Source organism: Pipistrellus kuhlii, unplaced genomic scaffold (assembly GCF_014108245.1).
Source record: "Pipistrellus kuhlii isolate mPipKuh1 unplaced genomic scaffold, mPipKuh1.p scaffold_m20_p_2, whole genome shotgun sequence".
Lineage (NCBI taxonomy): Eukaryota > Metazoa > Chordata > Mammalia > Chiroptera > Vespertilionidae > Pipistrellus > Pipistrellus kuhlii.
This window is the reverse complement of record NW_023425515.1, coordinates 48,130,189-48,238,211: the sequence shown is the minus strand read 5'-3', so window position 1 is coordinate 48,238,211 and position 108,023 is coordinate 48,130,189. Positions and strand designations below refer to the sequence as shown.

At 40.5% G+C, this 108,023-nt stretch overlaps 1 protein-coding gene, 1 long non-coding RNA gene, 1 other non-coding gene and 1 pseudogene across 3 annotated transcripts; 1 reads left to right on the top strand and 3 right to left on the bottom strand.

The window, feature by feature from the left end:
• Positions 1-10,744: 10,744 nt before the first annotated feature.
• Positions 10,745-87,428, bottom strand: OSBPL11 (oxysterol binding protein like 11). Its single transcript, XM_036447074.2, has 13 exons — positions 86,467-87,428; positions 62,012-62,080; positions 56,884-57,059; positions 55,763-55,842; positions 52,712-52,888; positions 47,395-47,596; positions 42,763-42,908; positions 36,665-36,805; positions 32,290-32,788; positions 27,871-28,057; positions 20,600-20,782; positions 18,162-18,315; positions 10,745-12,374 (listed from the first exon to the last, which is right to left on the bottom strand). The coding sequence occupies exons 1-13, from the start codon at positions 86,667-86,669 to the stop codon at positions 12,309-12,311; spliced, it is 2,283 nt and encodes a 760-aa protein (XP_036302967.1). The 5' UTR covers positions 86,670-87,428; the 3' UTR covers positions 10,745-12,308.
• Positions 13,756-15,444, bottom strand: LOC118724149. The gene is made up of 3 exons (XR_004989496.2): positions 14,856-15,444; positions 14,731-14,736; positions 13,756-14,629 (listed from the first exon to the last, which is right to left on the bottom strand). It is a non-coding gene; the product is annotated as an uncharacterized LOC118724149 (long non-coding RNA).
• Positions 60,220-60,409, bottom strand: LOC118725215. Its single transcript, XR_004989938.1, has one exon. It is a non-coding gene; the product is annotated as a U2 spliceosomal RNA (small nuclear RNA).
• On the top strand, positions 62,243-62,937 carry LOC118724767 (annotated as a pseudogene).
• Positions 87,429-108,023: the final 20,595 nt, after the last annotated feature.

Below are 108,023 nucleotides of genomic sequence, written 5' to 3'. Positions count from 1 at the left end.
CTTTCAGTCCGCAGGTCGATGCTCTATCCACTGAGCCAAACCGGTTTCGGCTACTTTTATTTACTTTTTATAATTACTTTTATATACAGCACTGCAGTGACCACCTTTCTACATAATATCTTTGTGTATCTAACCAGTTAAAGTCTTAAGCTAAATAGGAATTTGAAGATTTAAAGGAAATTTTCACTTTAAGCTCTGATAATACGTAAGAAATTATCTAAATTGGCTAAGTGACCAACCATACATTCATCTGACCCTCTGACATCCGGTACATATGACATGCACTAGCAATCCTATATAATAAAAGCCTAGCTGAGACCGGTTTGGCTCAATGGATAGAGCGTTGGCTTGGGGACTGAAGGGTCCTGGGTTCGATTCTGGTCAAGGGCATGTACCTTGGTTGCGGGCATATCCCCAGTAGGGGGTGTGCAAGAGGCAGCTGATCGATGACTCTCTCTCATCGATGTTTCTAACTCTCTATCTCTCTCCCTTCCTCTCTGTACAAAATCAATAAAATATATATTAAAAATAAATAAATTAAAAAAAAAAATAAAAGCCTAATGTGCTAAGTGTCCAACTGTTTGACCAGTCACTGTGATGCACACTGACCATCAGAGGGCAGACACTCCCACTGGTAGGTTAGCCTGCTGCTGGGGTCCAGCCTATTGGGACTGGGCGAGATGGGCTGAGCACACCCTGGAGCCCTCCCACAGGAGGGTGGTCCCTCCCCAGCCCCAAACATGCACCGTTGGGGTCCCTTGGCCTGGCCTGCACCCTCTTGCAATCCGGGACCCCTTGGGAGATATCGAAGAGCTGGTTTCGGCCCAATCCCCACAAGTCAGGCTGAGGGATCCCACTGGTGCACAAATTCGTGCACCAGGCCTCTGGTGTAAAAACAAACTTTGACTTGCACATGCATGATGCATATAAAGCTCTCACTGATGCCAATCACATGTGTGTGTTTCAATGTATCATTGTCGATCGTGAATTTGGTTGTATCTGTTGACATTCTGAAGCTGAAAGAAAGCGGCATCATAAACAGAATATGTCTGAAGACCAACTATTGGCACAATGTACCTCTGTTGTTATTTTATTTATGAATCAATTTATATATTATTTTCATATACATTTTACTAATTTTCTTTCATCTCTGACACTTCTATTATAGATAAAGGGCTTAATAGAGATATTAAAAATTTTCTTCTAGTCAATTTCCTTTCAGTGTACATGAATCCATGCACTGGGTCACTAGTTGTAAAATATAATAATATAACTGATTTATTGCAAAATAATATAATTCTCAAAATTGACATTTATCCACTAGATAATGTCTTACCATTGGGGCTGCCTACAAGCTAATAAAAAAAATTTTAATATATTTTATTGATTTTTCACAGAGAGGAAGAGAGAGGGATAGAGAGTTAGAAACATCAATGAGAGAGAATCATTGATCAGCTGCCTCTTGCACACCCCCAAGTGGGGATGTGCCCGCAACCAAGGTACATGCCCTCGACTGGAATCGAACCCGGGACCTTTCAGTCTGCAGGCCAACGCTCTATCCACTGAGCCAAACCGGTCCTGGCAATAAATTCTTTTTGAGACAGAGACAATAACTAGTGTTTATTTAATAAGCCTGAGCTGGGGAGAAGAGATGGTATTTTGACATTTTTAATGGGGCCATCTTTTGGAGGCCTCACCCTGTGTTTTATATGTATGTGTCACTTTATCTAAATTTTCATGACATGCCCCTGCAAGACAGGCATTATTTTTCCCTTTTCATAGGAAGAGGCAGCTTAGGGTAATATTTGACAAGGTTACACAGTCAGCAAATAAGAACAAGACCTTAGATTTAAACCCAGATTTATAGGATACTCAGAATCTAAGCTCTTGGGCTGTGCTGCTTTGCATGGAGGAGAGGGGAAAAGAGAGATTCTTCTGGATAAGAAGACAAATAATTGATGGGGATCAAGGGTTGGTTTCTCACCTGAAAACCCAGAGAGAGAAGCACATTTCCTTAGAATATGAGGGCAAAGTCGCTCCAGTCTGGCTACAGCCTGGGAACACCCAAGGGTAATTCCACGGAAATTCCAGGTACGAGTGCTCCCCATTCTTCTGGTTCAGACGGGGGAAGGATACCCACGCCCCAGCCTCTCTCTGGGGTAGGGATCGAGGTTACCTGCCATGGAATAAATGGGGAAAGTCTCAGGAGCAAGGATGACTAGCCAGGCTGGCTCTGAGGATGAGTCACGTTCTGTGGGGAAACACTCCACACCTCATCCAGGCAGAGGAATTTCAGTCTCATATCTGAATAGCATGATTTAGGTTTCCTTTATATATATGTTATATATTTTTATTGATTTCAGAGAGGAAGGGAGAGAGAGAGATAGAAACATCAACGATGAAAGAGAATCATCGACTGGCTGCCTCTTGCATGCCTTCCACTAGAGATCGAGCCCCCAACCCGGGCATGTGCCCTGACTGGGAATCAACCATGACCTCCTGGTTCATAGGTTGACACTCAACCACTGAGCCATGCTGGCCGAACTAGCTTTCCATTTTGTCATTAATTTAACAAATAACTGAGCTCCTGGGCTAGCCTAGGGGCACCATGAAACCCCCGTTCTCTGCTCCTCACCACACTGGTTCTGTTCTCCCTTCCCCGGGATTCTCCTCCTGCTGTCTGCCTGGCCACCCAGGCTCTGTGAAGCCATGTTCTCCTTCCCTCTTATTGCACCCTCCAATTACCACTGAAGAATTCAAATCCTTCTTTTGCTACCTCTAGGTAAATTAACTGAGCCACACAGACCCGGAAACTCCCAGGACTTTGAATCTTGGGTCAGAGGGGATCCCGGTGATTGGAGCCATCATTGGGCCCGTGGTGGTGCTAGGGCCAGATGTTGCCAAGTCATGAATTTCCTGTGGGTTCTATGCCAACTCTCCATAGCTACCTTGATTCTGTGACTTTCTACTCCCCGGTAATCAGATCCTTAATTTCAGGAGCTCCTGATATTCTTTCAGGATTTTCTCTACTGATCGGCTTCATAGGACTAGAGTTGGTTCTGTTTTATGCAGCACAGAGCTGCATCTGAAGCTCCCATCTATTCAACTAAACATGCAACAAATATTTATTAACCCCCCTGTCCTAGCTCAGGCAGTCTCACTGTCTGCCAAAGCGGTTATCCAAACTGACTCACAGCTATATGCCCTGCAGAAGTCTGAATCATAGAAGTCCAAAATCAGCAGAACCATAAGCTAAACCCCTATCGCTTGAGAAACTTCCCCCAAGTCCTAGCAGCAAGCCAGCAACTGGAATCTGCTGGAGCTAAACATCATGAAAGCCACCGCAGGAAACATGTCCCCCCGCCCAGATGACTTAAATATACTTTGATAGAGGTCTTTTGGAACAAATAATTTTGTTTACTTTACAGCTAGGAAAGAAACCAGATAGGTTGGGAGGAAGCACTGTGGCCAGGGTATTTTGGGACAAATGAGTCTGTGGCACTTCTCAAATAATACGGTACACATGAGTAATAGCTCACTGTAAGGTTACTTTGCAAACAATGCCTGGCAATTGAATTTCTAGAAATGGAGAATTTTCTTTGATATTCATAAGCTGTCAGACTACCTGATCTTTGCTTGGGAACTAGGACCGTTTAAAAATTACTGAGGCTTTATTCCATAATTCTGATGGGGGGGAGTTGAGAGTTTGGGGTCTGATTTGGTGGTAATGTGGGTTTTTTGTTTTGTTTTGCTGTTTTACTTTCTTCTCCAAAATTATATTAAATCATTTGGGTGTTTCATTTTGGGAGTTTTTTTTTAATTTTTATTATTTCTTTATTGATTATGGTATCACATAATTGTCCTCATCCCTCCCATTCCCATCCCAAACTCCTCCCCATGTATGCCCACCCCCCTGTTGTCCATGGCCACTGGTTAGGCTTATATGCGGGAGGTTTTTTTTTAGAAGTTCAAAGTCAGGTCATCCTATTCCTCTCCTCTCCCTACCCCAAACAAATATGTAGAGAATGCTCTGAGAGGAATAAAATAGATCCCAATTTTGAGAAACACTATAGGTTAGAGCAGTGGTTAGAGCCACATTTAGCTCGAGAGCTGAGGTTTGTCGCTCTGATGACTGAGGTTGCCTACCACTGGGTTAGAGTGTTGCTGCCAGAACAAAACCACATTCAAATGTCTGTTGATGCCGAATGAAGTTAGTAGTAGATCCAGGCACATCACATATATTCACTGTTTTAAGGGTCCTCAGGATTCGTTTCCATCGGGTATGATAAGACACACAGTCATGGAAATGGCTGTCATGAAGGAAGAAGATCCCTAGAAGCAGGAGACACAGAGTGCCGTGAGCGGGGACCACCCATGAAGCAGAGTGAAAGGGGAATAATGGGCACAAGCCTTCAGTGTGGTTTCAGTGGGAAGAATGGGCGAGGCAGGGAAAACAGATTTAAGATTGGTTAGTTTGGCCGAAACCGGTTTGGCTCAATGGACAGAGCGTTGGCCTGTGGACTGAAAGGTCCCAGTTCGATTCCGGTCAAGGGCACATACCTTGGTTGCAGGCACATCCCAGTGGGGCGTGTGCAAGAGGCAGCTGGTCGATGTTTCTCTCTTATCGACGTTTCTAACTCTCTATCCCTCTCAATTCCTCTCTGTGTAAAATCAAAAAAATCTATTAAAACAAAACAAATAAAACATTGGTTTGAATAATCTCAGCAAGCTCTGCTCTACAGGCTGTCTCTGTTGTCTGGTAGCTGGCCTTGGGATAGTTAGGGAAAAAGAATATTGGCCCAGAAAGAGCCAGTAAGAGAGGTGATTGAGAGTTTGGGGTCTGGATTGCTTGGTTTACATAGGAAAGGCGCCCATGTAGGCAGTCATTTACTATCTCTAAGAATTGACTAGCCCGGAGAGGGCTAGTATGGGGTGTTCAGGAGGCAGCTGATAGATGATTCTCTCTCATCATTGACTTTTCTATCATTCTGTCCTTCTCCCTTCCTCTCCGAAATCAATAAAAAAATATGTTATAAAAAAAGACATGGTTATTACATTCACAGATACACAGTATTGCACTAACATACACAGTTTTGTGTATATATAGTGACATGGCCCTAGCCAGTTTGGCTCAGTGGATAGAGTGCAAATATCACTGCAGACCGTAGGGTCTGGGGTTTGAGTCCAGTCAAAGGCACATATTTCGGTTGCAGTGTCCTCCCCAGCCCGGGCCCTGATCAGGGCTTGTGCAGGAGGCAACCAATCGATGTGTTTGTCTCACATTGATATTTCTCTCTGCTGCCTGAAATACCAACAAGAAAAAGAAAATTCCGTAATACTAAGATTCAGAAACAATCACTATAATTTTGAGCAGTCTTCCCCCCTCCATGGATCTATACATAGGACATTTTATAAAATGTTTTGCATGAAACCTGCTCTTTTATACCAAGCGCTAACTATACTATGAACATGTTTGCTCACTTAGACTTGCCCTTCTCCTGTTATAGGAAGCTAGATCTACTGGTAAGAATGGAAGGTGCACGGCCAGAATCCCCACGTTAGTTAGGCATTACCAAACCATCCCCCACAAGTCGTGCTGGATTACATTCCCACCAATGTTTGAGAATATACATTTCCCCTCACTATCATCAGTTGTGGTTTTTTAAATCTCTGTCAATTGGAATGGGGAAAAGGTAATCTCATAGTGTTTTAATCTAGATTTGTTTTTATATCTTGCACCCTACCACCTTCTTAAGACAACCATTTCCTCTTTGACTAGATTTGGCTTCTCCATATATTGAACTGACTCTGTCTCCAGAAAAATTGCAGTAACTTTTGACCCATCTTTAGACATATGTAACCATTTAAGGATTGTATTCAGAAGACAAGTATATTGGTCTATAAGTGTCTTTTTCTGGAATGTCTTTGCCAGCTCTTGATATTCAGATAATACTGGCCTCAAACATGAGTTTAGAAGTGTTACCTTTGTCACTATTCTCTAAAAAGTTTGTGTAAGAATAGTGAACTTCCCCCCCCCCCCCCCCCCTCAAATTTCTGCTAGAAATCATCACTGAAACATTCTGGGCCTGCAACTTCCTTTGTGAAGAAATTCTTTGGCTCAAACCGGTTTGGCTCAGTGGATAGGGCATTAGCCTGAGGACTGGAGGGTCCAGGGTTCAATTCTGGTCAAGGGCATGTACCTTGGTTGCAGGCACATCCCCAGTAGGGGGTGTGCAGGAGGCTACTAATGGATGTTTCTCTCTCATTGATGTTTCTGTCTATCCCTCTCCCTTCCTCTATGTAAAAAAAATCAATAAAATATATATATTTTAAAAGATATAAGGCTGTTCAGATTTTGCTTCATTTTGTGTCAGTTTTGGTAAAGTTCTATTTTTCAGGAGTTTGTCCATTTCATCTAAGTTGTCAAATTTCTTTGGCATAAAGTTGTTCATTATATTCTCTGTTATCCTTTTAATGTATGTAGGATCTGTAGTCATAACTCCTTTTTACGTATTTCTGATATTTGTTTTCTGTAATTTATGTTCCTTTCCTTTACTCTTGGTCCATTAAACTAGAACTTAACAATTCTGTTGATCATTTTACAAATAACTTTTGGCTTTAGTAATTTTCTCTCTACTTTGTTTGCTTTCTCTATATTAATTTGTTTTCTATTTTCTGCTCATCTTGGGTTTACTTCTTTCTGTAGTTTCTTGAGATAGTACCTTAAATCATTGATGTGAAACTTTCCTTCTATTTAAATATAAGAATATAAAGGTATAAGAACTGCTTTAGCTCTTCTTATATCTACAAATTTTGATATGATGCTTTTCATTATTTAAAAATATTTTCTAATTTCTCTTGTGATTTCTTCAACCATTAATTATTTAAAGAAGTGTTAATTTCCAAATATTTAGTTCTCCTAGGTATTTTATTGATTTCTAATTTAATTATGTTTGGGCTTGGTTGGTTGGAGTATAATCCCATACACCAAAAAGATTGCAGGTTCGATTCCTGGTCAGGGCACATAAATAGGTTGTGGGTTTGATCCCCAACTGGTGTGCTTAAGGAGACAACCAGCCTTTCTCTCTAAAATCAATAAATATATCTTCAGCTGAGAATCTATACATATAAAAGCCTAAGCAACTGTTACAACTGAACAATTGGAATGACTGGAACGACCAGTTGACCAGTCGCTATAAAGCTCACTGACCATCAGGGGGCAGACGCTCAATGCAGGAGCTGCCCCCTGATGGTCAGTGTGCTCCCACAGCGGGAGCAACACTCAGCTAGAAGCCAGGCTCATGGCTGGAGAGTGCAGCTGTGGTGGCGGGAACCTCTCCAGAGCTAAGGACAGCCAGGTGAAGTGGCAAGCACCTGTGCCAAGCCAGGTGGTGCCGGGTCCAGCTCAGGCTACTCTCTGGCCAACTGCCGCTTTGCGCATTGTGGGAATCATGCCGAAACTAGCAGTCCAACATCCCCTGAGGGGTCCTGGATTGTGAGAAGGCACAGGCCAGGTTGAAGGATCCCAACTGGTGCATGAATCTGTGCACTGGGCCTCTAGTTAAAAATAATAAACAAATTTATTGAGACCTGTTTTATGGCCCAGCAAGTATCTAAGTTGGTGAATATAGCATGCATCCTTGTAAAGACTGTATTCTGAAGTTATAGGATATACACTGAGTGGCCAGATTATTATGATCTCTGAATGCATAATAATTTGGCCACTCAGTATATATCCTATATAATAAAAGGCTAATATGCAAATTGTCCCCTTGACCAGGAGTTCAACCTGGTAGTTTTGCTGACTTTTTTGTCTAGTTGTCCAATCAGTTACTTTGTGAAGGGTGTTAAATACCCAACTGTAATTGTGGAATTGTCTATTTCTCCTTTTAATTATGTCAATCAAAAGGCATAAGGTTGCTTCAGGTATTTTGAAGCTATATATTAGGTACATACACATTTATCATTTTTGTCTTTAAAATTTTATTTTTAATTGATTAGGGTGATATTAAAAAAATCATATGGGTTTCAGGTGTACAATTATATAGTACCTCATCTGTATATTATATTGTGTGTTCACCACCCCAACTCAAGTCTCTTCCCATCACCACTTATCTCCCATGCCCTCTTCTACCTCCCCCACTCCCTTTTTGTTATGTCTTTCTAATGTAATCAACGTTTTTATCAGTATGAAGTTTTTTTTTTTTTTATGTCTGCTAATACTCTTTGTCTTCACATCTATTTTGCCTGATTTTAATATGGCCACACCAGGTATAAATTGGCATGATGATGACTTTTCTATTTTATCTTTTCATTGGCATCGATAGAACAACAAAGGATGGTCTAAATACTATAAATAGTTTTAAGTAAATAAAGTTACATTAAATCTTCTTTGCACTGTGTTTATACTAGTTCTCTATAAAACCCCTGACTTGGGTTTTTCCATGACCTCCTTCCACACACTCACACTCCAACCCCCTTCACTGAAGGCTGACTTTCCTCTGTTCAGGCACTTCTCATCTTGGTTACTAACTGTGTATCTTTCCTCTTCCAGGCCACTGAACTCAGAGCAGAGTCCGGGCCTTAGTCCTTTATGGCCCCAGTGGTTGGCACCTACAGTAGGTGTTCAGCTCAGGTCTGCTGACTTGACGATGAGAGGGGTGTGGCAAAACAAGCAAACAAATAATGACCAACCACGTTTTTTTTTCTTGAAGCCAGTCAGGCGGGAGTAAGGCTCTTAGCCTCCTGCCCATTGCAGCTCTTCCTGTAACAACCAGGCCAAAGGGAAGCCTTTGCCCCTCCATGCTCTGCAGGTACCTTCTCCGACCTGAACTTTCCCCAACCGCGGAGCGGAGGGAAGAATGGTTATTCGGGACAGTGGCCAGTGCTGCCTCCTCTGCTCCCCTTCCCCAGTCCCAGGATGGGCCCTCCTCCTCTCGCCCCTTTCCTGTGGGCTTGGTCCTGTGAAGAGCAGCTTGTTTCCTATGTGAACATCAATTCCTCAAGACTAAGGAGGCAGCACCCTTGGGAGAGGCAAGCAGCAGTCACCAGGTCCTTTTGTGCAGGGAGGCCCCTGCTGGTTAGAGCTGGTCTCTCCCCCAGGCCAGTGATAGCACGGAGCAGCCCTCAGATAGGAAAAATGCTGAAGCCAAAACCGGTTTGGTTCAGTGGATAGAGCGTCGGCCTGCGGACTGAAAGGTCTCGGGTTTGATTCCGGGCAAGGGCATGTACGCAGCTGATTGATGTTTCTCTCTCATTGATGTTTCTAACTCTCTATCCTTCTCTCTTCCTCTTTGTAAAAAATCAATAAAATATATTTTAAAAAAAATAAAGAAAAGTGTTGAAGCTGTCTTGGACTTCTTAACATACAATTCCTAGTAGCCAGAAGAAAAGAATATATTTAAAACGTTAGCCCAGAGTTAATCAGGTGGAAGGGGGTGAGAAAGAGGACATATGCAATATTTTCAACAATAAAGATTAAAAGAAAAAGAGCCAAGGCCAGTTTGGCTCAGTGGATGGAGCATTAGTCTGTGGACTGAGGGGTCCCAGGTTCGATTCCGGTCAAGGGCATGTAGATTCTGGTCAAGGGCATGTACATTGGTTGTGGGCACATCCCTGGTGGAGGGTTTGCAGGGGGCGGCTGGTCAAAGTTTCTCTCTCAGAGATGGTTCTAGCTCTCTATCCCTCTCCCTTCCTCTCTGTAAAAAAATCAATAAAATATACTTTAAAAAAAAGAATTATTAAAAAAAAGAAAAAGAAAAGAAAAAGAAAAATACTTTAGCTGAGCCCTAGCCAGTGTGGCTCAGTTGGTTGGGCGCTGTCCTGTGCACCAAATGGGGGCAGGTTCAATTCCCATCAGAGCTCATACTCAGGTTGCAGGGTTGGTACCCCATCGATGTTTCTCTCTCTTTTTCTCTCTCTCTCTCTCTCCTTCTCTCTCTCTCTCCTTCTCTCTCTCTCTCTTTCTTCTTCTTTCTGGAGATACAAATATGTAGCAACTGCTACAAACTCATTTCCCTGGCCAAATATTGAAAAGGTGTAGTTAAGCCGAGACCGGTTTGGCTCAATGGATAGAGCGTCGGCTTGGGGACTGAAGGGTCCCGGGTTCGATTCCGGTCAAGGGCATGTACCTTGGTTGCGGGCATATCTCCAGTAGGGGGTGTGCAAGAGACAGCTGATCGATGACTCTCTCTCATCGATGTTTCTAACTCTCTATCTCTCTTCCTTCTCCTCTGTACAAAATCAATAAAATATATTTAATAGAAAAAAAAAAAAAAAAAAAAAAAAAAAAAAAAAAAAAAAGAAAAGGTGTAGTTAAAACAAAACACAACACAACACAACAACAAACAGAAAAAGCCCTAGCTCTTGTCAGGGGGACAAAGTGCAGCTTCTGGAAGTAGACATTCTCCTTCCTCACGCTCTCGGTCCTGCGTCTAGGAAGAAGGGGGATGTCAAGAGAGGGACGACAACAACAACAAAAAACAAAGAGAGGGACAAGGTAAAACTATTCCCCTAGAGTAGGATTTCACTCCTGTCCAAGAGTGCAGTCCAATAACATGGGAGATTTCACTAGTAAATGTACTGTTTTTCAGAAGAATTTTAAGCTAATTAAATTTACTCCTTTATCTAAGAGATTCCTGAAGATTTAAAGAGAAAAATCAATGTCTTTCAAAGGAACAGGGCAATAATACCACTAAAATATGAAATTCCTATTTCTCTCCATTCATAAAACAGACAAAAGGCATTATTGTTCTCTAGTTTTATTATTTTTCAATCTTCCCAACACATGAACTATAACTTGGTTTGAGATTTTTTTCAGTGCATTTCACAGCAAAAATGAACAAGGGGATCATTAAAATGGTTGTACATAAACCGATTATTTACAATTTGTTGAAAAATTTATTTTGCTGCTTTTGTCCTATTAACCCCTTCAATAAAACACAATTTATCAGAGCACAAAGCTTAAATTTCTAATGATGATGCAACAAATACAGCCACCTTCAATGGCTGGTGAATAACAGGTATACACTACACACACTGATTGGAAGACCACATCGGAAGAACAGAGTAAGGCACCACTCCTGGAAAATTAAGGTAGCCTGCAGTAACCAGTACTGAGCACCGTAAGTAGGTACTCAATAAATACTTGAATGAATGATGAAAGCTATAATTAGCACTATCCTTTTAGTTGCCAGAAATTCTTTAACCTCAATAAAATACTTATTTAAAAAGATTTGTACCTGGATACAATTTCCTGATATCTTTTAATTTCGTGCTCTTTCTTCAGCATGAGTTTCCTTGAAAAGAAAATAAAACCATACTGTACACGTTCTCAGTCACATATATAACTTTTGAATTATTGACAAATATGAACAGTTGTTTTAAAATTTTGAGTGAACAGAGGTAAGATAAAGCATAATGATCCAGAGGGTAACACATAATACTGTATATTAACCTACAAGTGGAAAAAAGGTAAGGAAAAAAGTAACAGTTTTATTTCTTAATATCTGCTGTTCTTTAATGCCTCAGTTCTTGAGAAAGGCCAGAATCTCATCATATTGATATGAACACATTTAAAAAATTGTCTCTCAAGTGAAATATTTAATAAAACTAGGTATTGAAAAATGTTCTGAAATTTTTCAAGTCAATGTTGTTTTCAAGTATATTAAAATGCTCAGAAGAAAAAGTTCTCCATGGTTATAATTTGAATCAAAAGAGAGTTCCGACAGAGGTGGATAATGCATAAGATCCTGACACAAGCACACAGTCTCTTTGAAGGAATAGAATGCCTTGTTAGTACAACCTGGTTGATTTTTTAACACTGATTTCAGGCACAATGGCTTGAATCCACTTCTGGGTCGTCTTTCTCCTCCTCCTGGTTTATGGGTAATGAATACTTAAGTTATTGATAGAAAGCAAAGCAGAGACTCTGAAAGAGACTTCACTTTTCACTATAAAGAAATCAAAGTCATTGAGTTTTTCACTGTTGTGTTTATCTGCTGCCCCCATACAAAAACAGGGGATTCAACTTTAGCTTTAGGAACAGGAAGTAGTTAAAGATCAATCATCTAACAAGTCAGGTGAAAGGTTTTCAGATGATATTGCTCACGTCACATGGACAGGTTGGTGAGAGGTCCATAGTGCTTCTTCGACACTTTGGTCTCGCTGTAGTTCTATGGTGCCCTAATAGATACATTCATGTTTAGCTAGTTTCAGTCTGCAATCAGGAAGTAGGTCACTCAGTGCAATAACTCCATTCTGGGTTTGGGTAAACAGAAGAATTTCATTTGGTCGAGTCTTAGTGTGTGTCACTCTGCTGGCTGTGTTGTTGGAATTATTTTCCAAAGGGGTCTGTGATAAATCCAGCCATCTCCCTGAAACAAGTAGAAGAATAAATTAAAGAACGATTCCTCTAAAATTTTCAGAAGCAGTGACCAAAACTGGAAGCAACACCTTCATTGAAATCGCATACTTTTCTCACATTTAAAAACAAGAGTTTCTGTAAAGGAAAAAGAAAAATCTCTGTGGTTAGTTATGACATAAAGCAATGCCTGTGGCTTAGCTAGGATTGGGTGAGAAATTCTGGTCTAGGAGGATGTAGTTTGTGTCCTACGAACACTTCCTTTTGCAGAAGTCATCTGTGGTAACTCTGCCCATTTTGCCCAAATGCTCAGATTGAGGCTCACCCGGAGCGGCAGAAGCAGGAGGAGCACGAATAAATGGTCATGTTCTCTCCATCTCAACTGGCATCTCTAGTATCTACGTATTGTTTTCTAGTTCTTTCCTGACTCAACCCCATTAGCTTCCCCTCGTTCCTGTGAATAGAAGGATACCACCAGGAGATAAAGCCAGAGACTGAACTAAAGACAGGAGAAGACCGAGTGAGGAAAAGAGAGCTGTAGCAAGTGCATGATACTAGGGGGTAGCTGGGCAGAATAGAGGTCCCAAAAGCTATGAGTAGAGTTCAGTGTTTATGGAAGTAGATGTCAGCAGGATTTGAAACTCTGTCCTTAACCCCAATGTCTCTTTAAATTTATTTATATTTTAAAAATATTTTTATAGCCGAAACCGGTTTGGCTCAGTGGATAGAGCGTCAGCCTGAGGACTGAAAGGTCACAGATTCAAATCTGGTCAAGAGCTTGTACCCTGGTTGTGGGCACATCCCAAGTAGGGGGTGTGCAAGAGGCAGCTGGTCGATGTTTCTCTCATTGTTGTTTCTAACTCTCTATCCCTCTCCCTTCCTCTCTGTAAAAAAAAAAAAAAAAAAATCAATAAAATATATTTTATATATTTATTCTACCTTGTTCCAAAAATGATTTAAGGCCACCAATTATTTGGCTTGTAGTGACAAGGACTCTCTCCTTGACTAAATCTCATCTTGGCCTGCTGAGTCCAGTTTTAGCAAAAGCACATCCTGATAAACCAGTTTATCAAGAATCATCTCATTCTTCTTTATTTTTTTAAAGTAGAGCATTAAAAAAAATAATAATAATACAAATAAATAAAAATATATATATTGATTTCAGAGAGGAAGGGAGAGGGAGAGAGAAATCGAAACATCAATGACGAGAGAGAATCATTGATCATCTATCTCCTGCAAAGCCCCCCGGGCCCCCCCGGGCCCCCCCCCCCCCCTGTCCCAGGGACTGAGCCCTCAACCTGAGCATGTGCCCTTGGCCAGAATCGAACCTGGGACCTTTTAGTTCATAGGCTGACACTCTATCCCTGAGCCAAACCAGCTAGTGCAAATCACCTCATTCTACAATAATAGCCAATCAAACTCCTCTTCTCTCATCCTTAATATCTACTCAAGTGCCTCTTTTTCCTCCCCTATCCATGATACCCAAACAAGTTCCTCTTAGTAATTTTCCATCCACTTCCTTGCCCTGCCCATTGGCTATAAATTCCACTTGTTTTATATTCAGAGTTGAGTTCAGTCTCTCTACTCTATTGCAATAGTCTTGAATAAAGTCTTCCTTGCCATTTTTAATGTATCAGAATAAATTTTCTTTAACAACAGCAGCCATTAGGTTGTTTATTAGAGCAAATCACCTGGTTGTTATCCTCACCACCTATATTTGTCTTTGAAAAAGACATGGCTACCTAACTACATTACAGAAGGCTAGGTTTAGAAATTAAGACATGCTATCTGAACATCCATCTCATTTTACAGATGAAGAAACTGAGGCTCTGAGGAGTGGAATGAACTGCCCGACTTTACCAAGGAAGGCGAGAGTGCTTTTCAGTGCAGCTTCCATATATTTACCCACATTTTACAACGAGAAAAGTGCGGTTCTAAGTGGTAAATAAACTATCCAAGTGAGAGCTGGGGCTCACACTTAGTCCATCTGACTCTAATATGCCCTACTGTACTATAATAGCCATCCTGCTTACTTTTATATACAACTTAAGAAATGTTAAACATTCACTTGAGAGGACACAAGTAATAGATCCTGCTGGACATGTAAAATAAAAAGGAATGGAAGACGTCATACATTAAATGTCAGTGAGAAATAGTCAGGAAAAGAAGGTGGGTATAATTAAATGAATCTAGAACCACTTTAAGTTCCTCTATACTTTCTAAGGTTACTCTATCTTCCTCTTATACCAACTGACTCTATTCTTTACTCTAAAAATATATTTTATTGATTTTGTACAGAGAGGAAGAGAAAGAGAAAGAGAGTTAGAAACATCGATGAGAGAGTCATAGATCAGCCGCCTCTTGCACACCCTCTACTGGGGATGTGCCCGCAACCAAGGTACATGCCCTTGACCGGAATCGAACCCGGGCCCCTAGAGTCCCCAAGCCGACGCTCTGTCCATTGAGCCAAACCAGTCTCGGCTCTATTCTTTACTCTAATTAAGATCAACTCCTCCCTGGTCTATAACCAGTCTGAGAGCAACAAGGAAAGTACAGAACAAGTAGAAAAGCCCTTGCTTCCTTCTCAGGCTTTATGAAACATCTAAATGGCATGCTTAACGTTCTATTAGGACCACAGGGGGGACAAAATCAACTTTCAATAGCAAAGGGCCATATACATATGATACTTCTTAACAAAGGGCCATACACAAGGACAACAGCTCCAAATGTGCTATGAACTGTGTGGTACCAAACAATTTCAGCTAGTTGCCATCATCAGCCTCATTTGTGCCCACAGTGCTATTCAGATGTGACGGCACACATTATGGTCCAGATGCACAGAGAATGCAACCTGGCTGTCCATGGACTTAGAGAATTAACATGACACAAATCGAACCTTTCTGCTGTATACTGTGCCATGGCACAACATGTAGGAAGCCCTGCTAATACCACACCACCCAAAGGGGCCCAAACCCGAGTCAGCATCTAATCTACAGTGTCATCACAGCAATTTCAACCTTTTTCATCTCATGGTACACACAAACGAATTACTAAAATTCTGCAGCACCAAAAATGTCTTTGCCATTCTGACAAAAAACAAAAATACTAGTTATAATTTTGATTGATTTACAATGATAACCATAGTAACTACTTACCCTTTTTTGCTCCAAAGTGATTTTAAAAAAATATATATATTTTAAATAAAAAAATATATTTTATTGATTTTGTACAGAGAGGAAGGGAGAGAGAGTTAGAAACATCAATGAGAGAGTCATCGATCAAGGCCTCTTGCACACCCCCTACTGGGGATGTGCCCACAACCAAGGTACATGCCCTTGACCGGAATCGAACATGGGACCCTTCAATCCCCAAGCCGACGCTCTATCCATTGAACCAAACTGGTTTCGGCTCCAAAGTGACTTTTTTTAAAAAATCAAGTGTCTATGCTTGTATATAAATAGGATTTCTGGTATTAAGAATTAACCAATCAGAGATAACCTTATTATGTGACATAACCAGTAAGATGCAACTATATTATATGATCTATATATTTATGTTTCAAGACACTGTTTGTGTTGGCTATTGTCATTATTTTAATTGACAATCTAAAGGAAAAGGGGTCAGTGTCCCTGACTAAATAGGCAGGTACTGCATGTTTTAAAAGTTTTTGCAGCACACCAATTGAAAATCACTATTCATACTATCAGGTAGTAACTTATACTATTTTATTAGATAATCACCATATCTTACCATCACTTTCTACATTTGTCTATCCAACACAGCAAAATGTAATAAAAGATTTAAGTGATAGTCTCTTAATTATATCTGTCAAATAAAGAATTGAGCCCTGGCCAATTTGGTACAATGGTTGGAGTGGCAGCCTGTGATTAAGGGCACATACATACCTTGGTTGCAGGTTTCCCAGCCCCGTGGGGGGGGGGTGGTGGTAATGTGTGCGCGGGAGGCAACCAATTAATTTATCTCTCTCCTGTCAATGTTTCTCTCACTCTTTCCCCCTCCTCCTTCCTACTCTCTCTGGAAATCAATGGAAAGGATATCTAGAGGATAATTTTTTTTTAAAGAATTATTGAAAAGAATCAAGTATATATGCAAGAAACAAGGAGTCTATATTTTAAAATCCCAATGATTGTGTCTTTGTTTTTAGCCCCAGAGTTCATTTTTAATGATTTACAGCAGTCCTGCCTTATAAATTTTTCTCTCTAGAATCTATTTCTGGTACATCTGCTTTCTTAATGAGCTTGAAATGAAATAAAAGTCCAAGGTTACCAGATTAGAATTTGAATAGTAATTAAAGGATTTATTCTTTTTAAAAAAGTATATTTTATTGATTTTTTACAGAAAGAAAGGGAGAGAGATAAAGAGCTAGAAACGTCGATGAGAGAGAAACATCGACCAACTGCCTCTTGCACACCCCCTACAGGGGATGTGCCCGCAACCAAGGTACATGCCCTTGACCGGAATTGAACCCGGGACCCTTCAGTCCCGCAGACTGACGTTCTACCACTGAGCCAAACCGGTTTCGGCTCCAGATTTTTTTTAAAAAAAAGTATATTTTATTGATTTTTGACAGAGAGGAAGGGAGAGGGATAGAGAGCTAGAAACATCGATGAGAGAGAAACATTGACCAGCTGCCTCCTGCACAACCCCTACTGGGGATGTGCCCACAACCAATGTACATGCCCTTGACCGGAATCGAACCTGGGACCTTTCAGTCCGCAGACCAACGCTCTATTCACTGAGCCAAACCGGTATCGGCTACTTTTTCCAGATTCTATCCTTATGGACCATTAAAATCAATGTGTGTCCTTAGAATTGGCTATAGATAAGAAAACTTTTCCTGATATCAGATCTGGTTCATTATTCACCTTTCTGAGTCCTACCAGAAATAAACAAAACAAAATCTTTAAATTTAGAAAAGACTTCAGATATCATTTAGTCTAACTGTAAACAGTGCATTATACTATTCTCTTGTATAGGACTAGGGGTGGAGATCACATTACCATAAAATCACTCTTTACCAGATTTTTAAAAATTGTTATATAATGTGTTAACGTTAAACTCAAAATGTGCTTCCTGATAGTTTGGGCTTAGCTCAAGTCTGCTGCTAAAATTGATTAAAAGGTTCAATGAGAGATCAGCCAAGGTGGCTCAGTGGTTGAGCATGGACCTATGAACCGGTTCACTGGTTCGATTCCCGGTCAGGGCTCATGCCTAGGTTGTGGGCTCGATCACTAGTAGGGAGCATAATGGAAACAGCCAATCAATGATTCTCATCATTGATATTTCTGACTCTCCCTCTCCCTTCTTCTATGAAATCAATAAAAATATATGTAAAAAAAGTTCTATGTGATATATTTGAAAAATGATAATGAATTGCCCTTATTTTCTATTTTTTAGGCTAAATACTCACTTCGTTATTTTTTCCTCAAATGCTGCAAAAATTCTAGTCACTTCACTATCCCTTGTGTAGCCAATTAAGTTTCTCATGTCTCCTTAAAATGTGGTCTCTGGACTCTAGCGTAGTGGGTGTAGTTGGTTGGGCATCATCCGTGCACAAAGGGGTTGCCAGTTTGATCCCAGCTAGGAGGTGTACTGGAGATAACAAGATAACAGTTTGATCTCTCTCTCTCTCTCTTCCTCCCCAACCCCCGTCCTCTCTAGGAATGCTTAAGCTGGGCTATTTTCAGAAATGGAGGTGTGTAATAACAGCCAAGAAAGCTCAGTAAGCTGAAGTTCCCACCAAGCAGACAGGTTTCGGTGGGAAGACAGGGGAACACACCTCTTTAATAAAGTACTTGGTTTTCCAGGGTGTGCCCGTTTCAGCCCGATGCCTTTCCTCAGCCCTCTGGCGCTCTTCCAGGGTGCGCTTATGCTCCGTGGCCGCATCAATTTCAGATTCCCTCAGAGCCTCTGTCACATTTTTCCACAATCGCCTGAAGTCAGAAAACCACACATTTCACAAACATTCTTAAACAAAGATAGTAAAGAGAACTGATACTCTCAAAATTAACAGCAATTTAAAAAAATCACATTTCCTAAATCAGATGTATAATTTCATGCCTATGAGTTATAAGAATACTGATATCACATTGCTGATGTTAATGTCCTGTTATCAATTTTGTGCAGAATATCCATGCTACTTTCCATGTTGCCTGAACTAATTTATATTCTTACCAACAGTGTAGTGTCCCTCCCCCATTCCCTGGCCGTGGATTCCACATACAAATGATATCATACAGTATTTGTCTTTGTGTGGTTTATTTCACGTAGCATAATGCCCTCAAGATCCAACCATGTTGTCACAAATGGCAGGATTTCCTTCATTTTTTTTTTATGTCTGAATACTATTTCCTTATATATATGTACACACACACACACACACACAAATACACACACTTCTCTATTTATCCACTGATGAACACTTAGGTTTGTTCCATTTAAATTTTACTATTTGCAACAAATAGTTTCAAATTTTTTCTGTGAAGTGCCATATTTGCATTCTTCATTTGTAAGAAAAATCTAATAGTGAAATTAGAACAGCTACTGTTTGTCAACCAGTCTTTTAAGCAAAATTGGCGTTTCATAAGGAGTAACTTGCTTGTAACTCAGAACAACTGCACAAATGCTTTCCCTCCAGGTAACCAACCACTGTCCTTCAGGATCCAGCACAAGCGGTTTATGCCTACTACCAATGTGTCATGCAGAACATAAAAAGATTTATTTTGTAAGAAACTAGCATTTTACAAATTGTAAGTACATAGTAGTGAAGAATACAATGACTACTTGTCCAGTTTGGTGCCACTGCCGTGATCAGTGTTATGCCCAGCAGTGCTCCCTACCATTGCTTTGGCACCACCAAAGCAAATAGAAGCAGAGTGAAATAGGTAAATAACATCTTATCATTATTATGAAAAAGAAGAAGAAAAAAGAAATTGGAGATACTCTCAAGAGATCTCAAGGATCCAAGGATCTGCAGACCAAACTTGGAGAACCTTTTCTTTAAGATAAATACCTAGAAAAAATTTTTACTTCAATTACTACTGTTTTATTTTTTGACCCAACCCCAGTCTTTGGTTAATGGGTATTTAATCCCTTTTCTCATCTAAATTGTATTGTTCCACTTATGTGATATAACTTAATATATTTAACTAGAGGCCCAAAGCACAGAATTCATGCAAGGGGTTCGGCCCTCACAGCCGCGGAGGCTTGCCTAAGCCCATGCAGCCGCGGCTTAGTCTGGAAGGTCGTTCGGCTGTCTGGCCTAATTAGCATATTATGCTATTATTATTATTATTATAGATGCTTTCCTGTGCTTTCTTTATTCATTTAAAATTGATACAGTAATACTTTTCCACATGATACAAAATGCAAGCAAGGGTGATCTCTTTCCTGTCTCAGACCCCTGTACTCCTTTTAAAAAGTAACCACTGTTGACACATTTTGGAGGCTGTACCTTATTAACACATTTATAATAGATCCATGTCACTTACTTTGAAAGGCCTATGATATACACTGCCAAAATACTCTTTGAAGGCTGTTCTAATTTACCTCCTAACCTGCTGTATGAAAATGTCTATTTGCTCACACTTTCCTCCTCAAAAGGTCCTTATTTTAAAAACTAATTTGTCTTATTGTTTAATTTATATTTCTTTGAATTCTCATTACACTGAACATTTTTTTCATTTTCTTAATGGGCATTTCCCCCGCTATTTTTATGAGCTACCTCTTACCTCTTTCTGTTCTTTGCCCATTTTTCTACTTGGGAGGTATCTGTCTTTATTAATAACTAGAGGCCCGATGCACGGAATTCGTGCAAGAGCAGGCCTTCCTTCCCCCGACGCTGGCACCAGCTCCCCCTTGCAGCCCCGGTTTCATCCGGAAGATGTCTGGTCTAATAGCATATTATGCTTTTATTATTACAGATGTGTAAGAGTTTCTATGGTAAGGACAGCAGTAATACTTTCTGTTAAATGTTAATATTTTGCCCAGTTTAGCAATAAGTTTGACTTTTACTAAAATGTGACTGTGTATCATATAATGCCATAGCTGGTAAGGGCTTTAAGAGCACCAGATCAGACCAAATTCTTTGAATTTACAGATGAGGAAACTGATGTAAACTGGTGAAGTGATTTGTCCAAGATGGTTAGTCAGTAAAAAGGCTTAGATTAAGATCCAGAGCTTCTGACTCTTTCCTGGGTGGATGCACAGATGACATACCTGGATTCAAATGGGTCCTGCTTCTCCAGAGGTCTTACTCTTTTCTTCGTCACTGCCAATTTAGTCAGGTCCACATTCTTTGTCTCTCCATTGCTGTAGGTGAACTCAAGAACGCTATTCCATTCCCCTTGCACTTTGCACACCACAGTGTTGCTAGTATTGTGCTTTACTTCACCGGTAACCCTAGAAGCAGGCAGAAAAAAGATTTGCTATAATAAATTGATATTGTGCTTTTTCTCCAGATTCTGAAACCCAAGAACATACTCTGGGAATTCTTTAAATTAGTTATATAGCTCACTTCAATGTCAGTGCCAAAGTCACTCTGTAAATCCATGTTAGCTTCATAGTAACTTTTTCAAATAACATCAACTTTAATCTGTAGAAAGAACTCTGGGAATCAAAGTAGAAACTTAAGTATCATAAATAATTACGGAGTGTGATCTTTAAAAATGCTTGCTACAAGCAAAACTATTATAATATTAAAATTAAAAAGGAAGACAAAAAATATTAAAATTTATATTTTTACCACAGTTGGAAAATGTTATAATAAATAACCTATTTAACTTTTTAAAAACTAGTCTTACTAGTATTTATGTAAAAGTTTGGAGTCTCTTTTGAAGTTCTAGCCATATCAATTCTGTATAAAATCACATAAGCCTAATTTTAAATTAAATATAGAAACCAGACAAATCATTAAGAGAAACAGCCCTAGCCAGTGTGACTCACTGGATAGAGTGTCAGGCTGTGGACTGAAGGGTCCCGGGTTCAATTCCAGTCAAAAGCATGTGCCCAGGTTTAGGGCTTGATCCCCAGTAGGGGGTGTGCAGGAAGCAGCTGATCAATGGTTCTTTCTCACTGATGTTTCTTTTAAAATATATATATATATATATTTTATTGATTTTTCACAGAGAGGAAGGGAGAGGGATAGAGAGCTAGAAACATCAATGAGAAAGAGACATCGACCAGCTGCCTCCTGCACACCCCCAACTGGGGATGTGCCCACAACCAATGTACGTGCCATTGACTGGAATCAAACCCGGGACCTTTCAGTCCGCAGACCAATGCTCTATCCACTGAACCAAACTGGTTTCAGCCCAACTTCTGATCTTCCCTTACCACCTCCCTGCCCTCAACCCAATCTTTGCCTGCCATCAGGTTAATCCTTTTAAAAATACAGATTTAAAACATACCACTTCGAGATACAATATTGCTTAAATTGTATTCTTGTCAGAAATGTATAATCTGAACCTAATTTGAAAGAACCCAGACAAACCTAAATTGAGAGGCATTCTATAAAATTGGCCTGTAATCTTAAAAAACATTAATGTCATAGGTGACAAAGAAAGGCCGAGGGAATGGTGCAAGTTAAAGGAGACTAAAGGGACATTAACAGGAAGATGTAATGCATGATATTGAGTCTGAAGACTATACACTGCCAATAACTGCTACAACTGACTAATTTAATATGAATAATACATTAGATAATGGTATTATATCAATATTAAGTTTTCTATATTTGACAACCGTTTTGTGATTATATGAGAGGATTTCCTTGTTTTTAGAAAATTCAGGCAAGTGTAAAGATGTCTTTAACTCTCAAATTTTTAGGAACAATAATCACAACAGCAGCAATAAAGTGTGCAATCTAGGTAAAGGGTACATGATAGTTTTTACAATTCTTCCGTGAGATAAAAATAAGTAAAATAAATAAAATAGATATAACTTCCATGCTAGAAAGTTAATTGACTCACTTCAAAATACAGATCAAATTTGTCAAAAAAAATTATTAAAGATAATGAAAGGAATATTAAGTCAATTATGAAAAGAAGCCTGAGTCTGCTCTATCCTTTTAAACTTTTTCTTTTCTAATTTTTTTCCATATGTTTTCACTGTCTTTTAGAGAGAGAGGAGAGAAAGAGAAAGAAAGAAAGAGAGAGAGAGAGAGAGAGAGAGAGAGAGAGAGAGAGAGAGAGACACATCGAGAGAGAGAGAGAGAGGGAGAGAGGGAGAAACATCAATGAGAGCCGAAACCGGTTTGGCTCAGTGGATAGAGCATCGGTCTGTGGACTGAAAGATCCCAGGTTCAATTCCGGTCAAGGGCATGTACATTGGTTGCGGGCACATCCCCAGTTGGGGGTGTGCAGGAGGCGGCTGGTCGATGTCTCTCTCTCATTGATGTTTCTAGCTCTTTATCCCTCTCCCTCTCTGTGAAAAATCAATAAAATATATATTTTTTTAAAAAAAGAAAAGAAACATCAATAAGAAAGAACCATTGATCAGCTGCCTCCTGCACACCCCCTACTGGGGATCAAACCCAAAACCCAGGCATGTGTCCTGACCGGTAACTGATCAGTGAACCTGTTGGTGTATGGGTGGATGCTCAACCACTGATCAACACTGGCTGGGCAAAGTCCTTAAAACTCTTAAAATAGTCTATCTCAAGAAAACTGTGGCTATAAAGTGGCTAAATAAATGAAGCAATTTTTTAATAGAAGGGCTGTGAAAGCTATGTAAGAAGAAAAAAAGGCACTATAAAATTGGTCACCTTCTCTCCCAGTGGGCAACCTGCATCCCACTCCCTCAGCCTCAGATACACTCTCCAATCTTTGGAAATCCAGCAATGGATGGGTGTCGGGCTGCCCTCTGTACATTCCCATGTGGCTTGTTACTATTCTGCTTGTCCCAGCAGGGATTCCAGTGAGACAGAGGACAGCTGAGCTCTTAACAATGCAGACAAGAAGCCCAAGAATGTGGTTAAGGACCATATCAGGAAGACTGAGTATTAGAGAAATGGAACAGTGACACTGGAGAATGTGAATAATCTAGCCCAGGGGTCGGCAAACTCATTAGTGAACAGAGCCAAATATCAACAGTACAATGATTGAAATTTCTTTGGAGAGCCAAAATTTTTAAACCTAAACTTCTTCTAACGCACTTCTTCAAAACAGACTCGCCCAGGCCATGGTATTTTGTGGAAGAGCCACACTCAAGGGGCCAAAGAGCCCCATGTGGCTCGCGAGCCACAGATTGCTGACTACGGATCTAGTCTCAGTGAGGCATCAGCTCTGAAAAACAAATAAGATTTCCCTATTGGAGTAAGAATAAGAGCTATGGAGAAAAAGGTTATCCCCAAGTACAAGTCTAAGTGCTGAAGAGGTACTTAAAAACCAGGAGAAATGCTTCTACTCAGGATATTTGCAGCCAGCAACTATCTGAATGTCATGGCAATGGTGAAATTTGGGAGATGAATTCTGATTCTCCACATTAAGGTAGTCTTTGCAATGTAGTAAATTATTATAATTTGCGTTTATTATTATAATTTAAGGTAAGATAAAACACTGGTTCAGAGAAAAAGGTTAGATATTTTACATTTGGGGAAAACTAAACTGAGCTAAAAACTATAAATTTTTATAAAGAGACATTTGCATAAACATAATTCACTTATCATTGTTTGGAAAAATAGTTGAGACAAAATTTAATCAGAATAGCTATAGTTAGTTAAGCTGTTACAAAAGAAAAAAATTCTGAACATGCACAAGAGGTATTACTATGTATACAAAATCTGGAATAAGATTTTAACTGAAGAGTATTAGAGAACACATATATACAAATAGAAGCTCCTTATTTCCATCTCTGTAGGAGAGATTTAATACTGGAATGAGCACTTTGAACACTCATGGCTCAACATTAGCTCAACATGTGATAACCCATATGGATGGAATATGAGATATCCTTAAAACGTGTTTTTTTTAAAATATATTTTTTATTGATTTTTTTACAGAGAGGAAAGGAGAGGGAGAGAGAGTTAGAAACGTCGATGAAACATGGACCAACTGCCTCTTGCACACCCCCTCTCGGGGATGTGCCCGCAACCAATGTACATGCCCTTGACCGGAATCGAACCTGTGACCCTTCAGTCCGCAGACCAACGCTCTACCACTGAGCCAAATCAGTTTCGGCCTTAAAACGTTTTTTATCCCTTCACCAACCCAAGAAAGTTCAGAGGAGAAAAATCTCATGATGAATAATAATGATTTTTTAAAAAGTCATTATTTACTCACTAGAGGCCAGTGCATGAAATTCGTGCACGGAGGTGGGTGGTGGTGGTGGTGGTGTCCCTTAGCACAGCCTGCACCCTCTCCAATCTGGTATCCCTTGAGGGATGTCCAACTGCCCGTTTAGGCCTGATCCCAGGCAGTCAGACATCCCTCTCACAATCCAGACTGCTGACTCCCAACTTTTGCCTGCCTGCCTTCCTGAATGCCCCTAACTGCTTCTGCCTGCCAGCCTGATCATCCCCTAACCACTCCCTTGCCAGCCTGATTGATACCTAACTGCTCCCTTGCCAGCCTAATTGCCCCTAACTGCCCTCCCCTGAAGGCCTGGTCACCCCTTACTGCCCTCCCCTGCAGATCTGGTCCCCCCAACTGCCCTTCCCTGTAGGTCTGGTCCCCCCCAACTCTTCCCCCCTGCAGGCTGGGTCACCCCCAACTACCCTTCCCTGAAGACCTGGTCACCCCTAACTGTCCTCCCTTGCAGGCTTGATCACCCCCAACTGTCCTCCCTTGCAGGCCTGGTCCCTCCCAACTGCCCTCCCATGCTGGCTGGTCCCTCCAAACTGCGCACCCCCCCTGCTGGCCATCTTGTGTCCACATCAGGGCTGCCATCTTGTGTATTGGAGTGATGATAGAGGCCTGGTGCACGGGTGGGGGCTGTCTGGTTTACCCTGAAGGGTGTCCCGAATCAGGGTGGAGGTTTCCCTGGGATGTGGGGCAGCCTGGGTGAGGGGCCTGTGGTGGTTTGCAGGCTGGCCACCCTCTACGCCCCCATCGACCCAAGCAGAGGCCCTGGTATCTGGAATTTATTTATATTCTATAATTGAAACTTTGTAGCCTTAAGTAGAGGCCTGGGCCGGCCAGGGTGGGCGGGAAGCTTGGCTTCCTCTATCGCTGGGGGCAATCAAAGCCTCCTGTTTGCTATAGCTCTGTGGCCGCCACCATATTTGTTGGGTTAATTTGCATACTCACTCCTGAATGGCTGGTGGGCATGGCTTGTTGGCGTAGCAGAGGGATTTATGTGCCTAGTAAATGTCAGTCCATTGACTTTTAAAGTCCCTTCTAATTTTAAGGTTTGAATCCTGTGATTACTATAAGGAGATTAAGTAGAAGTACATATAACAGTGTGAACCATATCCTGTAAGGGTTCTGACAATATCTAGTGGTTCTGTTTGGGTGATCTGCATTTTTTTTTTTTTTTTAATTATCTGCTTCAGTGTTTTGGAAGCCATAAATTAAAGGCTTATTCAATGCCTGGGAGCTAATTAGTCTTTCTTTCCACTTCTAAGATTGTTGAATACTACTCATCCAATGAGGAAGTAAAATAACTATATGTACCTAAAAGTCTCATACAGGATTGAAGGGAGAGTATTTTGGTATACCCACTTAAGAAAAATTGGCAGTACCCAGCTGGTGTGGCTCATTGGCTGAGCAATGACTCACAAATTTGGATATGATGGTTGGATTCCCTATCAGGATACATACCTGGGTTGCTGGCTCACTCCCCAGAAGGGGGAGTGCAGGAGGCAGCTGATCAATGATTCTCTCTCATCATTGATGTTTCTATCTCGCTCTCCCTCTCCTTTTCTGAAATCAATAAAAAAAGAAACTGGCAATATCTAATAAAGTTCAACTTCATACCCTACAACCAGCAATTCCACTCCTACATATCTACCTCATAAATTCATACATATGTTCACCAAACACTGACCTAGCAGCACTATAAATTGTGGCAGTCATACAATAGAAAAAAAAGTCAGTAAGGAGAATAAACTACCACTTTACATGGATGAATCTCAAAAACATAATTTGAGCAAAATGAGTCAGGTATGAAAAAACACATAGTATATGATTTAATTTATGTAGATTTCAAAAACCGGCAAAACTCATCTACAGTGTTAGAAATCAGATAGTGGCTACTTTAAGTGGGAAGAATGAAGAGTGTGTGGGTGTATGTGTATATCTGTATAACAGTAATAGGGCAGAAGGAAGGATTCTGGGATGTCAGTAATGTTCCATGTCTAAATCAAAGTGCTCAAATACTCACAAAGTCAAATTAACTTGTATACTTTTGTATGTGCGTTATTCTTCAATAAAAACTTTGTAGAAAAAGAAGACTATCCCTTCTTCAGGGATACCTCATAATAGACATCAAAAGTTTAAGGAAAGCCCTAGCCAGTTTTGCTCAGTGGATGGAGCATTGGCCAGCAGACTGAAGAGTCCTGGGTTTGATTCTGGTCAAGGACACATGCCCAGGTTGTGGGCTTGAACCCCAGTGGGGGGCGTGCAGGGAGCAGCCGATCAATGACTCTCTCTGATCATTGTTTCAGTTTCCCTCTCCCTCTCCTTCTCTCTCTCCCTTCCTCTCTGAAATCAATAAAAATATTTAGAAAAAAAAAAAATAAAGCTTAAGGAAAGAGTCAGTCTTCTTTTGAGGATCTTATTAGAAAGCTTGCCCTCATATAGTTTGAGTGACCTGGACTAGTACTTAAGAGACCAATAAGCCACGAAAAAAAAATACATAATTGTCCAATTCCAATTAATGGAATTAAAACAAAGACACAATTCAATACTGGTGCTTAAAGACACTAGCTTCCTTCATTGTACTTCTTCTTCTTCTTTTTAAAAAAATATATATTTTATTGGATTTTTTACAGAGAGGAAGGGAGAGAGATAGAGAGCTAGAAACATTGATGAGAGAGAAACATTGACCAGCTGCCTCCTGCACACCCCCCCATTGGGGATGTGCCCGCAACCAATGTACATGTCCCTGACCGGAATCGAACAGGACTTTTCAGTTCACAGACTGACGCTCAATCCACTGAGCCAAACCGGTTTTGGCTCATTGTACTTCTTGAACTATTTCTAATGGCTAGATGCATTTTTTACACTAACCTGAAGCAATAGCTGCCTCCACGAAGATCTGGATCCAAGTTTAAATCCTTTTTAAAAGCAGAATTTGGGCCAGAAGCTGCATATTCATGTTATTAATTCTATTCTACATCTTGTTAGCTATTTAACCACGAAAATTTTACAAGAGTAGATAGATCTGTCACTATTTGTTAAACCAGGTCATGATTTCCAGAATGCCTTGAAAGATGAAATATATTAAAAAATAAACATGAATAAAAATCCAACCCCATTTCACATAAAACAAAGCAGAAAAGGAGTTTTAACAAAAGATCAAACTGATAGAATAAGAGCCAATGTTCTTACCGGTGTAGTTTGCCACCATAAAATGGCTTGGTATGAAAAGTGATGCTGGCTGAATAACCAGTTTTTGCACAGTTGACACTGACTTTGCCACCCAGTTCCACCCAAGGAACGGTTAAAATCGACCGGGCATATGCACAAGGTAGAGAAAATGTATACTCTTCTCCATGCTCCAATAGACTAAGGATACCTAAATATAAAAACATGAAGATTATTACTATCGTAAAAATTCAGCTATGAAAAATCCATATTGTTTTCTCCTGTCAAATAAATAAACATAATTTTGCTTAATTTTTATTTAACTTTGGATGAAATTGGCTTCATTTACAATTGTATTGGACACCAATTCTTGCTAATAATAAATCACGATTACTTCCACTATGACCTAACTATTTCTGTGGGGTTCACAGAACCAGATAATGTTCAGTGGAAATAGTACAAGAGTTCCTTATAACAATCCTAAAAATAAAAAATAAAAACCTTAAGTCAGAGTTTAAGGCCATGCTAAGATTTGGTCATTATTAAATATTACAAAAAGTATGCCGAAGCCATACCAACATCCCCAGTAGGGGGTGTGCAAGAGGCAGCTGGTCCATGTTTCTCTCTCATCGACGTTTCTAGCTCTCTATCTCTCTCCCTTCCTCTCTGCAAAAAATCAATAAAATATATTTTAAAAAATATTACAAAAGTAACTAGTATTAACAACTTTTTCAGCAGTTTGGAAATAACTTTGTTTAATATTATAGAATCATAGACCTTAAAATCTCAGATGGTATGATGCAAAGTGTTCTTCATTCTATTTTATATATATTAAGGAAAAAATGAAATTTTGTGACAAAACTATGGTCATCAAAATTCTGTTTGCCAAATTTTGAAGTATTTATGGTAAAGTTACAAGAGACAGAAGTGGTAGTTTTCAAAAAAATATAAAGCTCTAAGTGGGCTTGTTACATATTAAGTGATGCTATATTAAGAAGTTTAAAAAACACATAGCCGAAACCGGTTTGGCTCAATGGATAGAGCGTCGGCTTGGGGACTGAAGGGTCCCGGGTTCAATTCCGGTCAAGGCATATACCTTGGTTGAGGGCATATCCCCAGTAGGGGGTGTGCAAGAGGCAGCTGATCGATGACTCTCTCATCGATGTTTCTAACTATCTCTCTCCCTTCCTCTCTGTAAAAAATCAATAAAAAAAAACATTAAAAAAAAACAACACATAAAAAGGGAATTAAATTAATGACTAATTAATCTATCTATATATATAAAAGGCTAAGGGATCATCTGTCCGGTGGCTATGATGCACAATGACCACCAGGGGCAGACAATCAATGCAGGAGCTGCTGAGCTGTGGTGACTCGGCAGCAGCAGTTATCAGGTAACACACCTCAGAAACAGAGAGGAAGGAGCCTGATTCTGGGTGTGTTGCCTGAGAACCTCCTTCTTACAATCCAGGACACCCCTTGGGGGGATGTTGAAGAGCCGGTTTCAGCCCAATTCCCGCAGGCCAGGCCAAGTGACCCCACCTTCTGGAGGACCCTGCTCACTGAGCAGATGCCCTTCGAGCCATGGCGCTACCCCAGATGCGGCTGGCTGGGGAGGGACCATGGAAGGCTGGCTCCAGGGCGTGCCTGGCCTGTCTCATGCAGTCCTGTCCTGCCAGCCACTTTCTAATTAATCTCCTTTCAATGTGCATGAATCCGTGCACTGGGGCACTAGTACTAAATAATTAAAGAGACTCTAAGAAGACTTGAGCTCTATTACCAACTTTAGCTTATTATCTAGTTAATATCAAAATAATTACCGAACTGGATATGTACCACTGGTCCGAAATGTTCCAGTATCTCTCTCTGAATGAATGCTCATTAAGTACTCTGTTCTTAATATTCACAAATTAGGGCAAGAGCTACAATAAATATTTTAACATAATATACTTTTAGGATAAGCAAATAGACAATCTGAGAGTCTACTTTACATGTAGTAACCAACTTTTTTTATATTGCCCTTAGTTTTAAGAAATATATTTTTTATTGATTTCAGAGCAGAAGGGAGAGAAAGAGAGATAGAAACATCATGATAAGAGAGAACCATGGATTGGCTGCCTCCTGCATGCCCCGTAATGGGGATCTGGGGATCGAGTTTGCAACCTGGGCATGTGCCCTGACTGGGAATCAAACTTGTGACCTCCTGGTTCATAGGTCAATGCTCAACGCCGGCCGGGCACCCTTAGTAGTTTTCATAAAGGGCAACAATAAATCAAGAATTATCGAGCCATTTCATAGGGGATATGGTTCTGGCTATAATATGTTTATATATAATGGGAGATGTCAGAGACATAATTTACTTGGGTATACTTCAAGTGTTTAATAATAAATTGATTAACTCGAAGTTGAAAAAGATATTTTTATGACTTTTCTAAAAATATATGATCTTATAAACTGGATTTAGAATCTTTGATTTCTAAGAATACATTTCACATAAGTAGCATACACTGTGGAATTTAAGACCTGAGAAATAAACACCCAGTTTCAAATGTATGTGATAAGACACTAGTAAAAACAACTGAGATCCAAAGAATTCTAAAATATCTTTTATCTAATAAACAGAATTTTCTTCAACTATTAAATAAAAACATGGCTTCTGCCCGGCTGGTGTGATTCAGAGATGGAGCGTCAACCTATGAACCAGGAGATCACAGTTTGATTCCTAGTCAGGGGACATGCTGGGTTGAGTTGCAGCCTTGATCTTTAATGGAGAGGCAGCCAATCAATGATTCTCTCTCATCACTGATGTCCCTATCTCTTTCTCCCTATCCTATCCTCTTTGAAATCAATAAAAATATATTTAAAAATAATAATAAAATATAAAGCATAGCTGCTGTAGGAGCAAAATGAATTGTCGTAAGTTCCATTCTATTACTTAATTTACTTTCTTTTGAGGGTAACTAATAACAATTTAACTTCTAAAAGACGATTCATGAATATATAATTAAGATTTAAATAATAAAAATTATCTATTATATATCTCCTCCACAATTAATGCATGGTTAAGATATTAATGTTTTCCTCACATCGTGAGGTATTTCCTTTCATGGAGTGGGAGAGGCTATCGTTACCAGTTTCCTTGTTATATGAGCTGATAAGAGAATGCCCTGAGGAATAACGTGCCAAAGAAGGAGGTTCTCTGCCTCCTTCTGGCTATGCCTTTCTTAACCTGAATTACCAAGACACAGCCCATCATCCAGACTTCAGTTTTTTAATCTATGAAATAAATGTATTTATGAAGAGGTCAGGGCTAATGTTAAAAGCTATAGGTGGCAAACTTTATTTTTAAACTATTAAAATATTTTCTAATGTTATAAAACTCTTGTTTAGTTTGAAACATTATCTGGAAAATGGTTAGACTCACAACAGATGTTAAAAATACTATAGGAAAAACTGAAACGGCGATAAAACATTTTCTTTGCAGCTACAATTATACAATCTCAAAATGTTAGACCTATAGGCTTAATTATGTCCTACACTGTTAAGTTTACATTCAGAACAAATTATTCTATGTATAATGGTGTTCCCTTAACATTAAAATGGTACTTTTTTCTGCCTTTATGCAGGGTAGGATAAAAGTAGGTTTACAATTTTGAGTATGCAAAAGAGTTTATTCTTATATTATTATCATTGTATTATTTTCCATACAAACAACTGTAAACTTACTTTTGTCCCACCCTGTATTTGCAGTAATTCTGCAATGATTTCTGTGAACGTTTTTTTTTTTTGTTTTGGTATTCTTGGCCAAAAAAACAGTGTATTTCCTAAATTATTTTTCATAATCTTTAGCTGAAGTAGAATTAAAGTTTTGCGATGTATTTTAAAATAGTCTATTAATATCTCCTTACAAATGTGGATATATTTAAAAGAAATAGAAAAGATGAAGATTTATCTACAAGATATTTCTTGAGTGCTTTTTATAATGAAAAAATATATTTTAAAGTATTATCAGTGACATAAAAAATTAATATTTAGTGTTAAAAAAAAAAAGTGGGAAAGAAAACTATATGGACAGAATTAGTCCTAAGTTTATAAAACTAAAATAAAAGTATGAACACACACTCAAAATTACAAAATGATAGCAAAATTTATCCATTTCTGAATGGAAAGATTAGAGATGCTCTTATTTCCTCCTTGATATTCTGCTAAGTTTTCTACAATAAAAATATTTTACATTTAAAATCAGGAAAAATGTAATAGAATTTATATTTTTCATTAATATGCCCCCTCACCCCACCAGCATTCTGTAACATACTAGAAAATGGGGGGGGGGGGGAAGTAGTACACATAACATTTCAAGTTTATAATTCACATTTATATAGATTCCCAAACTTTAAGATTATTATTTGATATTAAAAATTGGTGAACAAATTTCCTACTTACCTTCTCCAACCATCGACACGCCTATCGACATGCCTAAGAATTTGCTCTTAGTCCAGACATGCGCATTTACGCACATCTTCCTCTCTGCACATTCTGCGTAAAATCCTGATACTGGAGGATGATGGGAAACCTGTTCAGCAACAAATCTGACTGTATAGCAGTCTGGTCCCACCTGGCTTACAGCCTCCTCTGATGGAGGAGCATGATTTGGGACTGCCTGGGTGGAAGAGTTGCTAGTAACACTGGATGCTACCTCGCTTTTTGGCATCTTCCAGGAACAGTGAAATGTTTCTCCAATGATAGGATTGTACGGTTTCTTAGCAATGGCTCCCTTACGGCCTTCATGAAATGAGGTAAGGTAGTACTCAACAAAACGAATCATCCTGTCCTCAGCTGTGGCTCCGTTAGTGATGGCTATAAATAGATCGGGATGAGACATAAAGTCTGCATACATTTCCAGCAAGGAACGCTTCTCTAGGATAAATGTAGGAAGCACCACCTAGAACAATAAAAACAACAAAATAAAGAAATGTTAATCCAATGTAGGTAACTATTCTTATCTCTCAGAAAACATTTCAGTCTAAATGGTTATTAAACACAAAGCCACAAAGCTTGCTGAAGCCGGTTTGGTTCAGTGGTAGAGCGTCGGTCTGCGGACTGAAAGGTCCCAGGTTCGATTCCAGTTAAAGGCATGTACATTGGTTGCGGGCACATCCCCGGTAGGAGGTGTACAAGAGGCAGCTGGTCGATGTTTCTCTCTCATCAACGTTTCTAGCTCTCTATCTCTCTCCCTTCCTCTCTGTAAAAAATCAATAAAATATATATTAAAAAAAAAAAGCCACAAAGCTCATTAGAAAATAAGTATTGGTTTTACCAATTATACATAAATATTGATAAATAAAATTTTAAGATCTTTCTTAAAAGCATGCTTAAAAGGAAACAAAAATCTTCCCAAGTGGAAAGAAAGGAAGAAGAAAAAGAGAGAGAGAGAACCGGGGAGTCCAAAAGCCATGTAATAAGAGTTTGAGAGAGAGAGAGCAGCAAAAAAATGGAGGAGAGAAAATTACCAATGAAATAATTCAAGATTTCAGCCGGGACCGGTTTGGCTCAGTGGATAGAGCGTCGGCCTGCGGACTGAAATGTCCCGGGTTCAATTCCGGGCAAGGGCATATACCTTGGTTGCGGGTACATTCCCAGTGGGGGGTGTGCAAGAGGCAGCTGATCGATGATTCTCTCTCATCGATGTTTCTAACTCTATCCCTCTCTCTTCCTCTCTGAAAAATCAATAAAAAAGTATTTAAAAAAATAATTCAAGATTTCAGAGAACTGAAAAATATGAGTTTTCATACTGCAACCTTTTGGTGTATGGAATGACACTCCAACCAATTGAACAACACCAGCCAGGGTTATATATACATCTTTTTCTTTTTAAAAAGTACATATTTTTATTGATTTCAGAGAGGAAGGGAGAGGGAGAAAGAGACAGAACATCAATGATGAGAATCATTGATTGGCAGCATCCTGCATGCCACGCTGCACACTGGGGATCAAGCCCGCAACTGGCATGTGCCCTTGACCGAAATTGAACCCTGGACCTTTCAGTCTGCAGGCTCTATCCACTGAGCCAGATGAGCAAGAGCTATGCATCTTTTAAATTAACAAGGCACAAATGTGGGAAAAGTATATTATACACAGTTATTCACGCCAAGAGAGCGCTTAACCATCTGCATTACTATCACAGCACATTCTTTTCAAATGTCTTATGCCTCATAAACCACAACACTGTACTTATACCTTATGTACCTAAGTCTACTAAAGGACAGCAACTCCCTTATATGATTTCTCATTATAACTAATTTTAGAACTAACAGTCTTTTCTGAACTACTAATATGAAAATAATTTCTGGAATAAAAATGATACCCAGTTGAGCCAAAACCAGTTTGGCTCAGTGGGTAGAGCGTCGGCCTGCGGACTGAAAGTTTCCAGGCTCAATTCCGGTCAAGGGCATGTACCTGGGTTGCGGGCACATCCCCAGTAGGGGGTGTGCAAGAGGCAGCTGGTTGATGTTTCTCTCTCATCGATGTTTCTAGCTCTCTATCTCTCTCCCTTCCTCTCTATAAAAAAATCAATAAAATACATTTTAAAAAAAGATACCCAGTTGAGATGTTGTTAGATGAAGATGAAAGGTTTATGGTTTCTTTATTATTGATAATTCCAAAAAATGTCTGCTTCTTAGCAAGCTATTAATTCCATCATTTTTATTTTATTTTAAGCTTTAATTGGCTTTATTAAGTGATTCATGAATCAGGCAGCATTCAATCTAGCAACTAGAAGTGTACTCCCCAATCCACTTACTTTTAAACCCTTCTTATAATGACTGTAAGTTTAAGAAAACAAATAAATGTGTTTTTTCAAAATTTGAAATACTTCTAAATGAATATAAAAGGCAATGTGCTTTCTATTCAAATTATATCTTCAGATGAATAATTTGCTGAATCGAAGAACCTTTTAACCTACTTTCACTATTTCACTGGCATAAAAAAAACCTCAATTTGAAATACACTTCATAAGTCAATTTTGTAATGCCATACTAATGCAAAGTAATATCAGTAGTAATTCAAAGTACATAATCCACAGTAGTAAATATTTGACATATATAGGTTTTAAACATGATTTTGTGTGTGTGTGTGTGTGTATAAAATCCTTAACCGAGGATCTTTTCCCATTGATTTTGAGAGAGAGTGGAAGGAAGAGGGAAAGACAGAGAGAACACTGATGTGAGAGAAACACATTGACTGGTTGCTTCTTATATGAGCCCCGATCAGGGTCGGGGCCAGGGAGGAGCCTGCAACCAAGATACATGACCTTGACTGGAACCCGGGACCCTTTGGTGTTCAGGCCAACGCTTTATCCACTGAACCAAACCAGCTAGGGGTAACCCTGATTATTTTTTTAAATTGACATAGATTAACTGTTAAAAACAAATTAAGGCATACTAATTAAATAATCTAGGAATGGAGAAGATTGGCTTAAAATTAAAACTATAGATCAGTGCTAATCACACTTCAATGCATACACGAGTCGCCTTGGAGTTTATTAAATGTGGTACCTGGTCCTCTGAGTCTGGGATTGGAGGCTACGATTCTGCATTTCTAACAAGTTCTCAGGTAATGGTGATTCCAACTGGTCTTCAGATCATACTCCCTCCCTCCCCCGCCACCAGTTTTATTGAGGTGTAATTGACAAAACTGTAAGATATTTTAAAAAAATATATACTTTATTGATTTTTTTATAGAGAGGAAGAGAGAGGGACAGAGAGTTAGAAACATCGATGAGAGAGAATCATCAATCAGCTGCCTCTTGCACACCCCCTACTGGGGATGTGCCCGCAACCCAGGTACATGCCCTTGACCGGAATCGAACCCAGGACCTTTCAGTCCACGGGCCAACGCTCTATCCATTGAGCCAAACCAGTTTTGGCTGTAAGATACATTAAGTATATATTATGGTAATTTTATATACACATATATTGTAAAAAGATTCCCACTATCTAGTTAATTCAGACATAGTCTGCAACCTATGTATGGCCTTTTGTCAAATCTGGCATCCTGCTTTTATATATAAAGTTTAGTTGAAACATAGCCATGCCCAATTCAACATATTATCTATGGATACTAAGACAGAGTTAAGTAGTTCCAACAGAGACCTATGCCCACATAGCCAAAAAATAATTACTTTCTGGTCCTTTACAGAAAATATTTGTTATAGATAATACCCAAAATGTGCTATCCAACACGGGAAGTAAGAGTAAAGTAGAAGTATCAATGCCTTTCATGGTTTTGTGGGGTTATACATCCTTTTCTTTTTCTTTTTTTGTTAATCCTCACCTGAGGATATTTTTCCATGGATTTTCAGAGACGGTGGAAGGGAGAAAGACACAGAGAGAGAGACATCAGTTGACTGCCTCCTGCACCCTGTGGCCAGGGAGGATAGGGATAGAGCCTGCAACAGCGGCATGCGCCCTTCATTAGAACTGAATCCAGGACCCTCTGGTGTACAGGCTGACGGGCTAACCACTGAGCCAAGGTGGCTAGGACCATCCTTTTCTTTAGATTTCAGTTCTGTCTACCAATGGACCCTTTTAATTTTGTACAGAAACAAGAAAACTGTAAGTCCTCATTTGCTAAGAAACTTCCTGCTGGTAATATTTTTTAAAAATAAGAAATTACTTTATTGAAAATTAAGAAATGCTGATCAAGAGACTAAGAAACAAACTCATAAAGACTAAAAAGCCCTGACAACATTAATGATTACAGGTATAGCAGGTATGGTCCTGACCAATGCCCTCCACAGACAGTTTCTCCCATTACTTACTCTTGTTAAGTCCATGCCCAGCTTGAGCTGTGACAAGAGATGTAGGATAACACTGCGTTGTTCTTCCACAGCTCCCAGGTCTTCCTCCTTGTTGTCACAAGTATCCTCCACCTCATCATCTGTATTTATTTCTTCAGGTTCCTTGATGCAAAACAAGTCCATTGTTACAAATGCTTATTCATATCCTTCACGAAAAAGTTTAAACATCAGACTTGAAGACATTTATGTTGGGCCTAAATCGATCCGAGAACGGGCAAAAATCTTTTTATAAATGTAACTTCCAACACCTTGTCATAGAATAGATTTACTTCAATGAACCCATTATTGCTGATGCTGAACTTTTTCAAGATTTTGCCATATATATCATATTTTATATATATGTTGCAAAATTAGGGTATTTCAAAAAGAGTGAAAAATGTCACTTATGAATCTCAGGCTTTGTAGGCATTGAACACCTACCTGGGAATACCACCACTACCTATAACTTGAGTTCAAGGTATTTTGAGACAAATATTTGTCCTATTTTAAGCCAAAACTAAAAACATAAAATTTAAAAACGAGTGTGCATGTCAGATTTAACTATTGTAATCTATACTCATTCATTCTTGGAGTTGTCAGGAAGAAACCTAGGGTATGGAAATCCTGCAGTTACTCATGCCTTCTTCTTCTTTTTTAAATTGATCTTAGAGAGAGGAAGGTAAGGAGGGAGAGGAAGAGAAACTTCAGTTATTTCCTGCTTGCACCCCAACAGGTGTATGGGATGCCCAACCAACTGAGCCACACCAGCCAGGGCCTTCATGCCTTAATACCACAGAAAGTTCTTTGCCCAGCTCTTCAGTCTGCCAGTCAGCCAGCCAGTCAGTCAGTCAATCAAAAAACCCTTGGAAAACTGAAAATATCTACCTTTACCTCAATAAGGTCTTAGCTCCAAATAATTGGTTTAAAGAAACGTAATTTCTTATTTATTTCTATTTAAATATCAATACCAGTTTCAAATCCCAAGATTCTAAAGAACCTTATCACATGTCACTTTCCATGTTTACCTGGGGTGGTGTCCCATCTCTCTCATGGTATCTCTTCTTACTACCTCTATGCAAGACAGTTTCATATATGTATATTGCCTTTAGTACTGTATTAGATTTTAAGTTATGAGGATTTTAAAAAGGAAATAACCTTCCTTTTGTTAAGACAAGATTTCCTTCTTTTTAAAAATATATAGATTTTTAGTGATTTCAGAGAGAGGAAGGGAGAAGTAGAGAAAGATAAACATCAATGATGAGAGAGAATCATCATTGGCTGCCTCCTGCATGCCACACACTGGGGGTAGAGCCCACAACTTGGGCCTGTGCCCTGACTGGGAATTGAACAGTGACCTCTTGGTTCACAGGTCGATGCTCAACTACTGAGTCATGCTGGTCAGTCAGGCATAACTTTCCTTTTTAAAGATGTCCCTGCTTTTGGTTTTCTCATCCCATAACCAAATCCTATCATCCAAGAAGTTAATCTATATTGTGTAGCTAGGCAGAGAAAACCAATCCTAATCAGGCACAAAATCAAGAACTTAATGTTCTCTCAAAATACTCACAACAAAATATTAAACATAGTGACAGAGTTAAAGGGTAGTGGGTTTCTAGCCATTCTTCTACCTCTTTCTCTTTTTTTCCTCCTCTTTTCTTCTACCAAGGAAATCTGTATCTGTTCAAATTCTGATAAATCAACTAATGGCTTAGTTTATTTCCTCTTGTTAAGACTACACAATTTTGTTTGTACAAATCAGAATTACTACTTCTGTTTTTTATTTTTTATTTTATTTTAAAAAAATATATTTTATTGCCGGGACCGGTTTGGCTCAATGGATAGAGCGTCGGCTTGGGGACTGAAGGGACCCGGGTTCGATTCCGGTCAAGGGCATGTACCTTGGTTGCGGGCATATACCCAGTAGGGGGTGTGCAAGAGGCAGCTGATCGATGACTCTCTCTCATCGATGTTTCTAACTCTCTATCTCCCTCCCTTCCTCTCTGTATAAAATCAATAAAAAATATATTAAAAAAATATATATATATATATATATATTTTATTGATTTCTTACAGAGAGGAAGGGAGAGAGATAGAGAGCCAGAAACATCGACCAGCTGCCTCTTGCACACCCCCCACCTGAGATGTGCCCGCAACCAACGTACATGCCCCTGACCGGAATCGAACCCGGGACCCTTCAGTCCGCAGACCGACGCTCTACCACTGAGCCAAACCGGTTTCGGCTACTTCTGTTTTTTAGAGCTTGAAGAGAAATTCCAAAGGCTTTCTCACTTCCTCCTTTCAATGACTAGGAAGTCTTTCCATGAAGTATTTCCTGTTATCTATCCTAAATCATTTACACAATATAGTTTACGTAAACATTCTTGGGAAAGTTTATTCATCATAAAACAGGGGCGGAGGGGTTTATTCCCCTCATCCCCCCCTCTCTGTATGGATATTAACTATAATAATTATTCACTTGAGAAAAGTTGAAAACACACCACACAACCTAACAGGTCTTGATTATACAATGTTCTCCAGTCCTCTGACTAGGTACCACTGCATTGGGGTCATAACCTAAGACACAGATTAATAATGCAAATGTAACCCTGACATGATTATACAAGATAAAGTTTACGTTGCAGTTTCCCCTAATGAAAAGAGTATTAAATTAAAGAAATACAGTATAATCTGGCAGAAAACCTATTTAAAGAAATATAGTTTTTATTGTATTTATAAAAATAGTCAACTCACTTATTAGAATAGGGGGGGGAAAAAAAGCAATTCTATTGAATACTGATTCTAAAACTTGGTGTGAATGAAAAAACTTGGAAGGTCTCCTTTCTTTTTAAAATGGCTCTTCTTATAGGTCACCATGTCTTTCTAAAGAAAAGCTTAAGGTAAAAGAATAAAATAAATAAAGCATTGCCAAATTTCAAATAAATTCCAAATGTATAAAATCCCTACAAAACCAGAATGGTTAGCAAATACAGTAGAACAAGGAATTCATTCAATTTGGAGATTGCATGGCAAACACACACACACACACACACACACACACACACACACACACACACATTTTTTGTCCTGATTCCTGACTTGGGCACAACAGAACCAGGAGCTTCATTCTAGCCTCATGGGGTTTATTTACTCCATTGCCTGACATGAAATCTCCACAGCTATGTATCTCCAACTTGCATCAACACTCATATTTCAAAAAAAGGCATACGTGAATTTTTTATATTCATGTCTATTATGATGTGCTTCAATTAAGTCTAATGTCTTTTAATTTAGTATAATATGTACTAATTTTTTCTACTTACATGTGATATACTTTGTCTACTCAACATTTCAAAAGATTTGAAAATATAACAATCTTCTCCTCCCTACCTCTGTGCTGCATCTCCAACATATGCCTCTACCCTGACCGTCAGCACGTTTTGAATTCTCATTTAGAAGAAGATGGAGTATATAATCTATAGTTTACAGTTTTTTTACTTGCAAATTATATCTCAAGTCCTAATCTCTCTTCAAAGCTTTAATTTCATCATTTTCAACTGCTTTTTATATATATTTATAATCACTTATCCTCTTTTCACATAAAATCCAACTATATTCATAAATCATACTAAACCTTTTTTCTCAAAAAGCTTTCTTTCTAATTTTCCTAGCTTTGTGACTGGCACCACAATCTTATCTAATCATTTAGGCTAAAAAACTTGGGATCATCTTTGATCCAACCTTATATCCAGTCAATTATAAGTCCAACTGATTTTTCATTTGAGGTGCATGTTACCTATTCATTTGTCTTCACTTCTACTTCTATAGCTTCTATCCACACTTTAATTACAAGTGTCTTCTTAAACAAATCATCCCTCCCCCCATGCTCATGACCCTGTTATATGTATCACATTTAAGACAAAATTATTCTATAAAATTTTTATTCTCCTCTGGGCACAGCTTACACTGTATTCTATGGAGCAATACTCCAGGGATTATCATTCCACACAGAATGCAACATGGATGGTCATTGGATTTGTAAAAGCCAACAACCCTGTGGTCATTTTCCATAAACCAGGTGCCCTGCTAAATTTATCTTCATAACAATCTTATACAGTATTATCATCATCCCTGCTTTACAAATGAAAAAACTGAAGTTAAGAGAGGTTAATTGGCCCACGTTAGTAAAAAACAAGATCTGGACTCAAAACCATCAGGCAAGCATCCTCCCTGCTTGTGCTACTCTCCATCTTTAAGATTCCTTCACTATTCCTCTTTAAATCTTGTCTCCTTTCAAAGCCCAAGAGCATTTCTCCCCAAAGCATTTCCTATACACTCTATCCAGTACAGCTCTTTTTCTGAATGCCCATATCCCAGTAGTCTAAATAATATTAATTAAGAAGAAACAAATACTGCTTTACCTCAGTTTTTCAGTATATGTGCTGTGATTCCAAATCTCTTCCGTTAAAAGAACAGTCATCTATTTTTATGTCTCCTCTAATTCTTAACATGGGACTTGCCATATATTACTACATAGCTTAATATTTACTGATCGACTCCACAAATGACCTTGTCGAAAAGTTACAGGGAAAAAAATCTCAGCATTACACACTTTCTTTTCTTCTCTCTTGCCCACTCTGCCTGCCTCCTTAAGTCAAGGCCTTTGTCAGTTTTATTTTGTTTTTTAAAATGTGTTTCTATTGACTTTAGAGAGAGGAGGGGGAGAGGGAGGGAGAAAAATATTGATGTGAAAAATATCAATTGGTTGCCTCCTGCACACACCCTGACCAGGTATCAAACCCACAGCCTGGGTCACATGCCCTGATGGGGAGTTGAACTGACAACCCTGTGGTGCATGGGATGACGCTCAACCAACTGAGCCACACGGGCCAGGGCACCAGCTTTAGAAGTCCCTGTGTCAGCCGTAGCCGGTTTTGCTTAGTGGATAGAGCTTTGGTCTGTGGACTGAAGTGTCATGGGTTCAATTCCAGTCAAGGGCACGTATCTTGGTTGTAGACTCAATCCCTGGACACAGTCAAGTGTGGAAAGCAACCAATTGATTTGTCTCTCTCATATCGATGTTCCTCTCTCTATGTCTCTCCCCCTTCCTTCCACAAAAATATTCAATGGAAAATATATCCTCGGATGAGGATTAACAACAAAAAAGCCTCTTGTGTCATTTCTTTAAGAAGTAATTTGCTAATATACAAATTGCCATAAACTGTGCATTACTCTTGACTCAATAATTCTACTTTGAAATATAGCCTAGAAATATAATACAAATAAAAAGGAGGGTTAAAAAAGTAGACAAGATGATAGAGTGCTACTGTAATAAAAAAATAAAAACCTATTCAGTAGGCTGTTTCAACCTTTAATTATATAGGCCAAAATAACATAGAAAGAGTGCTTATGAGAAATATCAAGTAAAAAGAGCTTAAAAAAACACACTATCTCTGTAATTATGATAACCATAAAAATAACAAATGTGAATCCAAAAGGCAAAAAAAACCAAAACACCCAGTATCATTTGCTACAGGGGTGGAATTATAAATAGAATAAAACACTCCAGCTTCTGAGAAATGTGGGATAACTAGTACTTTGTAAAAAATACCAAACCCTAAGATTGTGTGCTATTTTAAGTAGAATAACACTTTCAAAATTTGGTTTGGTAAAGTGCTCACTATAAAAAAAAAAAAAAAGTAATTGTAAACCTTTAAACCTGTAAACATAATAAAATCTAGTAAATAATGTTAAATTAAGAATTGGAAGAGAGAAACATGCAAATAATCATATATTAGATAAGCTATTTTCTAGAAAAAGAAAAATGTGCAATTTCAATCTTTAAATACATTTTTATCAAGCAAAAATAACCAAAACTGAAAAGGGCACATAATTTAACATGGAAAACACAATATGCATAAGTTTTATACAACAGACCTCTTCCAAAGTCAAAGCTGGTAGAGTCTGCAAGAATGTTGCTCTGGTGTTAGGTTGCCCTGCACACACTGACAACAAACAGAGAACTGACCCCTCTTGAGTGGCTTCTAATTTTATACCAAAATGATATTTTCATATTACCTTACCCTTGCTAATAGTCCAGATTCCGCAACACACTGCTCTTCTGGGACTGCCATTGGCTTACTCTGCTCTGCCGCAAAGGGTTGGTCAGCTCCATTTTTATAGTGATTTGATAAAGGTATCTTTGGTTCTAACCACTCGATTGTCGTTCCTGATGAAGCAAGAGAAAACTTTCCCTGAAACTTGCTCATAATCTGGAAAGTTCAGCAGGTGTAGATTTTATTAAACAATTTTGTTTTGAGCCTACAAGACTAAAAGCAATTCAACCTGTTAAGAGACTGCCAAGACAGCCATAGGTAGCTCATTAGCATGCGCACCATGATTGGTGTTTTACAAAAGAGTAATTTGCAACTTGAAAACAGATATCACCTTTTAAAAGAATCAACCCTGAACAGGACTGAACTCACTTCTTGGGCAAATCTGTGAATCACAAAGCACATTCTCACCCTACCAGTTGACTTGTTGTCCTTTCCGTATGAACCCTGCCCTTCTAGTAATCAAAAAAGTGTGCAAATTAGGCTTTAATGAGTCACAATTACAGCAGGAGCCTGAGACTGTGAAACAGTTAAATTTGCTTCAATTGGGATGAATTTTATTCTCAGTAGCAATTCTCTAACCAAGCAATAAAGCCCCCTTGATCTAAGTTAAGGATTGTAAATACATATCCATTTTTTTCCAGTCATATAAAAAAAGCTCCATATACTTTTAAATTGAAAGCCTCTTCTACTGAATAAATAATAGCTGACCCAGTGAAAGACAGTAGTCACATTTACAGACCTGTCATCTTCTCAATTAATGACTTAAATGTCTCTTATTACCCTTAACTAGTTTAACAAAGTGGATTCTATGCCTAATCAATAATGGAAAATGTTCCATTTGATTTCAGAGGCTGATCTAGGTTTCACAGAAGCTTGGCTATAGAGTGCTACAATAAGGGATGCTCAGTCTACCAAGCAGACATTTTAAACAGTGTGGAGTTTACTCAGGCTCTGACAAAACCCCAGACTTCTGCAGAGAAGTAAATTACCCAGTTATCAGGACACCAGAGCATTTTGCCCAACCATGCGTTCAGTTTCACTTGGCAATTGGGGAAAGCCATGACTGGGGCGATGTCCTGGCTAAGTTCATGGAGCCTCTTTCAAAATTCCAAAGAAAACACCTTGTCCCTATTTTAAAATGATTGTTTTTAATATATTTATCTAGATGTCTTTACTTCTAAACATAAAAGGCACACAAACAATAAATTTAACAGATCTATTTTAAGAGATCGTTCAACTGATTAAAATCTTAACAGAATTTATTGCCCAGGTGGTGTGGCTCACTGGTTGAGCATCGACCTATGAACCAAAGGGTGTCGTGGTTCCATTCCAGTCAGGGCACATGCCCAGGCTGCGGGCTCAATCCCCAGTGGGGGGCATGCAGGAGGCAGCCGATCAATGATGCTCTCTCATCATTGATGTTTCTCTCTTTCTCTCCCTCTTTGAAATCAATACAAATATATTAAAAAAAAAAAAAAAGATTATATGAGACTAAACACTAACTGGAAATAAGATTTAATTTCTTGTGTCATAATAACACTTAAGTGGGAAGATAATTCAGTTTTTCCAGTTATTACTTTCATTTTCAAATGACTAGAGGTTATATTTCTACAGACCTAAAAGTTTACAATGTTTCACTTTTTTCATTAAAAAGGTAATTTATAATGTGCATGCTTCATTAATCATAAAGCAATCATTTAAAATAAGACTGTATTCATTTAAACTACACAAATGAAATTTCTAAGAATTTAAAGAACTATATAGATTTAATTAATTAATCAAGTATTTGTTAAGCATCTAGTATCTAGCATTTTACTCCTTGTTGTAGTTTAAAAAAATTAAGTAGCATAAACTGGAAACATTGTTTCATTTAACTGACAAAACTATTACCAAATCAGAGTTAACCCAAATTTCATAACTCAGGGTAATACATCCATTGTTTAACATAGGGGAATAGTTAAGTTAACTAAATTACCTCTATCCCCTCAGAAGAATATAATAAAGTCATTAAAACTTACGTTTACCAAAAGCATATCACATATTGAGAAATTTAAAATACAAACACATATTTTCTAATAATGGAATGAAACAAACAAAAACTAAAAAGAAAAATAGGGGAAAAAACGGTGGGGAGTATACTAATACATTAACAGTGGCAGTTTCTGGTTGATAAGACAATGCATAATTTTTGTTTCATCTTTCAATTGTATAGCAGCTTATAAGTTCTTTATAATATGTGTGTGTGTGCTCTATAATAGAAGAAAATTTATATCGGACTTGTTAGAATTCCAAGGTAACGGTTCATGTTCATAACTCACAATTTAGGATTTTCTGTCACTTTGGAATGCTGTCTCCCTTATCCCTCCCATCTCTAAGCTACGTAATTGGTTTTTGTAGCATGTCTGTGTCTTTCTCAGACCTTTGATAGTCCATTTTTATTCTTCCACAGTACTTTGTTCCCATTTAAGTTGCTCTTTATATATATAGTACACATATTTACATGTTGTCCCAAGTGCACTATTAGTTCCTTAAGGGTACTATACATACCTTATAGGCCTCTATAATACTGCCCGGACCTATACCTACAATTGACATTAAAAATAGCTTGTAGCTTCAAATACTGAACTTAGGCAGATGGAGGATGGGATCCATACCTGAATATGGTAAACTTTCCTGAGCAGTGACTCAGTATCTTTCTAAAATACCTTTCTTTCACAAGTAAGGGGAGTTAAGCTGAATATTTATTCAGAGAACAGTGAGTTGTTATGAAATATTAAGTTACTACTATTAATAAAATATGATGGGATAAGGGGATTACAGAGATGTTGTTAAAGATACAAACCCAAAACTAGAAGATGAACAAGTTCCACAGATTTAATGTACGGCATACTAATTATGGTCAATAATACTGTATTATATTTGTCTAAGATTCTAAATTTTCTCACTACAAAAAGAAATGAGAATTATGTGCACAACTGAGGTGTTACCTAATGGTTTGGTGCAGTGGTTCCCAATGTTGGGCATATTTCCTACGGAGGGGCAATTTGATATTCAAGGAGGGCAATTTGAGAATGAGTTATTAACAGGGGATTTTTTGCATTTCTTATGATTCTAGGGGCCTCATTTACAGTATATAAATAAATATTGTGATATACTTTAAGCATTTCAGTCCTCTATTATGTTTTGAAACTTTATTTGCTATTTTTTTCATATCACTTCATATTATTATTTTTTAAACTATTTCTTAGTGACTTCTTTCTCAGTACTTCAACTGTCCTTTTGGTCTTTTATTTTCCTCTTTCATGGATGCCATGTTCTTTGGAAGCTTGTTTAAACCAGGTTAATGGCCTTTTAGGCTTCCTCCCTGGGAACAGGAGTTCCCTTTTGGAATAATAAGAATTGTATGTCATAGGAGGGACATCAGGATTTCAGAGATGTTTAGGTGGCCAAAAAAAGGTTGGGAACCACTGATTTGGTGGTAATCATATATATGTACCTATAGGTTGCAATATTTATGTAACAAATCAACATGTATACCTTAAACTCACATAATGTTTCATATCAATTATATTTCAATAAAAAGAGTTCATTCATCTCATTTAGTAGAAAAATTAATTTTTTGTTCTCTCATGAAATAACATTATTTTCTAGTAAATGAATTTCAACAAATAGGTGCTCTCAAATACTAAATGTATACCTTATTTTTCAAACTAAAAGGCAACTTAAAGATTTAATATATATATCTTAATATGGAAACAATGAATAGTGGACTGAACCCAAACTCAATAAATAATTCCAGTGTTTCTACTTTGGTCAACTGGATGAATAGTAATATCACACTACAAATATTAATTTGTGTATTTTAACACAAATACAAGAGATGTGGGTTTTTAGTTCAGTTTTTAAAAAAATATATATTTTATTGATTTTTTACAGAGAGGAAAGGAGAGAGAGAGAGAAATGTCGATGAGAGATAAACATCGACCAGCTGCCTCCTGCACAACCCCCACTAGGGATGTGCCCGCAACCAATGCACATGCCCTGACCGGAATCAAACCTGGGAACCCCCAGTCCGCAGACCGACGCTCTACCACTGAGCCAAACCGGTTTCGGCATTATTATAGTTCAGTTTTTGAAATGCTGAGTTTGAGGTCTCTAAAAAGATAATAAATAATATTAGACATTAAACCCCAAATCACTTTAGATCGAAAAAAGGGCACAATAAAAGACTTTCTATAACAGAGTGATCATTAAAAGAAGCTCATTGGCCGAAACCAGTTTGGCTTAGTGGATAGAGCGTTAGCCTGCAGACTGAAGGGTCCCGGGTTCGATTCCGGTCAAGGGCATGTACCTTGGTTGTGGGCACATCCCCAGTCGGGGGTGTGCAAGAGGCAGTTGATCGATGACTCTCTATCCCTCTCCCTTCCTCTCCATAAAAAAATCATTAAAATATATATATATATATATTTTAAAAGAAGCTCATTGATTCTCTATTTTTTGTTTTTAATTAAGATTTTCTGAAGTTAGAATTACAACAAACACAGTCCTTTCCAGGTTTTGGACCTTACTGTTAAGTCCTACCTTTAATCTATAACTTACCTGGAGGCAATGAGCCCTTCTGATGCGATGCATGCTGCAACTGGAGAATATGAAAGCAGTCATGTAAGCAGTTCATAGTTGCCATGGAAGTAGCTTTGAGCATTAAGAGATCCTGGTCCAAGGAACTAAGATGGCCAGAAGCAGGAAGGCATTCGATTCGTCTAATCAAGTCTCTTTGTTGTCCTTCAGCGTGAGACATCATCTAAGGAAAACAACAGTTCTGTGAGTCCCACTCATGATTTCTGTAAATACTATAATACAGTTGCCATTTTAGTGACAATATTCAGCTTTCTAGCCACTTTTAGGATATATTAAACTTAGAAATCTATTTTAAGTTTGTTTGGCTAGTCTCAATTTATGAGCATTTAATAATGCTTATCAACTGAGCAAAAGATGGTAACCTTTGGCCTGGCTGGCCTGGCTCAGTGGTTGAGCATCAACCTATGAATTCAGTTGTTGATTGTCAACCTATGAACCAGGAGGTCATGGTTTGATTCCAGTCAAGGGCACATGCCTGGGTTGCAGGCTTGATCCTCAGTATCAGGTGTGCAGGAGGCAGTGATTGATTCAGACCAATTGAATCAGACTAATGATTCTCTCTCATGATGGATGTTTCTATTTCTCTCTCCCTCTCCCTTCCTCTGAAATCAATAAAAAATGTATTTTTTAAAAAGATGGTGACCTTTGGTAGCGCGCTCTCGCTCTCTCTCTCTCTCTCTCTCTCTCTCTCTCTCTATATATATATATGTGTGTGTGTGTGTGTGTAAGATATATATATATATATATATATATATATATATATATATATATATATATATATATCTCTATATCTTACAAACGGGGTGGGCAAGAGTAGGTTTAGCATGCCAAGAAATTGATAACAATAGCCGAGGCCGGTTTGGCTCAATGGATAGAGCGTCGGCTTGGGGACTGAAAGGTCCCGGGTTCGATTCCAGTCAAGGGCATGTACCTTGGTTGCGGGCATATCCCCAGTAAGGGGTGTGCAAGAGGCAGCTGGTCGATGACTCTCTCATCGATGTTTCTAACTCTCTAACTCTCTCTCTTCCTCTCTGTACAAAATCAATAAAATATATTAAAAAAAAGAAAGAAAAGAAATTGATAACAATAAAAAATTCTGTGCCAAAGTGAGTATAGCAAGCAGACTACAAGAATGTGTAAATAATGAAGGCCAGTAATTTGAGCATTTATAAGATTGTACTTAAGTGCACTGTGCCATTGTGACTTTTTTTTTACTTAATAAAGCGATTGAAATAGTCATAACCTGCATATCTTTTCCCATACAAACAACTGTAAAGCTACCTTTGTCAACCTCCGTATATGTAGCCTATTCAGGTTTAACACTAAAGATCTGTAGAAAATAGTACCTGTTCTTTCTACACCCTGATCAAAATTCACCTCAAAGAGTTTCAAAGCAGTTTAATTATCTCCAGACCCTGTGCTCAGACTCTCTGACACCTGGGGCATGCACGATAACCCAACCTTATCTTCCTTATCCACCCCTTCCATTTGACGTAAAACTTTTAGTCACTGAATGTACACAACCTAACTGAAACTTCTAAAGCATCACATACTCAGTCCTCTGCCTGTGTCAGTACCGCTCACTTTTCCAAAGTTAGAGCACTGTTTTAAGGTTTCCTGAAGGTCTGCTCTCAGACCACAGTCCTCAGATAAACCCAAATAAAATTATTTCTAATATTTTCAGATTCAGGTTCTTTTTGTTGACAGTCCTGTCCACTTTTTCTAATAGAGCCAATGGAAGAGCAGTGATAGATAAGTAAGCCAATTTTTAAAAATGAAACAGAATTTACTATGCTTACTTACTTTCTCTATTGTGAGCAGAAGGTTCTTTGATTATCCATCCTTTGAACACTATTTTAATTCACATAAAAATTTTATAGTGGAGAGATTCTTTTTACTTTCAGAGGCTAGCTGCTCCAAATAATTATTTATTTATTTAAAAAATATATTTTATTGATTTTTTACAGAGAGGAAGAGAGAGGGATAGAGTTAGAAACATTGATGAGGGAGAAACATCAATCAGCTGTCTCTTGCACATAACCTACTGGGGATGTGCCCGCAACCAAGGTACATGCCCTTGACCGGAATCGAACCTGGGACCCTTCAGTCCGCAGGCTGACGCTCTATACACTGAGCCAAACCGGTTTCGGCAATTTTTAAAAATATGTTTTTATTGATTTCAGAAAGAGGAAGGGGAAGGAAGAGAGAAAGATAGAAACATCAATGAGAGAGACACATTGATTGGCTGCCTCCTGCACACCTCCTACTGAGAGTGTGAGCCCTGACCAGGAACTGAATCATCAAAGACGCTTAACCGCTGAACACTCCTGGTTCATGGAACAACACTCAGCCACTGAACAACACTGACAGGACTCCAGATAATTTTTTTTTTAATCGTTACCTGATATTTTTCCATTGATTTTTAGAGAGAGGGAAAGACAGAGAGAAATATCAATGTGAGAGAAACACAATTGCTTGCCTCCTGAATGAACCCTGAGCAGGACCCAGGCCAGGGAGGAGCCTGAAACAGAGGTTTGTGCCCTTGACCAGAATTGAACCTGGGACCCTTCAGGCCACAGGCAAACTCTATTCACTGAGCCAAACAGGCTAAGACCAGATAATTTTATAATTTTTAATCTAGTACATCAGAGGGCTAGTGAAAGAGACGTAAATTATCCTACCAAGCAAATCAAGTGTGTCACACATGAAATAGTCCCTGAAATCATATGTTGTGGTACTGGATAAAACTTAAAAAAAAATAAAAAAAAAATATATATATACATACATACATACATACATATATATATAATTTTTTTAAAATTGATTTTAGAGAGGAAGGGAGAGGGATAGTCAGAAACATCAATGATGGGAGATAATCATTGATCGGCTGCTTCCTGCATGCCCCCTACTGGGGATCAAACCTGCAACTGGGCATGTGCCCTTCACCGGAATTGAACCTGAGACACTTCAGTCTATAGGCTGATGCTCTATCCAATGAGCCAAACCAGCTAAAGTAAACTTCTTTCTTTTTAATGAAAGCTTACCAGAAAAAAAAAGCTCACCCTTAACAGGAAAAAAAAAAGTTTTTAATGAAAGCATCTATACATCTGCATATATATGGGTGCTTTGTGTGTGTATAATTGTATTTGTATATAAACTATGGCACTAACTTTCAATAATCCAACCTTATGAATTAATTACAACCACTTGGAAAACAACTGGTAATATCTACTAGAGTTAATAGAGTTAAATAAATGCAATCCATTATTGAATAATTATACCATTAGATATACATATATATGTTCATCAACTCAAGTTTCCATCAACACTGGAATAGATAAATAAAATTAAAATATACATTAAATATAGTACATTTGCCGAAACCAGTTTGGCTCAGTGGATAGAGCGTTGGCCTGCGGACTGAAAGGTCCTGGGTTTGATCCTGGTCAAGGGCATGTAACTTGGTTGTGGGCACATCCCCAGTAGGAGGTGTGCAGGAGGCAGCTGATAGATGTTTCTCTCTCATCAATGTTTCTAACTCTATCCCTCTCCTTTCCTCTCTGTAAAAAAATCAATAAAATATATATTTTTTTTAAAAGAAAAGAAGCCATACCCAAGGGAATACACACTATTTAATTCCTGTTTTAGAAATTTCAAAAATAGGTAAAATAAATCCATGGTGTTAGAAGGAAGGGTATAGTGATGGAGAGTATAAAAGGATCTTCTAAGGTGCTAGTAATATATTTTTTTAAATGGAACCTTAAGTTGCAGTTTTTCTTTTTAAATATGTTTTTATTGACATTTTTAGAGAGAGAGGAAGGAGAGGGATAGAGAGATAGAAACACTGATGAGAAAAGAAGATCATCAATGGGCAGCCTCCTGTATGTCCCCTTCTGGGGATTGAGCCTGCAACCCACTGCCCTGATTGAAAATTGAACCAGTTACTTCTGGCATTGACGCTTAACCGCTGAGTCACACCAGCCGGGCAATATTTCATTTCTTAATCCAGAATGTGATTACATGCAAATTACATCAAGATGTACACTCTGCCCTCGATAGTTTGGTTCAGTGGATAGAACATCGGCCTGCGGACTATGTCGCTCTCACTTGTGTCTCTCTCACTTTGATGTTTATCTCTCTCTCTCCTCCCTCCCTTCCACTCTCTCTAAACAAATCAATGGAAAAACACCCTTGGGTAAGGATAAACAAACAAACAAACAAACAAACAAAGGAGTCACTTGTTTGGCCATATAGTCTTCCCATTACACTTAAAATTTTTTTTTAAAATATATTTTATTGATTTTTTACAGAGAGGAAGGGAGAGAGATAGAGATCTAGAAACACGTCGACAAGCTGCCTCTTGCACACCCCCAACTGGGGATGTGCCCACAACCAACGTACATGCCCTTGACCGGAATTGAACCTGGGACCTTTCAGTCCACAAACCGACGCTCTACCGCTGAGCCAAACCAGTTTCGGTGCTAGACTTAAATTTTACATTAAAGGAGTATGTACCTTTACTTGAGAAATAACAAATACAGACTTTTGAAAAATGAGAGTTTGCTATTACCTAGCTGACAGACTTGAGAAAACTTTGGATACCATATATAATCAGGAAATGTTTTGTTTTTTAAAAAATTGCAATCACAATCCACATTCAATATCATTCTGTACCAGTTTCAGGCAGATAGCATGATGGCCAGACAAAGTTGGACAGCCCTCATATTTCAAGCACCTACTCAGCCCCACATATAGCATCATAACATTGCTGACTGTATGCCCCATGCTGCAATCCACATTCTGGGGCTATTCTGTAACTATCAATTTGTACTTCTTAATCCCTTCAATTTTCCCCCCAGCCCCCCAAATGGGAATCATTAAGACTTAAAAATTATCTAAGCATACTAGATGGGAAACATTGAAGGCCCCAGAAGACACAAATAGAATTTTTAAAAATTTTAGTGATGCCGGGACCGGTTTGGCTCAATGGATAGAGCGTCGGCTTGTGGACTGAAGGGTCCCGAGTTCAATTCCGGTCAAGGGCATGTACCTTGGTTGCGGGCATATCCCCAGTAGGTGGTGTGCAAGAGGCAGCTGATCGATGACTCTCTCTCATCGATGTTTCGAACTCTCTATCTCTCTCCCTTCCTCTCTGTACAAAATCAATAAAATATATTAAAAAATAATAATAAATAAAATAAAAATAAAAATTTTAGTGATAAAACCAAGTAGGTAAGATTATTTTGTGCATTTTAACTTGACTTTAATTCATACTTACTTCTCTGACTTCTACAAGATGGTCTGGAGGTAAGTGAGGTCTTTTGCTTGTTGATTGTAGTTTGGAATGTCCAACATTAAAAAAAGAAATGGCATTTTGACTTGGCCTCCTCTGGGATATAGGAGAATTACCACTAGATGCAAGTGAGAAGCTCCGTGATTTCAGAGGAGGATTATTCTATTAGACAAACAAAGAAAATCATTCCTTTTAAAAACAATGTATGCTCTCTAATCCTGAACCTATGAGTTTTAAAAATTAATCTCAGAATTGACTATAAGAACATTTCTGAAACTGATAAATTTTAAGGCACACAAAGTATAAGCATTTCACAGACCCATAAATTTATGTATTTAGAAACTTAATTCATGGTGTGCTATCAAGAATACTTTTTCACATTTTATAAAGATTAGAATAATAACTTTCTAATTTCAGATTTTTAAACATCATGATTGAAGAAAAAATATACTTAGCAATATTTAACATAAATTTTCTAAATGTAACATACAAGTATCTTTGGAACAAATTGGTGCTTTCTGATCACAACCAATGATTGTAATCTTGCAGTATAAGTAAATCAGTAGGCCTAAATCACAAACAACTTTTTAAAATATATTTTATTGATTTTGTACAGAGAGGAAGGGAGAGAGATAGAGAGTTAGAAACATCGATGAGAGAGAGTCATCGATCAGTTGCCTCTTGCACACCACCTACTGGGGATATGCCCGCAACCAAGGTACATGCCCTTGACCGGAATCAAACCCAGGTCCCTTCAGTCCCCAAGCCGACGCTCTATCCATTGAGCTAAACCGGTCCCGGAACAAACAACTTTTTAAAACTCACTTATGGGGAAAAAACACTAGAGGGGAAAAAATTTTAATTCCAACTCTCACCTAGGTATAGAATCCTTTATTGTTCCCAGATACTAGTTTTTAGGTATCTCTAAACTCAGATGTCAAGTACTGAGACTCTTCTTTTCAACTTAAAAAAACACACTCAAAAACCTCCAAAGATATACAAATGATCAAAAAACATATGAGAAGACTTTCAACATTAGTCATTAGGAAATGAAATAAAAACTATACTGACATCCCATTTCATGTCCACTAGGATGGCTATAACAATAAGAAAAAAACCAACCACCCAGATTACAATAACAAACATTTCCAAGAATGTGAAAAACTGAAGCCCTCATACATTGAAGGTAGGGATGTGAAATGGCTCAGCTGCTTTGGAAAGCAGTTTGGCAATTCCTCAAAAAAAATTAACAGCCCTAGCAGGTTTTGCTCAGTGGATAGAGAAAGGTCCCAGGTTTGATTCCGGTCAAGGGCACATCCTCGGGTTGTGAGCTCGATCCCCAGTGGGGGACTTGTAGGCGGCAGCTGATTCATGATTCATGGATGTTTCTATCTCTCTCTCCCTCTTCCTTCCTCTCTGAAATTAATAAAAAATATATTTAAAAAAATTAAATAGAAAACTACCACGTGACCCAATAATCCCACTCTTAAATATATACTCTAAGAACTGAGATCATGTGTACACCCAAATTTAAACACAAATGTTCACTGTACTATTATTGATAATAGCCACAACCAGGAAATCCAAATGTCCATCAACTGATGGATGACTAAATAAAACATGATATCCATACAATGGAATATTGTCCACCCATTAAAAAGGAATAGAATTAGATACATGCAATAACACAGATGAACCTTGAGAACGTCATGCTGAGTGTAAAAAGCCAGATACCCACAGAAAAGCCACATATTGCATGATTCCATTTATATAAATACCCAGAATAGAAAATCATAGAAATAAAAAATAAATTCAAGTTTTCCAGTAGCTAGGAAAGGTGAGAATAGCGAGTGACTGCTAACGGATATAGGTTTTTTGGAGGATGATGAAAATGTTCCAGAATTAGTTGAAATGATAGCACAATCCTGCAGCTATACAGTGGAACCTTGGTTCTTGAACTTAATTTGTTCTGGAAAACTGTTTCAGAAGTGATTTGTTCAAAACCCGAGACAATTTTTCCCATTAGAAATAATGTAAATTGAATTAATTCATTCCAGATCCCCAAATGATTCCCTGTTTTAACCTTTCTTACAAAATACTGAAATACTAATATACTGATATACCCTGTTTCCCCGAAAATAAGACAGTGTCTTATATTAATTTTTTCTCCCAAAGTTGCGCTAGGTCTTATTTTCAGGGGATGTCTTATCTTTCCATGCACAAGGTCTTATTTTTGGAGGATGTCTTATTTTCGGGGAAACACAGTAGTACATGTCTAAGGTGCTGCTTAATCTATAAACAAACACTCTTTTCTTAAAAACAACCCCCTATATAATGTTATTACTTATATACTTTATTAAACAACCCCCTACTATAACCTTAAATCAAGCATGTCAGACTCTCAGCCCATGCCTGCCTTAAATGAATCACTTTCAGCATTCATGCAGTATCTTTCACGGCCTCTGAAATGCTGTCACTGGCTAGCTGCTTTTTGTATATCCAAGTCAAGAGGTATATTCTACCTCTTCAATTGCCTGTGATCATTGTTGTTGTTTTTCCACAACTATGGCAAAATTAGCACTTGATGGCCACTTTATGTTCTAAAATTGTGCTAACTGTCCATTTTGCTAGCAACAAAAGAAAAAAAAAAAACAACAACCAAGAAATATTCACATCAGGATTTCCTGAGATATTCAATATCCAAGATTTAGCAGTAAACTAACTTATATTCTCTCCTTTGTTTGTGGCCTGAGAGATGTCTTTTGTTTATGCTGATGTATCAGCAAAAAAGGACTGATAGGATCCAGAACTGAAATTCTGTTCAAAGACTGAAACCCTTTTTCCATGAACTTGGTCAAGAATCAAACTGTTAAGAGACTGGAGACATCCGGGAGCTGAGGTGTGACTGTACTAAAATACCATGAATTACACACAGGAGTTTGTGCATAGCATCTCAATTTTAAAAAATGTAAAAAGAAATTTTAAAAAATTATTTCCCCATTTCTATGTATTAATATTGTACATGAATCCACATACCTTGCCAATAGCTTCAGTGTGGTGCTGTGTACATATCTGAAGTCTGCTAACCCAATGCTGTCGCTCTTTAGCATCTGTGGCTGATAAAAACAATCTATGAGTTACTCACTATTATAATTCCTTTTGGAATACAATTGTCTACAGCAGGAAGAAAAGATCACTGAAAACCATGGACTGGTACTACTCTCCCTAGAGCAAATGTCCCTGACTGCAGGGGCGTAAAAAAGAGACCCAAACATCAATCTTGTCAGGTAGCACAGTAGCTGGATGTGGCTATTTCATAAGGAGGATAAATTACATGCAGCTGGATGGGGATATGACACTTGAGATATCATAAGTTTCTCATGAAAATATGCTCTTATTTAGCCCTAGCCGGTTCTGCTCAGTGGACAGAGCAACGGACTGTGGACCAAAGGGTCCCAGATTCGATTCTGGTCAAAAGCATGTACCTTGGTTGCAACTCCTCGCTGGCCCGGGCCCTGGTCAGGGCTCATGCAGGAGGCAACCAATCGATGTGTTTCTCTCACATCGATGTTTCTCCCTCTTCCACTCTCCCTAAAAAACATCAATGGAAAAATATCCTCCGGAGACAATTAAAAAACACACACAATTAACTTTATTATGCTCAGCTAAGATTAACATTATACTTTATGTATATTAATTAGATAAAAATCACAAACTTCTACATAAATTTATCTAAACAAATACGACTATTTTATTTTAATGAGAATGAACATATTAATAAATATCCTTTACTTCCTGAAAAACACAAAATACAAATCAAATCAAGAAAAGTGATAGACTACTAACCAACGGCAGACATTTAAAAATATCATTTAAAGAAGCCTATATTTTTAGATTTTTTAGTAATTAGGGTTTCATCTCTACAAATATTTTAGAGGGGTCAATCTTAAACAGCTTGTTCATTGTCCCATCTAAAAAAATTATTTATTAAAACAGATTTCATAAATTCTTAAAGCAATTCCAAGGTTTAGAATATTGTATCTACATCATCAATAATAATAGTTCTATTTCTAAAACCCAAATGAAAGCAGAGAAGTATACCAACTTCTCAAGGGAAAAAGACGATCACACTATTAATTCTCGCATCTCAATCATACCTCTGAGTTTATACTGTTCCCCACTGGCAGCGTTTACAGTGAAGGTGTGAGAGTCTTCATCGCTGGGTGATATTACAGCTCCTGCAAGCTGCAGAGTACCTCTGGGCTTTTGATTTTTAGACTGTTCATTCACAAAGTATTCCAATAACCCAGCTTCATTGTTTAAAACAAAAAATCTGTAATGAGTTTAAAAAGAAAAGGTCATATTTTTAAACATTTTTCTTAGTCAAACTAAAGCAAACCAAGTTTTTGGTTTTGTTTTTTTAATTAATTTTGAAAGAGAAAGAGAGAGAGAGAGCGAGAGCGAGCGAGAGGGAGAGAAACATCAATGTGAGAGTGAACATCAATTGGCTGCCCACTACTAGGGGTACAGCCTGCAGCACAGGCATGCGGCCTCACCTGGAATAGAACCAGCAACCTTTCTGTGCACAGGATGCCATTCAACTAACAGCCTCAGCAGCCAGGGCAAGCAAACCAAGTTTTAACCACTTACACACTGTGGAATTTTTGCCATTAAAAAAACTAAAATTCAAAAGTATTTCAAGAAGTACTTGTAAACACTAGGTTATATTTCCTAGCAGTGAAAATTATTGACAAATTGAATAAGTTTTATAAAAGATATAAAACAGCCAGCTGAGAGAGGCATTTAATAGGAAAGAAGCATATCAGATACTACAAAAAGGAAACAAAGACACAGTATCCTTTCAGAGGAAGATTTCTCTCCAGAATTCATTAACAGGAAAGGTAAACTGCCCAAGGACAAATGGAAATGAGAATTTTATTTAAAATTCATTGCAAAAAAAATCAAAACATGAGTTTTGAGATTAACTCAATGCTAGGTAAGAAATGAATCTAAGTTAAAATTTAATCAATAAAATATACAATGAGAATAATGTCAGGGTAGAAAGATTTTGTGAATGTATCATTAAATAGGTCACAACTAAAGATTACTTATCCTGTTTAAAAATGAAAAAGCTGCAACTGGAGATGCAGAAACATAAGAAACTTGAAACTAAATGATGAAATACTGATACACTTTGGAAAAGAAATTGATGTTCTGATTTGCTTCTAGATTAAATGGTTTTGGAAATATATTAATTCAGATTTCAATTTAATGAATATAATAGCTATCTTTTAAAAAAAATATAAAAAGTTCCAATTTCAAAAAATTAACCTTTGGACTTGGAGCAGTTTGGCATTCTACATGTTATTGTGCTCTATAACAGTAAACAATTTGAGCCAGATCAAAGGTCCTAAAAGATATTATCTTAAGTAATGCGGCAACCATTTCAAACTGGGAGAGAATGGAATCAGCCTTTTATTCAGGAAAAGGAAGAAAAAACAACAATAATAAGAAGTAAGCAAAAGGAGCTGAAAGTAGTTGCCTAAGAAGGAAGATGGAAAAGCAAAGAACTATTGTTTTTCTTGTTCATCTTTAACATGCTTCTCATCTTTTAAATTATGGTAAAAAATAAATTATGGTAAAAAATAAATTATGTTCACATATTTTGGTAAAAATATACATTAATTTTAATATTTCTGAAAGTTTTAAAACTTCCATATCATTAATTACAATAGGAGTTAAACACCTTTTCATGTGTTTTATTGACCATTCATAGTTCTACTTATAGTGAACTGACGGCCAAGTTTTGCCCATTTGGCCGAAACCGGTTTGGCTCAGTGGGTAGAGCGTTAGCCTGTGGACTGAAGGGTCCCGGGTTCGATTCTGGCCAGGGGCATGTGCCTTGGTTGTGGGCGCATCCCTGGTGGGAGGTGTGCGGGAGGCAGTTGATCGATGTTTCTAACTCTCTATCCCTCTCCCTTCCTTTCTGTAAAAAGATCAATAAAATATATTAAAAAAAAAAAAAAAGTTTTGCCCATTTGTAATAGGTTATTTTATTTCCCCAAAGATTTAAGGGATTATTTGTATTAACATAAGATGTTCACTGACACCATCTTAAATTCCTGAAACATAAGAACTGTCCTAAGTAAAATGCACATATGAATCTGCTATAGTCTGAGTGTGTCCCCCCCCATTAACCCCCCCCCCACCCCCCACCCCGCCTGTCAAAATTTCTAGGATGAAATCTTGACCTCTAACGTAACAGTATTAAGAGATTGAGCCTTAGGGAAGTGATTAGGTCATGAGGGCAGACCTTTATGAATGAGATTAGCAACATTATAAAAAAGATACAAGAGCACTCCCTTGCCTCTTTTCTGGCAGAGGGTCCTTACCCCACTATGCTGGCACCCAGATCTTGGAATCCAAACTCCAAGAGAAATACATTTGTTGTTTATAAGCTACCCACTCTGTGGCATTTTGTTATAGGAGCCCAAAGGGACAAAGACATGAAAGCAATCTATTCAATACACTGAAACCCATTAAGTTGTACATTTAAATGGGGAAATTGTACTGTATATATACTATATCTTAACAAGGCCATTAATAGAATAAATAAACAAAGAAGAACAGAAGGAAAGAGATGTCTTTCCACTGCTCTAAGCAATAAGTACAATTTATTTCAACAGGCAAAGAAAAATGATTGGTTTCTTCTAAAAGCAGTCAATTCAAAGAGTAGAATATGTTTGGAAATGTAAAGTTTGTTATGAACACATATTTCTTATCCAAAAGCATTACCACTTTTTTAACAACATGGGAGGCACTCACCTAGATATACAGAAAGTTATAGTGAGAAGAGACTGAGCATGGAGTTTCCAGTTAATACTGTATTCTATATTTTAAAGACACCATGACAGTAGGTCTTAAACGTTCTCATCACAAGAAAAGAAAATGTAACTATGAATGGGGCAAATGTTAACTACACTTACTGTGGTGATCATTTCCCAATACAAGCATACCCTCAGAGATATTAGGGTTTGGATCCATACTACCGCAATAAAGTGAATATTGCAATAAAGCAAGTCACAAACTTTTTTGGTTTCCCAGTGCACATAAAAGTTACGGTTATACTACACTGCAGTCTACTAAGTATGCAATAGCATTATGTCAAAAAATGTAAATACTTAACTTAAAATACTTTATTTCTGAAAAATGATAACCATTTATGAAATTAACCAATAACTGATTATCTGGCTCCAAGCTGATGCTACGAACCCACTTGCAATAATAGAGCACGTGGGGCTATCTTTCATTACACATGGATTAATCCAGATATTCTCCCTTCATCCTTTCTATGGAGAGATACTCTACAAGATATGAAGATAGGGGATAAAGAGGCAATCTGCATAGTGAGGAAACTTAAAAAGCTATTTTTTCCCGGAAGAGTACTAGACTCTTGATGGAGGCATTTTAATTTAGTTTTATTTTGTTTTTATTTTTTGTGCACCGTTCCTGGAGGTACTGCAATACCAGGTCGATGTGCCGAGTGGATGGAGCAAACTCCTATTCCATCTCTAATTTCAAAAATCCATTTAATATATTGTCCTCGGATAGAGGACGTATCAGATATTAAACTGATAAGAACAGATACTACACTTGATCTTAGCCAAAAGGCCGAGAAGCGATGATTGAGGCATTTTTAGACAGTTGGCCTAACCAATTAACTAAGGAAATACGAAACAAAGGCTAAGTGTGACAGGGAAATTTAAGATTCAAACTTTTTACAAATCTTCACCTGCAAAAAATTCACCTAAGTTGTTAAAAGAAAATACTGTTAAGATTGGCAATTAAGTAAATTGTTATTTTTCTGCAGTTTCAAAATAACAAAGACTGCCAATTTGGGGGAAATAACTAAACTTTAGCCCACAACTTATGTGAAGGATTATGAAAAGCAACTTTAATCCAAAAATATTCTGACTCAGAAGTATATCTTACAATGACAAGAATAAACTTTAGTCAAGATTTTAGAAGGGAAGGTAACCATGTGCTTTGTTCCAATCATCCCAGGGCTTTAATGCTCAGTGCATGTACAGACTTCTGAGCGGAATAGGAAGCTATCTCATCTTCAGGAATTTAAGCTGAAGGTGGAAGGAGTGGGTTCAGAAGAGGATCTTGCTGCTGTGCACTTTCCTGGAGCAATACATTACAGAGCAAGCAGTTATAAGTACGCCCATGCCAGATCTCTCCACACTGCTCTAAGTCAAGTTCTAAATTGCTCTGAGTTGCCCTTAGTCGAAATAACATGGACTGCAGGGAAACTGTCTTGAATATCTGACACAGATGCAGTGCTTTTGTTAGAAGCTTCGCATGTAGCACAAGGACAAACGTGGCTAGATATGCCGAAGCAACTGAGCTACAAAGCGTAGGGTCCCTTAACATGGTCTTAACCTTCCTGTTCCTCTTTTATCCTTCAATCTACGTGTTCCATACTGAGGGCCTGGTATATCTCTGCTGTTCCGGGGTGACTGGAAATGGAAGATGCAAAGTTTTCTAAAGTTGGCCGACGGCAGCCAAATTAATAAGGTGAGAGCTCTCTCTGATGGGAAAGTTGGTAATTGGTTCTGTGTTCTTAATCCACAAAGAGATGAACCACTTCACACCCATTAGAATGACTATTTTTTTAAAAAGAAAGAAAGAAAAGAAGTGTGTAAGTGAGGATGTAGAGAAACTGGAACCCTTGTGCATTGCCGGTGGAAATGTAAAATGGTGTAGCCCCTAGGGAAAATGGTGTGGAGATTCTCAGAAAAGTTAAATATAGAATTAGCATATGATCCAGCAATTCCATTTCTGGATATATACACAAAAGAAGTGAAATCCAGGACTCAAATATTTGTACAGCAATATACATAGTGGCATTATTTACAACAGCCAAAAGATAAAAGCAACCCAAAAGTCCACTGACAGATAAATAAGTAAATAAAATGTGGTATATACATGCAATGGAATATTAACAAGTGATTCTAATCCTTAGATAATAGTAAATAAGTGATTCTAATTCTAAGATAATAGTAACTTCTGAGGCATTTGGAGGCTGTCATTTGGAAGATGTCGACTCCTCCACCCTCTAAAAAAGAGAAGAAAGCCATCAGACTTTCAGAAAACATGATGAACGCTTCCCTAAAAGGTTTCCCAGACATGTTTATACTTTAGTAATAGCAGAATAAAATTACCATCCCTAATTCTGGTCTCTGAGATTAGAATGAAGTGTCATAGAATAATCACACTTACCTGTACTGCCACCCAGTGACCAGGTTGGTGTACTTCATTAAGTAGCCGCATACATTTTCCATGTGATCACTGTTTCAAAAAATCAGAGTGCCAAAGTCAGTGAAAATTACTAGAAATATCAGGAAGTATAGTTTTAAAAACAGGATTGCAGTACACTGAGCTCCATTGAGACAGCGCCGGGGGAAGTGCGAGCAGCCGGGTACTGGGTGACTGTGTACCCGCTGAGGAAAAGGAATTAACACGGGCAAAGGAGACCCTAAGAAGCAGAGAGGCAAAATGTCATCGCATGCTTTCTTTGTGCAAAGCTGCCGGGAGGAACACAAGGAGAAGCACAATGCTTCAAACTTCTCAGATGCTTCAAACTTCTCAGTTTTCTAAGAAGTGCTCAGAGAGGTGGAAGACCATGTCTGCTGAGGAGAAAGGAAAATTTGAAGACATGGCAAAGGCAGACAAGGCCTGTTATGAGGGAGAAATGAAAAATTATATTCCTCCTAAAGGGGAAACAAAAAAGAAGTTCAAGGATTCCAATGCACCCAAGAGGCTGCCTTCGGCCTTTTTCTTGTTTTGTTCTGAGTATCGCCCCCAAATCAGAGAGCATCCTGGCTACCCATTGGCGATGCAAAGAAGCTGAGAGAGACGTGGAATCACACTGTTTCAGGTGACAAGCAGCCTTATGAAAAGGCTGCTAAGCTGAAGGAGAAACATAAAAAGAAGATTGCTGCATACCAAGCTAAAGGAGAGCCTGGTGCTGCCAAAAAGGGAGTTGTCAAAGCTGAAAAAAGGAAGAAGAAAGAAAAGGAAAAAGATGGGGAAGATGAGGAGGAGGGAGAGGGGGAGAAAGATAAAGAAGATGATGAAGAAGATGATGGTGATAAATAAGTTGGTTCCAGCGCAGGTTTTTTTCCTTATCTATAAAGCAATTAAATCCCCTCCCCTACACAACTCACTCCTTAGATTTTTTTTGGGGGGGTGGGGTGGGGAGGGGAAATTGAGTTTTTTTATTTCAAGTCACTAACATTAGGTATTTTGAAAGTTTTTGTATACTTGGTCAAAGTACAAATTACATCTTACAATTGGTAAATACAGACAAATTATGTATTTAGTACAACCAACACATATACACAGATCCCTTACTAAAAAATGTCTAAACTTTTTTGCCTTCTTTCACATTGGTACGTTCATGGGGGAAACACACACACACACACACCCTTAGATTAAAAAAGGGGGAGGGAAAAGAAGGGCACATTTTAAAAGGACATATATATTAGAGACATACAACTCAACCCTTTTAAAGAAAAAAATTGAAATGTAAGGCTGTGTAAGATTTGTTTTTAAACTGTACAGTGTCTTATTTTGTGTAGTTAACACACTACCGAATGTGTCTGTAGCTAGCCCTGTCCTGGTGGTATTTTAAATAGCCACTAACCTTGCCTGGTACAGTATGGGGGTTGTAAATTGGCATGGAAATTTAAAGCAGGTTCTTGGTACACAGCACAAATTAGTTATCTATGGGGATGGTAGTTTTCCCATCTTCAGTTGTCTCTAATGCAGCTTATACGAAATCATTGTTGTTCTGTTACGGAATACCACTCTGTAATTGAAAAAAAAGTTGCAGCTATTTTGTTGACATTCTGAATGCTTCTAAGTAAATACAATATTTTTATTTAAAAAATAGCTATAGACATATATGCTCTACAAATATTTCAAACTTTCTTCAAAAGTAAAATTTATAGGTTAACAAATAGAGGCATTTAAACTCCCAAATTTCATATGGTTGGTACTTTTTTTTATATATATATATTTTATTGATTTTTGTACAGAGTGGAAGGGAGAGAGATAGAGAGTTTGAAACATCAATGAGAGAGAGAGAGTCATAGATCCGCTGCCTCCTGCACACCCCCCACTGGGGATATGCCCGCAAACAAGGTACATGCCCCTGACCGGAATCGAACCCGGGGCCCTTCAGTCCCCAAGCTGACGCTCCATCCACTGAGCCAAACCAGTCCCGGCATGGTTGGTACATTACTGTACCAGATTTCTTCAAAACAAGTATAATCCAACATAAATTATTATATATTTCAAATATAAAACCATTATATAAATAAAAAATTATGTAAGTATAAACAGATATACTATAAATATAAAAATATTTTATAACAATTCAGTGCTGAAGAAAAAAGATCTAGTCTGATGGTTCTGGAATAAACTGAAAAAGGTCTCTATATCGAATAGTGCTTCCTCACTCCGGTAAAATACACAAGAGGCCAATCCGCACTGCCTCTGATTGCTTGGGCTCCCACAGTGAAGATCCTGTTTTTGATAAGAGCGTGGCAGCTAATTCCCACTCCCTCACCTGAGACAGGCATGAGGCAAAGTGCTCACTACAAGTCTTGCCACTGGAAAGATTTTATTTGGGACCTGTATCTTAGCCTTACTGCAACTGAATTTCTTTACTTTCTGCCCTCTTTTTTTTCATTTATTGCAGATAAGTTCTGTTTTAGTGGTTAATAGAAAATACAATATCTCACTGATATTTCTTTTCCAACATTTTAAGTTTCCTTCTACTTAGGAAAATATATTGACATTAGAGGCCCGGTGCACGAAATTTGTGCGGGGGGGGGGGGGGGGGTAGGGGGGAGTGTATCTCAGCCCAACCTGCACCCTCTCTAATCTGGGACCCCTGGAGGAATGTCCAGCTGCCCTCTCACAATCTAGAACTGCTGGCTCCCAACTGCTCAACTGCCTGCCTTCCTGATTGCCCCTAACTGCTTCTGCCTACCAGTATGATCATCCCCTAACCACTCCCCTACCAGCCTGATTGATGCCTAACCGCTCCTCTGCCAGCCCGATTACCCCTAACTGCCCTCCCCTGCAAGCATAATCACCCCTAACTGCTCTCCCCTGCAGGTCTGGTCCCCCTCAAATGCTCTCCCCTGCAGGACTGAGTCCCCCCCACCCCCCACCTGCTCTTCTCTGCAGGCCCAGTCGCCCCCAACTTCCCTCCTCTGCCAGCCTGATTACCCCATAATTGCCCTCCCCTGCAGGCTTGATCACCCCCAACTGCCCTCCCTTGCAGGCCTGGTCCCCCCCCCTCCCCCCCGCCCCCAACTGCCCTCCCTTGCAGGCCTGGTCCCTCCCAACTGCCCTCCCCTGCTGGCCTGATCACCCACAACTGCCCTCCCTTGCAGGCCTGGTTCATCCCAACTGCCCTCTCCTGCTGGCCATCTTGTGTCCACATGGTGGCAGCCATCTTTGGCCACATAGGGCAGCCATCTTGTGTTAGTGACAGTCTATTTGCATATTACTCTTTTATTAGATAGGATATCTTTTTTATACATGGACTTCATTTTTTATTTTACAAATTACATTAAGAACTCCTTTTAAAGGTACCTACTCTACTCTAAAGTTTTAACTTTACACTATAAAATGCAATGGATATTAAACATGTATTTTCTCTACTATCCCTGAGTCACACAGCATATTTAGTAAAATTTCAGCTAACCAGCATCCAGGAAATTGAAAGTGCCAGGCAATCAGCCACCTTTAAAACATTAAAGGCAAAAGAGCAAGGGAGATTTGACACAACCAATAGAATAAAGTCCCAAAAAGATTTAGATTGATCTGAATGACGGATGAAAAGGGTTGAAGACAAGGACATTCTCAGGCAAACAAAATAACCAAACTAACTGTACGATTCTAGCAGCTATTACTGGAGAGCAAATGGGGTGCTTCAGGGATAAACTCAATGTGGGGTGCCTTTCTCATCTCATTTCTTCAAAGTGCTTGAAAATAAAGATCAAATCTGAAAATAGAGAATTGATCCCATGATTAAATATGTAGGTGGTTTTTTTCTGTATCTTTCTTCCATTGTAAGGTTAGCAAGACACTATTTATTAATGTTAAGTAAAATGGCTCAGGTCTTTTTGGTTTCATAAGGTCACTAATCTCAAGAAGATAAAGCATGTCTACTTCTAAAATGCCAGTCTGATGTTCTGATAATTATATATGTACTAGTGGCCCATTACCCTCAGCCCAGCCTGCACCCTCTCTAATCGGGGACATCCCTCTCGTAATATGGGACTGCTGGCTCCAAACTGCTCACCTGCCTGCCTGATCGCCCCTAACTACCCTCAGCTGCCAGCCTGATCTCACCCCTAACTGCTCTCCTCTGCAGGCCTGATCTTGCCCCTAACTGCCTCTGCCCTGCAGGCCTGATCTCGCCCTCAATGGCCCTCCTCTGCCTGCCTGATTTTGCCCCCAATAACCCTCCCTTGCCAACTTGATCTCACCCCTAACTGCCCTCCCCTGCCGACCTGATTGCCTCTAACCCCGCCGGCTTGATCTTGCCCCCAACTGCCCTTCCCTGCTGGCCTGATTGGCCCTAACTGCCTCTGCCTCAACCCTCACCACCATGGCTTTGTCCGGAGGGAAGTCAGACATCTGGAAGATGGCGGGTTGAACCAGTCTAATTAACGTATTACCCTTATTAGTATAGATTCTGACATGTTAAAACTGCTACCCCAGCTGAGGAGTAGAAAGTGGAAACAAAGACAGAAAAACCTGAGGAGTATGATGATAACATGGGCTTTGGTCTTTTTGACCAAACCTCTTTTGTAACACATTCAATAAAAAGCTACACTCTGTTAAAACAAACAAAAAACAGCCCCTTGAGTTCTTACTAGAGTTCCTCTCCTCATGGTTCCAGGTCACAGCCAAGTTAATTCTTTCAGTTCCACTAGTACTCAGTAATTTAAGTAAGAGCAGAGATACTTAAACTGCTGGCTCTCACATCTTACCCAGTCTTCAGGCTTCAACAGTGCTTTGGGGCTTCAGGAATCCCAATGCCCCCGGACTCTGCCCAAAAATAATTTCCCTTCCTGTTTTAGATATTTAATACATAGCTCAGATTCCCTCAACTGTTCTTGTCCTCAAAACATTCCTTCACTTTTATGTGAGAAGAGGAGGATGAGGAGGAGAAAGGAGAGAAGAAGTGAGAAGGGGAGAACTCCAATACAAAGAAGAGATTGATGTCCCGCCCACATAGCTCAGTGGTTGATCATCAACCTATGAACCAGGAGATCACAGTTCGATTCTGTATTACTGTGGGCTCAATCCCCCATGGGGGCGTGCAGTACGCAGCCAATAAATGATCCTCATCATTGATGTTTCTAACTCCCTCTCCCTCTCCCTTCCTCTCTGAAATCCATTAAAAAAAATACACACACACACACACACACACACACACACACAGGAAAAAAAAGAGGTTGGTGGTTGCCAGAGGGGTTTGTGGGTTGGGGGATGGGTGAGTAAAAGATACAAACTTCCAGTTATAGAATAATTAAGTCCTGGGGATGTAAGATACAGCATGGTGACTATCCTATATAATAAAAGCCTAATATGCTAACTGTCTGGTCAACTGGTCAGCCATTCAACCAATCAAGGCATAATATGCTAATGATATGCTAAGGCCAATCAACCCCTCGCTATGACGTGTACTGACCACCAGGGGACAGACGCTCTGACTAGTAGGTTAGCTTGCTGCTGGGGTCTGGCCAATCGGGACTGGGAGAGACAGGATGGACATACCCTGGAACCCTCCCAAAGTTTCTCCCTGGCAGGCTAACCTCTCACCTCCCTCCCCCACCCCAACCATGCACAGGTGGGGTCCCACGGCCTGTCTGTGCCCTCTTGCAATCCAGGACCTCTCAGGGGATGTCGGAGAACCAGTTTTGGCCTGATCCTGCAGGCCAGGCCAAGGAACCCACTGGTGCATGAATTCATGAACCAGGCCTCTACTAGTTAAAATAGTGTATTGTATATTTAAGTTACCAAAATTAGACCTTAAAAGTTTTCATCACGACCTAACCAGTTTGGCTTAGTGGATAGAACGTTGGTCTGTGGACTGAAGGGACCTCCGGTCAAGGGCATGTACCTTGGTTGCGGGCACATCCCCCGCCGGTGTGCAGGAGGCAGCTGGTTGATGTTTCTATCTCATCGACGTTTCTAGCTCTCTATCTCTCTCCCTTCCTCTCTGTAAAATATCAATAAAATATATTTAAAAACAAAACAAAAAAACCCCCAATAATATATATATTTTTAAAAAGTTCTCATCACAAGAAAAAAAGTGTAACTATGTAGTGATGGATGTTAACTGCACTTATTGTGATCATCTCACAATACTGTATATATAAACATCAAATCATTATGTTGTGCACCCAAAAATACTACAATGTAATATGTCAATTATACCTCAATTTAAAAATATATTCTTTGTTCACTCTATCCTATAACTCCATAACCTGGATATTATTTATTTATTTATTCTCTGTAAATCTCTACACCAAGCCTCATTACATAGCTATTAGTGTGTAATAAAAACATTACAATTCAATTATGGTTCAATTTCTCTGGTTCTAGAACTATTTGTATTCTTCAAATGCACATGTGTAATGTGGAGAAAATGTTTCTTAAAACTTCAAAGTATAACCAGAAAAAAAAGACAATAAGCCGAAACCGGTTTGGCTCAGTGGTAGAGTGTCGGTCTGTGGACTGAAAGGTCCCGAGTTCGATTCTGATCAGGGGCATGTACGTTGGTTGCGGGCACATCCCCGTTGGGGAGTGTGCAGGAGGCGGCTGGTAGATGTTTCTCTCTCATTGACGTTTCTGGCTCTCTATCTCTCTCCCTTCCTCTCTGTAAAAAATCAATAATATATATACATATTTTTTAAAAAGGTCAAAATCCATTCTACAAGGAGCTCAGCCTTAAAAACACACACACACACACAAAAAACACACAAATAAATCTACAACTGAGAAAAACAAAATTTGCATCTGAAAGCAATCAAAGATAATGTCTAATCTCCTTTACCTTTGTACAGTTTCTCATATTACTAAAGGTATTCCTCATATCTAAGTTATTTAACAGCTCTTAATAACTTTTTAAAAGTACAATTTCAGTATCATCATTCACTAAATAAAATCCAAATAGCCTAGTGGGAGGCTCACTTTGTTGGAGCACTGTCCTATACACCAAAAGATGGAGGGTTTGATTCCTACCTAGCCAGAGCACATACTTAGGTTGCAGGTTCAATCCCCAGTCTGGGTGCACAGGAGGCAACTGTTAAATGTTTCTCTCTCACATCGATGTTTCTTTCTCCCTCTCTCTCTCCCTCCCTACCTTTCTCTCTCTCTAAAACCAATAAAATCATATCCTCAGGCGAGGATTAAAAAAATCAAAGTATATCTTCATATTTCACAAAATAGTAACATTGTATATTCAGTTTTTAATGTTATTAATATTTTGTTGATGGTTATAGCTAAAAAGTTTACTTTCTCACAAAAATTATGAGACGATATACTTTATTTGACAGTAACATAAAGCCCACATCAAAAGAATTAGAGATTTGAATATGTGATTATAAACTGCTGGCCTGCTTTTACTATGTAAAACAGTCAATATCTGAGGCTACTAAGAACCAATTTAAGAACATCCTGTTCTTTAGAACAGCAGGCTATGCAGTTCCTCCTCTCTCATCCTTCTCTGTATTCAGTGCCACCAGCTCATGTGGACTGACTGTGCCATCTGGTGGACAGAATAAAGAGCTTTATAGGCTTATATCTTTTGTTCACTCTTTTTAAAAAATATATATTTTATTGATTTTTTACAGAGAGGAAGGGAGAGAGATAGAGAGCTAGAAACGTCGATGAGAGAGAAACATTGACCAGCTGCCTCCTGCACAGCCCCTACCTGGGATGTGCCCGCAACCAAGGTACATGCCGTTGACCGGAATCGAACCCGGGACCTTTCAGTCCGCAGACCAACGCTCTACCACTGAGCCAAACCGGTTTCGGCTCTTTTGTTCACTCTTGCTTTCTTCTCTCTACTTCGTTATAATTGAGTTATCATGGAATACCTTTAACACTCAAGCTTTGCTCCCATTTAAAATGTGCTGATTTTTATATTTTAAATATACCTATTAGTATGAATTAAATCTAGTTGTTAAAGTGGAAATACACCCCATATCTGATTATATCATACTCTTATTTTGTGTTCTATGAAATAAAAGATGATGGTCCAAAAACCTAATACACTAAAAAATAAGTAATGAAAAAGTTAATTTCTTCATCAGTACTTTATCAACACTACCACTCAACAAATTGTGTATATCCTGATCTTTTAAATTTGTTAACATTTAATTGGGATTAGCTCTAGAAGCTGAAAGTCTAGAAAAATAGTTGATTAACTGAATTATGCCAAGTGGCATTATTATATTTAGTCTGAGGCTCATCTTCTATAAGCCTTAATAATTATTGCTTCAATTCCTAAATCTCCATTGCCATAACACATTTATTTATTAGTTTCTCCTTCTTTATTAGACTTAAGGAAGATACATAACTTTAAAATAACACTCCTCCTGTAGGAGTGCACTGATCACCAGGGGGCAGCTCCTGCATTGAGTGTCTGCCCCCTGGTGGTCAGTGCGTGTCATAGCAATTGGTCATTCTGCCATTAAGTCAATTTGCATATTAAAGTTTTATTATCTATAATAATAAAAGTGTAATATGCTAATTAGACTGGACAGCCAAATGACTTTCCAGATGAAGCCGGGGCTGCGAGGGCCTAGCCCCTTGCACAAATTTCATGCATTGGGCCTCTAGTATAGGATAAGCACGAACAAACTGAAACAAAAGAGGCTTTAGGCCAAATAGTGACCTCAGTATTTGAGCTACAGAAAGGTACACCTGTGCAGTGTATAGCTTGCTGCATCCTTGCTTTTACACCTGCATATAGTAAATTAGCCTTGAACATGCTGATTAGGATTCCCACAGTCAGATTGGCCTTAAACATCTGGCGTACTCCGGACAGGGCCCCTACACTCAAATTAGCCTTGAACATCTAGTGTACTCTGAACATCTAATGGACTCCCACACATGGTTTGGGTTGAACACATACCTTTATTTTTTGTTTTTGTGTGTGTGATTTAAAAAATATTTTTATTGATTTCAAAGAGGAAAGTAGAGGGAGAGAGAGAAGCATCAATGATGAGTCCAGCTGGCATGGCTCAGTGGTTGAGCATTGACCTATGAACCAGGAGGTCACAGTTCAATTACCAGTCAGGACATGTGGGGCATGTACCCAGGTTGTGGTCTAAGTCCCCAATGTGGGATGTGTAGGAGGCAGCCTATCAATGATTCTCTCTCTTCATTGATGTTTTTTTCTCTCTCTCCCCCTCTCCCTTTCTCTCTAAAATCAATAAAAATATGTTTTAAAAAACCCACAAAGAATGTTCAGTGCTGCCTAGCCAGTATGGCTCAGTTGACTGTGTTGTCCCATGCAATAGGAGGTCACCAGTTCAATTCCTGGTCAGGACACATTCCAGGGTTGCAGGCTCGATCCCTAGTAGGAGGTATGCAGGAAGCAGCCAATCAATCAATCTCTCCTCTCTTTCTCTCTCTGCACAGTCAATTGGAAAAAGACTATAAAAGTAAGCAACCTGGCCCTAGCCGGTTTGGCTCAGTGGTTAGAGCTGAAAGGTCCCAGGTTCGATTCTGGATAAGGGTACGTGCTCAGATTGTAGGCTCGATCTCCAGGGGTGGGGGGACTTTCCGGAAGCAGCCAATCCACCATGATTCTGTCTCATTATGGATGTTTCTATCTCTCTCTCCCTCTTCCTTCCTCTCTGAAATCAATTAAAAAAATAATAATTTTTAAAAAGCAACCTGAATGGAAAGCATATTTTAATTGGCATTCTGAAGCCTCCAAACACATAACTGACTCAAAAATTGTTTCCCTCCAAGACACAAATTATATATTAAAGCAAACTGAGTTGTCTCAGAGGCTTATTAAGTTTGAAAAAAAATTTCTAAATGTTCGAAGATAGCTCAAAACCGTCCTACTGGCATGTTTCTGGCCTGAGGAGAAGCAAATTTATGGAACTTTACATCTAGAGTCTTGTTATCTACACCTTCTGCTCTTTGCTGTTAGCCGGTCCTCCCACTCTTAACCCTTCACTGAATGACCGCCCTTTCCATAACAATGAGCCTGAGGCTGCTCTTAGTGCCCATCTAAAGTTAAACTATCTGATGGGTCTGGCCCAGAATGACAACCCCTTATTTCTTATTAGCCCATGGACTAAAACTGAGCTCCATGCCAGTATTAAAGAGGACCCTATTATTGTGTTTGCCATAGTATTTCTGCTCATATCCGAACATAAGCCAGGGTTCTCTGACCTCTATTAGCTAATCCCTGGGCTCAAAGAGAAAGACATTTAATTATCAATTGCCCTTTTTCCTTTTCATCTATGAAAGAGAAGGAAATTCAGCTGAAACCGGTTTGGCTCAGTGGATAGAGCGTCGGCCTGCGGACTGAAAGGTCCCAGGTTCGATTCCTGTCAAGGGCATGTACCTTGGTTGCGGGCACATCCCCAGTAGGGGGTGTTCAAGAGGCAGCTGATCGATGACTCTCTCTCATCGATGTTTCTAACTCTCTGTCCCTCTCTCTTCCTCTCTGTAAAAAATCAATAAAATATATTAAAAAAAAAAAAAAAAAAAGAAAGAGAAAGGAAATTCATTAGATGTTTTGGCCCAATGACATGGAAACCAACATGGACCCGCTGGATACTGTAGCCAACAATTAGATCTGGTAGCCAAAGGTCTCCTGCTCTATAGGAGAGCTACTTGCAGCCACTGCCAATTTAACATGTAGAAAAGATAATAATAATAATAGGCTCTCCACTAACTCTTTATGTGCCTCATGGAGCCTACCGCTAGCACGCTATGAAATTCTTGTATTGTCTTCATCTACTGTGACTTCTGCTCCCTGTAATACTCTGAGCCCTGATACTCTCCTCCTTTGACGAAAGTCCGCATGACTGCCTGACATTAAGAAGACTGACTAGTAGCTCCTTGAACTGATTTACAGAAGACGTCTCTTGAAAATGCTGAGTTAGTTTGGTTTAGTGACAGTTCTTACCTAAAGGATGAAATGGGTCGCTATCAAGCAAGCTATGCACTCATCTCTCTAAATAAAACCGCTGGAGCCAGTCCAGTGCCTCAGGCAACTTCTGTTCCATACATTAGTAATTTGAACTTGCAGTTTGGCCAAAGGTGGCTAACATTTGTTCTGTCAGCAGGTATGTCTTTGCTGTTGCCCTTAACTTTGGTATGCTCTGGAAATGAGAGGATTTCTGACTCCTTCTAGACAAAGGATAAAATACAGTTATGTTTTAGAACTCTTAGATGCTATCCAATTACCTACATCTTCAGCAATCATAAAAAATCCCTGGACAATGGCAAACACTAATGAAAGTGGAGGTAATCATTTGGCTGCTGCTGCTGAATTAGCAGCATTAAAACAATCTCAGCCCCTAACAGAAGTACCTATGCTACCAGCTGAAATAACTGGAGATTTACACACACACACACACACACACACACACACACACACACACTATGGCCGGCCAGTGTGGCTCCGTGGTTGAGCATCAATCCATGAACCAGTAGGTTACCAGTTCAATTCCTGGTCAGGGCACCTGCCCACGTTTCGGGCTCCATCCCTGGTGGGAATTGTGCAGAAGGCAGCCAATGATTCTTTCTCATCATTGATGTTTTTATCTTTCCTTTCCCCCCCTCTCTGAAATCAATAAAAACATTTTTTTAAAAAATAAGCATATGGAAGCACAGGAGGTAGCTGTTTAACAAAATATAGAAAGAAATGGTTAGAACAAAGCTATAAATTTGACCCCAAAAGAAACATATCAGTAAGTCAAAAATGTCTGACCATTCCTCCCTGATTGCATACAACATCACATATTACAATATGTACATGACAACTCATTCCAACACTTACAAAATGGTTTTATGGGGGAAAAAATACTACTGGAAGCCACTTCCAAAGATAGCTTCCCTGGTATACTCTTCATGCTGCCCCAAGCACAACCCTGGAAAATCATTCATACCTCTATGGGGCATCTCACCTTGCCTTTGGGATTCTTTGTGGTCTAACAATTGGACTTACTTATCAATAGTTGCCCCCTTCTCAAGGATAACTATTTGGGTGGAAGCATTCTCTCGTGGCAGAGCCACAGCCTCAGCAGTAAGTAAAACGCTCTTAGAAAAGAGCTTTCCAACTGGGGGAATCCCATAGAGCTCCACCTCACAGGACTATTTACATAATCTGTTTGTAAGATCTGGCTGATTTAACACTTCCATTGTGTTTACCACTCGAGTCCTCTGGTCTTGTAGAACAGACTAACCAGGTCATCAAAGCTCAATTGGCAAAGCCCCAGCCAGTTCCTCCGTGGTTAGAGCGCCTGCCCTACACTGAGGGTGGAGGTTCAGTTCTGGTCAAGAGCTCGTACCACCTCAGACCTCAGTTGCAGGCTCAATCCCCAGCAGTGGTCTGGGCAAGTGCAGGGAGGCAACCAATCGATGTGTCTCTCACACAGATGTTCCTCTGTCTCTCCCCACTCCCTTCCACTATTTCTATTAAAAAAAAAAATCGCCGAAACCGGTTTGGCTCAGTGGATAGAGTGTCGGCCTGCAGACTGAGGGGTCCCAAGTTCTATTCCGGTCAAGGGCATGTACCTTGGTTGCGGGTACATCCCCACTAGGGAGGTGTGCAGGAGGCAGCTGATTGATGATTCTCTCTCATCGATGTTTCTAGCTCTCTATCCCTCTCTCTTCCTCTCTGTAAAAAAATCAATAAAATCTATTTTTCAAAAAAAATCAATGGAAAAATACCCTCAGGTGAGGATTAACAACAACAACAAACTAAATTGGCAAAACCCATAGTCTTTTAATCTGCCTTGGCCTAAAGCTGAACCTAATATCTACTTCCTTCACCCAAAACAGACTGTCTCCTTTTGAAATTATTATCCGCAGCCCCATGAGACGAAATCAAGTAATGTGTGAACCTGTACTACTGAGAGGTGACCTGATTCACCGTGAAGGAATGGTAGCCCAATGTCTAAAGATGTTAAAATGAGTAAATCTGACTCAGACCACCTCCACCAAGGAACTTCTGATTCAAAGGCCATGTGACTTGGCTCTGCTTCCAACAAGCTTTATTAGTCCAATGTGGCCATACGCTCTCTTACTGTCGACTCAAAATGACTTTCCCTTTTGTGTTGGACATGACAAACCGGTATGAACCTTCCAGTGATGAAGGATCAATGTAGCTTTTTAAAGACGGACCAACTCTAGTTATTAATGGTTGACCACTGATGTTTTCTAAGAAAAGACCTTGAATAAAATGAGAAAATGTGAAACAAAACCCACAAATGAAATTGCTGTTGTCAGGAGAACACTAAACTACAGCCTGAAGGCCTCTGGGAAGCTGAGCTAACTCACCCTGCTCCTGTGAAAGAATTTAAACTGGGTTAAACCAAATGGCAACATACTGATACAGTTCCTGGAACTGGCTCTGCAGTATTGAAGTTTCTATTAAAACAGAAATTTTCACTTAGCAACAGACATAAGCAATTAATCATGTATAGCATAGTGGAAGTGTGCTTGCCAGCACCAATCACAGCTCTTTCAGAGTATTTATGTAATCCCTTTGAAAGCACCTGCCCCTTTTCTGTCTTTATAAACTTTTGTCTCTTTCTTTCCCTCTCAGGACACAGTTGGGTTTCTCCCCAAATCAGACTCCCCTAAATTTGCAGATCACATTCTCATTTCATTCCCTTCCCTTCCCTTTCTTCCCTCCCTCCCTGCCTCCTTCTACTTCTTTGCTACGTCCTTTTTCTTTCCTTGTTTTTCCTCTGTTCCCTCTGGTTTTCTTTCCCTTCTATCCCTCAGACTAGGGTTTCCAGCAACAGCCAGGAGCAGCCACAGACTTCAGTTTATCCCCTCTGGGGACCTTCTAGCCAACCTCAAGAATAGCAATGGAAGTAAACCAGCCAAAATTCAAGTTCAGGTAGACTACCAAGTAGGAAATCATACTTTGTTGCACTTAATAAACCAAAAGGAAAATCTCTTCTTTCACCAGCAAACTAAATTTCTCCATAAATTGTCCTAAAACCCAGAAATGGTAATGCCAAAGCAATAATATAACTATTTAATCAGGCTATTTCAAGTTTAATCTGAATAAGTATGGATACAAATCATTTTATTAAGCAAATTCAGTACAGGGGTCGTTTCTTACCCAGGGAAGATGTTCCCTCGAACAAAGGGGACAAAAATGCTCCCTCTCTTCAAGGTAGTATGATTTACATCAAGAATATTTTCCAAGCAGCCGGGTCGGGAGCAGCCAGGCCCAGAGCAGCAGCTGCCAGGCAGGGAGCGGCCAGGCCCAGAGCAGCAGCAACCAAGCCGGGGCAGCCAGGTCAGGAGCTGCCAGGCCTGGAGCAGCAGCTGCCAGGCCGGGAGCAACCAGGCCCGGAGCCAACCAGGCCCGGAGCGGCCAGGCCCAGAGCAGCTGGGTTGGGAGCAGCCAGGCCAGGAGCAGCAGCAGCCAGGCCAGGAGCGGCAGTGGCCAGACCCAGAGCAGCTGGTTGTGGAGCGGACCAGAGCAACAGAGGTCAGGCCTGGAGCAGCCAGGCCCGGAACAGCTGGCTCCTCGCCTGCCCCCGCCCCAGGGCTGCCTCTCAGACATGGCTGGAAACTTTTGGGGGAACTTGAGGGTCTGCTGAATCAAGTGATGAAGGCTTAGATCTGGATGTATTGAGTTAGTATAGCGCTGGGGTGTTGATCTGTAAGTGCCTTGTGTGGGGTTTGGATGAGGTTGGTTGATCTATTTGGAAATGTCTTTTGTGTGAAGTGTATCCTTGGGCATGTGAAGGTATTATTGATTTGAGAAAATGCTAAGTAACTGATTTACTACCTGAAAAATTTAAAGTTCTGAAAGTTTAAGGTCTCTTGCCAAAAAGAGGTTTTAAAACTAACACCTTAATTTTAATGGAGAAAGGGGAGGACAAGCCCTTCCCACCCAGAACAGCTTAATCCAATTCCAGCCAGCAGCTATCTTTAAACAATGTGTTCATTTACACTTGAATGGCTACACCTTTTGATAGCCTACTGGCAAGTTTACATGTAAACAAGTTTGCTTCTCAATTCCCAGGGCAGAAAAAAAAACAAGGTTTAAAATTATTAGATTTTAAAATTTATTCTTAGAAGTGTAAAAGTTTATTAATTAAAAAAACAACAACAACAAAAAAGGAGACTGAAAAACCTGATGAACAATATTAGCTGTTGATTATAACAGAATCAGAGATACGGGAGGGGAGTGGACTGACAGTTCTCAGGGAAAGGGGGAGTGGTGGATGCGGGAAGAGACTGAACATAAACTGTGCACCTATGGATGAGGACAATGGGGGGTGGGGAGGGGACGGAGGGTTGGGTGAGAACCTGGTGGAGGAGAAAAAAATGAACTTTTGTAATAATATGAATAAAGATTGATTTTAAAAAAAAAAGAATATTTTCCAAGATGCTATCTTTTCATGTCCATGTTGCCTCAAACAACTGTTAGTTCAAGAGCCTTATCTTGGAGATAATGTGTAACTCCCACCCCCTTCCCCCATCCCTGATGACGTTTATAAAAAATGGTTTTTAAAAAAGTTAAAATAATTATTGTTCAAGAAATAATTCTGGCAATCAAAATAAAGAAAAAATAATGATTTCATGAAAAAAAAAAAAAAAAAAAGAATATTTTCCCGCCTGGCCAGTATGGCTGTGGTTGAGCATCAACCCATGAACCAGGAAGTTGGATTTGAATTCCCAATTTCTGATCAGGGCATGTGCCTGGGTTTTGGGCTCAGTCCCCAGTCAGGGGGACATGCAGGAGACAGCCGATCAATGATTCTCTCTCATCATTGATGCTTTTCTCCCTGTCTCCTCCTCCTTTCCTCACTCGAAAATCAATAAAAACTTTTTTAAAAATAAGAATATTTTCCACTGTTTCCAAAAGCAAAAATAAGAGTTTAAAAAGCATGGCTTGTGGTTGAGTGTAGACTTATGAACCAGGAGGTCATGGTTTGATTCCGTCAGGGCACATGCCTGGGTTGAGGACTGGATCCTCAGTGTGGGTGTGCAGGAGGCGGCCGATCAATGATTCTCATAATTGATGTTTCTATCTCTCTCCTCTCCCTCTCCTTTTCTCTCTCTGAAAACCAATAAAAACATTTTAATAAAAAATAAATAAAAAGACCTAATTTCCCACAAGTTTATTTGATGAACAATTTTCTCTGGGACCTAAACTATGTGATTTATTTGAAAAGGACTAAAAAAGACAAATTTGCATAATCTAATATTAGTATACAGTTATACTGTATAGTTCTGATACAGTATAACTTCCAAAAAAAGTATTAACTCAAATGAACTGTACTGAGACCTGTAAAGCAAAAAGATATGGATATTAAGAAATTAAAGAATACCATAATACACCAAATCTTGTTCCTCAAGGCTTGGTATATTCTCACTAGATTTTTGGAACAATGTTTCATAGTTTTCATTTATATGTCTACAAAGTGTCTTTCTCTTGTTTTTACTAGCATCCATAGCAGATTGCAAATATAGAAAACAAAAATTAGGTACAGAAAAATAGATTCAATTTTTCTTTAATTTCTACAGAGAAAAAAAGCAAACATTTATGAGTTTCTTTAAATCATCCTAAAAAAAAAGTGATAAAAACTAACAGCGGGGAGGGGAGGAGGATCTGGGGGAGATAATAGATCAACCGAAGGACTTGTATACATGCATATAAGTACAACCAATGGACATAAAACTATGGGGAGGGAGGGGATATGGGGGAGGGAGGGAGGGGGGCAAAAAAAAATCATTAAAATATGTAAAAAAAATAAATAAATTTTTAAAAAATTTAAAAAAAAGTGATAAAAACTAGAAGACAGGGAGGGGTGGGGGATTGGAATGGGGGGTTGAAGACAAATGTGTGATACCTTAATCAATAAAATTAAATGGCTGCACCAAGAAAGCAGGCAGGGATTTTGTAACAAGATGGCTATGCCCATAGCAAGGGGGGCAGGGATCCCGTAACACAAGATGGCTGCGCCCCCAGCGGAGGCTGTTCCTGTAGGGAGCCTTAATGAGCAATCAGCAGGGACGTGAGGCTGTGCTCCCCCTCCCCTGCCTGGTGGAGCTTGGCAGGGGACCTCAGGCCATGCCTCCCACCCAGCAGGGCTTGAGAGGGGACCTCAGGCCTGGCCCCAACCCAGTGGGGTGACAGGGGTGAGGATCTGGATCTAGCCTAATGAGGGTGGGACCGGCAGAGTCTGGGTCTCTCGAGATTTCGAGGTGCACATGGATAGGCGGGGACATTATTCTGGGTCCCATGGTGAGTCCCAGACTCTGACAGGAGGAAGGTTTTCATATACATTTTACTAATTTTCTTTCATCTCTGACACTTCTTTTACAGAGAAAGGGCGAATAACAATATTAAAATATTTCCTCTAATTAATTCCCTTTTAATGTGCACAAATTTTGTGCACCAGGTCACTAGTTTGTAAATAAGTACCTTTTCTTGTAATAGAGTATTTAGAGTGAAAGATTTAATATTTGACCACAAAAATTCTTTCTATTTTACATTTGTAGACTTTTACCCATTTACTGAAACATATAACTATCTGTTAATGAAGGAAAAAGATCTGCCTATTTGTGAATGGTGGTTAGCCAAAATAGAGCCTAAATAAGAAAAAGCAGGCCCATCATATCCCAATTTGCTTTTCATTTCCTCCTCTGGGTAGTTCTCTTCTGTCCACTTTGGCAAACAAGTGGCAAATCTGCACATCTGTAAATTTTCCTGACAGCTGACATGCAGAATATAAAAATGAAAGCATGCACATTTTATAAACTTTGAACAGTTACTTTGAAAAAGGAAGAAAGAATCCAGAATTAAATTTTCTTTCCTCTTAAATGGTGATCAAAGACCACATCATAACATCAGGGTCGCCAAAGGAGGAATGCATGAGGCCAAAAGGGGTCCTCCTGCCGAAACCGGTTTGGCTCAGTGGATAGAGCATCAGCCTGCGGACTAAAAGGTCCCAGGTTCGATTCCGGTCAAGGGCATGTACCTTGGTTGCGAGCACATCCCCAGTGGGGGGTGTGCAGGAGGCAGTTGGTTGATGTTTCTCTCAGCGATGTTTCTAGCTCTCTATCCTTCTCCCTTCCTCTCTGTAGAAAATCAAAAAAATATATGTATTTTTTTAATAATAATAATTATTTACTCCTTTAGAGAGCTTATATACTTTTATTACCTAAGAATAAAAGTTCTTCTATTCACTGGCTATATAATTTAGCCAACTCATTTGATATCCATTTTTTTCAACTGTAAAATGGAAATAACAATGCCTTAAAAAACTTTTGTGAAGTTTAAATGTGATAATACTATAAAGGCAATTATCCACATTTCTAATGCCCTATATGTCTAAGGTATGGATGGATGTGCCACTTACCCATTACAGCAAAGTTAAGCTCAACATACCTAAAACCAAATGCATCACATGACTCCCAAATCATTTTCTCCTGTAGACTTTCCAGTTTCAAATCTGGATGAGTGAAGCCAATTTTACTTCTTTGCCTCACTACCACCCTCCACCCAATCAATCACCAAGGTCTAACAATCTTCCTCTAATACTGTGGTTTTCAACTTTTTTCATCTCAGGGCACTCAAAAATTACTAAAATTCTGAGTACACCAAAAAATATATTACATCTTTTGCCAATCTGACACACACACAAAATTAGGTATAATTTCGATTCACTGACACCAGACGGCTATTGTGGAGGCTGCTGCCATTTTTCCATTTGACAACTAAGGGAAAAGTGCCCCCAACTAAGTACCAGGTATTGCATGTTTTTAAAAATTCTTGCAGCACACCAGTTGAAAACCACTGCTCTAACAGTTTCCAGGATTATTAACACCTTCCCTTTACAATCTTATGTCTAGGTCAATGCAACTGATACCCTAATACTCCTCTTATTCTCCAACAATCAAGTTCAGTCCCAAACTTCCGACTTTAGAAACAAATTTCCAACTGCCTAGTTTTCAAATCTATCTCAATAGATGACAATCTAGAGTACCTTTGTTTTTTTTACAGAGAGGAAAGGAGAGGGATAGAGAGCTAGAAACATCGCTGAGAGAGAAACATCGACCAGCTGCCTCCTGCACACCCCTCACTGGGGATGTGCCCGCAACCAATGTACATGCCCTTGACCGGAATCGAACCTGGGACCTTTCAGTCCGCAGACAGACGCTCTATCCACTGAGCCAAACCGGTTTCGACTAGAGTACCTTTATATTAACATCTGTAATAGGCACCGTCTTGCATGGCTCTCAATGATTTCAGCCTGCTGATTTTTACACCCTCCATGTGGGCTGCACCTCATCACCTGGTTCTAATGAACAGTGAGAAGTGATGTGACTTCACTTCCACGCTTAGGTTACAAAACACTATGACGTCCATCTTGCTAGTGCTCTCTTGCCTTCCTTTCACTTCCCCTCTCTCTGAGGAATCAGGCTGCCAAGTAGTAAACTGCTCTATGAGGTGGCCCATGTGGTCAGGAACCACAGGAGCCACCAACAGTCAGTCATGAGGAACCATGGATTTACCCAAAAGGCAAAAATAATTGAATTGTGCCACGATTCATAGTGGGCCAGGAAGTGGCTCCTTCCTAGTTGAGCCTCAAGATGTCTGTAGCTTGTGAAAGACCCAAAGCCAGAGAACCCAGCTAAGCTACACTGAGATTCCTGGCCCACAGACACTGAAATTAAAAAAAAAAAAAAAAAAGGTGCATTCCCCCCCCCCCCCCCCCCCCCCCCCCCCCCCCGCCAGTTTGGCTCAGTGAATAGTGACCTCAGACTGAAAGGTCCCAGGTTCAATTCCAGTCAAGTGCACATGCCTGGGTTGCTGGCTGCAGGAGGCAGCCAATCAATGAGTCTCTTCCATCATTAATATTTCTCTCTCTCTCTTTCCTTCTCCCTTTCTCTCTAAAATTAATAAGAAAATATATATTTTTAAATGGTGCTTTTTCAATACTCTAAATTTGGGAGTACATCATAGCACAGTAATGATTACACACTACCTCACGTTTTAAAATAAATTCCAGATAAATTAAAAATTAAATGACCAAATCATTTTAAAACTACATGAAAATAAGTAGGTATTTCTAAAAATAACATTCTATAGTAGAAGTGAAAGGAACAAAGAGTAAGAGTTCTGACCTTTAAGTTTTCTCTGAAAATATGTGCCTGAAAATATGTAATAAATCACAATACAAAGACTAGAAAAATCTTCGCAGCAAATTTAGCAAAGAAGTTAACCATACAAAACTAAAATATATTCTATGCATTTATATAGTTATTATATAAAGGTTTAATATAAACTTTCTGGAACTATAATAAAGAAATCAATAAAAAAACAATGTTTCCAGGGAAGGAAACTCAGTGGCTAAGACAAGTATGTAAGGTAAACACTTCACTCTTTTACCTATTCAAGAAAAAAAAAAAAAACCAACAAAATATTTTTAAGGAAATATTGACATTAAAATATTAATATGTAAATTTGAAAAATAACATCAGGTATATTAACAAGAAAAATAAGAAAAATAAAAAATGGCAGATATTTCACAAAAGAAAAAATAAAATTAATCATAAAGAAAAATTAACCCAAGCCCTGCCAATATGGCTCAGTGCACTGAGCATCGTCTCATGCTCCAAAAGGTTGCTAGTTTGAGTCCCAATCAGGGCACATGCCAGGGTTTGGACTTGAGCCCCCAGAGGGGGCGTGCAAGAGGCAGCCAATTTATGTTTCTCTCTCTCTCTCCCTCTTCCTTCCTCTCTTCAAAAAAATCACTAAAAAGGTATCTATTTTTTTAATATGAAAAAAGGTATCTATTTTAAAAAGAAAGAAAAATTAACTCAAAATGGATCAGAGATCTAAAGAAGTGCTAAAATATATAACTCTTAAATTAAAACATTTGCATAAATCTTTGTGATCCTGGACTTGGCAATGATTTCCGAGATATGACTCAGAAAAACTGGATTAGGCTTCATAAAAATTAAAAGCTTTTGTGCTTCAGACAATAACATCAAGAAAGTGGCAAGGGCGGAGTGGGAGAGGTCAATGAGGGAAAAAGGGGAACCTATGTAATACCTTTAACAATAAAGATTTTAAAATAAGTAAAAAAAAATAATAATAAGAATAGCCGAAACCGGTTTGGCTTAGTGGTAGAGCGTCGGTCTGCGGACTGAAAGGTTCCAGGTTCGATTCCGGACAAGGGCATGTACGTTGGTTGTGGGCACATCCCCAGTAGGGGGTGTGCAAGAGGCAGCTGGTCGATGTTTCTCTCTCATCGACGTTTCTAGCTCTCTATCTCTCTCCCTTCCTCTCTGTAAAAAAAATCAATAAAATATATATATTTTTAAAATGAAATTAAGAGTACTCACACTACCTAATTTTAAAAAAATAAATAAGAATAAAGTGATTATTGATTTTTAAAAAAGAAGAAGAACCTGGAGAGCATTATGCTAAGCGAAATAAGCCAGTCAGAGAAAGATAAATATCACATGATCTCACTCATTTGTGGAATATAACGAACAACATAAACTGAGGAACAAAATTAGATCCAGAGATACAGAAGCATCCAACAGACGGTCCAACCTCAGAGAGAAGAGGGATAAGAGATCAACCAAAGGATTTATATGCAAGCATATAAGCATAACCCAGGAACACAGACAGTAGGGGTGAGGGCCAATGGGGAAAAAGGAGACACATGCATATTTTAAACAATAAAGATTTTAATTTTTTTAAAAAGTGAGAAGAGCCCTAGCTGCTTTTGCTCAGTGGATAGAGCGTTGGCCAACACACTGAAGTGTCCTGAGTCTGATTGCTATTTGCTTTGAAACTGTTCACCACTGTATCAGTGGATAGAGCGTTGGTCTGCGGGCTGAAAGGTCCCAAGTTCGATTCTCTACCTTCTTTAACAGGGTGTGCTTTCCTGGATGACTTAAGGTCACTGTGACCATGATTATTGTACTAGGAAGTAAAATAGCTGAGCCTGCATATTAATTTTTCAAATCTTCTTTGACTGTCCTACGTTGTCAATTGTCATATCCTCTGTTACATTTCCCATGATAACCTTTTCCATTTGTGATTCCAATGGATTCTAGTTTGAAAATTATATAACTATTAAGTAATACCCTAAATAAGGGATAATAGGGTTTTGAATGAAAGTACAGCATGGCTTTATGAGAATTCTCCACAGTGCTTCTAAGAAACTTGTTTAACATTTCCATTCAATTGCGACTGGATTTCAAAAAAAGATTTGAGGATGTCAGAAAATTGACCTCCAGCTACATGGAATATTACCTTTCTTTGCTTTCTTTCTTGCTTTTTTTTTTTTTTTTTTTTTTTTTTTTTCCTTATATCCTCACCTGAGGATATGTTGCTGTGATTTTTTTTTATTGATTTTTAGAGAGGGATAAGAGGGAAAAGGGAGGGACTAAGAGAAGGAGAGGCAGAAGGAGGGAAAGAGAGAGGGGGAGGCCGGCCAGGGCTCTACACTTTTTAAATAAACACAGTTGCAATATTTAAAAAATAATAATAATAAATTTTTAAAAAAGAAAAAGAAAGAGAAAGGTAGGGAGGGAGTGAGGGAGGGATGGAGAGAGGGAGGGAAGGAGATAGGGAGGGAAGGAGAAAGGGAGGGAGGGAAGGAGATAGGGAGGGAGGGAAGGAGAGAAATATCGATGTGATGATGAGTTGCCTAACTTTTAGGCCCCAACTGGGGATCAAACAGGAAACCTAGGTATGTGCCCGGATGGAAATTGAACCTGCAGCCATTTGGTGTACAGGACAATGCTCCCATCAACTGAGCCACACTGGCCATGGTTCTTGCTTTCTTAAGTCATATAAAAATATCCCTGCCAAGTAATTAATTTTATATGCTTAGTCTTAAGACACATACAAAAATACATCATGTTGATTTAAAAAATGGGCCTAGACACCTCACAGTAACTATATATATATATTTGTCATACAGTCACTTATCAATAAAAGTTATAATACACACTTTTTTTCTGTATGTTAATATAGTCATATATATTCAAATATATGGGTACTAGAGGCCCAGTGCATGGATTTGTGCACCGGTGGAGTCCCTCAGCCTGGCCTGCGGACATCCCAGAGGAGTCCCCATTCTGAGAGGGCACAGGCCAGGCTGAGGGACACCACAGGTGCACGATCAGGGCCAGGGAGGGACCACAGGAGGGCTCCAGGGCATGTCCAGCCTGTCTCGCTCAGTCCTGATCGGCTGGACCCCAGCAACAAGCTAACCTACCAGTCACAGCGTCTGCCTCCTGGTGGTCAGTGTGCGGCATAGCTACCAGTCCAACAGTCGCTTAGGCTTTTATGTATATCGAAGATTATTCATGATATACCCTGTTTCCCCAAAAATAAGACAGTGTCTTATATTAATTTTTTCTCCCAAAATTGCGCTAGGTCTTATTTTCAGGGGATGTCTTATCTTTCCATGTGCTAGGTCTTATTTTCGGGGAAGCACGGTATGTATATCCTTCACAAAATCTTGGCTTTAATCTAAAGTTTCACAACTACAAGCATCCCAAGAGCTAAAAAGGCCTAGAGTCAGACAAAATTTTCCTTTTCCTAAAGAATTCATCCCTTTAGTTCAATGCCATGGGATATCCTAATTTCATTCATTCTTAAGATTCTGGAAGGGTATATTCCTCTATACTTTACATATAAAAAAAACAAAACAACAACAAAAAACTGTTGACTCTCTTCCTGTTCCTTAAGTGTTTCATTCGTATTAAGGAAAATTAACGAATGTAGAATTTCTCATCAAACAGAGCGCTTAGTAAGTGGCCTGGTCAACTCAAAATGAAACTCTAGGATAACCGGCTTAGAGTATCAGAGGCACTAGCATCCATACGTCTGCGTTTGTATTCAAACCATGTAAGTACCTCTCCCCTTTTAAGTCACAAACACCCGGAGGGCAAGAATCTTTCAGATTCAATCATTTCATCCAATCACTCAACAAATAGCTTTTGAGCACCCAGTGTTTGCCAGCTAGCTTCTGGAGAGAGCTGAGGGAAGCTGACCCTGCCCTCCCAGTCAAGCAGAGAAGGCAGGCTTGTAAACAAATTGCAACACGGCCAAAACCAGAAGCGGGCACAGACTTAAATCAGGGGAAAGAGTAACTCTAGGGTTTCGCCAGAAGAAGTTCAAGGATACCTTTAGGTATTCTCCAACAGGCCTCAATAAATACCTGTGGAGCGGACAAGTGAATGAATTAAATCAGGCTCATGAAAGATGTGATTCCCAGGCCCAAAGGAAAAGAGTTGCTTCTGGAAGTCAGGGGGGGGGGGGGGGGGACTTTACCTTTCAACAGCGGCAGGGACGCAGATTCCAACACACACGCACGCACACACACACACCCCTCCGCCCCAGGTGGGTGGAGATCACCTTGGAGAAAGGGCCCTACCTGTACTGCCAGCTTTTGGCGCAGCCTCCGCGGCCGCCGCTGTTGCTGCCGCTGCTGCCGCCGCTGCTGCTGCTGCTGATGCCGCCGCCGCCGCCGCCGCTGTTGCTGCTGTTCTTGTTGGGGGTCACCGCCGCGGCCAGGCCCTCCAGCTTTGCCTCGCTCTCCGAGGCTTTCATGGTGGACACGGGTTCCACCCCCTGCATCTTAGCTCCAAAGTCCACGTGCCCTCCTCCTCGGTCGTCTTGCGGGTGCTGACTTTTTAAGATCGGATCGAAGGTGATCCCGCGAGCCGAATCAATCAGACGGTGGCCGGAGTGGGCACCATCAGATGGTCCGGAGGAGGAAGACAGGCATTCCCCTGGAGGGAAACTTTCCGGAGGGGAGCGAGGGCAGCGACCCTTTAAACGTGTGTCTCCCTCCCGGCAAAGCGACGAAGACAAAAATCACCCGGCCCGGGGATCGGGTGGCATCCTCCAGGCTGAAGCAGCGCGGGGAAGTCGGGGGCTCGTGCCAAGGGGGCTGGGCGGAGGCCAGGGGCCGCGGACTGGCCCGGCGGCCTGACCTCGGGGCTGACGGACGGACGGACTGACGGACCGGCCGCGCGCCCTCCGCTCCAGCAGGTCCTCGGGGGGGAGGGACCGGCCCGGCCGGCGAGGCGGTTCCCGCCGCAGCCCTCGAGCCCGAGCTGGCGCCGCCCGCCCGCGCTGCCCGGGAGGAGGGTCGGGGAAGGAGGCCGCCGGGGGCGGGACGCCGGCTCCCAGCGCCGCCTCTCCTTCCGCCAGGGGCGAGCCGCTCGGGGGGGCGGTGACTTCCTCCCACCGGCCCGGTGCAGGGCCCTCGACCGGGTTCGAGACGAGAGGCGAGAAAGTCCCACGCCCTCTCTCCAGCCCCCAAAGGGAACACCACAGCCAGGGCCGCCGCCCCACCCACAGCCCCGCGGGGGTCATCCACCCGCCTGCTTGCTCCCCGCCTTCCCTTCCGGAACAGTGTGAGCTCACTTCCCCCAGAGGAGAAGCCCCTGGCGCCATCTTGGAGAAGGGCAGGGCCCGGAAAGGGGCGGGGCACCAGAGGGCGGGGCATCGGGAGGCGGGACCGGAGTGGTTCAGGGGGAACCGCGAGAGGAGGGAGGCGGGGCGGGACGGCTCCGGAGAGAGGGAAGGACACAGGAGCGGCTGGAGATAGTGCTTTGTGTGGGATGTGGCTGCCCGCGCTCCTAACCTGGTCTATCCTTCCATTCAAGGAACATTGCAGGCATTTTAGGAAGGAAGCTTAGAGAAATCTCATTTCTATTGGAAATTATTTAAAAAAACAACACAAAAACACCCAACCCTCATTTTAGTAATTCTGCAACAAATGCATGACACTGAAATAAGGCATAAGTGAGGGGGATGATGACAAATATGTGATACCTTAATAAAATAAATTTTAAAATAAATAAATAAATAAATAAATAAATGAATAAATAAAAGAAAGATGAAAAAAGGCATAAGTAAAAAAAAAAAAAAAAAAAAAAAAAAAAAAAGAAGAAGAAGAAGGAACTGTTGGGAGAATATTATAGTTCTCAGAATAAAAGCTAGGTGTGCTTCCTGACCCCAAGCGTACCTTTCACCCTTTGTAGATACTGGTTTTTGCTTCTGTGAAGTAACAGTGGTTGACTAGGTGATTTCTAAAATCCCTTCTAATTGTAAATTCTGCTTTCTAACAACTTGACTTGTGAAGTGAATGTATACCGTATGCAAAACAGTTTGATAGATGCAAAGAATGATTTACTCAAAGTGAAAAAAACAAAGCAGCAAAATAAATACAAGTTAAGACTATGAAGAAAGTAAAAGGGGATCATATAGCCCTAGCAGGTTTGGCTCAGTGGATAGAGCATTGGTTTGCAGACTGAAGGGTCTAGGGTTAAATTCCAGTCAAGGGCACATGCCTAGGTTGTGGGCTCGATCCCCAGTAGGGGGCATGATGATCAATGATTGTCTCTCATCACTGATGTTTCTCTCTCTCAATCTCTTTATTCCTCTCTGAAATCAATAAAAAATTTTAAAAATAAAAAATAAGAGGGGATCATATAAGAAAATGAATGTGATGAGATGGAGAACCTACTTTACAAGAGTAGTGGAGGAAAGTCATCCATGAGGAGACAACATCAAAGTTAGAGATGAAGAAAGATGAGGAAACTAAGGAAAAGGCAACCTTCACTTATTCTGAGAAATGAGAGATCTGGGAGCCTGGAGTATGGTGAGCAAGAGAGAGAGAGAGAGTGGTGTGAAATGAGAGTGAAATGATAGGCAGAGAAATTTATATTTTATATTAGAAAATCACTGAAAGTTTTATCAGAAAAGAGCTGTGATCCAATCTATGTTTTTTAAATATCTCTCTAGTCTTTTTAACAAATGGTGTTGAGGCAACTGGATATCCACATGCTAAAGAATAAAACTGGCCAAAACCTGTTTGGCTCGGTGGATAGAGCATCCGCCTGCGGACTGAAAGCTGCCTGGTTCGATTCCGATCAAGGGCATGTACCTTGGTTGCGGGCACATCCCCAGTAGGGGGTGTGCAGGAGGCAGCTGATTGATGTTTTTTTCTTTCTTTCTTTCTTTCTTTTTTTTTGGCACTTCATTTTATTTTTTTTTAAATAAATTTTTATTGTTCATATTATTACAAATGCTCCCGCCCCCCCCCCCAATTGCTCTCCTCTACCAGGTTTGCACCCCACCCTCTGCCCTATCCCCACTCCCCACTGTCCTCATCCATAGGTGCACAGTTTATGGTCAGTCTCTTCCAACATTCCCCTCTCCCCTTTCCCCAAGAATCGTCAGTTCACTCCCCTTCCATACCTCTGATTCTTTTATATTCAACAGTTACTATTGTTCATCAGATTTTTTTTTTAATTTCCTTGGTGTTTAGATTCACTTGTTGATAGTTATGTATTTGTTGTTCATAATTTTTATGTTTATTTACTTTCTCTTCTGAAAGAACCCCCTTCAGCAATTCATATAATTCTGGTTTGGTGGTGATGAACTCCTTTAGCTTTTTTTTATTAGTGAAGCTCTTTATCTGGCCTTCGATTCTGAGTGATAGCTTTGCTGGGTAGATTATCTTTGGCTGTAGGTTCTTACTATTCATTACCTTGAATATTTCTTGCCATTCCCGTCTGGCCTGCATGGTTTCTGTTGAGAAGTCAGCTGACAATCGTATGGGTGCTCCTTTATAGGTAACTACCTGCTTTGCTCTTGCTGCTTTTAATATTCTCTTTGTCTTTTGCTCTTGAATTTTAATTATGATTTGTCTTGGTGTGGTCCTCTTTGGATTCCTTTCGTTTGGAGTTCTGTGCGCTTCCTGGACTTGTGAGTCTAATTCTTTCACCAGGTGGGGGAAGTTTTCTGTCACTATTTCTTTCAGTATGTTTTCTATGTCTTGCTCTCTCTCATCTTCTGAGACCCCCATAATTCTGATGTTGGTTCACTTGAAGTTGTCCCAGAGGTTTTGTACATTATCTTCAATTTTCTGGATTCTCTTGCCTTTTAGCTTCTGCAGAGGAGTGTCTTCTGGCTCTTTATGTTCCAAATCTTTGACTTGATTCTTGCGACCTTCCATTCTGTTTTTAGGACTCTGTATAATATTTTTTATTTCAGACAATGTATTCTTTATTTTTTGTTGATCCCTTATCATTTCTTGTTGATTCCTTATTAATTCTAGTTGATCCCTTTTCATATCCTCATAGGTCTTATCGATCTTTTCTAGGAAATTCTTGAACAACCTTATAAGAGTGGTTTTGAACTCTATATCCAGTCGTTTTTTGTCCTCCATTTCTTTTGTTTGTGATCTATTTCGTTGTCTCGGCATTTTCGCAGCTTCCCTGATTGGGGGGGGGGGCTCAGGGGGGAGCCTACAGCCCTGGCTTCTGTCAGCCCCGCCCTATGCATTTCCTGAGTCTCAGTAATCCCCAGGGTCCTTCAGTACTCGTTGCAAGCACCTCTGAGAGAAAGGTGCCCTCGATTTTCGCCTGCTACCAAACAGTCTAGGCTCTCCCCAATGGGCCCAGAACTGGGGTTCAGTTCAGTTGGAAGTGTAGTTGGAGGTGGTGTTCAGAGCAGTCTGGAGGTTTTGTCTCCTTCCTGCCAGGGCAATCCTGCAGCACAGCCAACTGTCCCTTCTCTGCGCACAATGTGCGTGCCTCTGGGACCTCCTTTTGCCACTTTCCCCGGGTTCCGCCTTACAGCCCAGCTCCCTCTGTTTGAGCCTGGGTCCCCAAAGTATGGCCTAGAACTGGGGTTCAGAGCAGTCACAACTGGGGCCCAATGCAGTTGAAGCATTTATCTCCTTCCTGCTAGGGAACGCCAGCCAGGCACTCAGCCTCCCTCCTCTCCGGCTCCGTCCTCTCCGCGCGTGCCGCATGTCTCCATACCTTAGGCTTTTACAGCTCCTCTGCTCTTCCTTCTGGTTTCCTCCTTGCTTCTCGTTGTAGAATTTCCAGTCAGTCGACTTTCCTGTAGTTCTGGGTAATGTCCATTTTATATTTTAGTTGTATTTTATTGAAATTGTTGTGCATGGCTGCAGCTAGGTGTTTACCTGTGCAGCCATCTTGGATTCTCCTCCTCATCGATGTTTCTCTCTAGCACTCTCACTGTAAAAAAAATCGATAATATATATATATATATATATATTATTATTATTTTTTAATAAGTTTTTATTGTTCATATTATTACAAATGTTCCTTTTTTTCCTCCCACCATTGCTCTCCTCCACCAGGTTCCCACCCCACCCTCTGCCCTTTCCCCACTCCCCACTGTCCTCATCCATAGATGCACAGTTTATGTTCAGTCTATTCCCACGCCCCCCCTCTCCCCTTTTCCCCAAGAATAAACAGTTCACTCCCCTTCCATACCTCTGATTCTTTTATATTCAATAGTTACTATTGTTCATCAGATTTTTTTTTTAATTTCCTTGGTTTTTAGATTCACTTGTTGATAGTTACGTATTTGTTGTTCATAATTTTTATCTTTGTTTACTTTCTCTTCTGAAAGAACCCCCTTCAGCAATTCATATAATTCTGGTTTGGTGGTGATGAACTCCTTTAGCTTTTTTTTATTAGTGAAGCTCTTTATCTGACCTTCGATTCTGAGTGATAGCTTTGCTGGATAGATTATCTTTGGCTGTAGGTTCTTACTATTCATCACTTTGAATATTTCTTGCCATTCCCGTCTGGCATGCATGGTTTCTGTTGAGAAGTCAGCTGACAATCGTATGGGTGCTCCTTTATAGGTAACTACCTGCTTTGCTCTTGCTTCTTTTAATATTCTCTCTTTGTCTTTTGCTCTTGGAATTTTAAGTATGATGTGTCTTGGTGTGGTCTTTTTTGGATTCCTTTTGTTTGGAGTTCTGTGCGCTTCCTGGACTTGTAAGTCTAATTCTTTCACCAGGTGGGGGAAGTTTTCTGTCACTATTTCTTTCAGTATGTTTTCGATATTTTGCTCTCTCTCATCTTCTGAGACCCCCATAATTCTGATGTTGGTTCGCTTGAAGATGTCCCAGAGGTTTCTTACATTATCTTCAATTTTCTGGATTCTCTTGCCTTCTAGCTTCTATGGAGGAGTGTCTTCTGGCTCTGTATGTTCCAAATCTTTGACTTGATTCTTGCGATCTTCCATTCTGTTTTTAGGACTCTGTATAATATTTTTTATTTCAGAGAATGTATTTTTTATTTCTTGTTGATCCCTTATCATTTCTTGTTGATCCTTTATCATTTCTTGATGACTCCTTATTAATTCTAGTTGATCTCTTTTCATATCCTCATAGGTCTTATCCATCTTTTCTAGGAAATTCTTAAAAAACCTTATAAGTGTAGATTTGAACTCTATATCGAGACGCTTTTTGTCCTCCATTTCTTTCGTTTGTGATCTATTTTGTTGTCGCATTTCGCAGTTACAGATGGGATGGGGTTTCAGGGTGGAGCCTGCAGCTTTGGTTTCTGTCAGCCCCGCCCTATGCGGGTCCTTCAGTGCTCGCTGCTGCCGGCGCCTCTGAGAGAAAGGTGCCCTCGATTTTCGCCTGCTGCCAAACAGTCTATGCTCTCCCCCAATGAGCCCGGTATTGGGGTTCAGTTCAGTTGGAAGTGGGATTGGAGGTGGCTTTCACAGCAGTCTGGAGCCCCTGTCTCCTTCCCGTCAGGGCAATCCCGCGGCACAGCCGACCGTCCCTTCTCTGCGCGCAGTGTGTGCGCCGCCGGGACCTTCTTTCACCGCTTCCCCGGGGTTCCGCCTTACAGTCCGGCTCCCTATGGCTGAGCCTGAGTCCCTGGGGTCTGGCCTAGAACTGGGGTTCAGAGCAGTCGGGGGGCCCAGCACAGTCGGAGTTTTATCTCCTTTCCGCTAGGGAACGCCCGCCAGGCACTCCGCCTCCCTCCTCTCTGGCTCCGTCCTCTCCGCGCCGCGTCTCCGTACCTTGGGCTTTTCCAGCTCCTCCGCGCCTCCTTCTGGTTTTCTCCTTGCTTCTCGCTGTAGAATTTCCAGTCAGTCAACCTTCCTGTAGTTCTGGGCAATGTCCGTTTTATATTTTAGTTGTTTTTTATTGAAATTGTTGTGTGTGGCTGCGGCTAGGTGTTCACCTGGGCATAGCCATCTTGGATCCTCTCTCTCTCTATATATATTTTTTAAATTGTGCTTCAAACAATACCAGCAAAAAAGTGAGGAAACAACCCAACAGAAAGGGAGAAAAATATTTGCTAACATGTATCTGACAAGGGACTTATAGCCAGAATATGTAAAGAGCTCTAATGGCTCATTAATAAAAAGATAAGTAAGCTTATCAACCAATATCACCCCAATAAATTCAACTTTTAAAAAAAGACAAGTAAGCCAATTTAAACATGGGGAAAGGAGCTACACAGACATTTCTCCAAAGAAGATATACAAGGGAAACAGCTGCAGTGGTGGGCCAGAGGAAGCAGGAAGCAGAGAGCCCCGCACCTATGACAGTGCTGACTGAGGGGCCCTGGTGACCTCCTGGAGGGGCACCGGAAGAAGTTTGTGGAGAACATCTGGCAGCTCAGCAGCAGCAGCAGCCCAGCGACCAGGCTGAGCTCAACCAAAACCTGAATTTACTGTGACTGGCTTACAGGATAGATAGTGCAGGCAGTAATTTCATGACACTACTGAACCTTTAGAAGTTTTTTAATATATTGATCAAGGTCCAACACTGCAACTCTATACCAAAGAGTGCCTGGGGAAGGCTCTGGTATGATGAACAAAGTTAAAGGCAAGATTACGTGATGAAGGGTTGTGGTCCATGCCTGTTCTGCCAGGTCCTGCTATACTTCTCTATAACTCCAGTGTCTGCAGGTGAGGGAGAGGTCTCCTGTTGGTGGTACTGCGTGGGAGCTGTGTAGCTTGTCCTCAGTTTGCCTCGGTTGGCACTTGGTGTCATTCTCTCTGGGACCCGAGAAAGTCTCTGCAGTTCTATGGCCTTCCTTTGCCCAGTGGGTGTGTACTGTAGTGTTAAAGTGCAATCTCCTTAGAGAATGTATTCTTAAAACATTGTATTGACTTCAGTGAGGTAAGGAGAGAGAGATATATATAGAAACATCAGTGATGAGAGAGAATCATTTGTCAGCTGCCTCCTGCATGCCCCTCCACTGGAGATCAAGTTCACAACCCGCAGGCCTGAGACCAAGGAGGCCCCCAGGTGCTGTGAAGAGCGGCTCCAGGCCAAGAAGGAGGAGACAGATCATCAGGACTCTGTCCACGGAGGAAGAGACCAAGGGATAAAGCTCTCCCTCTCTTCCCTGGACAGAGTGGCCTTGGCAATTACATGGATAAAGCAATAAAGTAGCCTTCATCTTTAAAATAATAAAAAGGAACTATATAGAAAGTGCATAGTGTAGTACCTAGCATCTAGTCAGTAGTAAATAAATGTTATTTTTCTTTTCTTTTTAAAAAAATATGTTTTATCAATTTTATACAAAGAGGAAGGGAAAGGGATAGATAGTTAGAAAGATCATCAGCTGCCTCCTACACCCCCTTGCCGCGCCCCCCCCCCCCCCCACACACACTGGGGATATGCCTGCAAACAAGGTACTTGCCCTTGACTGGAATCAAACCTGGGACCCTTCAGTCCACAGGCTGACGCTCTATCCACTGAGCCAAACCGGTTAGGGTACAAATGCTATTTTTCATTTCCACTTTCTTTTAAGATTTTTAAAAATTATTTTATTTTGCCGAAACCGGTTTGGCTCAGTGGATAGAGCATCGGCCTGTGGACTGAAAGGTCCCGGGTTCGATTCCGGTCAAGGGCATGTACCTCGGTTGCGGGCACATCCCCAGTAGGGGGTGTGCAAGAGGCAGCTGATCGATGTTTCTAGTTCTTTATCTCTCTCTCTTCCTCTCTGTAAAAAAGCAATAAAATATATTAATAAAAAGAAACGCTTGTGTTTAAAAATTTTTTATTTTATTTTATTTTTTACAGAGAGAGGAATGGAAAGGGAGAGAGAAACATCCAGTGTGAGAGTGAAACATCAATAGGCTGAGGCTGCAGGAAATTAAACCGGGAACCTTCGGGTGCACCAGAAGACACCCAACCCACTGAGCAACAGGGGCCAGGGCTCTCTTTCACTTTCTAAGCCTAATCTACCAAGGGCGGGAGGGTGATTTATTTTCCTGCTTTCTCTGTGAGCCCGCAGCTATGGCAGCTGGAATGAAGAGGACAGGCCACAGAGAAGCTGGGGCAGGCTAGCAGGGAGCCGTACAGAGACACTGTAAGAATAAAGCTGTGGGCCCACAATTTATATATTTTTAAAAATGAAAGAAGGGAAAAGAAAGGAATTTCCAGAAGGAAATACGTTCACATGCACAATAGACGTTAATCCTGTGGTGACACAGAGTCCCAGTTAGCCAGGAGCCCTCCCTCTCCAGCTTAGCCAGAGGTCCTCAGGCGCTTCAGCGTTGGGGAGCAAGCATTTCACAGAGACACTCCCCTGCCAAGCGCGAAGCTAGTTGTGGGAGTGAAATAAATAGATACACTCAGAGCGTTTGCTGGGGAGGAGAGAATGGAGTAGCTGCTGTGCTCAGATTTGGATAAAATAATGTTTTTCTCCCATTCCTGGCTTCTCCCAGTAACTCTCTTCTGAATCCCTATTGAACTGTCTGTGGACAAAAGGGGCCACATGCTGACCAGACAGGCTCAGGGAAGGCCTGTGGGTGGTCTTGCAAACTCAAAGACCTAAAGTAACCATAAAGGATGGTCTGAAATTTTACTAAAAGCAGTTATGTTGGGTAGTCACCTTCTAGGCTAGTATCTTCCCTGACAAGGTCAACCTTTACGTTACCTGAGACTATCTGTCATTTTGCATCTATGATAACATACCCTTGAAATGTCTATGATAACATACCCTTGAAATGTCTATGATAACATACCCTTGAAAAAGGGAAGTTACACATTACCCTTGAAATGTCAGGGTAATGTGTAACTTCCCTTTTTCCAGACTCCTCAGGCCACAACCAGATGCCCTGGGCACCACATAGGAGCCATAAATTCCTTCATTGTTATTGTTATCAGGTTAATTGTTGACAGTGAACTATCCCACACCCACCTAAGTATGTGTCTATCATTTTACTTTCTATCCAATCCCAGAGGTCCCCCCATCTTTGCTTTCTCCCGCCTTTCTAATCTATCACCAGTGGATTTCATGTAACCCACCTACATCTCCTCCTATCTATAAAAACATGAAAACCGCCATTCTCCAGAGCATTATCCCAATATGTTGAGATTCTGCTTCCTGGCAATTGCCAACAGTTTGGCTCAAATAAACTCACAAAAAACCCTTTACAGGTTTGAAGTGTCCATAAAGTTTATAGTGTTAACAGTGCCCATGAAGTTTATAGGTTGGGATACCATTAGAAAGTAAGTGAATTCTTGTGAAGAAACCATCCAGATTAAATTCACCTTATTTTTCAAGTTTTAGCACCATTTCCCTCCCTAACATCCCCCTGCCTCTGCCTCTGTGTGGCTTGGAATCTCTCTCCTGAGAATCACTCCCCTGGGCGGTGTTTGGGCAGAGGCTTCAGATGTGCCCAGAAAGCCCCTGGCAGGGAAGGAGTTGCACCTTTTGGGGCCTTAAGCATTGAAAGATGCTGTTTCTCATATATGTTCAAAATCTTACCTAATAAAAGAGAAACATGCAGATTAAACATCAATCCATTACGGTCACAGCCAATCAGAGTGACTATGCAAATTAACCCAATAAAGATGGAGGCTAATTTGCATATACAGGCTTAGATCCAGCTATAAGGGGAAGGGGGGCAGCAGAGAGAGCTATTGAAGTGGTGCTCTAGATAGAAGCAAGGACTTGCTGGCTCTGGGCAGCTAGGGAGCAGGGACTTACCAGTTCCGGGGGGCGGGGGGAGAGGCAGGAGGGGCTGGGAGTGAAGGCAGGGGAAGGAAGGCCTATTCTTGAATGAATATCGTGCAACAGGCCTCTAGTAATAATAATAGTAATCTATATATATAAAAGCCTAATATGCAAAGTGTCCCCACAGGAGTTTGATGGGTCACTGAGTGTTCCATCACTTGCTATGATGCGCACTGACCACCTGGGAGTGGTGGTGTGGAACGAAGGAAGCCCCTGGCAGGCATCTGGCAGCAGGGAAGGGAGGCCCCGGCCAGCAGCCTGCAGCCGCTAGGGACCCTAGCCATGCACGAATTTCATGCACTGGGCCTCTGGTAATAATAATATCAACCTGTGAAACAAATGAAAGATGCCCAACAAAGTTTGGATTCCCCCCATAAAAAACTGTTTTTGAAACATCATGTTTCAAACCTGAGACACTCGGGAGAGGCAGGTGTGCTTATTGGGTAACAGCACTGGATCGGGAAAAATGCCTTCTGCCTGGTGGTGGTGGTATGGGGTGAGGGTGGAGTTCCTAACCCCCTTGCTGCTCTACCCTGGAATGAATGGATTTAGTTCAGTCTCTTCTCCATCGGTGAGAGCACACTTGGGATGGTGAAGTAGTAGAAAACTGTGCCACAGGAAGAGGCCCAGGGGTACCAGCCATTGAGGACAGGCTCATGGCAACAGGGAATTTGGGGTGGTTTGGCTACCTCGATGGTGAGTTGCCTATTTTAAGGCCTTGCCTTGGACCATCTTTTTCGTTTCCCCAGGATACTGGATAACTACTTTGTGTTCTATGTTTAAGATCTCTGTGTCAACAACAACAAAACACACACACACACACACACACACACACACACACACACACACACATACAACTAAAAAAAGATCTCTGAGGGACTATATTTGCATTAACATGAATTCTTTATTTTTTTTATTTTTTATTTTTTTTTTTTTATATATTTTATTGATTTTTGTACAGAGAGGAAGGGAGAGAGAGAGAGAGTTAGAAACATCGATGAGAGAGAGTCATCGATCAGCTGCCTCTTGCACAGCCCCTACTGGGGATGTGCCCGCAACCAAGGTACATGCCCTTGACCGGAATCGAACCCGGGACCCTTCAGTCCCCAAGCCGACACTCTATCCATTGAGCCAAACCGGTCCCGGCTAACATGAATTCTTTATTGTTAATCTTTGATAACATAAGAACAGAAATGCTCTCTCATGTAGGAACTCCTCATTCTAGGCTGTGGGGGACTTAGAAGGCAGATTCCTAGGTCCTGAGCAACTAGCACAGCCTGGTGTAGAGCAGGCCTGTAAGTGCTTGTGAATGAAGGAATGGTGGGAACCTTTCAGAAGACACAATGCCTTATCCCTTCCTGATCTGGCAGCTCCTCACGGCATTCAGGCCAAGACTCTGCATCAGTGGGCCTCAGCTACATGGTATGTTCTGGGCTTGCTCTTTTTAAAAAAATATATTTTATTGATTTTTTTTTTTTTACAGAGAGGATAGAGAGTTAAGAAACATCGATGAGAGAGAAACATTAATCAGCTGCTTCCTGCACACCTCCTACTGGGGATGTGTCTACAACCAAAGTACGTGTCCTTGACTGGAATCGAACCCGGGACCCTTCAGTCTGCAGACCGATGCTCATTCCACTGAGCCAAACTGGTCAGGGCTGGGCTTGCTCTTGCCATCCTTTTGTCCTCAGTGCCAGCAGCTTCAGTGTCAGTTGTGATGACGGCATTTGTGATGTTACTCACACTACCCAGAGGACGTCTCACCTTCGCATACATGAGCCACCAGGTCTCCTCCAGGGGACTTGTTACTAATTTTCTAAATACCGAACTCACAGAGTACAATGTCTAAACGAAAATAAGCCTCTTTCGTCCTTGTGGAAGCTGGAAGATGCATGAGTCTGTTAGAGCAGGGAACAAAGAGGCAAGGTCAAGAGATTAATGATGTGGGAAGTAACTTTCTATTGCAAATTTATTGACACAGAACTAGAGGTTTGGGAACGTGCATAGTCAGAAAGAGAACAGTAAGATCAAGCAGTCAAATGGATTTAAGTCAGATTTACCCAAAGGTTCCCCATTTGGGGCCCAAAGATGAACTATGCAGGGGTCCTCAAACTTTTTAAAGTGGGGGCCAGATCACGGTCCCTCAGAGAGCTGGAGGGCCGGACTATATGAACTACTAATTCCTACTGTAACACCTCGGCTGCGCTCACTGCCCAAAAAACCTGGCGGGCCGGATCAGACTCCTCTGCGGGCCGCATGTGGCCCGCGGGCAGTAGTTTGAAGACGCCTGATAGAGTGTTATGCTCGGCCAGTGTTGCTCAGTGGTTGAGTGTCAACCCAGCAACCAGGGGGTCATGGTTCTATTCCTGGTCAGGGCACATGCCCAGGTTGTAGGCTCAATCCCCAGTAGGGGGCCTGCAGGAGGCAGCCAGTTGATAATTCTCTCTCATCATTGATGTTTCTATCTCTCTCCCGCTCCCTTTCTCTCTGAAATCAATAAAAAAAAAACAAACCTATATTTTAAAAAAGAGTAGTATGGTTTATCTTTCTATGGGAGTTTAGGATGAAGAAAGATCCCCATCTTCTTGAACTGAAATGAGGTCTGGCTAAAGGAAAAGAGATAAAGTGGTCTCAGATTTTCAAAACTCACAAATGTAAGGTTGTTTAATATAGAATGACATTACTTCTAGCCCTACCTTCTTCCTGGATCTAAGTACAGCCTTGCCCCAAATTAGGTTGTTAAGAAAATATTTCCCATGCACATTGCTGGATTTCAAGTAGAAAGACCTTCCCTGCCAGGTCTTGAAAATCATCAGATGGGCACAGAAACTTGCAGCAAGATTCTGTAAGAGTGTGTAGTAATGGATCTTCATTTTACCTGTTTACATTTCTCAATTTCCTGACTCCTTTGACCATAAGACATGTCAATTCCCTCCTAATTGTTCTTTTCTTCTCCTTCTACCATCTCTACAGTTTCTAATGCGGTATTGGGCATCATACAGCCTTGTGAAAAGTTGCTTAAAACAATGGACATGGCATAAAGGGACATTCTCCTGACTTCTGAGGCCATTTGCTTTCATCATAAGCTCTTCTTTTTATGGGAATTACAGTTGTTCATGGTTCTGCCTGCGGCAAAACCTGTTTTACTCTTCTGAACCACCCAAATGTTTTAGAGTTTAACTGGTCAGATCTTTAAAGCAGTAGGAAGAGGATGGATGAAGATATTTGGCGCAGACCACAGCCCAATGGTATCAATTCATCTCAAGAAAAGCATAATAGATACAGTTTTCCTCCTTCAGCCTAGCCAGGTGTGATTCTACCTGCTTTAAATGCTGGAGAGTCTGAGGCAACAATTTCCTCGTTGTTCTTGGCAATTTAAGTTATTCTTTGCAAACGCAGTGCTATTGGGAAACCAAGCTACTAATTTGAAGTATTGGGTCAGGCTGCCGGAGGCCAAGATCAGCTAGTCCCCTGATCACCTGTCTCCAGTCTTTGCTAAGCTCAAGCTTTCCATTTTCTTGGGATCCTGTCTCATGGCAGCATGCTCCTAGTTTCCTGTTCAACTTTTTTTTTTTTTTTAAATATATTTTATTGACTTTTTACAGAGAGGAAGGGAGAGAGATAGAGAGCTAGAAATGTCGATGTGAGAAAAACATCAACCAGCTGCCTCTTGCACACCTCTTACTGGGGATGTGCCCACAACCAATGTTCATGCCCTTGACTGGAATCAAACCTGGGACCTTTCAGTCTGCAGACCAGCGCTCTATCCACTGAGCCAAACTGGTTTTGGCACTTGTGGCCTTTTCAGTTGACAGGAGTCACAGATGCAAATGCTGAAGAGTCAGGCGAATGAACGCAGGCCAGGTGAGAAGTGGAGGGTGTCTGTCCCACCTAAAGAGAGAGCCAGCACTCCACGCCAACAGACTAATGCCAGGAAGGCCAGTGAAGCCACATCTTCTAATTTGCTAGGAGAAGCCAGAAATGTGGGCTTTACTGTGATAGACCCTCAAGTTTTAAACGTTTTCCCCCCCAAAATTTAATATGTAGGAATCAAAACAAAGCATGTTTCATGACCAGATTCAACCCAAGTTCATTCCACATCTGACGTCAGAGCTCCAGCTATTTCAAGACAGAGATCGTGTCACCATAAATATATATTTTTTTTCTGGTAAAAATCTTCAATTCTAGCCAAGACCAGTTTGGCTCAGTGGTAGAGTATCGGTCTGCAGACTGAAAGGTCCCAGGTTCGATTCCAGTCAAGGACATGTACCTTGGTTGCGGGCACATCCCCGGTAGGGGGTGTGCAAGAGGCAGCTGGTCGATGTTTCTCTCTCATTGACATTTCTAGCTCTCTATCTCTCTCCCTTCCTCTCTGTAAAAAGTCAATAAGATATATATTTTTTAAAAATCTTCAATTCTAAGTAAAACGCTCAATTCCTTTTAAGACATGATTTCAAGTGTTGTTATTGTCCTGCATGTCCCCAGGTATGCCCAGAATAGAAAGAAGCAAACTTGCAGAAGTGTCCAGACTTGTATAAAGTGGATCAGGCCAAAACCGGTTTGGCTCAGTGGTAGAGCGTCGGTCTGCGGACTGAAGGGTCCCAGGTTCGATTCCGGTCAGGAGCATGTACATTGGTTGTGGGCACATCCCCGGTAGGGAGTGTGCAAGAGGCAGCTGATCAATGTTTCTCTCTCATCGACGTTTCTAGCTCTCTATCCCTCTTTCCTCCTCTCTGTAAAAAATCAATAAAATATATTTAAAAAAATAAAATAAAAAAATAAAGTGGATCAGGTCAATTACCTCCCTTACTCTTGACATTGTGCTTCTATTAATACAGCTTTTAGTTATCCGAACACGCCTCTGCCTGTGTGCATTCACCTCATCTTAAATCCTTTATGTGCTTGCCATGAAAAGCCCATCTCTCCACCTAGTGCCCGGTACATGGTTTTTCTCCTGTTAACTTACATCTTGCCAAATCCTCCTCATCGCTCCAGCCTGACGGGCTCTCTCTGGATTCTGACGCTGACGTCCTCTCCATTCACGGCCTCCTCTGGCTCCATGTCAACTGCACACACATCCAATGGTCACCTGTGCTCATCCAAGTCATGGACATTTTCACCAGGACAGAGCCTAAGTGGAGCCTTTCCCCTGGATTCACGTGATCTCATCAATCAGGACTCTGGTGAGGTGCGTTGTCTCCATTCTCACCCGGCTTGTATTTCTCCACCTAATTCGAAAGAATGTAGTAAGAGATTTGGCTGAAATTCTGTGGTTACAGCATTTCCCTACCCTATGGTCTAGAAGCCTTAATTATATATATATATTTTTTAATTGATTTTTTACAGAGAGGAAGGGAGAGTGACAGAGAGTTAGAAACATCGATGAGAGAGAAACATCCATCAGCTGCCTCCCGCACACCTCCCCCCAAGCCCCACTGGGGATGTGCCTGCAACCAAGGTACATGCCCTTGACCGGAATCGAACCTGGGACCCTTCAGTCTGCAGGCTGATGCTCCATCCACTGAGCCAAACCAGTTTTGGCTAGAAGCCTTAATTTTTAATAATCACCCTACAGGTTAGTGGCTGAGCTAAAACAGTGTGGCTAGCTGCTGTCCTAAATCTCCCAATCTACTTGGAGACACGAGAAGCATACAACTGAGACATCCAGAGGATGGGCTCTTCTCTCCTCCATCCGCAGAGAGGAAGGGATATGAGCAAGGAGGGCTGCCCATGCTCCAAACCGAAGACCAGAGCTAAGGCTGGTTCAAACCTCTGGCTGAATCTGAGCATGCCCCGTCCTTTCCCTTTGTCCTTTCCTACGACTTGGGGAAGAAATGGCATTTTCTTCCAGCATGGGCTGTTCACCATCGGAAACAGCGCTCCTGTGGAAACAGTCCCTGAGGAACCGCCTTCCTAGAAATGCTGTGAGAGCCGGCAGGCCTGGCGGGAGATCTGGGCCAGATAACCATTCAGAGGCTACAGCCGCGTTCCTTTGGCGACGAGGGCCAAGAAAGAGGCCTTTGTTTGGAGCATTCGTGGCCAGGGAGGATCTTCCACACGAAGTGCTGCTGCTCGCTGACAGGTCCAGGAGGTTCAGGCTGTCTTTCCCCCACTGTGCTGATGTCCAAAGCGGACCCTGCACTACAGTCTGAAGACACTTCTTAGGAATATTCTGTCCTCTCAGGTAAAAGAATGTTTTAGTTAGGTGACTAGTTCTGGTCTAGCCCAGTGCTGAAAAATGCCTAGGCTTGTCTTGAGTCCCATTCTCCTACGACAGTGGTCGGCAAACTCATTGGTCAACAGAGCCAAATACCCTGTTTCCCCGAAAATAAGACAGTGTCTTATATTATTTTTTGCTCCCAAAGATGCGCTAGGTCATATTTTCAGGGGATGTCTTATTTTCCCATGAAGAAGAATACGGTACACATTTATTGTTAAATGAAAATAAAGGAAATTTTTTACCTGTATATGGTACGGTAGTTGTCAACATAAACCAGACAACTGTGAATCCTACAGTATCAAGAATTTACTCATTTATTCAATGACAATCATGTCATCATCTTCTGGAACATCATCATAACAATCCAATTCCTGAATTTCCTGGTGAATTTCTTGTGACTCCATTTCTTTCGGAATCAGTGGACCAAATCTCTCATGTGTAGCCTAGCGGGGGGCCTTATTTTCGGGGGGGATGCCTTATATTTCACTCAGAAGGAAACCTGTCAGTAGGTCTTATTTTCAGAGGATGTCTTATTTTCGGGGAAACACAGTATCAACAGTACAACGATTGAAATTTCTTTTGAGAGCCAAATTTTTTAAACTTAAACTTCTTTTAATGCCACTTCTTCAAAACATACTCGCCCAGGCCGTGGTATTTTGTGGAAGAGCCACACTCAAGGGGCCAAATAGCCGCATGTGGCTCTCGAGCCGCAGTTTGCCAACCATGGTCCTATGATAACACAACTCTAATGTCACAACGTACGTCCTGTCCTCATCTTTGTTTCTAAACTACGAACAAAGGAAGTGAAGGGTAGCTCAGGTGGGAGACATAGGTTATCTGCCGACGATGACAGTGTGGGAGGCCTGAGACCAGTCTTCAAAGAGGACACAGGGAGGTGCTGGTCCCCGCAGGGCTTGAGGCAGAGGATTAACACCGGTCTGTCAGAGATGGGGTTGGTACAGAACCTAGGGCATCACTCCAAGCAAACGTGACCCCAGACTGTGCGAGGTTTTCAGTTGTTTCAAGGATTAGCAGGCCACCTGTAAGAGAATTACCACAGAGAGGGGAAAGTGGAAGGCACCGTGTCTTAAGCCTCATGAGTTTTAAGCCTCAGGTATCCAGGTGACCTTCCTCCTGGATGCCCCCTGGGCCTTCAGCGTCAGGCACCGCTGCATTGCTCAGAAAGCCTCTTCCCCTCAGCCTGACCTTTCCTCTTTGCCCCCGGTTTCCTCTTTAGGTCCCGGCCTTAAGAGGAAAATACATCACAATTCCGTCAGGTGCACCTTTCCTGCCCAAGCCTAGATGCATGAGCGCTGTCTTAGTCCTTTCGTGCTGCTGTAACAAAAATACCGTAGGCTGGTGGCTTAAACAACAAACTTTTATTTCTCATAGTTCTGGGGGCTGGAAATTCTAGATCAAGATTCTGACAGATTGTCTGATGAGGGTCCACTTCCTGACTCATAGATGGACTTCTTCTTGCAGTGTTCTAACCTGGTGGGAGGCTCAAGAAACACTCTGAGGTCCCTTGTATAAGGGCACTAATCCCATTCGTGAGGGTCCCATCCTCATGACCTACGCACCTCCCAAAGACCCGAGCTTCAAATACCATCATACTGAGGGTTAGGGTTTCAGCATTTGAATTTTGTTGGGAAATAAAACATTCAGTCCAGAGTAAGAGCTCTGAGAGTTCTTCCTCACCTCAGACTGGACTCTGAGAATATTCTCTGTGGTCGTTGTCTCAGTCACATTTTGGCTGATATTAATTGGGTCTAAGGTAATCTTGAAGAGTTATCGTATTGCTCAGTAGACATGGCTCAGTGGACCTATGAACCAGGAGGTCAGGGCACATGCATGGGTTGTGGGCTCAATCCAGAGAAGGGGGCATGCAAGAGGCAGCCAATCAATGATTCTCTCATCATTGATGTTTTTATCTCTTCATCTCCCTTCCTTTCTGAAATCAATAAAAAGATATATTTTTAAAGAAGTTATCATACCATTGCACACATTCTTTAACTTCCAGAAAAATCTATTTAGCCATGCAAGGAGGTTGGACATCTAGTTTTTTTAAAGTACAGTACAGGGAATCTATGTACTAGAACTGAAATATCATTTCTGGAATCTACACATAAGGAACTGTTTGACATTGGAATTGGGACTCAAAAAACTTTTGGCCCAGAAAGAAACTCAGTACAGACTGATTTATTTACCTCTCAGCATAACCATTACGGCTGGTCTCATTCTTGGTTCTTACAAGTGTATTTCTTGTAGCACATGATCTCACACATCTAGGGGAAATAATGAGTAACATAAACTGATGAACAAAAACAGACCCGGAGACAGGGAAGCATTGATCAGACTGTCAGACTCAGAGAAATGGTAGGAGAGGGTGGGGAGAAAAGGGGAGAGATCAACCAAAGGACTTGTGTGCATGCATATAAGGCTAACCAGTGGCCACGGACACCAGGGCAGTGGGGGCATATGTGGGGAGGGGTTTAGGGTGGGTCTGGGGAATGAGACCAATTATGTGATATCATAATCAATAAAAAATAAAAAGGAAAGTACGCTAATTAGACCAGATAGACCGGATGTCTTCCGGTTGTCCTTCCTAACAAAGCCGTGGTGTGGCCAGCCTGCAAACTGCCTGCAGCCCCTCCCCTTGGCTGGCCCCACCCCCCAGCGGGGAATCCCTCCACCCTGTTCCGGGCCCCCTTCAGGCAGGCCAGCGGGCCCCACCCACACATCAGACCTCTACCCCATGTAATTAAAGGGTAATATGCAAATTGACCCCAGCGGCAGAACGAGTAGAACGACGGCTGGACCAGTCACTGTGAGGCACACTGACCACCTCTTGGTCCCTTTCCCCAGCGAGCAGGCCCCATTGCCTGATGGCATCTGTGTCAGGGGTGGGGCTGGCAAGAGGGCGGGAATAGCCGACCTCTCAGTCCATTCCCCTAGCTGTCAGGCACCAATCATCCCGTGGCTGGCCAACCCAACTGGGAACAGGGGGTGGATGGCGGCAGGGGGCGGGGCGGGCTGCAGGCAGCTGGAGAAGATGGCCCTGATAACAGGCCATGCCTAGGGACTGTACTGGTGCCAATAATATCATAACAACTATTTATAGTGTCACGTGGGTAATACAATTATCAGGGGAAACACAATGTAAAGTATATGAGGCCACATGGTGTGGTTGAATGGCCCTGGACTAAAGTCAGACCATCCTGGCTCCGCCATTTGATAATGGTGTGACCTTGGACAAACTACAAATCATTCCTAAGAATCAGTTCTCTAATCTTATTAATACTTACACGCTGGAGTTAATGGGAACAAAAATGAAATGACATCTAATGTTAGTTACCTTCTCACATTATTTCAGGTAAAAAAAAACTTGACCTAAATATTTCTAGACAGAATTTACCCAATCTCTGCCATTGATGGCAGACTAGAAAGCTGATTACAACTGTATTTACAAAGGATTTTCATTAGCTTGCAGGTTTCTGCTTCCCTCTTGAAGTCATGTGCCAGATAAAAACTTCCTCCTTATTACCTTTCAGTTGAATCTTTTGTTGGTAGCTTTATATTTCTTTTAACCCTCTGTGGCAGCTAATTCCTACACATGGCATCCATGGAGTCCTGTCTTTGACACACACTTGAAAAAAATCCTACTTAAAGCCAACAACAGTTTGGCTCAGTGGATAGAGCGTCAGCCTGCGGACTTAAAGGTCCCAGGTTTGATTCCGGTCAAGGGCATATACATTGGTTGCGGGCACATCCCCGGTGGGGAGTGTGCGGAGGCAGCTGGTCGATGATTCTCCCTCATCGATGTTTCTAGCTCTCTATCCCTCTCCCTTCCTCTCTGTAAAGAATCAATAAAAATATATTTTTAAAAAATCCTACTTTATGATATATTCTTCTTGACCTTTAGAGAGAGAAAGAGATACATCAATGTGAGAGAGAAACATCTACAGGTTGTACCCCAAACTGGGATTGCACCTGCAATCTAGCTATGTGCCCTAACCGGGAATCGAACCTGTAACCATTTGTTGGGTTTATGGGCCTTTGTTTCTCCCCCTAATTTAATTCTAGAGACAAGTCACTAGGTAAATGTGGCTCTCTCCCAAACAGTAAAGAAAAATTTTAAAAAGGAAAAGAAAAGGGAACTTCCCCATGGGGTAATATCCAATAGCTTATGTAGGGGTGTCGAACTCAATCAGAGAAGGGGCCAAAATCTAAAATCCAGCCTAAATCACGGGCCGAATGGTTTACTGAACAGTCATAAACTGTCATTGTGATGGAAACGCAGCGGAGTGCAGTGATGACAGCGCGGTGCGGGCCACATTGCAAGGCCTGGCGGGACGGATTTGGCCCGCGGGCCTTGTGTTTGACACATGTGGCTTATAGTAAGGTTAAGGCTTTTGTATTCTTTTTTTTTTAAAATATATTTTATTGATTTTGTACAGTGAAGAAGGGAGAGAGATAGAGAGTTAGAAACATTGATGAGAGAGTCATTGATCAGCTGCCTCTTGCACACCCCCTACTGGGGATATGCCCGCAACCAAGGTACATGCCCTTGACCGGAATCGAACCCGGGACCTTTTAGTCCCCCAAGCCGACGCTCTATCCATTGAGCCAAACCGGTTTCGGCAGGCTTTTGTATTCTTTTCTGAACTACCTACCGTAATTTCAAGCAGTTCGATTTTGTTCTGTACAAACAGTCCTTCCTCACTTCTGAAGTAGGCTATGGATTCCAAAGTGTATTTACAAAGCCGTTAATCAATCAATCAATCAATTAAATTAAATGGAAAGCTTCACAAATTTGCACGTCATTTTTGCGCGTGGGGGGGGGGGGGCAGGCTAATCTCTGTATTGTTCCAGTTGTAATCTATTGTACGTGCTGCCGAAGCGAGCACCAAAGCCTGTTGTTTAAAACTTGCA

Bases quoted from the DNA above. Each gene is read 5' to 3' on its own strand.
- OSBPL11 (XM_036447074.2), bottom strand. From the start codon at position 86,669: ATGCAGGGGGTGGAACCCGTGTCCACCATGAAAGCCTCGGAGAGCGAG. The intron at 57,060-62,011 runs GTAAGTGTGATT...AACTCATTACAG, and splicing joins GTCACTGGGTGGCAGTACAG to ATTTTTTGTTTTAAACAATG. The intron at 47,597-52,711 runs GTAAGTATGAAT...TGTTTTCCTTAG, and splicing joins ATCTTGTAGAAGTCAGAGAA to ATGATGTCTCACGCTGAAGG.